Source organism: Argopecten irradians, chromosome 2, assembly GCF_041381155.1.
Source record: "Argopecten irradians isolate NY chromosome 2, Ai_NY, whole genome shotgun sequence".
Lineage (NCBI taxonomy): Eukaryota > Metazoa > Mollusca > Bivalvia > Pectinida > Pectinidae > Argopecten > Argopecten irradians.
In genome coordinates, this window is record NC_091135.1 from 25,973,934 (window position 1) to 26,118,112 (window position 144,179).

General features: G+C 34.5%; 9 protein-coding genes across 12 annotated transcripts; 2 read left to right on the forward strand and 7 right to left on the reverse strand.

The window, feature by feature from the left end:
• Positions 1–7,546: 7,546 nt before the first annotated feature.
• On the reverse strand, positions 7,547–21,213 carry LOC138314941 (major facilitator superfamily domain-containing protein 4A-like). Its single transcript, XM_069255595.1, has 4 exons — positions 21,033–21,213; positions 17,454–17,690; positions 13,759–14,044; positions 7,547–12,763 (listed from the first exon to the last, which is right to left on the reverse strand). The coding sequence occupies exons 2-4, from the start codon at positions 17,586–17,588 to the stop codon at positions 11,571–11,573; spliced, it is 1,614 nt and encodes a 537-aa protein (XP_069111696.1). The 5' UTR covers positions 17,589–17,690; positions 21,033–21,213; the 3' UTR covers positions 7,547–11,570.
• A 1,530-nt stretch (positions 21,214–22,743) lies between these two features.
• LOC138314942 (dnaJ homolog subfamily C member 28-like) lies at positions 22,744–27,330 on the forward strand. Of its 2 annotated transcripts, none has more exons than XM_069255596.1 (4): positions 22,744–23,017; positions 23,306–23,594; positions 24,764–24,964; positions 25,483–27,330. In XM_069255596.1, exons 2-4 carry the CDS (start codon positions 23,329–23,331, stop codon positions 25,826–25,828), a joined length of 813 nt encoding a protein of 270 aa, XP_069111697.1. In that variant the 5' UTR covers positions 22,744–23,017; positions 23,306–23,328; the 3' UTR covers positions 25,829–27,330. The 2 variants fall into 2 exon arrangements, with proteins under 2 accessions (XP_069111697.1, XP_069111698.1); XM_069255597.1 differs by having other exon boundaries at positions 22,744–22,958.
• A 2,029-nt stretch (positions 27,331–29,359) lies between these two features.
• On the reverse strand, positions 29,360–39,377 carry LOC138314943 (polypeptide N-acetylgalactosaminyltransferase 5-like). The gene is made up of 11 exons (XM_069255598.1): positions 38,333–39,377; positions 37,189–37,342; positions 36,408–36,574; positions 35,480–35,644; positions 34,365–34,581; positions 33,588–33,705; positions 33,069–33,251; positions 32,412–32,540; positions 30,765–30,869; positions 30,039–30,161; positions 29,360–29,758 (listed from the first exon to the last, which is right to left on the reverse strand). The coding sequence occupies exons 1-11, from the start codon at positions 38,835–38,837 to the stop codon at positions 29,612–29,614; spliced, it is 2,013 nt and encodes a 670-aa protein (XP_069111699.1). The 5' UTR covers positions 38,838–39,377; the 3' UTR covers positions 29,360–29,611.
• A 2,494-nt stretch (positions 39,378–41,871) lies between these two features.
• On the reverse strand, positions 41,872–59,208 carry LOC138314944 (probable serine carboxypeptidase CPVL). Of its 2 annotated transcripts, none has more exons than XM_069255599.1 (12): positions 59,133–59,208; positions 57,349–57,552; positions 56,828–56,946; positions 50,371–50,485; positions 49,174–49,312; positions 48,963–49,029; positions 48,142–48,264; positions 47,665–47,796; positions 46,736–46,834; positions 46,363–46,536; positions 46,007–46,189; positions 41,872–43,255 (listed from the first exon to the last, which is right to left on the reverse strand). In XM_069255599.1, exons 2-12 carry the CDS (start codon positions 57,527–57,529, stop codon positions 43,157–43,159), a joined length of 1,431 nt encoding a protein of 476 aa, XP_069111700.1. In that variant the 5' UTR covers positions 57,530–57,552; positions 59,133–59,208; the 3' UTR covers positions 41,872–43,156. The 2 variants fall into 2 exon arrangements, with proteins under 2 accessions (XP_069111700.1, XP_069111701.1); XM_069255600.1 differs by having other exon boundaries at positions 59,117–59,180.
• Positions 59,209–69,438: 10,230 nt separating this feature from the next.
• Positions 69,439–75,406, reverse strand: LOC138314946 (coiled-coil domain-containing protein 63-like). Its single transcript, XM_069255601.1, has 9 exons — positions 75,260–75,406; positions 74,295–74,453; positions 73,644–73,953; positions 72,679–72,894; positions 71,930–72,083; positions 71,403–71,692; positions 70,703–70,954; positions 70,113–70,228; positions 69,439–69,722 (listed from the first exon to the last, which is right to left on the reverse strand). Exons 2-9 carry the CDS (start codon positions 74,450–74,452, stop codon positions 69,545–69,547), a joined length of 1,674 nt encoding a protein of 557 aa, XP_069111702.1. The 5' UTR covers position 74,453; positions 75,260–75,406; the 3' UTR covers positions 69,439–69,544.
• Positions 75,407–78,000: 2,594 nt separating this feature from the next.
• Positions 78,001–97,106, reverse strand: LOC138314947 (116 kDa U5 small nuclear ribonucleoprotein component-like). The gene is made up of 27 exons (XM_069255602.1): positions 97,050–97,106; positions 95,652–95,790; positions 95,130–95,246; positions 94,923–94,959; positions 94,514–94,592; positions 93,739–93,814; positions 93,394–93,459; positions 93,136–93,171; positions 92,593–92,683; positions 92,310–92,392; positions 91,706–91,872; positions 91,071–91,198; positions 90,726–90,789; positions 90,509–90,599; positions 89,197–89,332; positions 88,947–89,074; positions 87,412–87,605; positions 86,815–86,926; positions 85,061–85,201; positions 83,564–83,657; positions 83,051–83,141; positions 82,348–82,561; positions 81,952–82,039; positions 80,265–80,383; positions 79,836–79,930; positions 79,296–79,557; positions 78,001–78,920 (listed from the first exon to the last, which is right to left on the reverse strand). Exons 2-27 carry the CDS (start codon positions 95,772–95,774, stop codon positions 78,825–78,827), a joined length of 2,928 nt encoding a protein of 975 aa, XP_069111703.1. The 5' UTR covers positions 95,775–95,790; positions 97,050–97,106; the 3' UTR covers positions 78,001–78,824.
• Positions 97,107–99,450: 2,344 nt separating this feature from the next.
• On the reverse strand, positions 99,451–105,135 carry LOC138314948 (FK506-binding protein 2-like). The gene is made up of 4 exons (XM_069255604.1): positions 104,786–105,135; positions 104,107–104,252; positions 103,041–103,171; positions 99,451–102,396 (listed from the first exon to the last, which is right to left on the reverse strand). Exons 1-4 carry the CDS (start codon positions 104,995–104,997, stop codon positions 102,229–102,231), a joined length of 657 nt encoding a protein of 218 aa, XP_069111705.1. The 5' UTR covers positions 104,998–105,135; the 3' UTR covers positions 99,451–102,228.
• A 1,977-nt stretch (positions 105,136–107,112) lies between these two features.
• Positions 107,113–113,471, forward strand: LOC138314949 (large ribosomal subunit protein uL10m-like). The gene is made up of 5 exons (XM_069255605.1): positions 107,113–107,194; positions 109,347–109,537; positions 111,055–111,242; positions 111,845–111,981; positions 112,441–113,471. The coding sequence occupies exons 1-5, from the start codon at positions 107,167–107,169 to the stop codon at positions 112,686–112,688; spliced, it is 792 nt and encodes a 263-aa protein (XP_069111706.1). The 5' UTR covers positions 107,113–107,166; the 3' UTR covers positions 112,689–113,471.
• A 1,043-nt stretch (positions 113,472–114,514) lies between these two features.
• On the reverse strand, positions 114,515–123,520 carry LOC138314950 (uncharacterized). 2 transcript variants are annotated; one of them, XM_069255606.1, is made up of 6 exons: positions 123,399–123,520; positions 123,101–123,231; positions 121,972–122,016; positions 117,287–117,432; positions 116,448–116,517; positions 114,515–116,045 (listed from the first exon to the last, which is right to left on the reverse strand). In XM_069255606.1, exons 2-6 carry the CDS (start codon positions 123,170–123,172, stop codon positions 116,019–116,021), a joined length of 360 nt encoding a protein of 119 aa, XP_069111707.1. In that variant the 5' UTR covers positions 123,173–123,231; positions 123,399–123,520; the 3' UTR covers positions 114,515–116,018. The 2 variants fall into 2 exon arrangements, with proteins under 2 accessions (XP_069111707.1, XP_069111708.1); XM_069255607.1 differs by lacking the exon at positions 121,972–122,016.
• Between the last annotated feature and the right edge of the window lie 20,659 nt (positions 123,521–144,179).

Genomic DNA, 144,179 nt, shown 5'->3' on the forward strand with positions numbered 1-144,179 from the left:
ACTTTGAAAGAAAATGTCGGTTTTTTGGGAACTCTGCTAAAAATTCTTGGGAGTTAAGGGGTTCAACAAAATATGTTTCTGAACAACGAGAACAAATAGATGAATGTGTTGCATGAAGTCGTCGATGAAAGGCGCTTATCCTTCGTGAGTTACTGGTTCTATTTTTTTCACTTCACCGATGTTAAACGAATTTGAGATTTAGATAATATAGGTGTGATAATTACACAATTAGTCGGCATTGCAGTTGTAATATTCTAGTAGTATTTTTAATGACTATGTAGCGACAACAAAACTTGTAAAATGTTCCTATACAGACTGATCAATATGAGCATACTACAAACAACAACAAACATCACTATACGCAGAATCATTATTTATTAATTACCTTAAAAATGTCATCGTCATTTGCGTGGGTAGGAGATTGTTTTGAATGATACAAGTGATGATGTCACGCACAATGTAATCGACATTAAATATTGATATCAAATACAATAAAATAACATGAATAACTTCATGGTAACAATATTGTTGAAGATGATTAGATATCGTTGATAAAAACATGTAATATAAGATAGGTTATGATAATCAAACAACAAATTAAGAAATTAATAACTCAGAAGCAACATGTCACAACAACTATGTAATGGAATCGATTTTCTTCGTTATAACCCACCACAATATCCATATGAACAAAATTATTTATTTATTTACGAATTTATTTTCTATTTTTTTGCTCTTGAAAATATGACTACCACTTTTGTCAGTGGCATATTGAATCATATACAACAATTTTTTGAAGAGCAAAAATTAGGAAATATATAACATTATTAATTTGACATTGAAAAATATATATAAAATGTTATGTTTCATTTCAACGTAACGTAATTTTACAGACAATAACAAACTTAGTTTTATATCTTAGTATACATGCCACTATGATCTATAACAAAGAAAGACAACAGGAAATAAAAACGTTTTTGTTTTGGGTTAACAGTGTCGTCCTTACGATTATTTTAATAGCAATATTTAATTATATAGCAACAATCATTCAAAATACAATCTGTAACGACAAACCAAATCATGCACTTTTATAAGTCAACCTACAGCAAAACGCAAGCATTAAATATGTATAAAGTTTAGTGCGATCGGTGTTATTGAACCTACGTGTAGATTTCACCGAACGACCTTTCGCACCAGGCAAAACACTTCTACGGTTGGTACTGATCGATCAATATTGTATGACAAAAAAATAGAGGCGACACGTTTGTGTTTGAGTACGGTTTTGTTGTGGCAACACCAAGGCACTAAACACGTACGCACAACCCAATATGCTAATTTTACAGATTACGTGGTTATGCTAGATTTAATATTGCATTTTTATCATAGCATCTTAATAAAATCTAATTACGGTAGAGCTATCTCATATGCTAACTTTAACCTTGTATTTCTATCTGAGCAATCTTAATAAAATCAAATGTTGGAAGAACAATCTCTGTGATCTTATAAGTACTTCTATTCTGGCATTACCGTTATAGCAGTCGAAATTAACAAGGGGCAATAATTGTGAAATGAATAACAAATTGTGAAATGGGTACAAATCGTGAATTCCTTCGTATTTGGAAATATTATAACTAAAATATTACACCATAGTGTACACAAGGAGAGTTAGTGTTTATGTGTATTGCGCAGTTGCACAATGATATTAAGGTAGTATTCACATAAGTTAATACATACATGTATATAAAACAGTTAGTTTTTAACCTCTCAAATGAGATTTAGTGGACGAAGATAAATTTGCATAACAGGTTTTGTTTCCTCTGTAAATTAAGTTTATTATTGAATGAGTTCTTATCTTATCGATAATACGTAACCTTATAATTGGTCGAAACTTAAGTTGCTGACGAAAACAGTATCAATGACCATGAGCAAGAAATAGTGACTATCATTTTAGCTCACAGGAGAATTTTTTATCTTCTCATGTAAAAAAAAAATAAAAAAAAATATTCTCGTAGTACTAGCCACCTCGTTTGATCGACAAACCGATACATAAGAAGCCGTTTAACGTGTTATCGGTGTGGACTGATAACCGCTTATCATTATATTGTAATTATTATGACAGGTTACTACCAGTCTGAGAGGATATACAACTCCAAACACTGATATGATAATGTAGACGACACCAGTATCATATGAGTAGGCGTATGTTATAGTCAAAAGTATACTGGTATGGATAAAATGATGTAATAGTGTTGAAATACTATTGCAATAAATGTTGAAATACTGTTGCAATGATTAGTGTTGAAATTCTATTGCAATGATAAAATTGCATTGTTATGAACGCTCCCTATTTCTAAGTATTTTTTATGAATAAAGGCTCTCGGAACAGTATTACACACTCTTACATTGCTGGATCAGTATGGACCCCAATGACTAGCTTTGGTATTTACCAATGCATACTTCAATGAGACCATAGAAATAAAAAAAATGATTAATTACTGTAAGATAAGAATAAGAGTTAATGAAAATGTATAAATTATGGAAAATGTAATGATGAAACACATATGTGATGAAGTAGGTATGTAAGTGATGAATTGTTTAATTAAGGTATTTCTGAAATAAGACGACCCTGCTATTGTTTTAGATATATTGCTGTGCTTAGTAATATTGTATAGATGGACATTATGTATATAGTTTAGAGTGTTGCCTTAATGAATCCTGCCGGTGAAACTGTCTGTCTGTCATGATTTGGTTTTCAGATTATAACTTGAGAACCACTTGATGGATTTTGATTAAATTTCACACAATGATAGTACATGAGACAATACAGCTTGAGATTGAATATGGGGTCATAAGGTCATTGTTATTAAATATATCTTGTTTCACAAATTTTAGTTTCCGGACGATAACATCAACAAAATTTGTTCAATCTTCATACAATTATAGCATAAATAAACAATAATAATAACTTTCCATAGATTACAAAATGTAATTGACGGCATTGCAGTACCCTGTTCGGTGACACGACAGGAGAATTAGTAACCCAGTTGTTTATGTGTTTGGCAGGGATATCATTTTATAGACTGATTTACGACGTCAACAAAGTCACAGAAAGCCTTCCTCACAGAAATGGCCGATCATCAGCAGGACAAAATTGGAGAGATATAGGACGAATAAAACAATTTAGGCATACGTCTATAGGTCTACGAAAGACCCCAAGTTTTATAGACTCATATGTTCATACAATGGAAATAGCAGGCACGTTTTCCACTACATGCATTCTCAAATCAAATCCTAAGTAAGGTATGAAATTCTATTAATTTTTATAAGGAAAAATAGTGAAATAATTTTGTAATCATTGTGATAGAACACTTGTGTAAAAAGGTGAAAGCAACGATGTCGCTATATTCAGAATGTTTACGACAAGTAAAATTAGGATAGTTAAGCAATTTACAAAATCTATTTTCATTCTAAAATAATCAATAACCGATCAATATTTATGAGTCAAATGGTAGATTAAAGATATCAAAATGGTTAAAATTGAAGAAAAAGCAACAATAATAACTAAACTTTTATGATCCCAGAAAAAAATATTATTGATGGCATTAACAGCCCACGCATCACTTTTCGTTGAAATAACGTATCTCAATTCTCTTCATGAATATGTAAAACTGTTTCTAATTGGTAGTCGTAGAATGCCAATGTCCTTGGTTAGTTCAAATAGTAATGATTTTTATTGCTTTGTCATTTTAAATTTGCTTTGAAGTGCGTAATTTTCATCACAGGTATACATGTTTCCCTTAACCATAATAACACTAATGATAAAAATAGCTAGTCTATAAAGTAGTCTCATTTTCATAGTCATAACACTATGTATACAAACTGTAGTTAAATATCGCTGACGTTATGGGAATTCCGCAATTACGTCTTCCTGGTCCAACGAGTTGGGTAGATAGCATGTACATGTTTGTTCAAGACAAATCGTGTCCACGTTAGGAAGACGAAAGTCAGCTATGTAAAATATTAAAGATAAGATCCCAAATTTAGTAGCCTATTACTATTTCGTGCAATCACAGGACGGCGCAACAGATATCAAAATCAATAATTAGAATCATATGATAAACTTAGTGATAGGATGATTTTAGTTGACAAATTGATTGAGTGAACCATATAGAAGAAACTGAGAACTGTTAAACAACTACGTACATTGTTTATATTACAATAACTAATGTCATAACTACATAATAGTGAGAAGATAACCAAAATAAATATTTTGTGATCAGATCAAAAGACACGAATTACCTTCATTATTTAGATATAATTACAGAAATTCTTCTGGCATGGTAAAACGAACTTTTTTCGTTTGACACAATTATAGGTCATTGGCATTAATATAAATATATTAATTTCGAACAACGCAATATTTATCTTTACATGAATACCACGTTGTTTTAATTATGTGTAACAAAAATCCTTAAAGTAAAAACTATAAACCAACAGAAAATAAATTACTACACGCAATTCCAGAGAACAAGATATTTTGATATTTACTTAATTACGCTTAACCCATTTCCTACATCGTTTGGAGGTCGTTTTTTTCACTTTTTTTATATATATAAACACAGAACTGTACCTTCAATGCTTTTGAAGTATATCCACCCATACCAGGTAAAGTATGTATGGGCTGGATCAGTATTATATTAACACAAGGACTAACATTCACGCTAAAAGACACTGTGTCCTGCTTTGCGGGAATCCATCTTTAATTAAGTTGTTAGGCATTATAAAATATAAAACGTCTTATAAAGCCATATCTCATAATCATTTGCAATATCGATATTACTGTTATTTGATAACTATTTTAGTTAATATGGAACTATAACATTGTCCAAACGTAATTTCTCTACACATCTACATTCTGTGTAGTGCTTTGTATTCATGGGGTCAATTTTCGCAGTTTCTAATACGGAGCGTATTAATATTTTGCGTAGGTCAAGTTTTGCGGTTTACTATTATATAGTCTTTTGAGTTATTGCTCTAAGGTACATTAAATAATTTCGTAATATTTCTTTGGTATTTAAAATTTGCGGATTCCTAATCTGCCCTCGAAATTCAACTGTTGTACAGTTTGTTAATACTAATACCTTATTGTGTGTATATACTGATATACTTTTGAAATGTTGCCAGATATCGAACTGTACAATACTGATATGATCACGTCCCAGTGGGGGTATTGAGATCAGCGGCAGTGTTTTCCTTAGTGTCTCCAAAACAGAACAAGTACTTAACAAATTAGAATTTTTAGTGGGCCACAAGCTTTCAACTTAAGTATAGCAGGGTGTTTTTTCTATGAGCTATTTCTGGCATAGATGTAATAAATCATGTGCAACTAAGCCTTTCCACTTATGCATGGAAATTTTCCTGTGTTATTTACTCTTCCGTTTCAAATTAAAGTATGAAAGTATTACTCCTTTAGAACCAACGTCAACACTACTAAGCCCACAATAATTGATGTCTTAAAATAGTGTCAATCGACTACAACCTAAATAGTTATCACTATATAAAAACGTAATCTCCAGTACTTCCTCATTCATAAATAACTATTTCTGAGTCGAATTTCGCGTATTTTTCTATATTTTTCATATCAAAATATAGATAAGTGAATAGATAAATAAATACGAATTTACATCCATTGGGAATTCATTTACATTTTGCTTAACGACCTGAATATAAGATGGTATTTAGAGGAAAATAAACAATTATAGCCTGCACCTAACTGGAGTGGGTTTGGAAATCGAAATTAAGAAATCGAGCACTAATGGTAATTTGTAGGCCACATTTTAAAACAACTGTATGATAGCGGCCCAATTAGTTTGGGAAAGGAACTTAGTATATATCATATAACCCTAAAACTATTTTACATATTTGTTTTACCCGTCAATCGATTATACTGTTTATTTCATCTACGTTAACACGAGTAACTCGAGCTAATTTACACTAAGGTGTAGAGGTAACACTGCTAATCCATAGTATTGTATGTTTGTAATTAGCCTTGTTCGCACGATCACCATTTGTTACTTAGCCCTTTGTTTGGTTACTAATGTTTGTACTGTGATGGCGATCTGATACATAGTGATGATTAGCTGAAATAGTACCTGTATCAAGGTCGCAATGGGATGAACGAGGTTGACAGGATAGTATTGGAAATGGAAAGTTACTCCGAGTCATATGATTGATCAAGATCTGGGTAGAATGCCAATAGAAAATAGTATTAGAATAAATCTTTTAAGCCGTTGGTCAAAATCGTGACCTTACTATGTATGTTAGCGTGGTATACTCGAAAATGCTAGTGTTGTATTGTTTGAGAGATGAATCATCACAATACATATGCATTGGTTACATTGCGAAATTCTAATACTATATATCTTATAGGCATGTTGTCGAGGTGTGGTAGTACATGATATCCAAGGGTTTTAAGATTTGACATATAAAATCCCAATCACAGTAGGGTACATACGTGGCGATCTGAAAATACTTTTAGTACCAAATAAGATTATAAATTCTATTCACAATATATTTTAAGGCTCGTTTGAAAGATATACTATTTGTTCAATTTGTGAAAGAGGTGGAGATGCAGACGTTATCCATATTATACTTTCATATTATTTATTTCTATAGCTAAGAAAATGTTTAAAAAAGGAAATGTTAGTTCACAAGCCCTAACAAGTTAAGATTTATTAAACTTATTGAATCAGCGTCCACAAAATAAAATTTCCTTATCTTCAAAAAGATCAGAGCATAAAAACACCCAAGTGTATATTAGCTTATAGCCGATCAGTAGGATAGAAGTGGACACAAAAAGTCATTCCTTTGGTATTCTGGAATTGTATCTGTAAGTCTGTAAAACATATATCTCAACAATAGGCGATCAGTAGGATAGAAGTAAACACAAAACATTCATTCCTGTAGTATTCTGGAATTTCGTCTGTAAGCCGTTACTTCTAAAACATATTTCGATATTAGGGTATTTTATCTGTTATTTTGTGAGCGTTCAGTGATCTGTAACAGCCTCGAGTCCCACTAAGCTGCGATACTAATTGAAGGGAAATAACTCAAATAAAAATATGTAATGTTTTTCGTGAGTCAATCACAAGTGTATTCAGTTATTTTCAGTTAAAAATGATAAAAAGATAAATTAATGTTTTATTCGGTCTTAACGAACAATTCAATAGTTTCCCGAACGTTCATGTTACCTTTTACTTCTTCATTCCTAAATTGCACCAATAACATTTCAAAGCTTTCCTTCATCTAGTCTTATTTTTCAATTCGTTAAGCAGTCTTTTCAAGCGTAAGTCTTCATACTTTGATGATGACGATATTATGTTCCTAGAAATGCAAAAACAAGAACGTAGAACATTGTGAACTATCGTCTTTACCAAATAAATTACAGACCCTTAAGAATCATTTGACTTGCAGCTAATCCACCAGGACCATCATGCAACTATATAAAAAAGACATAAAAATGATTTCAACTTCTCAATGATTTAATTGTTAGTAATAATACTTCATTGCATGTCCGTTGTCATCTTCTATACTCAAGGGGTTACTATCAATTACGTTATATCCATATTTGGACTATTTATACTAAAACTGGAAGGAGCAGTTCAGGAAAAAAACCCTGACCAATCACAGACCTGCAGATAATTCCTGTGAAGGAGAGAGAGAGAGAGAGAGAGAGAGAGAGAGAGTGAGCGACGGACAGCCAGCTTCAAAGTCAACCACAGTGTACCGTTATGCAATTCCTTTAGTATATATCTAAGGATCAAATTACATTCGAGAGGCAGTAATCAATGTCGTTATATATATACGACAGCAAATTAGGTAAATCATGAAGTATCTAAGATATTTTCTACATTTATGATTGCCACTTTACAGATTATTTAGCCTAGATTTGCATGGTAGACGCGGTTTTAAATATAGGAACGCATACTCTTTCGAATCACCTCATTATATTATCATTGTCCACTCAATCGATATTGCTGCATCAGATAGCTTATTCATTATGTCCTCAGAATATTCTAGTAAAATGCCGCTGACAGCTGTCGATCTGTTACATAATTATTAAACTGAAATATAAAGAGATTGTTTTAGTTGCCCTGCAGTTAGGGCGCTAGAAAAGAACTTCTGGCCTTTTGTTGAGCACTCGCCCGTGTGAGGTAGGCTCTGGGTTCTGTCCCTGGCCAAGACACACCAGTCTATAAAAGGTGTAGTTTCTACTCCTGCTTATGGTTCGCCCGTTGTCAGTATAATGTGACCGGGTGCGGTGTGTTACTTGGTGTCTTCGGTGGCATGCTTCAGTAATATAGCAATATAAAAAGGACAGCACTTCCACTATACAAGAACCACAACACGAACATAACCTACTCTCCCAAAACACGCACTTCACACACGCTGCACACCGCATACATGGGAGACCGTCCTTACATGACCATGGATGTTAAAATGGATGTTTAAGAATACAGTGTACTGTGGTAGACGAATATATAATTGTCTGTTCCCTTACATCGTAACGTAACTACAATATCATTCCGATGGACCATTACATCAAGGAAATCATATTTGTAAAAATAAATATTTCGCTCAAAACTTATCAAAACTGTGAACATTTATTCCTTAGATATAATTGCCATCGTCGTTTCTCATTACAGATTTCAGGAACACCTGTGTTCTTTGAAAATGGAACGTTTTCCAAAAGAGGTGACTACATAGAAGAAGTTATTAAATGGGCCAACTGTAATTTCACACAATTATCCTACTTTTTTAAATTTACATTTTATTGAGCTTTTTTCATAAATACATGAAATATACACAAGATAACTAATCAATTGTCATGATTAAAATATTTACTCTGTCTTGTAGATAATTTTATTCATACACACCCTTACACTCTTACATAACACTTTCCCATGATGTGGATTATATTCACCCATATACTAACATTCACACACAAACTCACTCATTTGCTTAGTTTTTTCCTCGTCAATACACTTTTATTCACAAGTACACAACACTTTCTTACTTTTTAAGTATATATTAACACTTAGCACTTTCTTACTTAGTAAATATGTAATTCTATTCATCTATGACAACATGACAATTCTCCTACTTGACCATGTTTAAAAAATAGTATTTTGTTAAATCATATTCTATTCCGATTACTATTTTTTTTTTTTTTTTTTTTTTTTTTTTGAAATTTGATGAAATGAATAATCTGAATTGAATCATATTGAGAAATTGGAAACAAGAGAACGCTTACTATCCCAGAGTACCTGGTTCCTTTATCGTTTTAGTAGTTTAAAAGTATACCCGCTCCTTGTGATTTTGGTAATTGTTATCATTGGTGGTATTCCGACATCACACCACCAGATTGTTAACTCTTCAATCGTAACTGTTTGACGGTGTCTTCCAACTCAGCCAACATATCCTATTTTAACATGTAACTTGTTTGACAGCAGTTTGGTCTGTTCGTTTACCGATTGATCAGACGAAAGCTGGGAATATTTCCATTTAAATAAATTATTTGAATTGCATGAAACTGAATATTATTGAAAGGATAATTCAGTAATATGCCATGCAATACATATGTTAATCTAATACAATAACAAACAATATACGAATGGAATACAATGTATTACGTTCTAGAATCCATGTTCTAAGCTGTTATTTCTTCTTCGGTTTTTATATAGATACTAAAATATCTTAAGGATGTATTCTTCTGAGGTTTCAGTCCCGTTGAAGTCTCGTTTCGACATAGATCAAAGAAGTTATGAGATTTTCAAATACAATCTATCAATATCTGTAACAAGTTGCCAGTTTCAAATTTTGTCAAAAAATTACATTTCTGTTTTTAGTAGATTTTTTTATACGGGGATTTTAAGAAATGACCCATTTGGCGGCCATTTTGAAATTGTGTGTTTTTTTACCTTGAGTAGAGCCACAGTTTTACCATTTTTAACTGAAATTGTTTTAACTTAAATCATCACTGCGCAAGTATTTTTAGCTGTATCAAGCTAATTTTTCCTGTAAATCTTTACTGGGTTCATGGTAATTAAAATATTGAGCATTAATGTGGTGAAATGATACACGTTTGTCACTTTATTTTATATTTAATGATAATTTGAGCACTTTAATTTATATGAGGCAAAAAAGTAAGCACACGGACCCCCCCATTTTTTCTGCCTGATTTAGAAAGAACAACCCTATCCCTGTTGATATCCAAAATATTAACAAAAGTTTAATACCAGAACTTTTTCTACAATGGGTTGAATTTGGCAAAAATGACAGAAAATGGTGCATTTTGTAGCTAAAAATCAAGGGGGTAGGGGTAGCATATGTTGTTATTCTGAGAAAAAATATTAGTCTTATTAATTAAAACTGGTAATTTTTAAAGAAGAATACTGGAAAATAAATTCTACAAACATCCATACATATCAAACACCTCATTAGGAAATTATAGCTTTAATCTCTTGTGTATATGGTCAAAACGGCAAAATTCATATAAAATCCAATATTTTGTCAACTAGGTATCTTTGAGTGACATTAGCTAAAAAAACGAGCACACGGACATATGTTTTTTCTTCCATTTTCTTTTATGGCATAAACTCTTATTTCCAAAAATCTATACGAGAAAAAAAGTTTAATACAAGAAAATTTTGACTTCTCAGAGGAGTACATCCTTAAGAAAATTTGGTGTAAAAACATTTTGCTCCGATATCACGGTTTTGATATTGAATTGTTATGGTACCAGGTAGCTCCATACATTTTGGAAAACACGTAACAATTATTGAACTTGGTGTTATTTTCTTTCACTTTTCAAATAGGAAAAGAGTAGGTGTGTTATTGAATTACTTTTCAGATATTTGAGGTTGAATATACTGTCCAATATATGACTATTGGTAAACTCTTTCATAGAGTCGAACTTCAAACAAATATTAAAATGTAAGGATGTAGTTTGAACAACCAATTTGTTTTGTTTTTTTTTATTTTCATTTCAATATACATTTTTGATAAAATTTTATCCACTAGATATAATGAATGTGCATTATTTTATGTTTTGAATATTTTGATATCTTAGCAAGTTCTTACATACATATTGTTATCCTTTTTTTCATTGTCATTATGCTCGAACGGCTATCCTTCTCAATTCAAAACAGATACGCCGGATTACATAAATACATAGAGTTATTGCGTAAGAGTACATGTACTAAAATTTCCCTTCTTGATAAAAGCGGAGAATTGTATGAAATGGCAAATAAAACTACATTTCCTTTACAACCACGCGACTTTAAGGAACATTTTTGTATAGGCTAGTTGTTATTAGGTTTAGCTCGGTGACATTTAGAGAGTGGCATGTTGTTATATTACATCAACGCATACTATGCATATCTGGTGAAACAATATGGACACAATATCATATTAACCCTACATTTTTGTGTGAATAAGTATGAATATCATGATATAAGAACACATATTTGGATAATCAAATCGAGTTATGAATAACACTGGTGCTTTGATCACGTTTGCTCACTTTGCTTTTCATCTTCATGTCCGTCTTTCCATCGTTTGACATATTGTGATAGTGACACGGCTATTACAAAGAATACGATTAGAATAATACTTTCCATCGTAATAACATAACAGAACCAGATTTTACCCATACGCTCCATGACAGACGCCATCAAAAATAGATTGATTGAGCACCCACCCATAGCCCCGACAAAGAAAACTGATGACACTCGACCCGATACACGGATGAAAGTTTTGTTCGTCCATGATATCACTAGAGGGAATATTGCCGATTTTGCAAATCCTACCAATGGCGCAGAAAACCAAACACCTGCTGTCAAATGAAGGTTTATGCTCATTGTCAGTAGTAATAACGCCACGAGGATAAGCGTTACCTGTATAGCAACATAGATAACACTGTTTATACATTTGGACAGTAACATACTCAATGTCCCACCAATGACTACCATGATGAATAGAAGAGATGTTATCATTGACCCACTGGTCTTACTCCAGTAGAGGTACTCTACACAGAAGGATGACAGGTAAGTAGAAAACGTGAAATCGATGGCGTTACTCATGGTACCAATGCATACCATGACAACGAGACCAGTAATCTGCAGTTGTCTTGGGATAGGTGGATTTATTTTCCCGGATTGTTTCTCTTCTTTTTCGTTTATATTGCTGACTGGTGTTCCGATGTCATTTGCTTCAATGGTCACTTCTTGATGATTTGCTAACGGTTTCTGTCCGTCAGAAAGTAAATGTTCTGTCAAATATCCATGTTCCTGTTCAGTTGACTTTTGGGGTTCTTTTGGAATATCTTTGTTGATTCGGATTTCTTCAATATCTTTAACTTTCTTTTCAGAGAAGTATAAGACACTAAACCACAGCGTGTGAAGTACGCAAAACACAGAGGAAAGTATGTAGGCTATATATATCCTGGAAACTCCTTGACCGTCATACACCTGAGTTATGTTGGCTGTTGAATTTCCATTGTAAGTTGAATGTTGTAAAGAGATGCTATTTGTTTCGACTACTGGTGTAGGGGTTAACTCTTCCGTCACGTCAGACTTTCTTGCGAGGAACGGTGCGATGATCAATGGTGAAATGACACCGCCAACGTTGTATATGACGTGGAGACCCACAAGAGTGGTCTTACTTTTGGTTTTCCAAAGACGGATGATTTCAGCATTTCCAGCTACAAAATATACGTTTAAAATGTAAATATTAAAGCTAGGCAAATTACACTTCAATTGATCAATCATAAAATATAAGTATCCGCACATTTCAATCAAACCTTCATAAATGGAGCTACAGAACTCATTGGTAGATTCCAGTAGCAATGGGCCCGTTACACACATTTACAGTGACCACATGCTTCACGTTATCAACAAAGAAAGCCCAAACACATACATTATTTCTTCCAAAATAAACACAGGGACAAAATGTCCGAGTTTGTATAATATTCTATTCGATAAGACTTGGGCATTATTTTGTATACAGTAAATTGTCATGAGGTATGAATATCAATCAAATCGTCTAAGCTAAAAACCAAAAACTACTGAAACCATTACGCCTTAACTATAGTGCATTTATATCGTCTTTTGATCTAGATTCTTCAAAACCCCGAAACTGGATGAAAGTCTGTTACCCTGTCATGAATGATACTGAAAATTGTAAGTATTTGATTTTGAAGTCATGGCATGATGCACATTGAAACTGAAGACAATGTCATTATATACTGTACAAGTGTCGTGATTAAGATTTTTAAGGCATGGGTCCGACATAATACTGTTTTGATAATGGTCAACTCAGGTTTGTACTGTACCTTTTTTTGCCATTGTAAAATTTTAGATTCATTTGACTTAGTATCAGGCCACAACGTAAGGTAAACGTCCTGATCTGAGATTTAACTTTGATATAGTTGCGGTTGTCATTAAGAGGCTGGAAAAGCCAAACTTTCCTAGCACAAAAAAAAACCGAGAAAACAAACTCAAACCCTTACCGGGTAATGGATCACTGCATGAGGAAAGTACCTGGCAACTGCCGATGAAGGAGTTACCCTCGGTACTTGCCCTGAAATATGCTTCCCACAGGTTGTGATATGTTTCCAACATAACTATTTGGATATCGCTGCTCCAAAAAGATTTTGAAGAGAAAATCATATCTTACATATAGTAATATATAGAATACCTGCGTCTATAAGTCCGATGATTAGACCCATGATAGAATGACAACCGACCATTAGGCCGTATACAGTACACCATGGGATGACCACCAGGATGACCGCCAGGCCTAGGGCGCTGAACCCAAACAGAAGGTTGCTGTTACTGTGCTGATAAAGAAAGCCGTTGGCTAGGGCCCCAGTCGTGTAGCCGATATACAGACTTGTTACTATCCATGACCCTTCGTCCAATCCCACGTCACATATACTCTGGAGGTCAAGGAACGCAGGCCCCAGCTGACTTTTGATGCCTCCCTACAATTAATAAAACATCGTCATATGAATCATTCATTCTAACCTTCTAAAGGGGTAAATTTTAGTCACATAAAGAGAAGAATACATTTTACATCTCGTTGCCTTTTACGATAATGTAATGGGGGCATTTACGTTTCAATAGTGCAGTTTTTATGAGTTGTACATCCCAGCTTAAAAATCATTTTTAAATAGTGTGGTATAATTTTGTCGTAACATGGTAGATTATTAACTAGATATTACGTTTAAAAAGAAGACAACTAAAATATTGCACACACCCAGACGGCAACGTTTGGCCGACAAACGCTAGACCAGACGTTCCGCTCCCCTGATGGTGAACATTAATATAAACAATATCAATTATGAACAAATATACAACTTGCAACAAGTATGGATCCCCTGTTTTGTTCAGCAGATTTAAACTAATATTAAAGATACATACCAACTTCCATAGTAAGAAGTAGCATCTGCATAGTATATTTATCAATAGTGGTTATTGGTTGTAAAGAATTTAAGTCTAATGACCTCGATACAACATCGGACTTGCATGAAGCCAGATTTGAATATATGTTCACATGCATGTATATTCAACAATATAATAAACTTGTAAAAAAATCACCACAATTCCTCTTATCTAATCCCTCTGAAAGAAATATATCAAGACATCTGCTGGAACTACATGTGAAGGTAAGGCTCTTTTGCATGTCAATGGCATACATAAAAATACATGATTTTGCTAAATAATAACATTATGTTCACCCTTCCTCGACAACGTAATAATGACTTAATTATGTCCTACTGTCAAAATTAAGCTTTTAAGTGTGATAATGAGAGATTTGTGTGTTTCTCGATATTCCAGGGGTATAACGGTACACTGTGGTTGACTGTGTGGCTTTGAAGTTGGGCGTCGCTCTCCCTGTAGTCTTCAAAAGTTCTTTTGCTCCCCTGTGATTTGTTCATTTTTTCCCTATGAGCTACCTTCAGTTTTACGATGAGAGGTGGAAAGATGGTAAGTGATTGGAACCCCTTGAGGATCGAGGATGGGTTGAGAGGGTATTATTGTTGATGTTGTTGGTGTTTATGTTTTATTCAAAGAAAGTATTGACAAACGATGAAACATTTGTCAAATGTTTTACTAATGCGACATAATATTTGTTATATTAAACTAGAATCATCCTGTAAGACAAGACCGTATCCCTTGTATTCTGTCAGACAGTGGGTTGACATGTGATGCTTGTTATATGTTTTGTGTGTGTTTGCGTTTTGTCTCCATCTATAAAAGACAACTTTTGCCATTTTGTATTGTCATCTCGTTGAAACAATGTAAAAAAAACACCAGCAGAACCAACCAAATCACATGACAATGACAATTTTAGGCTGTACATTCAATATGAGCTTAAACAACAACTTTTTGAGGGCATAGAGCGTCTCGGCCAGGGGACAGAACCCAAAACCTTCCTCACAGGGGCGAGTACTCACATCAAGGTAAGAGTAGTGGGCTAGAATGAAGGCATGGGTCGAGAAAAAGAGAAAAGTGAAGACCGCAGAATTCGTTACCATTTTCGGACAACAAGCACATTTATCTCCATATATGCCGGACGATGTCATCACTTATCCTGTAAGATAATAGACAGGGTGATTATCCTACCTCGTATCATTCTCCGGAGCTCAATGCATTAGTTGGTTGATTATGCTTAACGCCATTAGTTTTTTGAAGGGAAAAACATGCAGATCTATGGATCAACATTTTTTGTTAAAATCTTTCAAATATCTTATACGCAAAGTTGGCTCATGTTATTAAAAGAAAAATCCATACTTCTACATTGCAATTACTACGAAGTTGTTTGTGCACAGACATGGTCATTCTATGTCACTATCTTCACGTCACCGTAACATGATCCACAGCCACTGCAGGTAAGGCGTTAGAATTGTACCTGCTCCCCCATTGCATAATTGTAAAAGGCGACTAAATTTGGGATTTTATCTCTTTTCTTCTTAACTAACTTTCTTATAACTAATGTCTCTCTTGACACCGACTCTTTTTGTCCGTCTGTTGAGCGCTCGCCGCCCCTGTGAGGTAGGCTCTGGGCTCTGTCCCCTGGCCGAGACACACACAAAAGTCTATAAAAGTGGTAGTTTATACTCCTACTTAGCGCTCAGCAGGATTGGTACGAGTGGCTCGCCCGTAGTCAGTATAATATGACCGAGTTGGGTGTGGTGCTTGGTGTCTTTGGTAGCATGCTTCAGTAATATAGCACTATAAAAACACAGGAGTGCCATGCATAATGCAATGTATTGCTGAAATAGTAGAAAGATTTGGAAGTGTCGTATGTAAACTATTTTTTGCCTTTGATTTTAATGTTGTTAATGAAATTTCATACCAAGCTTAATAGAGAACATAGATTTATTTTGTTTTTATATTTAGTATTTTTACTCACTCAATTTAGTGCTTAACGCCACGCGCACTTAGCTTTTAGGTGTTGCTCATATTTAGGAATGAAGAGAGAATCTCCGCACTTAATTTGAATAAGAATAAGAAGACCAGAAATTTCCAAGTTAAGTGTAAATATAGAGTGATATATTACATTGCATTAATAAGATATTTCGAATTATGCGCGGGTGGAGGTTTGAGATTGATAAGTTACAGTAATCGAGGTTCAATTGTATTTGTTACAAGGATTGTTTGATTTAAAAAGAAAGAAAATGAATGATGCATCACTTGCATTCGTAATGCTATTATATACTAACTATCTTATAGGGATGAACTTCCTTGTAAGTGCTTTTTAAAGATATTGGAATAACGGGATTTTGACACTTTTTAACAACGCCTTTTTAACAAAGTATAAAAGCCTGTCATGATAATTCATATTCACATTTTAAAAAGAGCGAAAACAATGGAACTAAGACACCAGATTGCTAAGACACATTTACAATGAACATAGATGTATGGCAACATTCTAAAAATAACATTACTAAACTTCTACACCTTATAATATTTAAAACAAACCTCCTCTAAATATGTATTGAAATTGGGAACAAGCAAAACCAAACTATATTGTTAAATATGCCCCCAAATGACTCACCACGTCTCGTTTGAACACATGAGCACACATAAAAAACTAACGTGGTATTGTGTACCAGCTGACACACGTACTAGATTTTTGCTCGGTTGTTTTGTTCAGTATGTGTTGTCTACTACACTCAGACTGACCTTGACCGCAAATCATCAACCAATTCTCATAATGTTATTTTAGGAAAACTAGAACCCTACAATGGTATACTTGCATAGTCGATTTATAACCTGCTACATGTATTTCAAACATTATCACATAGGCCTGGTTATGCAAAATAAATAAACTGCTCATAATCATTCTACCATAAAATAACACACAGTTCTTTGTGCAATACTTACTAACACAGCAAAAATGCCATACACGGCCAGCGATGTAAGGACATTCTGGCGGTATAACTGATCCTGGATTAATCGTCTATACATGACATTACCACACCGACTGCCTGTACATCTGTCTCCTCCTCCCCTGTGCATGCTGCAGCGGATCAGCTGTTTCTGCGGAGCTACTATACGTACAACGCTGTTATTTAAGTAGCACGGTACCAACACGTGTGTTCTGTCCTCGACACAACACTGCTAACAAAAGCCAAGATAACCTTCGATCAGGGGTTAAATACACAAATGTGAATATCAATTACTCGTGCAGGGTTAAAATTCGTAAATTAGATATCCCTTGAACGTCTGTCTTAAATGTGCATGTCATCGTATGCGTCCATCACCTTTTATACATATTTGTATAGGAAAGAATGAAAGAATAAAAGACAGAATATACAAGTATTTTTACTGAACGTCGCATATTGAGTAACAAAACAGCATTAGCCCTGTAGAGCTAATATTGCGACAAATCAATTAAGAAAGCAAATAAATAACATAATAAAATATATACAATGCAACATGCGGGTAAGTTGAAGGGACAATTCAGTCTAAGACAACATTAAAATTTGTACATATATCGGGAAAAAACCTGTTCTAATGGAAATTAGATCAGTCGGTTTTACTGTGATATGCTCGAAAAGCCCATGGTGGTGAAATGTGTGTGAAACTTTCAAACTCGCTCGCTGTCCGCCATTACACATTGTGGTCGAACAACTTGTATGCCGAACCCTGTCCCTTGCTCGTAGAGTAATGCAACTTTTGTCTAGAACTGCTCAAATCGCTCTTACAGTAGTGGTTTACCTTATTAGATGAATTGTCTTGCCTAAGAATCATTTTATTACCTCCTCAGTGGTTATGTAGTTCATTTGTTTAACGTGCGTGACTTTGGCTCGGGAATGGGTACAGAGTACATATCGTACCTGCTTATTCGTATTGATCAACGATTTGTAGTTACAACGGTATCAATTAAAATACGTGAAAATAACGTGGAATTTGTCAATATATTGAGTTAAATGTTTCATAAGAAATGTAGAACAATACATTTATGCCATATTTTTCTTCTTGCTTATGTAAAAGAATTAGCCTGAGTGAATTGGCCCTTTAAGCAAGCGTGTATAACAAGACAATGTTTAAATGGCACTAACATGAGGCTGCACATATTATAAGTATCACAGAAAACGTAAATAGGTTAATAATGAATACTAGTATATCACACATGTATTGCTGAACAACAGGTTTAAACAGGGTGTATTGTACATGTATGCTAATAAAGCAAAGTGTAAACAGTAATACAATGTCAAATTAAAAGGGATAGTCAAGAGCTAGAAAGAATTAAATAAAATATGCTGCATATTATTCAGAGCTGATCTATTCAAGCATACAAAAAACACAAGATGTATAGCTAATAGATAACAAAATCATAAAGGGTGGAGTACATATGTAATAGCAAAATGAAAAGAGATAAATAGGCAAACTACAGAAGAAGAATGAAGAATTATTAATGAGGTATTCCCTATTTATCGTATACGAAAATGTTTTAACCTGCAATGTCATCTTTTAGTGGTTTAAGTCCAGTTCCCTTTTAGGTTTTAGGGCGTACAGATGTCAGGTGTGAAATTAGTATAAAATATTCATGAAAAACAGTCTTTGAAACTTTCTCCGATTACAAACAGAATAGCGTTTAGTATTATTGTGAAACACAGAGTCTTAGCTTAAAACAAAAATGCCAGCAACAGATAACAATGTGATGATTGTAGTTTCTATTTAATGTTAAAATTTTCGTTCATGATAGTATCACCCTCTACCAATTGCAGCTAATCTAATTTGATACCAAACTTTATCACAATTATCGTATTACATACAAGGATAATGACACCAAGCGACAGTGACTGCTGTACTGGCTCTGGGTTAATAGTAAATGAAAGTCCGACTGTTAGACACATCAACAAGGGAAAACAAGTCACCAAAGGAAACAAACGCAAACAAAGTAAATATAGCCACTGTTAAAATGCACCTGGTCTTTATCTTTTAAGAGCCACATTAGTCATTTCGTCGCTAACAATCATAATTGGCATTTTGGTAGATAAAGAGAATTAACTTCATCAACTGCACCAAATAAATATGATTTAAGTATACATAATATATGAATATGTGGAAGTATAGCAGGAAATGAATATGAGTACATGTAATACATATCTAAACATACACATTATGATAAGAGTAAATAAATAAAAGTAAAACATCAATCTAACATAACGATGTTTGACTTAGATACAATGTATGAAGATATAGATACAATGTATGAAGATATATATACAATGTATGAAGATATATATACAATGTATGAAGATATATATACAATGTATGAAGATATAGATACAATGTATGAAGATATATATACAATGTATGAAGATATAGATACAATATATAAAGATATATATACAATGTATGAAGATATATATACAATGTATGAAGATATAGATACAATATATAAAGATATATATACAATGTATGAAGATATATATACAATGTATGAAGATATATATACAATGTATGAAGATATAGATACAATATATAAAGATATAAATACAATGTATGAAGATATATATACAATGTATGAAGATATAGATACAATATATAAAGATATTTATTACATAATTTGTTTACACCAATCTATATATGAAGAAATATCATATTTTCAACTATTATCCCGACAGTTCAATCAAACCTTGTTATATTGCACTGTTCAAAGTTATATTGCACGCTTCCATGGAAACGTTATATTGCACGGTTCGAGATGTTATATTGCACGGCTTTAGGAACACCTCGCTGTTGTTGTCTAGTTTTGTAGAAAACTTCCGAGGAATCGCGCGTAACAGTGAGTAACGTTATTATGACGTCACAAAGGTTCACGTTCAATTTCGCGCTAACTTAATAGATCTTGAATCAAGCACGTCATGTAGACGTTAGTATCGAGTAGAGGACGGACACGATGAATGAGTTAAATTAAAAGGCTGCATGCAGGTCTAATAATGTTAAAGAAGACAATAAGACATCCAAACCGGAGTTACAACCTGACGTTCGTGTGCTATACGTCAAACTTCAATAGGATTTGAAGCTTTTCCGTACGGTGCGGTGTTGATGATTTTGTTAAATGATTGTCATATTCGGTTTATAACAATATTCAACTGAAAACTGGTGATTATGTAATAAAACAAATATTCCATGGGTTACTGTGCTCTAGTTCATAATATTTACCCCTCGGTGGTGGTAATCAACAAATATTATATTGCACTCGGCCTTCGGCCTCGTGCAATATAACATTTGTTTATTACCATCACCTCGGGTTAAATATTATGAACTAGAGCACAGTAAACCATGAAATATTTGTATAATATACAATGTATGAAGATATAGATACAATATATAAAGATATATATACAATGTATGAAGATATAGATACAATATATAAAGATATATATACAATGTATGAAGATACATTAGATATTAAACAATGAAAACCAAATTTACGAAAATGCATACCTCTTTCACAGGCGTAGCTTAGACCGTAACTAAAACGAATGAATTTAGACAATTTGAAATCTTAATAACACGTGAGTATGTCACAGATTGCCTGTTATCTTGTAAGTAAACGCCTTTCAGAGTTAAAATACGCATATCTTTTTTTTTCACACAGAAAGACATTGTTATGTTAAATTCCGGTAACACATGACTACATGGATGTAATAAAATGTTTTTAGGCAAGATGAAGTGACAGTGAGATGTAAAATTGCTCAAGTTGACAATAATGTTTTATTTTTATATGAGAATGTTTTAAATGACGCCTATTATCTGGATGAAGACTTTTTAAAGGTGATATATGGTTGACAATTTTGTCAAAACAACGTGCATTGTGTCAACATTTCATTGCGTCCTCTTCGAATCATTCTCGCTCATTTTTATTACATGTATTACAATAAACACATACTTTACTTTTAGGAAGCTAGCTTTCTGTCATACGTACGTGACATGCATGAAGCAAAACATACATAATCGGAATGGTGAATTTTAAAGAGGAATGCACACCCTTCATCAATCTACATTGCTAACACTTTCATCTAAACATATTTTCGGTATAAATTACGAAGGAGTGTAGCATGACGTATGAACTTTCACTACATCATAGATATAAGAGAACCATTTCAAATGAGGATTAAGGAATTCATTTTTTTTTATTTGTCAAGAGTATTTTGTCGTTATCCCAGGAACCACTTTTGTCATCTCAGAAACAATAGCATGGCCTGGAATAATAAAACATGATAAACATCATACAAAGTGTTTTTTGATAACTGAGAAAAAGTTTTAAATGAGTAACTGAGAAAAAATTTTAAATGAGCACCTGAGAAAAAGTTTTAAATGAGCATTGTGATGAGTGCAACCAGTCCGGCAACAGGTGTCACATGCTTTGCTAAAATCATTGAAAGAGAAGTTTACGTATATCGAATATCTGCATAACATGTTTCACTAATTACGCCATATATGTATTTTCATAAAAGAATCCCTGACAATATTGTATTTACAGGTATGTTTTATACCACATTTAGTAATCAACATCTACAAAGAGCCTAATCGGGAGGCGATATTTATTTATCTACAATACTTCTAGAATTCCATACCGGTATTTAATGGCGTAAAACATCGTTCCCTAAAAAGATAAGATGACATTTCACACACGTTTAGCTTAGCAATATTCTGGACGAATGCTTCATTTTATGATTGATTCTGTCAAAGCACACATACATATAAATGATAAAAAATGCATATCATAGAATTGATTTTTACAGCTGTTAGATAAAGGTCAGGGACGGACGCCATCGCATTTGTCAGTATCAGCACACTTAACTGATAGTTTTTGATGCGTACAAAAGATCAAGTTTCTATGTTTGAAGGTTATTGACAAGGTAAATACTGTTTAAAATCAACATTCAAGCGACTCCATATTATAAAGGATTCACATATATCTCAAATAGATTGGGTAACGATTCTTATCTCTCTGATAGAGATAAAATGTTGCATTCCAATATATTACTATAGAGACATAGGGCAATATCCAGAATCTTATCTTGAGATAAGTAGTTTTAATCTTCAAACATAAGTTTTTGTTTATACTTTCTGGCGTCTGAAACCGCCCTATCAGCTTTTTGGAGTATATTCAAGTCGAACATAGTACACATGCGGCTTATTTATAGCTAAAGGGGATTCCCCAAATTTATCATAGAAAGGTCAAGATGTAGGTCGTGTTCATGGATATGACGCCAGAAAATAGAGCTATTGAACGGAGGATAAAAATAGATACGTCAGTAGAAGAAGAGGTCAAATGTATGTAACAGAAAGATAGCTTTCATCATCAAAATGTTTATATGTAACCACGTGCGAGCTGATCCAGTGTACTGTCAACGTGATATCGATGTAAGTTTACGGATACACCGTTAGATATTGACCAGGAACGTCCTGTTTATAGGCTACAGGCAAGTAAACATATATTATATATATATAGATGAGTTACCTCTGTCTACTCATGACAATATCGACTTAAGTAATATCAGCTAGCTATAAGCATATTGTATCAAAACTTTCGTTCACACTGGTTATATACTCTTTCACAGCTACTCAAATGTCAATATTTTATTAGATCAAACTCAATTGCCACAGTCACGTCTCAACAACCACTGTGATGCATGTAAATACATTCCTATGTCGTAACGTCTAACCCACTGTGACTTTTAACGATATAATATCATTTTCGCTTCCCATAGATCAACCAAATATTACAACAACTATGATTGGTCCTTGGTGCGCTCGGGTTCTCCGACAAATCGGGCACTCGCCATTTCGGACACTCCAACAACCACTTTTATGTCAAAATGTCAGTACTACAAGTGCCAAGCGAATGATAAGCTCAACAGCACAACCGGTACCGAGGCCCAGTAAGGATAAAGATATGAAGGAACTGGAGAAGGAAATCCGCAACGATTTGAGCGTCTATAACCGAACAAAGAGTACGATTGTACACAGACGAAGGCATTCCAAAGAGATGGTGAGCCCGTGAGTACATTTACATTTAAATTGTAGTAAATTGTTAACAATGGTAATTTTTTTTAATATTAAAAACAGATTTTCTAAGCTGTAAAACCGTCTGAAATTATTATTGTTTATAACATTTTGTTATAGTATTGTCCACTGACAGCAAATTGTAATTCCATCTGCTGCCCAATTTTATGATCGTAAGGGAGAGATAAAATTTATCGTTTCCATTTTCTTCCATTCGTGTGAAGAGTATTATTTAACACAGCTTTGTCGAGTGTTCATAGAGAAGTGTCTACGGTCTAACTTCCGACTCGAAGACACAGTTTCTGGCAGTAGGGCGGTTGATTCCACATTGTCAATATAGTACGATTAGGTAGGCTGTCCTGTTCGATATCTTTCACAGTATGCTGCAGTGAGATAGCACTATATATACCGAAACACCAACAATGCAGCACAATACGAATTTTTTGCTTAACGATAAATGACCTCCTAGTTTTGCTGATTACTGTAAACGTGGATATATTCACGAGTTTATTTTCACGATAAATACGGCCGTTACCTTTTTTCAACATAGCTTTATGTATACACCAAATATTACAATCAATATTATTCGTCCGTTTACAGTATCCAATGGCTAAAAATGCATATAGTAATTATAATTCATCCTTGGGTTTTTATGTTAAATGTTTCTCTGAATATTGCCGGATAACGCGACTTTGGGACTGAATCTGTAAATGGATCAGCCAGATATATTTTCATAAACCAGTTTATCTGACAGCTTTTTAGATAGAATCGCTCATTTGACATGGTCGCCAAGGATTTCTAAAACTTCATAGATACATCTATCAGTATATTGCAAGTTTTTGACTTGTTAGCTTGTAAAGTACATTCGAATCAGGTGACATGTCGAATGGAAAAAGACGAAAATACAAAATCTAACCAGTCCCGTTATATACTGACAGCGAGTTAATCGGTGTCCTCTCTCCAAAATGTGCATTTTGAGTAACTTTGGTAAATGAAACTAGCCAAAGTTTTTTCTCAAAAAAGGGCGGAGTTTCCATTAATGGACATGAATGAGATAGAGTCAAGAGAGACACAAGATGAAGATTACCTTGTGTAACAATAAACTATATAATTATAGTAGTAACTAGTAATTCTACAAAAAATACATTCTTCTTTCGTTTCAGACGTGATATTGAACAAATAGTGGATAGCCACGTACTGGATGCTATGCAGAAAGGCGACTTTGACAACCTGCCAGGATTCGGAAAGCCATTCAAAGAGGAATACGAAAACCCTTTCTTGGAAACTGGTCTGGCAAAAATCAACAGTATACTCAAAAGTGAAGGATATACGCCATCTTGGATTTTACTAGGAAAAGAAATTAGGTAACAGATGTTTTTGTTACTATTTCTGTTCAAAACCTGCGTAGGTGATGAAATAATCTTGAATATCATCATATCATTATTCTAAAGTACGGCATAGGGGATTTATTATCGACGAAGTCAGAGTATGAGAACTATTATTGAATAACTTATTATTTAATTGTATTGAAGTACGTGATTATTCCGATTGGTTGGTGCGAAATAACACGACAAAATATAATTGTATCACTCGAAAATAAAGAGAATTGCAGTAGTATTACTCTCTTTTGAAAACCATAACTTGACCTGGATTTGTTCCTGTATGCTGGTGTTAATATTGATGAGCTTACTTTCTCAAGGAAAACTCAATTCCTACGTACTCCTGTACATTCTCTCAGTATTCCTAGCACATTTACTAGACTAAAGTATGTTAATGTTCAGCTTTGGGATACGTCGTTTGTTATCTATTAATTAGTCTAACCAGATTCTCTCCCAGGAACACCATATCAAGGTATCTTAATATTTGTTTTCTTCGATTTCAGGGAAGGCATCAAGAAGGCAAGATTTACATTAGCTCTTGAAAGAAGTAGATTAAAAAACATCAACCTCACCACCGACGAACAGGCCAGACTGAAGGTTCACAAAGAAAGATTTGAACGTACTGTTTCAAGACTTAATGAACAGGTTCATAAACATAACTTGGAAGTACCTTTGATTCGAATGCAAAGAGTGGCGTTTTCAATTGAAAACGAAACGAAGAAAGTGCTAGATAATCATCAGGCTTATATTCCTGCGGACTTCAAAGATACTGCTACCATGAACTATCACAGCCGAAATGATGGTTTGTCTGGTGTGTGGAAAGACGTAATGGAAATGTTTAAAAAGTAAGATAATGTTAGATGACATATGAGCTCTGAAAATACACATTAATCTAGGTATGCACAAGAATCCTAAGTGACTGGCACATGTAAAATGCGGTTGAATTATTACTCCACCTTTGAGATATACCGGAAACCTGACGTGCCGTAGATGCAAGCTTTGTTTGTTGGTGTTAGCATTAAGCTTACTACTTCGGAACATTTGGTTCAATGTATACACTTGGCTTGATTAAAGATGCTCCACCGCTGACAAATGGTATGTTTTCATTATCAAAAACAACAGCAGACGATTAGTATTTTTATTCAGTTACAAAAGTTACTTACTATACACCATTACCGCCATTAAAAAATTTGAGCTTCTAATTTTACTTAAAGTTAAAAATATAAAATATAATTAATTGCATCCCGAAAAAAATCAGTGGCACTATATGAAGTACTGATTGCTCATGACCCTAAGGCAAAATAAATTATTTTTATATTATTTTTTGTGTTAGTTAGACTTATGTATGCACGATTAAACACTAATTATTGTTCAAATGATGAATATCATTTATGCTCTGTCGGCGGTGGAGCATCTTTAAAAATGGCATTACTATATTTAAAATGGTCACACCTTAAATTCAATTGAAATACGGGAATATTCAAATATTAAACTAAGTTTATTATAAAGTCTTTCATGTACATTTTATTCTGTGATAACAAGAAATATATATTTCATTTTGACAGCACGGATTGATCACATGTTTTAATATGGACAACATATGATGATTTTCTACCTAATGTTTATATAAGGATTTTGTCTTTATAATATGCTACATGAAAAAGCCAACTTTGATATGATTTGTATTACTGCTTTGACAAGTAATACTTACCTCGACCAGCAGCATTCACAGAAAAGATGCATGGCAGATATGGCGAATTGTTCTATTTCTGAATAGCAACACTTCAGGGCCCAGTTTCACGAATACTCCTTAAATAAATATTCTCCATAGACTTTTCCCCAACTTTGGTTATGAGTTTCTATGGAGAAATTTAAGTTAAGGATTTTCTTAAAGTCAAGGAATATTAATAAAACTGGGCCCTGTACCTTCAGTGTTAACATGTCTTAAGGAATCTAATACCCTACGACGTGTTCCACTTATCATAACTTTGGTAAAAGGAAACTACTCCTCCCATCCGTTCTAGGTCAATGTTGTTACTCGATGTAGTAGTGTTATGGTCGACATTTTGATATCATGAAGATGCATTGTATTTCACTCTTCATTTTTACTGTGACATCTGGGTTTTTTTTAAAATGTCACATAGTATAAATTTTAAAACATATTTCACGACATTCGTCACTATGAAGAATAGTCAATTATCTCTAACATGATGTTCAGATTTAGTAATTGAATGAACTTTTCATATTTTTATTGTTTTTATATTGGCATTTTCTTATTTTGTGCTAACATATTCTTCTATATTTTATTTGTTCAACAAATCATATAAATCAATTTTGCGTATTCTAGTCAACTACGTGCACAATGTTTGTTCATCATAGTCACTTCTTCCTATATCAGTGTTAAATTGATTCTTTATTATTCTACTACATTTCTAACATAACCACAAAAACAGACATGGAGTGCGCAACTGAGACGGAGTTTGGGGCATCTCAAAATACATAACTTATTTTCTTGAGATCTATTATGCACCAGAGATGCAATACCTTGAATTTTAAAAGTGTTTGCATTCACAGAATAATACAGAGTTTATATATACGTCCGAGCAAGTAATGAAATACATTTAAGCCTTTTGAGCTGATCCCTGAACCAGTCGAAGTTAGTCCATGTTTGATGCTATCTTAGAAATTTTAACACTGTAATAACAGACCTTACATCACGTTAGACTGTAGTTAGATCTGTTTCAAATCCAATGCCCTTCAAAACTATAAAGACACTAAACAAAAAAAAATGTTTTGGATTATTTTTGTTTTGGACTCTTTCAGTGTGGTAATCTAGAAAGTGTTTTGAGTAAGTCCTATACGATCATACCTTAATTATATAAATCTGATTAGGTAGTCTAGAATTTGCCCATAAGAAGTGTTCTTTAAGTGTTGAGGTCATTTAGAAGAGTTTCTGTTGGGTTTTATCCTATAGATTAGTTCACAGTAGGTCATGTGCGATGATAGATATTAGTCTACATTAGGCCCTTTACAATGATCTATATTAGTCCAAAGTAGTCCATTACAATGATCGATATTAGTCTACAGTAGGCCCTTTACAATGATCTATATTAGTCCACAGTTGGCCCTCTAGGATAATTTATATTAAGTCTTCAGTAGGCCCTCTAGGATAATTTATATTAGTCCACAGTAGGCCATTACAATGATCCATATTAGTCCACGGTTGGCCCGCTAGGATGATTTATATTAGTCCAAGGTAGACCCTGTAGGTTGATTTATATTAGTCCAAAGTAGGTCACTTACAATCATCTACATTAGTCTACAGTATGCCCTTAAGGATGATTTATATTAGTCCACAGTAGGTCATTACAATGATCTATATGAGTCTGCAGTAGGCCATTTCAATGATCTAAATTAGTCCACAGTAGGTCATTACAATGATCTATATTATTCTGCAGTAGTCCCTCTTGGATGGTTTATATTAGTCCACAGTAGGCCCTGTAAGATGATTTATATTAGTCCACAGTAGGCCATCTCAATGATCTAAATAAGTCCACAGTAGGCCTTTAAGATGATTTATATTAGTCCCAAGTAGGCCCACTAGAAAGATTTATATTAGTCTACAGTAGGCCATTTCAATGATCTAAATTAGTCCATAGTAGGTCATTTCAATTATCTATATTGGTCTGCAGTAGGCCATTACAAGTATCTATATTAGTCTGCAGTAGGCCCTTAAGGATGATTTATATTAGTCCACAGTAGGCCCACTAGGATGATTTATATTAGTCTACAGTAGGCCCTTTATAATGATCTATTTTAGTCCATAGTAGGTCATTTCAATTATCTATCTTAGTCTGCAGTAGGCCATTACAAGTATCTATATTAGTCCACAGTAGGCCCACTAGGATAATTTATATTAGTCTACAGTAGGCCCTTTACAATGATATATTTCAGTCCATAGTAGGTCATTTCAATTATCTACATTAGTCTACAGTAGGCCCTCTAAGTTGATATATATTAGTCCACAGTAGGCCCTTAAGGATAATTTATATTAGTCCACAGTAGGCTCTTAAGGATGATTTATATTAGTCCACGGTAGGCCCTTAAGGATGATTCATATTAGTCCACAGTAGCTCATTTACAATGATCTATATTAGTCCACAGTAGGTCATTTACAATGATCTATATTAGTCCACGGTAGGCCCTTAAGGATGATTTATATTAGTCCACAGTAGGCCCTCTAAGTTGATATATATTAGTCCATAGTAGGCCCTTAAGGATGATTTATATTAGTCCACAGTAGGCCCTCTAAGTTGATATATATTAGTCCACAGTAGGCCCTTAAGGATGATTTATATTAGTCCACAGTAGGCCCTCTAAGTTGATATATATTAGTCCACAGTAGGCCCTCTAAGTTGATATATATTAGTCCACGGTAGGCCCTTAAGGATGATTTATATTTGTCCACAGTAGGTACTCCAAGTTGATATATTATATTAGTCCACAGTAGGCCCTCTAAGTTGATATATATTAGTCCACGGTAGGCCCTTAAGGATGATTTATATTAGTCCACAGTAGGCCCTCTAAGTTGATCTATATTAGTCCACAGTAGGCCCTTAAGGATGATTTATATTAGTGCACAGTAGGCCCTTTAGGGGGGTATCTATTCCATATCCATTGCTGGTTTGGTCTACCCGTGCACGGCTCCATGGACAAACGCGAGGAGTCGTATGACAGAGTGATACACCGATCAGAGAAGGGATGATAGATAGTGTTGTCCTGTCGTACAAACATAAAAAGGAATACATAGTAATCAAACAAAAATATATTAGAAATAATGTTTACTATTAAGCTTTAAACTTGTTTTCTATCAAAAAAGATTCTTTGTATTGTATGGAATAAAATGCTGTGTGAACTGCTTTTATGAAAAGGTGTTCTGTAAAAAGCATATGAATAGTAAAAGACATCCACAGAACTATCGATATTTGCTGTGCTGTATATTACAAAAGGAAATCAACAAAAGTGTTTGAACCGCCGTAATAAAATCTGTATTACTTACATTTCTATATAACCAGAGTTGTGTTCCTTTTAGTTTATGACAGGGAAACACAAACAACTGTGTGTTATAGTCGATACAACTACTATCACGCAGTATCTCGTTGGTTTTAGACAACATCCAGTACTGCAAACAAAAAGATATACAGAATGAAATCATGTTTATCTCCAAAACATTAATTCATTTAAAAAATAAATTCTTCTCGCAGAATAAATTCATATCCAAAAATTAAATTAAATTCCAGAAATTCAATTGATCCAAAAATTAAATGTATCTCCATATACAATATGTATTTAGTCGGGTCTTTCATATAAAATATTTTAATACTCCTTGAGGCAGATATCGATTACTAGCATCAATTAACTTGGCGGTAACTTTTTAAGGCCACTACGTTTCCAAAATAAAAATTCATAGTTTACTAATAACCATAACAACAGTCATAATGTTAGTTCGAATTAGTCTGTTGTTCTATTGCTTTTTATATAGACATTGAGCCGATGTTATTTAAAATTGTTCAGGGAGTAATGATAGATGTAGTTTCGGCTGAGATAGGCATCTTTAATTATAGTGGGATATTTCATTTTTTATAGGGAAGGGGGCGTAAACTCAACGGAAATAACGTTAAAATTGTAGAACTGTTTATGGTTACCCGAAACATTTAGGTTACATATGGAAAATCAACATTTCCCAATACTTCAATGTGAACGTTGAATTTTCAATCCGACATACCTGGTTGCCGCCTTGACCGTGACACACGTAAGGAATGACCTCGCTCGGTTTAGCGCCGTAACCACCTTTACCGTCAATACAGATAGGTTTTTCTGCATTCTTGATCTAAAATAGAATTCAAAAAAAAAAATATTTATAAGATACACATTTTTTTTTATCATTATTTAGCTCAAATGTCGCATTCTTTTCATTTCAACATATTCTAAGTCTGGGGAATGTTAAGGAGCGACTTACTCTATTGCTGTCATTTCATGGAAATAATTCCAAGGCATCAATAACATGCTAATCAAATATGGATCATTCATTGTATTAGCTCAAACACCAAATAATCACACTTTATTTGAAACCAGCAATATCGAAGTCTGGCTAAGTATTTACTTCTAATACATTTTCCATAATGTTGTTGAAGATTTTACGGTAAAAATAAAAGCGATATACTTCACTCGAGTGAAAATATGATAATATTTTCACTCGCTTTTGACCAATCGGAATGTAGCATTATACAGTGGAAATTTCATTTTTGGGCGTTAACGTTAAAATTAGAATTGTTTTGTTACCCGAAACATTTAGGACGTCATATTTACCATATGGAAAATCAACATTTCCCAATACTTCAATTGTGAACGTTGAATTTTCAATCCGACATACCTGGTTTGCCGCCTTGACCGTGACACACGTAAGGAATGACCTCGCTCGGTTTAGCGCCGTAACCACCTTTACCGTCAATACAGATAGGTTTTTCTGCATTCTTGATCTAAAATAGAATTCAAAAAAAAATATTTATAAGATACACATTGTTTTTTATCATTATTTAGCTCAAATGTCGCATTCTTATCATTTCAACATATCTAAGTCGGGAATGTTAAGGAGACTACTCTCTGCTGTCATTTCATGGAATAATTCCAAGGCATCAATAACATGCTAATCAAATATGGATCATTCATTGTATTAGCTCAAACACCAAATAATCACACTTTATTTGAAACCAGCAATATCGAAGTCTGGCTAAGTATTTACTTCTAATACATTTTCCATAATGAAGATTTTACGGTAAAAATAAAAGCGATATACTTCACTCGAGTGAAAATATCAAATATATTCACTCGCTTTTGACCAATCGGAATGTAGCATTGACAGTGGAAATATCATTTTGGGCGTTACGTCATTAATTTTTGTGCGAAAATGACGTCATATTTTTATGTAGTTATATATCGCTATGCTCATAAAAATACGAAGTTATAATCGTAAGGGCAAATAATTCTGTACGATACAATGGCAGAAAAACCTTTGATGGAACTAATAGTAGTAAGTAATGGTCTTCTGTAAATGCAAGCGAGAAAGCAACTGCAATAAATGGAATATTCATTGTTACTTGATGAATACCAGAGATATCTTATCTCGTGAGGTAGAAACTTTGATTTTTTTTTCATTCGTGTTTGCACTCGAGAAATATATCAAAGTTACTATCTCACTCGATAAAATATAAGTGGTATTCATCAAGTAACAAGAAAAATATCCTCTATATCTGTAGACAATGAAACGTCCAGGAAGATAAAGTAACATTCCAACATATTGGTGATACTATGTATGAGCTCATCACCATGGTTACAAGGAATATCCTAAAGTTACATGTTTTATCGAACTTACTTGTCCAGAGGCCAAAGCTTCCCCAGGAATAAACAGTTCAGGATAAATGTTTTTCAAAAACCAATTAAAGTCGTGACATTGAAGATTTTCACGTATCTTTTTCCTCTCCGACACATCTCCATAGTCACCCTGTAATTGTCAAAAAGAATAGTAGCATGATTAATATAAAGAAACAATAATCTAATATTCTTCATTCAACATACATACACGATCTTAAATGAGTGTTTATTTCATATTATGTGTTAATAAACGAGTCTAAGAAGTCAAACCATCGAGTGAAGTTAAGCAGGTATTAACCGCAGACAATTGACATAGTGGTAAATGTTGCATGAAATATCACACGTTTTGAAAGAACCGCCACAGTCAATGCCATGTTTCAAACTTTCGGGTAATATCTGAAAACCGAATTGCATAACATTGAATACGAATTTTACAAAAGTCGGTAAATATGGAAAGTTAAAAACTTAGACAAGCGGAAGAATGATATGTAGAACACTTTAAATACTTTTTCTATGCAGAAATTACAGCATGTCACAGACCATACAACGTTAACGAATTCGCAATACAACAATAATAGATCATCTATCGTTGAATTACATATATTTGTTATTCATAATAAATAAATATCTGCTTCTTCAAACATAAAATAATACCAACCAATTTATGACCAATCCTGTCGTAGTAGTAATATTTAAAGTCGTCAAGCCACACCTCGCACATGCGCACGTTATTCTTCTGGACAACATTTTTCCCAGGCCAAGTGTAGGGTGACTTCTTCCTGAAGATATGTCCGACGTGGGAACATGGCGCGGTCTCTAGAGTTCCACCACACATCCAAATCTGAAATGTCAGGTAAGATTTTCCTAAATTCATCAGACATGTGCAAGTTTAAAGTAATTTCAAGCACATTGACTCCTAAATGAATCAAACATGTAATACAAAAATTTGACTCAAAAGATCTGGTGATAAGAGGCTGATTAAGGAGAATGGTGGAAATTGGATGGAGGTTTGTGAAGTCCAATTAAGAAAATTTGTATGAATGTGAATAGATACTATGAGACTGAAAGTAAAGTTTTATCATTTTTAAGCTGATTAAAAATTGTTTAACCTATCTAAAAAGGCATTTTACTGCATATTATACAAATTTACTAGTAGCTAGCTATCAGCAAAACCCACCCTGAATGAAATCTCCAGGTTTTCACCTCCCCAAATATCCATCCCAGCGTCGTATGTTCCTATGCGCTCGAAGAACTCTTTACTTATTGCAAAAAGACCGCCTGCCATCGTAGGGCTCCTAAAATCAAATAATAATGAAATAATATAATTGTTCTGTATTTTATTAGCTGAAAGAATTTCGTAAATTGCTCTGAACTACCTAATTGCAAGCCTGTTTTAGGATTCAAGCAGAAGAAAAACAGATACGCTTGAGATCCTTGAAATCCGAACATTAATGAATGATAGAATGCTCCTCTTCAACGCTAAATTAAAACAGCCATATGCATTTCCCACTAAACTTCATATACGTCTGCTTGAATAACATTATGTTTCTATTATGTGGTTGTTGTGGCTGAATAGATCCCTCTTTTATATTTTCTAATAATATTAGATTATGTTGTGTCTCAAACATACAAAGTCTGTGCCTCGATCAATTAATTACTCATCCCCCTCGTAGTTGTGGGGTAACCATGACGATGATGATTAGTATATATTGTTTAACGTTCTATTAACAACCAGGGTCAAGGCATGCCAGGCTTTGGACGTAGAGTCCACAGGGCAAAGTCATTAACCCATGGTCATTTTTTTATCTAACTTATATTAGCATATTAGTGACAGAATAACGAGATATCTTCACGGATGATGCATAGTAAAATTAATTTCCACTTAATTTTGTGTTGTGTCATATCAAAACGGATAAATGAGCGCCGACATTCAGATACATACAAAACTCCTTACCTGACTGGTACATAATCTTTGTGGTTTCTCCTTTCACGCTCACTATCCGGAATAGTGTGCCACGTGAACGTTAGCGACCAATCAAATCCTCCGACTTGTGTAAAATGCGCATCGCTATATCTAAATTCGAACGTGTCATCATCAATAGAATCAATGACTGGTGTTATTGATGTAGTCGGGTTGCCTTTGATCCTGTCCAATAAGGGCTCTATCCAACCTGTAATAACATTCTTCATCACTTTTCATGTTAACAAAACATTAAATCTTAATCCGGTAATTACGTTAAAAATAATGCTGGATTCAAACTTCTTTTGCGTTTGCAAAAAATCGCGATTTTCATTTCAAACAAGTGTTTCAAACATGGATTTAATAAAATGATGGATATTCCTATCTATATAACGGTGTATATATTCATTTCGCGATCCAAGTACATTCACGAAAAATAAATCGCTCACAGGGCAAGTTGGGTTACAGTATATAACATCACTTTTCTATCTAGCATATCATTTTAGGAAACATCATGGGTTTGCATTCTTGAAACAAACAATGTTTTCTCTTTTCCATGTTTAGGTAATCTCATATCATCGTCTTCTGATATAAATAATCTAAGTAGTTAATTTCACCCCCCTCCCCCCCCTCCCCCGAAAAATAAAAGTTTGAAACCTTAACAATTAAACATGGAATTTGAATACATCCATCTCATGTTACCGTTATAGCGCATTTGTGTCTTGCCGCTTTAGCTCGACAAATCTCGACAACTCAATAATTTATGAATTTAGCCACCTTAAGACCGTGCAAACAGCTAAAGAAAACTTTAAGCAACGCACGAACAAATGTACACGCTGATACCGCTATGGCACTTTTACGTGTTTGTTAATAGACGCAGAAACTCAAGAACTTAGAAATCAAGGCCAATGGTTCTAACTCTCTCGTATTTATTGTTTATATTTTAACACCTTCTTGTACTCTTTTAAAAGCCTCAGATAGATGTTTTTAGAAAAATAGTTTTATTTGGAGTTTTTTTTTATAATTGCATAAATTATAGAATTGATGATAGATAGAATATCTTGTCAGTCTGTTTTTCGCAAATGTTAAAAAATTTCACAGAAACTTACCTTGTGCGCATTCGATGTGAGAATCAAGAAATATGAGCACAGCACCAGTAGCTACACTGTATCCAAGAAGGCGCGTTCGAATCAAACCCTCGCGCTTTTTGTTCCTCACAATTTTAACCTTCGGCAGACTTTTCATATAGTCCTCCAAGGGACCATGTAAATGTTCTGTAATCAATGGAATACGTGTATATCAATATCGAGAAAATCATTTAATAATCTAAATAAGGAGAAGTTAAACGAAACAAACCAAGATACAGATCCCTATCATCACTACGTTTGATTAGCGATTAGACAACATCCCATTAGGGGTGACGTTCTGGTGACCTTTGAAAATGGCCAATCAAATTACTGACGCCAGAATATTGAATGGGGACGAAACTGTTCGAAAAGCTGACAGAATTATTTTAATGTATGTAGTCATCTCACTCAATGAGCATAACGAAGTAAATGTATATGTACACACGTATACTGGGGCGAAAGAGCGGTTACAATTGATGTAGCAATGTTTAGAAAATGCTTTTAATCTGAAAGTACAGGTGAAATAAAGGACATCCGAAAATGACCCTGTATGAGATGTTGTCAGATCTTCTATTGAACGGAGTGGTTATAAGAATCTGTATTTTATTCAGATATACATATCGGTAATGTTCCATATTACAAGTCAGGAGAGAAAGTCGTCATTAGTCACATTGATAATTTAATAAGTGTGTACCAACTATCCATAGTACATATAGTATTCTTATGAGAATTTAAAAAAATTGTTTTCTTATGTATAATAAGGGGATAACAAAGAAGCATTATCGTAGATTAAAAACGATAGTTTTGTTCTCTTGAAGACATATATGTATGATTGATTTGTTCATGAAATATATATATTATATATATATATATGATGAAAACAGTTTATTCGTTTGGTAATATATTTTACCTCGATCAGAAAAATCGTCCGCCAGTATTATTTCCTTGATGAGGTGATCTGGCGATCTATTTAATATACTGTGGACACTGCGTAGTAATACACTCCAAGCCTCGTTATGGAATGTGATAATGACGCTAGCTGCTGGTAGATTGTCAGAATACTCCAATAATTTACACCTTAATTAAAAGAGGATACATATTATAGCTGATACAAAAAACAACAACTTCACTTGGCAACGTCATTGTTTTCTTTTACAATAATTAGACAATTCGAAGCAAACATATATCAGCTTTTCAAAATACGTCATTTATCAATAAATTGTCTTAGTTTTGCTCTGACAAATACTTAAATACATAATATTTAAATATTATTGAACCAGTTTGAGTCCGTGTTTGAAACTTTTGAAGTTTTCAGGCAACAATATTCGTACGTTTGGTAATTGTTGTGTGTCATACATTTTGACAATTTCTCAATTAAATTTAGATGCATCACTAAAGATTGAATTTTTTTTTGTTATATTTTGGAAATTGTCCATCAACTATTTCAAAAGACATATGTACTACATTTTATCCAGGCGTAGATTTTTATGTACAAAACAAAGTCACAAAGTTGTTACGGTGTATATTTGTCAATTTGAAAATTGTTTCCCTAAAGAGCACTCTACCGAAAAAATATCAAGCATGCACATCTTTTTGTCTGTCCCTGTATAGCTATGATAGTTTGATATTGTAATATGTACAGAGAACAGAGAGAGGCGCCGACGGCAAGCTTTTACTAATGTAATACTCACATGTGATGCCGCGGGTCGGTAAGGGATCTATGGAGTGATATCTTATCACTTAAGAACTCATTGAAAGCATTGTCCTTCCATCCTTTGTCATAGGCCTCGCGCTCTGAGGGCGAAAGTTGGTCTTTATCAATACGAACTGGCCGACCTCCTTCACCTGAAAGTTAATATGCATTCACTTTTAATTACAAAATTCAACCTGGTCATGCAATGCGCGTGTGACATAGAAATTACAAAAGAACAAACAAACAAATGTGCACTTAGACTACACTTAGTGTTTATTAAAGTTCTGAAGAATCTAGGGATATTTTCATGCAAATAAATCACCATGCAGTTGAACAGATTAAATCATTATGAGAAATCTGAAAATGAAAAAGAAGACGGCTTGTTGAAAAAGATGTTCGATCGTTATAATTTAGTGAAAAATACGAAGATTGGTGGGAAATTACGCCAAATCATGGAAAATAGCTGAAAATCGTTGACAAATATTCTAATCAATACACTATGTCCAGATGTCACAACAACATCGATATCAACTACAACGCTTCCATAATTAAAATTGTTAAAATGAAAGTAGACATTAGTCAATAAACATACAGTTATTTCTTTCATATCTACTGGTGCAATACTGGCTGGTCAGGGACAATACAATCATGTTGCCTGAGGCTGTATTACATGGCTACCCATGCAATAAAGCCTCGTGACATCACGACGTAAACAGAATCTCTATTTCCTCGGTAAAATTTTAACATTTTTTCACAATATGACTGGTTTTACTATAAAAGATGCAAACAACGGAATTTGTGTTGAAAATAACACGTAATTTTTCGTGTATGGAGAATTTACTTCCAGTCGTGGATTTCTTTGAATTCATTTCAAAATGGCGGGATATCATAGTTGTAAAATTACAATAAAATTTCGAGGTATGAAAGAAAATTACCCTTTCATAAGTGGATATGAAGGATAGGGATATTGTACCCGAGGGTCACAAAATGTAGTAAAACCCGAGGCTTGCCAAGGGTTTTGCAACATTTCGTGATCCCGATCCACATATGAAAGAGTCTTATAATATAAAAAAAATCATTTTTTACCTATTTATATAAAAAAAAATCGTTATAGCCTTTATTGATAAAACAGACAAGCTTACCAATCCCTGACTGCGGCGCTCGCTTCTCTCTGTCATGATTTTGACCATCGTTGTTGTCGAGAATACCGTTTAAGTCAACATCTTTAACCGCATGTCCGATTATATCATTCATATTAGGCAGAATATTTTGCATATTAGGAAAAATATCTTTCATCCCAGCTTGCTGCATGATATTGTTAGGAAGCCCTCCTAAATTATTGTTATTCTGCTGTTTTACTTCTTCTGCTTTTTTCTGTCTTTCGAACTCCTCCTTTTGTTGTTGAAGCTCGTTTTGTTGGTTTTGAAGGTTCAAAAGCTGCTGTTTTTGTTCCGCTAGGATTTTTTCTTGCTGTTTCAAAAGATTTTCCTTTTGTTTTTGTAACGATTCAACGTTTTCGTTTGCAAGAACAAAATCTCTTTCTTTTTCTGATACCAAAGTGTTGAATTTGATTACTAGGTACATAATTTCTACTAATGCTGCCAGCAACAACAGTGTCACCAGAAACTTAAATCGAAATAGAATCATTTTTGAACTGTTGAGATATAATTATGTGTCCGTTAAATAAACCACAATTTTAGGTTAAAGCACAAATTTAAGGCCTAATCTTCACCATTGGATTTCGACATTTTGATATTATATTCGAAGTCATACAACTGTACGCATGTAGATTTTTTTCAGTGACTTGTGTCTAAGTTCAATAAATCCATCAGTTCGAGTATGCTGCCTTTTTGTTTTTAAATTCAAGAGAGTGGCACTCTAGTTGATATTTAGAGAAATGTATCTACAAATCCATTCGTTATTAGTGAATGCTTTTGTTTCAAGTGTTTATAGTGAGTTAAGTTGGGTAAAGATATCTTGGTGGCCCGGTTCCTGATGACATATCTATGAATCCGTTACTTTAAACAATATGTCTGTGTGTAAGAATTTCTGTATGGGGTTGTGGTATATTGGATCGTTTTATCGATGTCTTTGCTGTGCAGTTTGTGCTTTTGTCGTGAGTGTTGAGCAGTGTCTGTAAACTTATCCAACTCTAAATGTTTGGTAGAATTCTGCGAAACGAGACAGTATTATCTTAATTATTAGTAAATTTCTCTGTGTGTATTATGTTGTAAATTATTTTAAACTGACAATTCATAAACCTACAAGAACGCGTGATAAAAACTAATATTTTAATTTTATATGCCATGAAATAATATAAGCTAAAATGAAATAAAGTCATATTATTCATAGTATCTATTTATAAATGAAAGCTAAAGAGAAAGCTAAAATGAAATGAATTCATATTATATGTATCTAATTATAAATGAAAGCTAAAATGAAATATAGTCATATTATCCAGAATATCTAATTATAAATAAAAGCTAAAATGAAATAAAGTCATATTACTCATAATATCTAATCATAAATGCCTTATTAATATTTGTATGACTGTAGTGCAATAAACTTTAGAAATTGAGCAAAGAAATCAAATACAATATAACATGAATACAAAATAGTGAATTAATGAAAAATGATGAATTAATTTCATAGTATTGTACTCACTATGCTGCGTTTCTCCTACCAGTGATGCAACATGAATGGTCACACATCTACTGTCGGGTCTGCCTCGGGGTCCAATGTGTAGCTCGGTCGGACGTGGCAAACCAATACTGAAAGTGCATTTGTCTTGGGGCGAATCATTTTAACACGATATCTATATATATATATATGCATATTGCTCTTAAAGGCCTTTCTTCTGTAAATGTTTATTTACTTTGCCGGAACAGGAAACCGCGCGGCTTTTACTAGTATATGAGTTTGGTAAGAAATGCAACATTACACAAAATCTTGTCATCAGTTTCCTCTAATGGTACTGCAATCATTTGGTATTAGTATTTTAACTGGAAAATTGAAAAGTAATTAATTATAAAAGCAAAATATAATACAATGTAAAATATCATCTCGAAAACGACGTGACGGTACCAAATAAGTATGATGAACTTCTAATTAATAAATAAGTACATGATGCAGAGTTTATTCTATGAGAGGCGCAAGACATATTTAAACTAGTGGTGTCACATGGCTAGCATTTACTGACATGTGAACATGATGTAGAAAGACCGCTTATACACGCACTTCGGCATATTGCTCACAATAGCGTGACATCTTTGTTTCACGCCCAGTGATTGTCATCTTCAATTCCAAAAATAAGCCATATGTTCCTTGTAATGTTACAGTTTATGAAAATAAACTACAAATTGTAGATGGTATTATTGTTCATGCTGGTATAACATTGAATGGTAAAAAGAACAATGTACAACGTACAAAACATGCTTGCTCTAAATTTAAGTGGTGTGTAATGTCTCGTATTCGTTATGGTGCTCACCAGTGCGCCCTGAATCCGCTGACTTCTGCTAAGATTATAAAATGCAAAGTTTGTCCATCTGCTCTCTACGGATGTGAGTTGTGGCAATTTAAGAAAAAATAAAGTACACATGCTAGAAAAAGCACAAAATTTCATTATCAAATCTATACAAGATTTTAAGAAATAAGAACGAGGACAGATATGTCCACAATTGTCATCATTAATTGTTTTGTTTTGTTTGAAGTGTATTTTAGTATTAAAAAAAATGTTGTTCCATGGTAGAATATGTTCCATGGATAAAGGAATTATAACTCGCGAAATTTTCGTAAAACGTCTTTTCGATTTTAAATTGTGTAGTTTTAACAGAGGATTTATTCCTGACATTGTTCAAATTTTGAAAAAAAAAATATTATTTGTATATTGTTCTGGATGGAATTTTAAAATGTGGTACAAATGCAAATGGAGACGTTTAGTAAATGTCCATGTTAATATACATTTGTATATGAACAGTTTTAAATTTGTGAAAGAGTGGAAGCTGATAAAGATTTTTCTCCTTTTTCTCTTTTATATGAAAATATAGAACGATATGCAATATGGAAACTTGCTTAACGTTTTCCATAGTATAGTTCATGCATTAAGCGAATTGTTAAAATATGCATAGAAATGCGCGATAATGAAAATGTATATTTGTACCATTGTTGTGGTTTAATATACATGTATGATGATCCTATATTGCACTGTGTTCTCGAATGTAGTCATACTGAGCACTTGCGTGGTGTATTCTCAGTACTGTGAAAGATATAGGTTCTGTTTTATCTCAATTCAATGTCAATGAAATAACGATTTAAATACATGTGTATATATAATGATGAATGAACTATTCCACAAAACAACTATGATCGATCAATTTCAATATTCAAATTTAGATGTGGATAAGAGGCATGTTCAAATACCTACGTCCATTAATTACATTATCTTATGTTAAAATGATATACGTCCCGTTACTCGAATCGAGATAAATATCTCCTTTATACACATGATGCAACGTGCATCAACTTAACCTCTAAAAGGAAATCTTTGCCTTTACGCATTAAACTGCCTTCTTGGGAGATTTATGGTCCTATAATTCTTCCAGGATTGCAGACAAAGTTAGATGGTCCTATAATTCTTCTAGGATTGCAGACAAAGTTAGTAATAAAGAAAAGACGATATTAATTTGAAGATTTCATTATTGTTTTTATTGGTGTATTAATTACAAAAATAAAATTATGTCTGTGATAAATAGTAGTCTGTTCATAGTGGATATCAAATACCACATCTCAGTATGTACAGGAGGCAATATACATATCAAAATGTTTTTTTATTTGAAAAAAATATAACATGAATACATAATTGTTACACTGTATATGAATATCCACAAAAGTTATACGTATATGTGTATATAAGGTGTTCAAGAGCATAACAATTTTCACATACACAAGGAGGTATTCTGATATTTATGAAGAATGGTGGCTATGCATATATTGTATACTGCAGTTGATTTGTGCAACGAAAACACTTACAGTAATACATATATTCAACCATGCATGATCCAATAAAAATAACTTTGAATTATTTAGCTAAAAGGAAAAGATTAAAGAGACAAAACGATACATTAAATGTGCAGATTATTATTGTTATTTGCAAAAACAGTTACAAAGCCAGATGAGATTTTTTTTGCATTTATTACACTTGCAACACACAATAAATTGTTATAGTTTTGCATAATAATATCAACTTGCAACAACAAATCCTGAGAAGACAATGTTCATGATAATTCCATACCATCGCTTGTGTGTAAATAAGATGATTAGGTTACAAATTATATTGATGGAACAAAACTCTCAAGCCCTGAACGAAACAATACTAAAATAAAAGATTGAAACCAAAACTTGACAATCTAGTTACGGATACTTATAACAAAATCTTTAAGATGCAAAACATTATCGGCTCAAACCGTCAAGCATCAATTCCACACATTCTCGTACATTCAAAACAAATGACATATTGATGACTTCTTATTTGTTCATTCATATAAAATATATCATCTTTTATTACAGTTATACTCTCTGTCTCATTCATTACATAAAGTAAGCTGTACATATTTGATTTACCGGATACACTATAGCGTAACATGTTGAAATTGGTTGGCTCTAGAATCTACTGATATCGACCAAATACTTATACATATCAACCAAAATTACAATTCAAAAAGGGTATATCCATTATAATTAAAACTATTCATCGTACCCGAAGTTAACTTTTAAAATGATGTTAGTTTATTATCTAAAATTCTAATGAATTTTTTTTTTATTTTTCACGATAACACAATTGTAACACAATTTTCAATCTTTCAGATTGAACATAAATATTGTCGCTGGCTTCTGAATTAAATAAAAAAAATAGGTTACACTATACATACGCCAATCAAAACAGACGTTCAAATCTAATAACACTAACATCAGTGGAAGGACCTGTTTTCTATGAACCTCTGGATCATGTCATAGCCTCGTTCTGGTTGATCATACGGAAGTATGTGACCCGCTCCTCGCACGACCACCTGTGGACAGAATACAAGGCAAGTGTCAAGGTTATTCTCAATTATGTAACTATTTAAAGGAAATTTCAAAAAAAAAAAATATCTACTCGGGAAAATAGATCTTGTAAAAAATTCATGGGTATAATCTCCTTTATAAACAAGGCTTGGCTCAAGTCTTTCTAATGCTTGATATTAAGTTAGTTTTAGTTTAAGAGCATTAATGAAATTCTAAATAAAAGTAAAACTCATCACATTATCTTAATAGATAAACAGTGAAGACTGAAAATCTTGAAATATAATGCTCTTTACTGTACATGTTTACACTCGACTAAATCCTGTTACAAGTGAAAACTTTGTAAAAATGTCTATAGGGAAACCTTCTTACCTAATCTAACATAGGGTTATGTATTCTAAAATGTCTGAAAAACGGGTCAACCCGGGGAGTTGGCAATACTGCAACAATTCAAGACTATTTATTTTGTTTTATCCTGCAACTGTCCCACATACTGACCGATAACTACTGCCGGATAAACTCGTGCTTTAGCCGTCAATACGATCACATGAACTTGTTCCAAATCAGACGGAACTTTTTCTAAATTGACCCTGAACTTTAACCTTCCGGTGAATGTAACGTCATTCAGTCCCACTAAAACGTGACTTCACATTCACCGGAATGACGTCATTTTTACAATATCGAAAATCTCGTATGGCGGTGTTGTCTTTTTCTTGGCTGATGGAAAAGGTATGTATTGTAAAGTAATTCTTTAATGGGTATTTATTGTTTTTTTGAGTAATTTCATTTTGTTTCAGTGATATATCACACTGAATAGAATTATGGATACTGTTTGTGAATGCGCTTATTAATTTCCCACGGCATTAAAAGGAGTACACCCTCATTCGGTTTAGTGAATGATTCTTTATCTCCGCATCAAAGAAGCGTCTCGTTTCGAACGAAACCAAGTAAATAAGTGTCAATTTGCTTTTGTTTTGAATGCCATACTGGTTGCAGGATAAAAAGAATATATGGTTAGTATCTCGTCATCTCGGCTTTCCAAAGTCATGCACCAAAATAAACCTTGTATTTTACAGTTCTAATCTTGTATTCTCTATTTATTTTACTGTAGCTTTACTGGATAAAGAAAATAAAAGATACAGCAAACCCAAGAAAAATATATATTGAAAGATACAGATCACAAATCGAGACAAGGTCTTCATTGTCTTTAAGAAAAGAGGGACACAAGTTAAATATAAGAGAACAAAAACAAGAGAATAAAAAGTGAATTTCCCAGACAAAAAATTAAAAAGGCAAATAAGAATCAGTAAATTAGAGGCTAAATCTGTATGGCAAAGACCTGGGCTAAATCTGTATGGCAAAGACCTGGGCTAATACTTGCTCTCAACATTCTTGCTATAAATTGACTCTTTGACTTCAATGCAAAATCTACAACTAAAGGCAACTATAAAAAGGTCAAGGGCATACTTTAATGAGTGTATGAAAGAGGTAGACAAAAAAAGGATGACAAAGGAAAACAATACAAATGTTTAAAAGGGTAGCATCAACAATGTGGACGTCTTTTTGGTTTTGGACATAACCTTTCATCAAGGACAAAAAAATTCTTACAGAGACTACTATCCGCCAGATAAAAATGACTGTGACACTGACGATGATATGATTTTGGAAAACTGAACCATGAAACGGGTAGTTATTCTCTAAGAAACTGGTGTTACATATGTCCAAGGAAAACAAGCCAAAGGGATAGACACAAGTGTTAAGCACTTAAGTCTTCCCGTGAATTAAGACTGAGAAGACATATAGATGTTTGGTAGCCTTCCATCCATAAAACAATAAAGGTCTGATGAAATAATTAACAAGAGATGTACACCGAACAACACAAGGGTTGTCAAAGTTTTAGTAGATGGAATCAAACTGGAAGAGAGTGCAGGCTGACCACCTCAGTTTGACTGACCATTATAAGCAACATTAAAAGTAAAAGAGGAGTGAAACTCTAAATAGTGGATTATCTTGATATGATGTATGATACTGAAAAAAAATCAAGCATCAATGAAACACCAGTTATAATCAGTTAAAAATGCTCCATCACCAACAAAGCATATCCCATACTCATTATTTAAAAAATAATTAATGTTAAATTGTGTATAAATGAGTATAATTAACACAAAAATGTGTATGAACCAATTCATTTTGCTTTTAGTGGATGCGCAATCACTATACAATTCCATAGAGGGCATAGTGCCATAAAATGTTTTTGGGACGCAATTAATTATATCCCTTTACTGTTCAGAAGGTGAATGATTCACCAGGGCTCGAATTTCAGGCTGTTTTACTTGCTTTTTGCAAGTAGATATACCAGAATAGCAAGTGGAAAAAATATGCACTTGCTTATTTTAGCAAGTGGTTTTTATCAGGGACAACTGCAAAAATGAAATAATGATTGTGAAAAAATTGTTTTAATGGAAAATATGGGGACTCAGTTCTTACAATAATGTTGTTGATATACATTATGTACTTATACACCTCACATCATCATGCAAAAATAAAGGCTTTTACATATAACAAAACTGTAATTTGAATACGGATATTTTAAAATTATAAGTAAAAATATATTTTAGCAAGTAAAAATTTAGGTCACTTGCTATTTTTAGCTTTCAACTGTACCTAGTTTTCTGCTTTCTTTGTTCCATCTTGATTTGATTTCTCAATATTGCAAAGTTTAATTTTCCACAATGAACCTTTTTCATTTTTATACACACCTGATAGAGCTGGCCCACAACCCTTACGTATCCAGCCACCTCCCTATCTGTCGGGTCGAGTTTCCAGATCAAGCGCTCAGCCTGTGTGTAATTTTTCAGTCCTGACCAGTCGGTACTGAGCAGGAAGGCTTCCGACAAGGGAACAGCAACAATGATATCCAGCTGACCATTGTAGATCATCACCTAAACATCAACACAGAACCGAATCACTACTTATAATTTACATTAAGATACATGTAATGTTTCTTTCAAAATGCTTGACTGTTCTTGTTCTTCCTATAGCAGAACGATATCTTTGATCTAGGATAATTCGATGATTCATAAATTTTGAAGAAAATGTAGATATAATTACAAACCTTGTAATTATCCAGAAGAACGTTTATCCAGGGTTTCACAGTGTCCATTACGTCGTTCATTAGATGCATCTCTACAGCCTGGCCATCATTGTAGGTAAGGTTTCCAACATGGATGGCACGTCGAACCTCAGGCTTCGCTAAGTAACTTCCGTAATAGTTAAAATCATCTGGTTGCTTCAACAAGAAAACAGGAAATAACATGGGTAAATATTTAATAGGTTAGGGGTCTAACAAACACTGTATATGACAATTTAAATACCTCAGCCAAAACAGGGATCACTACCTTCTTACTGAAGGCAAAAAATATTCATGAAGATCACTTATAAAAGATTATGTTCTAGTGATACGGTTTAAATGTAGTGTGGTACTTTACCTCAGTCATGAGGAAATTGTAGTAGTTGTTGGTGTTAGTCACATTGTAAAAATATGGCTTGTATGGGGTGAGGTCTCCATTTAACAGCATGTCAAATACCTGTAATAGAAACATTTGTGAAAAGATAAATCATGATTATCTTCAAGGTCAAATACCTGTAATAGAAACATTTGTGAACGGATAAATCATGATTATCATCAAGGTCAAATACCTGTAATAGAAACATTTGTGAACGGATAAATCATGATTATCATCAAGGTCAAATACCTGTAATAGAAACATTTGTAAACAGTGAAAGTATGACTATTATCAAGGTCAAATACCTGTAATAGAAATATTTGTAAACAGAGAAAGTATGATTATTATCAAGGTCAAATACCTGTAATAGAAACATTTGTAAAAAGAGAAATTATGATTATTATCAAGGTCAAATATCTGTAATAGAAACGGATAAATCATGCATAATTATCATCAATGTCAAATACCTGTAATAGAAACATTTATAAATGGATAAATCATGATTTTTATCAGTGTCAACTACCTGTATCAAAACATCAACACTGTAAATAGGAGAATCAAATCATGTCTTCATCAAATAGAAACCAATTTCATAATTTCTTATTAGTACAATTTCAAGATTGGTTCCTATGTATTTGCACTCAATTATCATTTTTCCCAAACTTATTCAATTTTTGTATTGTTGCTGAGAAGTATTAAGTTGAACTTATTTAGAATAGTCTAAATGTGTCTTCAGGGGTGAATAAATTAAACTGTGCATATTTATCGAGTAACTCTAATGATTAGTTTTAAGAAATCTTTCCAAAGCATAATACAAAATTATCAATGAATGGTTGAAATTCGAAGATAAAGATGCTTTTAAATAACATGTAGGTATCACAGATTTTCCTGATTTCAGCAAGTGTAAATACCTTGAAGGCTTCTCCAAACTGTTTCTTTTTTATCATCTGTACTGCCTTATCAGTTTCTCCAGCAAAGAAATCCCTCTGTTTCGAATCTAACATTCCAATACTGTACATGAACCCGGCATATTGATTCATCATCTATTCAATCAAATAAAAACATTAGTTAGTGATTGATTTGCTTTCTTTGGCTTTGCCTATTATAGGTAAAGTGGACCTCAATAATCCAGGCAATTGTGTCCCCAGCCCAAATTGTCAACAATATGAGCTTTCTGGACTTTTAGATTTGATTACTTAGTTAATAATCAAATATGTTCCCTGACATTTTTGTCCATAGTTTGAAATTTACAGATAATCAGAATACAGATTATCAAGGGTCCACTCTACTTTTATTTTTCCCTTAACTAACTCCAGTCCAGTAGTTTTCACTTATCATTTTCATACTGTTGGCTTCCTGTTCATTGGTTATGTTACAACAGAACTTACCGACTCGGGATCACAGAGTCCATCACCGATCGCCATTCCTCTGAAGTTGATTTTAAGCTTGGCTGTTGGATTTTCCATGTGGATTTTGTAGGAGATAGCGGGAACGTATTTACCAGCATAAGACTGTAAATAAATTTACCAATTACTTTTGTAGGAGATAGCAGGAAGTATTTACCAGCATAAGACTGTAAATAAATTTACCAATTACTTTTGTAGGAGAGAGCGGGAACGTATTTACCAGCATAAGACTGTAAATAAATATACCAATAACTTTTGTAGGAGATAACGGGAACATATTTACCAGCATAAGACTGTATATAAATATACCAATAACTTTTGTCGGACATAACAGGAACATATTTACCAGCATAAGACTGTAAATAAATTTACCAATAACTTTTGTCGGACATAACAGGAACATATTTACCAGCATAAGACTGTAATAAATATACCAATAACTTTTGTCGGACATAACAGGAACATATTTACCAGCATAAGACTAAAAATTTACATAATTTGTCGGACATAACAGGAACATATTACAGCTAAGACTGTATATACCAATAACTTTTGTAGGAGATAACGGAACATATTTACCAGCATAAGACTGTAAATAAATTTACCAATAACTTTTGTCGGACATAACAGGAACATATTTACCAGCATAAGACTGTATAAAATATACCAAAACTTTGTCGGACATAACAGGAACATATTTACCAGCAAAAGACTGTAAATAAATTTACCAATAACTTTTGTCGGGACATAACAGGAACGTATTTACCAGCATAAGACTGTAAATAAATTAGCCGTGTACATACCTCACCAGTTGCATAGAAATCATTCTTCTGGAACTGATAGTAAATCTGGAAAAACTGCTGTAAAAAGCTGAAAATCAAAAACAACAGATAATATTAAGCATTACTACTGTATAACATTGAATGAAACATATATAATTATGATGGTAACAAATTCTATCTTTTCCTCTCTCAATTCATCTTCAAGATTCAGGGGAGATAATGCAATATCTACCTGTATAAGTCATTAGCAACATCCACCTCGTTCTTGGCATATCCAGCATCTGCCCCAGTGAAACTAAAGCCTGTTCCAACAGGGTTGTCTACATATAACATGGAGTACTTCCTGTTCCATGTTATCTTTTTATTTGACACTAAAAACAAGAGAAACATATACGTTCAGAAAATTAAAGAATACATTAATGTATAAATCCGAAAAATCATATTAAGAAAAGATAAAAGGCAGTACTCCTCCATAAGTGGTTCAATAATGAAGAACCAAATACAAAACCTTAGCTAACACCTTTGATTTTTTTTAATCTACATTACACACATATATATATATTATATAAATACTACTTGCATTAGAGGGTGACAGTGCCTAGTGTCACTCCGAGGATATCACTGTCACCCGAGGCGAAGCTGAGGGTGACAGTGATATTCCGAGGGGTGACACTAGGCAATGTCACCCTGTAATGCAGGTATTATTTGTTTTATTATACCAAAAGTCTAGAAACGAAACTAGTTTTCAAGTATTTGCAATCTATTGAAACATTTTTACTGATTTTAGCAAAATTCGAACAGTCACTGTCGGCAGTAGAATAGCATATCAGCTTCTACTCAGTAGGGCTAACTATCATTGCATTATTAAAAAGAATACTTACAATAACCATTTAGTGAAAATTCTTGTTGTCTTGTCTTATGCGTTTGTTAAAATCTTACGTTTTTGTAAATCTCAATGAATTTTGGTTTCGTCCCATCGTCTGTTTACAACATCAGCAAACGTCACGAAGACGCTTGAAATCGCATGTCTTCCGTTATCCTAATCACCGACGGGTTCATAAAAACCAACATATAGCGCTTGGACGGTAAGCGAAAAGGCATAAACGGAAAGCTCCGTCCTTTATTTGAAGACAATATATTGATAAACAGTTTAATTTGGCAAAACTTTTACTTAATAGCTCCAGATAAATTTTGAAGCGTCGCTTCAAAAAACAAAGATGGCGTCGAAAAAAGAAACGAGTGCGCATCTTTTTCGGGCGGTTAATATTTTGCACTGTCAAAAATACACTATCACCCGTTGCTAGGGGGTCGCTACGAACGCGTCCATTGTAATAACAAACATATGTATTGCAAGTTTCTGAAAAACCATTAAATCTATATCTATCATTATTATGATAACAAACACTATTGAATTCAATGCTTCACTTACATTTTAGGGATTTGTCTATTGTGAACGGTCCATTCTCTACAAATAGGCCAAACAGTGAGGATCCTCCAGGACCTCCTTGTAACCATAACAACACGGGAGCATTCAGGGGGTCCTCCTAAACAATGTAAAAATAACAACACGGGGGCATTCAGTGGGTCCTCCTAAACAATGTAAAAATAACAACACGGGGGCATTCAGGGGGTCCTCCTGAACAATGTAAAAATAACAACACGGGGGCATTAAGGGGGTCCTCCTAAACAATGTAAAAATAACAACACAGGGGCATTAAGGGGGTCCTCCTAAACAATGTAAAAATAACAACACGGGGGCATTCAGGGGGGTCCTCCTAAACAATGTAAAAATAACAACACGGGGGCATTCAGGGGGTCCTCCTAAACATTGTTAAAATAACAACACAAGGGCATTCAGGGGGTCCTCCTGAACAATGTAAAAATAACAACACAGGGGCATTCAGGGGGTCCTCCTAAACAATGTAAAAATAACAACACGGGGGCATTCAGGGGGTCCTCCTAAACAATGTAAAAATAACAACACGGGGGCATTCAGGGGGTCCTCCTAAACAATGTAAAAATAACAACACGGGGGCATTCAAAGGGTCCTCCTAAACAATGTAAAAATAACAACACGGGGGCATTCAGGGGGTCCTCCTAAACAATGTGAAAATAACAACTTGGGGGCATTCAGGGGGTCCTCCTAAACAATGTAAAAATAACATCACAGGGGCATTAAGGGGGGTCCTCCTAAACATTGTTAAAATAACAACACAGGGGCATTAAGGGAGTCCTCCTAAACAATGTAAAAATAACAACATGAGGGCATTCAAAGGGTCCTCCTGAACAATGTAAAAATAACAACACAGGGGCATTAAGGGGGTCCTCCTAAACAATGTAAAAATAACAACATGAGGGCATCCAGGGGGTCCTCCTGAACAATGTAAAAATAACATCACAGGGGCATTAAGGGGGGGGGGGTCCTCCTAAACAATGTAAAAATAACATCACAGGGGCATTAAGGGGGGTCCTCCTAAACATTGTTAAAATAACAACACAGGGGCATTCAGGGCGTCCTCCTAAACAATGTAAAAATAACATCACAGAGGCATTAAGGGGGGTCCTCCTAAACATTATTAAAATAACAACACAGGGGCATTCAGGGGGTCCTCCTAAACAATGTAAAAATAACAACATGAGGGCATTCAGGGGGTCCTCCTAAACAATGTAAAAATAACAACACAGGGGCATTCAGGGGGTCCTCCTAAACAATGTAAAAATAACAACACGGGGGCATTCAGGGGGTCCTCCTAAACAATGTAAAAATAACAACATGAGGGCATTTAAAGGGTCCTCCTGAACAATGTAAAAATAACAACACAGGAGCATTCAGGGGGTCCTCCTAAACAATGTAAAAATAACATCACAGAGGCATTAAGGGGGGTCCTCCTAAACAAAGTAAAAATAACAACACGGGGGCTTTCAGGGGGTCCTCCTAAACAAAGTAAAAATAACAACACAGGACCATACAGGGGGTCCTCCTAAACAATGTAAAAATAACAACACGGGAGCATTCAGGGGGTCCTCCTAAACAATGTAAAAATAACATCACAGAGGCATTAAGGGGGGTCCTCCTAAACAAAGTAAAAATAACAACACGGGGGCTTTCAGGGGGTCCTCCTAAACACAACAGGAGGGCATTCAGGGGGTCCTCCTAAACAATGTGAAAATAACAACACGGGGGCATTCAGGGGGTCCTCCTAAACAATGTAAAAATAACATCACAGAGGCATTAAGGGGGGTCCTCCTAAACATTGTTAAAATAACAACACAGGGGCATTAAGGGAGTCCTCCTAAACAATGTAAAAATAACAACATGAGGGCATTCAAAGGGTCCTCCTGAACAATGTAAAAAATAACAACACAGGGGCATTAAGGGGGTCCTCCTTAACAATGTAAAAAATAACATCACAGGGGCATTAAGGGGGTCCTCCTAAACAAAGTAAAAATAACAACACGGGGGCATTCAGGGGGTCCTCCTAAACAATGTAAAAATAACAACACGGGGGCATTCAGGGGGTCCTCCTAAACAATGTAAAAATAACAACATGAGGGCATTCAAAGGATCCTCCTGAACAATCTAAAAATAACAACACAAAGCATTCAGGGGGTCCTCCTAAACAATGTAAAAATAACATCACAAAGGCATTAAGGGGGGTCCTCCTAAACAAAGTAAAAATAACAACACAGGGGCTTTCAGGGGGTCCTCCTAAACAAAGTAAAAATAACAACACGGGGGCTTTCAGGGGGTCCTCCTAAACAATGTGAAAATAACAACAGGGGGGCATTCAGGGGGTCCTCCTAAACAATGTGAAAATAACAACATGGGTGCATTCAGGGGGTCCTCCTAAACAATGTAAAAATAACATCACAGGGGCATTAAGGGGGGTCCTCCTAAACATTGTTAAAATAACAACACAGGGGCATTAAGGGGGTCCTCCTAAACAATGTAAAAATAACAACATGAGGGCATTCAAAGGGTCCTCCTGAACAATGTAAAAATAACAACACAGGGGCATTAAGGGGGTCCTCCTTAACAATGTAAAAATAACATCACAGGGGCATTAAGGGGGTCCTCCTAAACAAAATAAAAATAACAACACGGGGGCATTCAGGGGGTCCTCCTAAACAATGTAAAAATAACAACATGAGGGCATTTAAAGGGTCCTCCTGAACAATGTAAAAATAACAACACAGGAGCATTCAGGGGGTCCTCCTAAACAATGTAAAAATAACATCACAGAGGCATTAAGGGGGGTCCTCCTAAACAAAGTAAAAATAACAACACGGGGGCTTTCAGGGGGTCCTCCTAAACAAAGTAAAAATAACAACACAGGAGCATTCAGGGGGTCCTCCTAAACAATGTAAAAATAACAACACGGGAGCATTCAGGGGGTCCTCCTAAACAATGTAAAAATAACATCACAGAGGCATTAAGGGGGGTCCTCCTAAACAAAGTAAAAATAACAACACGGGGGCTTTCAGGGGGTCCTCCTAAACACAACACGAGGGCATTCAGGGGGTCCTCCTAAACAATGTGAAAATAACAACACGGGGGCATTCAGGGGGTCCTCCTAAACAATGTAAAAATAACATCACAGAGGCATTAAGGGGGGTCCTCCTAAACATTGTTAAAATAACAACACAGGGGCATTAAGGGAGTCCTCCTAAACAATGTAAAAATAACAACATGAGGGCATTCAAAGGGTCCTCCTGAACAATGTAAAAATAACAACACAGGGGCATTAAGGGGGTCCTCCTTAACAATGTAAAAATAACATCACAGGGGCATTAAGGGGGTCCTCCTAAACAAAGTAAAAATAACAACACGGGGGCATTCAGGGGGTCCTCCTAAACAATGTAAAAATAACAACACGGGGGCATTCAGGGGGTCCTCCTAAACAATGTAAAAAATAACAACATGAGGGCATTCAAAGGATCCTCCTGAACAATCTAAAAATAACAACACGGGAGCATTCAGGGGGTCCTCCTAAACAATGTAAAAATAACATCACAAAGGCATTAAGGGGGGTCCTCCTAAACAAAGTAAAAATAACAACACGGGGGCTTTCAGGGGGTCCTCCTAAACACAACAGGAGGGCATTCAGGGGGTCCTCCTAAACAATGTGAAAATAACAACACGGGGGCATTCAGGGGGTCCTCCTAAACAATGTAAAAATAACATCACAGAGGCATTAAGGGGGGTCCTCCTAAACATTGTTAAAATAACAACACAGGGGCATTAAGGGAGTCCTCCTAAACAATGTAAAAATAACAACATGAGGGCATTCAAAGGGTCCTCCTGAACAATGTAAAAATAACAACACAGGGGCATTAAGGGGTCCTCCTAACAATTAACAATAAGGGTAAACAAAAAAAATCACGGGGGCATTAAGGGGGTCCTCCTAAACAAAGTAAAAATAACAACACGGGGGCATTCAGGGGGTCCTCCTAAACAATGTAAAAATAACAACACGGGGGCATTCAGGGGGTCCTCCTAAACAATGTAAAAATAACAACATGAGGGCATTCAAGGATCCTCCTGAACAATCTAAAAATAACAACACAAAGGCATTTCAGGGGGTCCTCCTAAACAATGTAAAAATAACATCACAGGGGCATTAAGGGGGGTCCTCCTAAAACAAAGTAAAAATAACAACACGGGAGCATTCAGGGGGTCCTCCTAAACAATGTAAAAATAACAACACGGGGGCATTCAGGGGGTCCTCCTAAACAATGTAAAAATAACAACACGGGGGCATTCAGGGGGTCCTCCTAAACAATGTAAAAATAACAACACGGGGGCATTCAGGGGGTCCTCCTAAACAATGTAAAAATAACAACACAGGGGCATTAAGGGGGGTCCTCCTAAACATTGTTAAAATAACAACACAGGGGCATTAAGGGGGTCCTCCTAAACAATGTAAAAATAACAACATGAGGGCATTCAAAGGGTCCTCCTGAACAATGTAAAAATAACAACACTGGGGCATTCAGGGGGTCCTCCTTAACAATGTAAAAATAACATCACAGGGGCATTAAGGGGGTCCTCCTAAACAAAATAAAAATAACAACACGGGGGCATTCAGGGGGTCCTCCTAAACAATGTAAAAATAACAACATGAGGGCATTTAAAGGGTCCTCCTGAACAATGTAAAAATAACAACACAGGAGCATTCAGGGGGTCCTCCTAAACAATGTAAAAATAACATCACAGAGGCATTAAGGGGGGTCCTCCTAAACAAAGTAAAAATAACAACACGGGGGCTTTCAGGGGGTCCTCCTAAACAAAGTAAAAATAACAACACAGGAGCATTCAGGGGGTCCTCCTAAACAATGTAAAAATAACAACACGGGAGCATTCAGGGGGTCCTCCTAAACAATGGGAGCATTCAGGGGGTCCTCCTAAACAATGTAAAAATAACATCACAGAGGCATTAAGGGGGGTCCTCCTAAACAAAGTAAAAATAACAACACGGGGGCTTTCAGGGGGTCCTCCTAAACACAACACGAGGGCATTCAGGGGGTCCTCCTAAACAATGTGAAAATAACAACACGGGAGCATTCAGGGGGTCCTCCTAAACAATGTAAAAATAACATCACAGAGGCATTAAGGGGGGTCCTCCTAAACATTGTTAAAATAACAACACAGGGGCATTAAGGGAGTCCTCCTAAACAATGTAAAAATAACAACACGGGAGCATTCAGGGGGTCCTCCTAAACAATGTAAAAATAACATCACAGAGGCATTAAGGGGGGTCCTCCTAAACAAAGTAAAAATAACAACACAGGGGCTTTCAGGGGGTCCTCCTAAACAAAGTAAAAATAACAACACGGGGGCTTTCAGGGGGTCCTCCTAAACAATGTAAAAATAACAACAGGGGGGCATTCAGGGGGTCCTCCTAAACAATGTGAAAATAACAACATGGGTGCATTCAGGGGGTCCTCCTAAACAATGTAAAAATAACATCACAGGGGCATTAAGGGGGTCCTCCTAAACATTGTTAAAATAACAACACAGGGGCATTAAGGGGGTCCTCCTAAACAATAATGTAAAAATAACAACATGAGGGCATTCAAAGGGTCCTCCTGAACAATGTAAAAATAACAACACAGGGGCATTAAGGGGGTCCTCCTTAACAATGTAAAAACAACATCACAGGGGCATTAAGGGGGTCCTCCTAAACAAAGTAAAAATAACAACATGGGGGCATTCAGGGGGTCCTCCTGAACAATGTAAAAATAACAACACGGGAGCATTCAGGGGGTCCTCCTAAACAATGTAAAAATAATAACATGGGGACATTCAGGGGGTCCTCCTAAACAATGTGAAAATAACAACACGGGGGCATTCAGGGGGGTCCTCCTAAACAATGTAAAAATAACATCACAGGGGCATTAAGGGGGTCCTCCTGAACAATGTAAAAATAACAGCATGGGGGCATTCAGGGGGTCCTCCTAAACAATGTAAAAATAACAACAAGGGAGCATTCAGGGGGTTCTTCTAAACAATGTAAAAATAACAACATGAGGACATTCAGGGGGTCCTCCTAAACAATGTAAAAATAACAACACGGGGGCATTCAGGGGGTTGTCCTAAACAGTGTAAAAATAACAACACAGGGGCATTCAGGGGGTCCTCCTGAAGAATGTCTTATACAAATTGTACTTATATCCCATGGGCATTTGGGGGGGGGGTTCAAACATGATGGTAGGGAACATTTACCTTAGTTGGGAAGATCTACAATAACATATCAAAGAAAACTGTCATTTACCTGAGCTAAGGAAATTGAAATCATTTACCTGATATGGAAAATTCGATAATGATTATATATACTGTAAATCTAATTATAAATAGCCTTAGTGGAGAGTCTGAAAATAATTACCTGAGCTGGGAAGAACCAGAAAAACATGTTGTTCTTCGTGGTTTTATTGACTGTGATGAACCCAGAGTAACTTTTGATACTGGTGCCATCTAGTGGGCCAACAAGGCTCAACTTCTGGGCTGGAAAAAGAGTGAACAAATATCACAATTCATTTGTGATCCATAACACTAAACAATGGTTTGGTTATCTGGGCGTCAGATTACCGGGGTACTACATTTTATATTAGCATGAGGCACAGGGGCTTACATTGTAGCATTCACTTAAAACTAATCAAATAATAGAGTCAATCCAATACAGGGGTTTCAAGATCCCAGAAAATTGTGGGTAAAGGACCTTCCATCAATTAGTCCCACCTTCCAGTGATTACTAAATGTCAAAAGATGACGTCGAAGTCACCGCAAGGTGTGACTATTCGATTGTAAAGTGTACTCTACCCACGTCGGTTTGGGATTTTTAAACATCGGTATTGCTCGATAGTTGAATTCATCACAAAGTTTAAATAGAACATCCTAAATTCATACCCGTATTTGCATCCCCACGTTCCAAGTAAGGAGTAAGAAATAACGGTTCTCCAGGATCCACTCCATTTCTGTCCATGGGTGGATAACTCCTTGGAAACATTCCCCTGAGGCCTGATTGGTGTGATTTATTGATCAAACAGACCAATAGAGTCACCACAATGGTACGCGTTATTACAGCCATATTGACCGTGGTCAGCAGATTATCTGGATAAAAGGATCAAAATTATAACATATCAATGTTTATCTTCTCTGCATAGGTATACAAATCCTCGATACACCAGGGGTTCTGATCACTTATGATCCCTACACCCTAGGACTACCAAATCGGAGGCATCAGAATATGTAACTTAGTCCTTTGATGTAAAAGAGCAGTATAATGGTACACCGTGGTTGGCTGTATGGCTTTAATGTTGGATGTAACTCTCTCTGTAGTCTTAAAAAGAAATCTTAGCTGGCCTGAGATTAGTTCAGAAGTTTTCCGCTGAGCTACCTCCAATTTTACTTTGAGATAGTCCAGGGGTGTAGAGATCGTAAGTGATCAGAACCCCTGGATTATCGAGGATAGGGTATACACTAAGGTCGCAGTTAAAAATTACAGTAATATACAAGCCAGATGTAGGTACTGTAAGGTCATATAACAGCAAACAAAAAATATATATATATATTTATATTTAATCAAATACTATTAATATACAATGTATTAAAGAATTAAGAAAAAACACAAAGTAATTAAGTTCCAGCTAACAGATCTATCGCTCATGATCACTGCAGCCCATCCTCTATACTTAAAGATGCTCCACCGTCGACAGAGCATAAATGATATTCATCATTTGAACAATAATCAGTGTTTAATCGTGTATATATATGTCTAATTAACACAAATAATGTTACAAAATAATTTACATGCGCAATCAGTACTACATTCTATATAGGATATAGTGCCACAGAATTTTTTCGGGATGCAATTGATAATTTTTTTATATTTCTAACTACAAAGTAAAATTAAAAGCTAAAACTTTTCAATGGTGGTAATGGAATAAAATAAGTAACCTTTGTAACTGAAGAAAAATACTAAATCGTCTGCTCCTGTTTTTGATCGAGAAAAAATACCAATTGTCAGCGGTGGAGCATCTTCAAGTGCGCCAGAGTTACTATCACTGACGTTGTATCCATGCCTGAACCATCCTTGATACTCAAAGGTTTACTATCACTGACATTATATCCACCCCCTCTTATCTCATATTTATTTAATAGCATGACCAATCACAGGCCTGCAGAAACTTCACATGGTGTACTTCAAAAGAATTGAATAACAGTACACTGTGGTTGACTGACTGTGGCTTTATTGAAGTTTGGCGTCGCTCCTCTGTAATCTTCAACAGATTGAAGATTTGTGCCCAACCTGTTCAAAGGGAGTCTCTGCAGGTCTGTAATTGGTAATTTTTTATTTCAACTTAACTAACTGTCTCCAGTTTTATTATGAAATGATCCAGAGGTGGCTATAACGACAGTAAAATCATTGTCATAATTAATCACAATTTTAAAGCATTGTTAATATGCCAACTGACATCTCTAATAAATTTACTATTCAGCTAGGCTATAGGCCTAACGTGTGTTATGTCAAAAATATTAGCAGGTTTGCAGAAACTATATCTGAAGATTCTCTTGTAACCAAACAGCAGGTGTTTTTGCTTGAATGTGTTAAATCTACAAATTACCATAACCCCAACTAATATTTTCCAGAAGATGAAATATACACAATACTTACAGTAGTGCCTACTTACCGAACAGCAGAAAGGCTTACTTGAGTAATGCAGCAACAATACACAAATCACATGACTCACATGTGACCCATTGGGCGATATTAATTTAAGTACAAAGGACTCGGAATGACGAACAGTATCCGGATGTTTCTCATGTACGCTTCTAATATTAATGTGCTGATGAAGTCCAACAAAACCTTATATTAGATGTCCAAATTTTCAATATTAAAATTTATTATTTTGGTTCTTGAAAAATTATTGGGAAATTGATATATAGATCTCATATACATTGTATAATCATCTCTCAACAGCGCGGGACAAATGGACTGAGATTCAGAACCTTTTCATTGCTCGTTTTCATTGCCGTTACAATAAATAATTAGAGTATTCCCTGTTTCTTGTTGATTAGCAGTTACAGTTGATCGAGTGAGGTGGGAACTTTGATAGCTTTTCACAAGTGTATTTATGATATATTTTTCTCTCTTCCATCTATTGAAAATATGTTCTCTTTTTTTTCCTTTTTTTTCGACGTGTTGACGAGTTAGCATTGTCTTGTGTGGAAATGAAGTTTTCCAAATCATAAAACTTTTCTCAAACTAAGAATTTATTTTCATAAACTGCTATTTTTATATTGCCAGTGCCAGAGTAATTGCATGATGGTTCACGCTGACGCATTTATAATTATGTTATCAAAACCTGTCATTCATCCCTGAGGTTCCAGCGAAGGACATTGAAAATAACCTCTCTACCCTGAATATCACAGAAGAACTAGTCAAAAAAACTTCTAAATAATACCAATCCAACGAAAACACAGGGACCTGACAACATCCATCCAAGACTATTAAAAGAAACAGCTGACACTTTATCCAAGCCACTGTCAATTATATTTCAAAAATCCATCGATGATGCGAAGGTACCTAAAGTTTGGAAAGAGGCTAACGTCACTGCCATCCACAAGAAAGGATAAAAAAAATCTAGCTGAAAATTACCGTCCCATTAGCCTCACTTCAATAACATCAAAAATCATGGAAAAACTTGTGAGAGATGCCATCGTAAATCACATGGAAACTAATAACCTCTTTAGCGAATACCAACATGGCTTCGAAAAGGACATTCATGTGCAACCTAACTAATAGAAATGGTAGATATTTGGACAGGAGAACTAGACAACAAAAATGATATTGACATCATCTACCTAGATTTCCAAAAAGCTTTCGATACTGTACCTCATCAGAGACTACTCAAAAAATTATCAGGATACGGAATCACAGGAAATCTACTAAAATGGATTGAAGACTCACTGTAGTGCAACTAGTACGGCAACGATGTTTTGATCCGTTTCCGGTATCGCTTCGGCGACATGAAGACCACGGTACTGTGCTTTGTATCACTGATTTGCTGGCGTTACGGATGATACCATGATTCATGGTATGTAGTGATTGCTGAAGAGTATGATAAGTTTCAACCATACCAAAAAATATATTATTTTCTGTTTTCTTATATTTCAAAAAATGCATTTGAATATCACACATGACAGAAAACACAGCTAGATTTTTCGTTCAGCTTCGATTTGCCGACTTATATTGAGGTATAGTTTTACTGTGATTCAATATTGGAAATCTTTAGACTTTTCCGTTTCCATTGGTATGTAATATGTTTACAATAATGTTAAAAATACATATGAAATTCAACAATTTGTGTTCGATGTCAGACTAGTGTCGCAACGGTTTCGAATTTCAATAGTGTACGGTTGAGACACAAGTTTAAAACAAAAGTGAGTGTACGGTTTGGATTTCTTTCTTTCAGATAGTGACATGAAAATGGACCAATTTGTGTACTATTATTAGAATTAAATTCATTAGACGTAATATTTAACGTGTAAGCTATCTTAATTTTGTAGTAGACTAGAAATGGGTATACTAGTTTATCCCATAATGCGCTTGATATACAGTAACCTTGTTCATGTCATATTTTTGCATACATCGGCTATTTTAATTAAAACAAAACTTATCAAATGGCACGCACAAGGACTTAAAAAATATACTTATAAATACTTGGTGCGAATTAGCACACCATAATAGAAATGTATACATATACATGTACATGATGTATATCATTAACTGTGTTTTAACATATATCCGCACCATGATAGATATGCGAGAACAACCAATTTATGTCGCACACCAATGCATGTCAAAATATGACAACGAATGCTTAATTACACTAGTGAAAATCACTAGTCGTTCCAGTTATAAAGGGGAAAAAAAGCTTAAAGGCTCACTACCTTTCCGAAACGGCTTTTAATTTTTAAAATGGGAATGTAAAACGAGATCGATAATTGTGTAGAGTCGCAAAAGTTATTAACTTACCGTTAATACTACACTCATCATCATCTCCTGAACAAAATAATTAAAATAAATAAAATGTTAATTTTCATAACGCGGGTCGTCTTATGTTTCCCGCCGACGTCCTAATTACCGCGCGGTAGTTGAATACTACTGCGCCAGACGGCAAAACAGCGAAATGAATCTCCACAGTTTTTCATATATTACGCAGGAAATTAGGAAATCTTGCATTTGTTTGGTGTTGTAACCTCATCTTAGGCCATCGATAGGTATTTTCTTATGTTATTAATGTTTTTAAGAAACCTATAAAATTTGCTCCGCAAAGGTAGTGGGCCTTTAAGTTTGATAATAAAACGCGTTCGTTTATACGTCTGTATAGAGTAAGAATACTATTTGATAAACAGTTGATGATTTTTGGGGAATTTCTTCTGGTGTGTTGTAATCAGCAACCGATTAAACAATGACAGTATCTGACTGCCGATAAACCAAATATACAAAGATATATATACTTCTTCAATTTTAAGAATACATTGATATTATTCAACGAATTCTCACATTGACTTAAACTCAGTGTTTATGTGACCTCTTGAACTCTGAAGAAATAATTAGCACACCAAAATCTACATGTAACTGCCAATGTTAATAATGAGAATTATCATACATTGCCGGTTTAATAGCCATACATAGGTACTGTACACATGTACAGTGACAATATAAATATCGGCTATTAACGGGCACGAAATTCAATCTGACGTCATTTCAAAAACGATGAACGGACATCAAGAAACCAAGACGTTACGCCCACAAGAGTTTGATAATTAGATAAAGTTTGTATCAATGTACATCCAAAACAGTGCCCATGGACCATTTTATACGATTTTAAAAGCAAAAAGTATCGTTCTTTCCAACGACAGTAATCTGTTTCTTAAGACTTCCTAAAAGTATGGTTTTTGGCCGCTAAAGCGCAGGCGTGGTAGATTTTTCTTCGATTTTTTTTGTGTTGAGGAGCTTTCCACCTTTCGCAATATATACGTACTTTGTAGAATGTGAGTTAACCGATTTTTATCTAGACCCCTCAAACGTGTAAACATGGTCTATGGGCTCTTTGGTCCATATTGAAATGAACTAAAGCTTATTCTAAGATCCGTGTGGTTACGCTAGGATTCGAGGACGGCGGGACAAGCAAGTTCAGATGTTCGACTCTATTGCATATTTACAGCAAATTTTGCCGTTAAAATTCTCCCAAAATAGTTTTTGTAGGTATTCGATAAAAAGTTTCATAAATTCAAAAGTGTTCTAAAGTAAAAACTCCTTAGTCCCACATCAAAGGATTTGAGAGACCTTATAGGCATTGTAATGATGGGCATAAAAACGATATAATTAAGTATATAGAGTTACGCATACGCAATAAAGAGTACCCAAAGACCATTTTAGACGTTTTAGGGGTCTAAATAAAAAATCGGTAAACATCCTATTCTACATTGTACTATGTGTGTTTAATGTAGAATAGGATTTTTACTGATTTCTTTTTATCTAGGTCCTTAAAACGTCTAAAATAGTCTATGGGCACTCTGGCGGGTCAATAATTATATAAACTGTAACTAATTCTCAGATCCCTGTGCTTAATACGTTACGGTTGGATGATATTACGCATGGAAATGCCATCATATAAATAATACCAAACCGTTGCAATCTCAAACTCCAAACCGTACACTTTTTCGCAATATCATCGATCAAAACCGTTGCGCAAAGGCTGACACAACGATGTAAACAATGGGTCAAACACTCTTTATTCTTCATCAAATATGGCAAAGCGCATATCAAATTGATACATATGAATCTAATAATTTGTATATCAGTCATATTTTGTGAATATCTTGGATAATAAGCAAGATTCAGATGAAAACTTGAAGTTTTTGCTAGGAACTCGCATCAAGCTGTATGTAAGTGTCACAATTGTATGATAAATAGGAGTACTTTGCGTAAAATCACGATCTTAATACAAGGTAGGATATCTAATTAATACTTGAGCTGAATATCGGTCTGTAACACTAGTTGCACTACAGTGAGACTTTCTAACTGACAGAAAACAACGAGTGGTATTAAATGGCGGAAATTCTGACTGGTCTTCGGTAACAAGTGGAATCCCTCAGGGCAGTGTGATAGGACCCATCCTATTCCTAGTATACATCAATGACCTACCAGAGGCTGTTGAAAACGCTGTTAGACTTTTTGCTGATGACACAAAACTTTTCTCTGTTGTCAATAATGTAAACGATCACCAAAAGCTACAAAGTGACATAAACAATCTAATGTCATTGTCCAACGACTGGCAGCTGAAATTTAACTCAAAAAAGTGTAAACACCTACGTTTAGGAACAAATAAACAAATTCCTGGGGACTATATCATGGATAATACATCAATCCAGCAAGTCACTGAAGAGAAAGATCTAGGCGTTACTATTGACCAACAACTGAAATTCACAAGACATATCGAAGCATCAGCTTATAAAGCAAACCAAATTCTTGGAGTGATGAAAAGAAGCTTCAAATACTTAAACAATAGATCGTTCTGTAACCTTTATAAAGCCATGGTGAGACCACATCTGGAATATGCATCTACCGTCTGGACAACAAATATAAAAAAAAAGATAAAATCACACTTGAGAAAGTACAGAGGCGTGCAACAAAACTCATCAAAAATATTCGAACCAAATCTTACCCAGAACGGCTACTAGATTTAGGACTGCCAACCCTAGAATACAGACGTCTCAGGAGTGATATGGTGGAAGTATACAAAATTCTGAACGACATAGACAAATGTGATAAAAATAAATTACTTCCCCGAAGTCATACTCAAACAAGAGGTCATAGTAAAAAACTTGTCAAGGGACGTTCTAGACTTAACACCAGGAAAAATAGTTTCTCACAAAGAGTAGTAAATCAATGGAACTCTCTACCTGAAAATGTCATATCATCAGAAACTTTAAACCAGTTTAAGTCAAGACTAAACAGCCATTGGAAATTCAAGCAAGAGAAGTTCAACCCTACCTGCTATGAGAACACACAACCGCCAAACAATATGAACAATATTCAAATGGCCAGAGATGCCTACGGCATATTTAAAGACCTCGACGACAGGTAACGGGTAATCCTGTCCGCAGAGTTCACTTTTTACAGTCCATCGACAACTAAGGTCATTTAAGGCCACATAGTCAGGCTTGAAACAATGTGGATGCAATGTTATTCCCTGCTGAAGTCCCAATAAAAATTGTACGACTCAGCTTTTTATATAATTTACAATTTATTTCAAGTCAACTTTATTGCTTCCTTACATCAATACAAAAAGGGATCGATAGCAAATCATACATGTACATAACACGCAGTAGATCAAAACAACAACTTAAACATTCATCAAGCCAGCTTTCCTCAGTTCAAATGACTTTACCAAAGTTAACAAAGAGGCCTAAATCCTGTAGAAGTTTTAGATCATTAGAAGACAAGAGTCGTATCAAATTTTCAAAATCTGTTAGATGGTGGTTAATTACATCTTTATGACTATGAAAGAAAATTGTTCTCGCTTTAGAGTTAACGGAATACTTAAAAATGAAGTGGGTTTCGTCCTCAATTTCATTACAAAATTTGAATAACCGCAGAGGACGGGGAATCTTTTTTACCCTACCCGCCTCGATTTCTAAATTGTGGTTGCTAATTCGCAGTTTGCGAGCAATTGATTTTCTTAATTCAAAATCCTTACTTGAAAGATACGTTTCTTCCTTATAGTTTTGTTTAAATTTACTACACAAAAAAGTTTTTGTGTCATTATCTGACATATCAATCTTAGTTGTAAAAATGCAATGAGTCAGTATATAAAATCCAATGAAAAACTGAAAATCGGGATTCCCGTCCCTGCATTTCTGGACACTTTTAGTATTGTAGGTGAATTCGGAATATAAATTATTTTGTGCTTTTGCATAACCATTTCTAAGGAAATTTATGTTGATTATACAGGTATTGTATGATATTTAACAGCAGTGATGATAAATACTCAGTGATATTTTCAAAATAGTCTATACATTACACATCATACCACTGCATTTTTTCTATTCCTCAGACACCCTCTTTCCTGTGTAACGTTGAAAATGGACCCCCGTTGAAAACCGACCTCGGGTCATTTTTCAAATGTTGAAAAATGACCCCGAAAACCGTTGAAAACTGAACTATAGCGCACTTTTCACACCGACCCGTTGAAAATGGACCCCGTTGAAAAGTGACCCTTCTCAGGAGAAGACTAAGATAGGCTATGCCTGATGTCTAATCCTATTGATACATAACATCTTTTGTACAACAAAACCACACAACACAACAACACACAACACAACAACACAAAACAAAACACCCCAACATCACACAACATAACATAACACAACACAACAACACACAACACATCACACACAATATCACACTACACACAACACAACCACAACACAACCACACCACAACACAACACACAACCACGCAGCAACAACACAACACCACCTGACAACAACACAACACACAACACGCGAAAACACCACACTACAACACAACACAACATCACAACAAAACATCACACAACAAAACATCACACAATAGAACAACACACAACACAACCACACCACAACACACAACACAACCACACCACAAAACACAACCACGCAACAACAATACAACACCACCCAACAGCAACAAAACACAACAACAACACAACATACGACACCAACACCACACAACACAACAACACACAACACAACAACACAAAACAAAACACCCCAACATCACACAACATAACATAACACAACACAACAACACACAACACATCACACACAATATCACACTACACACAACACAACCACAACATAACCACACCACAACACAACACACAACCACGCAGCAACAACACAACACCACCTGACAACAACACAACAAAACACAACACACAACACGCGAAAACACCACACTACAACACAACACAACATCACAACAAAACATCACACAACAAAACATCACACAATAGAACAACACACAACACAACCACACCACAACACACAACACAACCACACCACAACACACAACACAACCACACCACAAAACACAACCACGCAACAACAATACAACACCACCCAACAGCAACAAAACACAACAACAACACAACACACGACACCAACACCACACAACACAACATCACACAACAACACATCACACAACACTACAATACACAACACAACCACAACACAACACACGACAACAACACACAACACAACCACACACCTCACAAAACCACAACACAACATCACACAACACAACATCACATATATAACATATCACACAACAACACAACACACATCACAACCACACAACAAAAACACAACACAACACCATACAAAACACAGCCACACAGCATCCAACAACAACACAACACACCAATAACACACAACATAACAACATAACACAACAACACAAAACACAAAACACAAAGATGATAACAATACAAAATTTCAATTCAAATCGCGGTGATTACGTAATTTAGATACCAGCACAGAAGGGGGGCTTATATTAGGAATGGCGATAACAGAATTCGAGAATTATGTTTGTGCAACAGCCACATATGTGAATGCACTAAGGTCATTTTCAAGAGACCATCCGTTGAGAGTTTGCCAAAGTCATTTTTCAACAGTCATTTTTCAACAGACCTGCCGTTGAGAATTGACCCTAGACCCTGTCAATTTTCAACGGCATGTTCAATTTTCACCGGCATTCGGGGTCCGTTTTCAACGTTGAAAAATGACCCGAGGTCAATTTTCAACGAAGGTCCATTTTCAACGTTACACCGGCACATTCCACACCATTACTCCCCTCTCTCAGCTATCTTCAGCATCTGTTATCATATTTCAAGCTCACTGTCAACTAGTCCCTCATACTACACAAAAAAAAAGAAAGAAAAAACGGGACTCCCAGGGAAACGATCGCTTCATGTATGTGTATCCTATGAGAAGTCACCTAGAATTATGTATTAGGGGCTTTCGATTCACCCACCAACAAAGGAAACAGACAGACTTAGATGTAAGTGAAGTAACATATGAGAAGGGCAGACAGACAGACATAGATGTAAGTGAAGTAGCATATGGGAAGGACAGACAGACAGACATAGATGTAAGTGAAGTGAGATATGGGAAGGACAGACAGACAGACATACACAGATGTAAGTGAAGTAACATATGGGAAGGACAGACAGACAGACATAGATGTAAGTGAAGTGAGATATGGGAAGGACAGACAGACAGATGTAAGTGAAGTAAGATATGGGAAGGACAGACAGACAGACATAGATGTAAGTGAAGTAACATATGGGAAGGACAGACAGACAGACATAGATGTAAGTGAAGTGAGATATGGGAAGGACAGACAGACAGACATACACAGATGTAAGTGAAGTAACATATGGGAAGGACAGACAGACAGACATAGATGTAAGTGAAGTAGCATATGGGAAGGACAGACAGACAGACATAGATGTAAGTGAAGTGAGATATGGGAAGGACAGACAGACAGACATACACAGATGTAAGTGAAGTAACATATGGGAAGGACAGACGGACAGACAGACAGACATAGATGTAAGTGAAGTGAGATATGGGAAGGACAGACAGACAGATGTAAGTGAAGTAAGATATGGGAAGGACAGACAGACAGACAGACATAGATGTAAGTGAAGTAACATATGGGAAGGACAGACAGACAGACATAGATGAAATTGATGTAACATACGGGAAGGACAGACAGACAGACATAGATGTAAGTGAAGTGAGATATGGGAAGGACAGACAGACAGACAGGTGTAAGTGAAGTAAGATATGGGAAGGACAGACGGACAGACAGACAGACACAGATGTAAGTGAAGTAACATATGGGAAGGACAGACAGACAGACATAGATGAAATTGATGTAACATACGGGAAGGACAGACAGACAGACATAGATGTAAGTGAAGTGAGATATGGGAAGGACAGACAGACAGACAGATGTAAGTGAAGTAAGATATGGGAAGGACAGACAGACAGACATAGATGTAAGTGAAGTAACATATGGGAAGGACAGACAGACAGACATAGATGTAAGTGATGTAACATATGGGAAGGACAGACAGACAGACATGGATGTAAGTGAAGTTAGATATGGGAAGGACAGACAGATATAGGTGTACGTGAAGTAACATACGGGGAGGACAAACAGACCGACATAGATGGAAGTGAAGTAACACCTTTAAAGATGCTCCACCGCCGACAGAGCATAAAAGACATTTATCATTTGAATAATAATTGGTGTTTAATCGTGTAAATAGATCTAATTAACACACAAAAAAATCATATAAAATACTTTATTTTGTCTTTGGTGCATGCGCAATCAGTATTTCATTCCATATAGGATATAGTGCAACGGAATTTTTTCGGGACGCAATTAATTATTTTTTATATTTTTAACTTAAAGTAAAATTAGAAGCTCAAACTTTTCAATGGTGGTAATGATGTAAAGTAAGTAACTTTTGTAACTGAAGACAAATACTAAATCGCCAACTGCTGTTTTTAATAGTGAAAAAATACCATTTGTCAGCGGTGAAGCATCTTTAACATTTGCGTCAGTGCAAACATAAGGGAAGGACAATCAGGATTTAGGAGAGCTTTGATTACACCTTGGTACATTATGCACCTGTGTTTGAAAGAAGTAAGAAACATACTACCAGAATCGAACTAGAACTGGCCTCACACTAGAAATATATATTGTATCTTTTACATCATTTATTTTGACGTCGATGACAGAACTGTTTCTTATCTTTGTGATAATTACTTTTTAGCTTAAAATAGATAACATCATATTGTTACTCACAATTAAGACTTAAATGCGCTTTTAGCTCTGTGCACACATGAAAGCACAAAACAAATGAACAAGTTGTTTTTCTCTCCTTTTATTTGAGAAAGTATATTTGTTCAGCATAGAATAGTCAATATCAAGTTAGGAAGGAGGACATCCACCTGATAGGTGGAGCCAACATTACGGTGGGCGGGGCGACTTGCTCATCCGTATATTATTGGCCCTTGCACTGCTGTTGGCTGCCTTAAGCTTCTTGGTGATGCTTCGTTTTGCCATGGCGCGGAGTTCCTCGTGGGTCAAAGGTCGAATATCGACTTCATCATGGCCATTCATTATATCCGACACGTCATCGTCATCACTGAAAAAATAACGAATGTGCAAATGACATCAGAGAGCGTTAACGATTTTAAAATTTCACATCATTGACAAACATGCTTTTTCCGCTAAGTGTATTTTAGAATATTCTGCCAATTACAGTAGTTACAAAGTGAAAATGTATGCGAAAGCAAACCTTATACTAAAGACTATATAAGAGACAAAGCCCAATGCTCCTGACTACATCTAACATTGCCTTAGTTATTGTATGGTCACGGGAAAGTATCGCACAGGTTAAGGAAAGCAAAATAACGTTACATTCTTATTTCATATTTTGTAATGCTTGCCAAAGGAGAACTTGTGGACTAAACCAATTTAGGCTTGAACGTTGATAAAATGGGAGACACTAATGTAAACACATTTATGTACTCACGCAGAGGCGGGTGTCTGTATAGAGATCGGGGGAGGAATGTCGGTACGGATAAACTGGGTGATTGGAGGAGCTTCCTGGCCTTTCTTGTCCTTCTTCTCCGGCTTCGGTGGATTTTGCTTTGAATTGGAAAAAATAAAGCATCAATGCATTAATGACGCACAATCAACGATATTGAATGATCGCTATCTTGCAACGAAATGCGTGTAAAATTGCTCAATAAGCTTTGGGTGGAGTGTATATAAAATCATTTTTGGTTTTGAGACCGGACTGTGTAATTATTGATTTGTATAACAACCAAATATGTATAAGCTTTGATCGAACAAGAGCGATAGTTAATTAGCTAAAGGTATTTCTTGCAATCCTTAAACATCTCATGTCGAAATCGCAAAATCGTGACGGCACTATCGTAAGATCGCTAAAACTGGTGGTTCTTGTTATCATCCACCGTTACATTTTTCGCAATTTCGATCTTAAAAGGCAATATCTACATTTTATAGGAATTGACTTTACGCTATTGCAATGCGGAACAACTGTTAAAATGGCCCGAGGGTAGGAGATTTCCCTGACGTGGACCCCGTGTTCTGACCTACCTTGAGATGTAGAAATTGTTGTAACTGTAACATCTCCATTGTCCTCTGTTCCATGATACCCATGTAGTTTAGGATGTTTTTGTCTGTGATCTCCTCATCGCTCCCCAACATCGACTTGATAGTACTCGAGTCACAGTGGATAGTCTCAAACAGTGTCGCCACCCCACTCCGTAGCTGATCGAGCACGCCCTTGATGACGTCAATCTTCTTCTGAGCAGCCTCGGTTTCGGCAGTCACACGGGCAGACCTCGCCTATAAAGGGATTTAAGTCATACAATATATATCAGTATCACCATATGGACCTCCACAAAGGTCCTTTATTTTTATATCAGATATGTCGTTTCTTCAAAAACCTCTGATGTGCAAAGAAATTATAAGAAAAGCGTTGGTCAAAGAACGGTACCCTGAAGAATGCAATGTTTGTGTAATGAAGTAAACCAAGGAATATTGACTCAGTGTTCACAGAATTAATATTCTATGTATTGAACGTCACGTGTCCATGTATTAGGCAATGAAAATAGTGAAAAATCAGAGCATATATTCTTTGAATTGTTATAGATTTTGGCTCGGCTAGGTCCTTGCATATAGTATTCCAGGTCAGAAGACTATGATACAAAGGCGACAACGATATAGCCAGTTAACAGACATAACTTTGCTTCTCTCCTTGACCTTCGCCACAAAATGTATAACATCTAAGTACCTGGAGATCCTGTAATGTTGTCTTGTTGCACTCCATCATTCGGATATCATCTTCCTCAAACTGTGCCATCTCAGCTTTCGTTAATCGGATCTCCTCGGCTAGTCCCTCTACTTCCTCGTTGAGCTCATTAACGTAGTTGAACAGCGCGAAGTTTTCGTCTTCGCGGGCGATGAAATCGTCGACGATGACTGAAATGTCTTCTTTTTTCGTAGCCTCTTTGATGCGGTCGAACGCTTCTTCGTACACGTTGATCTGCTCATGTTCGGCATCCGTGTCTTTGTCCCGGGCATCTGCAAGCAAAAACATGGAGTATTCAACTTTTATTTTAAAATAATGTACCACCAGACGCCAATAAGAAAACATTATGCTTATTCTAATTCAATTGGCTAGTTTCCAAGCAAACAAATTTATTGTCCATGCTTTTATTGCTTGAATTAATTGTTGGGGCCGCCATTTACTTCATGATTATCTATCGTATCACCAATAACGCAGAAGAAATAAAAGAAGAGGGAACAACTGTGACTTACTTTTGTTCTTTTTGGCCTCTTCCTCTTCTTTGTACTCCGCGCGGTCGTGCGCCTTGAAGGCGAGGAACTGCTTTAGTTTGTTGTCATGGTTGATGATACGTTGAAGGTCCTTCATTTCGACCTCGTGTTGTGCCATGTCTTTTTCGCTTCGCTCCTATTCGACATAAAATCAGACGTTGTAATTGATCACAAACATGTAGGTAGTGGAGGTAGAATTTTCACTTGTTCGACATGGGAACTCGATGGTGGCGGTGGGAACGGGGTTCCATTATTCCGAGGCAGATTATATCGTTATATGCAATGACGATTTCAGTACATGCATAATTATAACCGAAACAAGTCAAGGTACTGTAGCATTATCAAAGAGTGCGATAGCGACTATAAGAAGAGGATTCCACAAAAAACTTCGTCTGTAACAATCCTGTAACAATCCAGATTAATTTATACAAGAAAGGCTTGCATTACCCAACTATGCTAAAAGTTCAACAATACAGAGCAGCGCACGGAAACGAACGTTATTTTGGTAAAGTGGCCTTAGCATTCAAATCTTCGGACGTCGAGTGCAATCAAAAGAAAGCAGGTTTGGTAAATAGGCTAAGAGGGAAACAAATTCTATCTTTTTTTAGTTCCAGAAACTTGACTTTTGACCTTTGTCTTTGAATCCGAAATGTCAGTGGCGTAGTCGCGCATATTTTTTTCTGTATGATACACAATCACACGTGAACTGGTATACTTATCACCATGCTTACCTTCAGAGCAATCATCTTGTTCTGTGCCTCATCTCGCTCTTCGTATGCGCGCGCAGCCTCTGCGATGACCTCATCCATTTGTGTTTTGATGTCGCTGAGGTTATTGGTGAGCTTTTTGAAGAGTCCGTCAAACACTGATCGTTCCTGACGAAGGTGGTCGATCTCCTGACGTAGATTGGCGTTGACAGCAAGCTGCTGGTTGAACTTGACCATGGCCTACGAAGAATCGTATGGTTTTTTTATGAGTTTAAGCGAAAACATGCGCCAGTTCTTTGCTTACATACTTTTTATACAAAAAGCAAGAACAAAATATAACGCATGCATGCATGCATTTTGGATAGTTACCTATGTTCTCTGGGCGTTAAGCCTGCACGTAACTGGATGTATGAATGTATTTGATTATTTTTACATGTAAAGCGAGCATCGATTTTAAGTGTAGTCAATATTAGAGCTACTGTTTGGTACCGTGCGGACGCTGCGTGAAAGTGGATCTAGTTTTGCGTTTGCTTCGTCGTTATTTCGTTACCATCGATGATATTATGAATTTTTGCGTAAACGTCGGTGATTTTGCAGGATCATCGTAGGTTTTGAGTTATCATTGTCGACATTTTGCGATCATCATAAGATTGAGTAGACATCCTTAAAATATAGGAAGAAAACGTATGTTTGCTGAAATATCGTCGACATCGTGCGAGCATCGTGATTGTTTTCGCAAACATCTTCAACATTGTGTGATCAACATTTTCCAATAGAATATTTTACATTGCACGATCATGGTAGGTTCGCAGTTTAGTTTTGATCCGTATTTAATAATACTTTGAACCATTTGTAGAATTGTCGACATTGCACTATCATGGTATGGCTTGTGTTCAGCATGATTGACAATTCGCGAACTGACCCTGTGTCGTTGTCGAAAACTTTCAACTGAGTAACCTTTGGCAAATTCTTGTAAATGAGCTACTGACCTTATCCAGTCTATTTTCCTTCACTCTAATTTTCTTCTGTATATTCGTCTCAATTAGCTGTTCTGTGTTTCCTCCTTGCGAGCGTCGATGCTTTGTAATTTCTTCTTCTACACGTGCAACCTCAGCATCAAGTTCCGCGATCCTCTTTACTTCTTGCTCCGCTTGAGTATTGAAGGAATCTAGATTGTCTAGTAATTCCATTAATCGATTGGTGTTTTCAGTGTCCTTTGTTTCGTTTTTCTCGCTCTGAGAGAGACGTAATACTGTGCGAATTTCCTCATTTTCGGACACAAGGGCTTCTTTTTCCGACCTGAAATTGAATTTTACGTTACTTTACATATTAAGGCAAGATAATTTAGAATTACAGGGACCTGGCATGATTTTTTTTACGAACAGTATACATACACCTATATATGGTCTACTATAATATTTATGTAACTGTTTTATTGTTCCGTCCCTTGTCCCTGTGCTCAAAATTACTCAATCGATTACAATATCTGTTTTAAAACTAACATTTAAACGCTGATGCGTAAAATACTTTGTCATTTTCACGTTTTTTGATATTGTAATAGGATCCGGACCTCCGAACGCTAGATTGTACCAAATTATGTTTCAAGCTAAGACAAAAAACATATTTTAGAGGATGCTCACATTTTCTTCCTCAGAATGTTGTTGGACTCCTCAGCGTAGGCCCGCCGGTCACCCTCCATCACCCGGAGCTGTCGCTGTAGTTTGGCTAACTCCATGGTCTGTGCTGCCTCCTCCCCCAGTTCCTCATTGGAATCTGTTTGAACCGTACCCTTCCTCATCCTAATGTTGTCAGAGAAAAGACACACCAACAAGATCGGGTACTCAGATTTTTCCACATTCAGAACCTTTACGGATCATTGCAAATACGTGTAATAAAAATCGCTCCGTAAATGTTCATCTTTACAAATGATAATACCTTTCGTTATATTGGACAGAAGTATGTCAGTAAATGTGTAATAGCCTATTCTCTTAACTCTTACGTCAATGGTTAGCTGATATGATATTAGCGCTTTTTATATTGTATACTGTGGTTCTGTATATGCCAACTCATTTTATATATGCGGTTGTGTAGCATAATATAAGGTTAAAAAATGTCTGTTTAGGGTTACCCGACCGACCCTAATTTTTTAACCCTCGTCCCTAATTGTTTTCCACTTTACTATAAAAAATAAATATTAAAAGTTGCGATTTCGATCTCAGACTACGGTTCCGACCATTAATTTAGAGTGAAAAAGAAACAACATCCCGATCTATATACCGACCCTATTTGTTTTGTCAATGTAACCCTAAACAGACATATTTTTTGCCCAATAATAAAAGTTACGTGACACCAATGCTTTTTTAAAGGATTTTACAAAACATTGATGTAAAAGACGTACAGGTTAAGCAGTGTATGTTTATACTATTAGCTGCATTCTTATTGACAGAGAGTCAAACTCCTGTCCATCTATCCAGCTTTGTGTCCACCATCCTACCAACTACGTACAGCAGATGAAACTGGCAGTTTTATGTATATCGGTATAAATTTATAGATTTGAAGGATAAAATCCGATGTGACTCGTGTTGTATAATACTTAGTAACGTACCTCTTGATTTTGTAAATTTCCTTCTGTATAAGTTATCAGTGTTCCTTGTTGGCTTCCATCGTCCAAGAGGATGTGGATGTCATGCTACCGTTTCTAGGGCGACAATGTTTACATGACGTCATAGAATGCATGACGTCACTGTTTGTCTCAGATTCAATTATGACGTCGATCTATTGTGAAGGGAACGCAACTACATTATTTAGCGTACACTAGCATTGTTTTGTTGCCTGAATAATTCAAAAACAATGAATTAGCAATAAAGTAGTACTTTTTTTCAATACGTTCTGCGGATAACTCATGTCTATTCATTATTGATTTCTAGGTCCTACAGATTTTCAACAACACTATGAAAAGTAATATGAATAAAGGAAAACAATGTAAGAGTGCAGTTACATATAATAAGTGCAATATTTCCTTATCTGAGTAAAACGTACAATGCATACTATTGAGTAATTCCCTTTTACCTGTGCGCGGTTTGTCAACAAGATATACATTTTATATTTACAATTACTTATCACTTCTACTATATAAACTAATCAAGGCAAAGTGAAGTATATGTCTGTACAACTGACACTAATGTTGACGTGGTGACGTCGAATGATCACCGTCAAAATGGCTGTTCCATCTCGTGGATTAAGTCGTTGTTGACAAACGGGTTTCCTGGTCTAGCTTAAACAATGTTAATACAGAAACCCTAAAATGAGTTGATAATGTAAGTATATAAGCATTAAACTATCTTCCTATGGAATCTATGGTCTATATAGATGCCAGAGCTTTGCAGACAATCATTTCATAATGGGCTAGCGCGCACTATGAAGATTGTCAGCAAAGCTCTGGCATCTATATAGACCATAGATGCCATAAGAAGACAGTTTAATGCTTAAATGTGCGCGGTTTGTCAACAAAATATATACCTGTGAGCGGTTTGTCAACAAGATATATACCTGTGCGCAATTTGTTAACAAAATGTATACATGTGCGCGGTTTGTCAACATGATATATATCTGTGCACGTTTTGTCAACAAGATATATACCCGTGCGCGGTTTGTACCTGTGCGCAATTTATCAACAAAATGCATACATGTGCGCAATTTGTCAACAAAATGCATACATGTGCACAATTTGTCAACAAAGTATATACATGTGCGCGATTTGTCAGTAAAATATATACATGTCGGAGCGATTTGTAAATAAAATATATACATGTGCGCGCTTTATTTTAATTATATATACCTGAGCGCGTGTTGTCAAGAAAATAATACCTGTGCGCTCTTTTTCAAGAAAATATATACTAGCGCGCGCGTTGCCAAAAATATATACTTGTGCGGGCTTTGTCAAGAAAATATATACTTTTGCACGTGTTGCCAAAAATATAAATTTGTGCGCGCGTTGTAAAGAAAATACATTCCTGTGCGCGCTTTGTCAAAAAAAATTGTCAAGAAAATCATAATACAGTATCTTAGTGCCGCGATTCAAGAGGCATTAAAATTGGTTCCTGCGTGTGTTGCCTTTACTTTTGTAACATTTCAAGATTCTTAAATAGCATATATTGCAAAACAGATAGAAATTAATTCTTCCAGATTTATGTACAAGTGGTCAGTATTGATTTTAAAGATGATGGGGAGAATGATGTGAATGCAGGGGAATATAGGAATCTATATTTCATACCAGTAGTGGAAATACTGCATGCTTTGTAGAAGTAGTGGGAGCTAGAAAAGTAAGTCAATGTCTTACTTTTTATTTCAAACCATGGCAATCAAATGCTCCTCCATTATGTTTTCATAAACCATGGCAACCAAATGTTCCTCCATTGTGTTTCCATAAACCATGGCAACCAAATGTTCCTCCATTTTGTTTCCATAAACCATGGCAACCAAATGTTCCTCCATTTTGTTTCCATAAACCATGGCAACCAAATGTTCCTCCATTATGTTTCCATAAAATATAGCAACTAAACGTACCTCCATTATGTTTCCATAAACCATGACAACCAAATGTTCCTCCATTATGTTTCCATAAACCATGGCAACCAAATGTTCCTCCATTTTGTTTCCATAAACCATGGCAACCAAATGTTTCTCCATTATGTTTCCATGGTAACCATTATTGACGCGTCAAATTAAAGACATCCATATGCTGATCAAGTGTTAAAAAATTATCAAAAAGCTTCAGCAATTTTACATATACATGTAGTTTATAATGACCAAATTACCATTGAAACTACATGTATAAGGGGAGATGTTGCATGCTTCAATTTGTAAACAAATGATACACACTCTGTATAGAGTTCGGAAGTGATGCATGCTTTGTAGACATAGTGAAAATGATGCATGCTTTGTAGAGATAGTGGAAATGATGTATGGTTTGTTGAGGCAGTGGAATGATCCATGCTTTCATTTGAAGTGCTAGCAAAAACGATGCATGTTTTATACTTGTACAATATGTTAATATGTAGTATGGATATGTTGAGATCATAAGTCACTGGTACATTGGCAGCAGCTCTAGGAGTACATATCCTTGGTAATTAAATAAATTTATATGTTTACAATTAGGATTCATACATCACACTTGAATTTCTAGGTGCCAAAATTGGTGTGCTCTAATTTTATGACATTAATAGAAAATCAAAGAGTTTTAGTTTGAATTCATGTCAAAGATTAATATGAAGACAAAACTTTTTCTCTGGAGACTTCCAAGCAGCATTACAGAAAATTGACGTCAAGAAATAAAATTTTTAAAAATTCTACGTGGATTCCATTTATTTACAGAAATATGAAATGATAACATGATATATACAATGTTTATTACAATAAAGTTGTTCCCATTTGATTTTCACACATCCATAGACTTTGGTATTATTCCCAAAATTGTTGCTGTTATTAACACTTATTCCCACAAACAACATTTTTTGCTATATGGCCCATTGAATGATCAGTTTTAATATCTATTTGTTGATAAAACTCCATCCTGTGTGTTTTGCAAACAGACATTGATTTCTTAAAGTTGTCAGCATAACGTCTTTTTTTCCAGAGAACAAGATGTAATTCCAAACACAAACTATACCTACTGTAAGAGCAGGTACCAGTTAAATGCACAGATGGAATTACCATTTCATAAATGAATATGCCAGTCATTTCAATAATGCCACTACTACTGTTCCAGTATTGGACATTAACTCATAGCATTTAGATATGCAGGATCCATGACATGCCTGCATTTGCTATACACAGGCAGCACAATAGACATTATCTTAAATAATATTTCTGGTGTATTATCTTTCCTCCAATAAAGCCACGAGACCAACAATTCCTGCCTGTCTACACATTTGCAATGTTCCAGATCCTATAAAGAATTAAGACAAGCCTTGATTCAGAATCCAGCATTATTGCCTAATTATGGCAAAGATATCTAAATACTTGACTGCTTCTTGATTTCACACAGACTTGGTCGATTTCACACAGACTTGGTCTTTATATTCCATCTACAGGAGAGTGTGTCAATTCTCTGGTCTGATAACCAGGTGATGTTAACAAGTGTCCACATGTCCTACAAGTGTTACTTGTCATCACATTGGGTAGTTGAGCATGACGTCCTGTTTGGCCAACTCCAACAACATAGGATCGTCAAAGAACTTGTTGATACTGACATCTTCACTTAGACCCTGTAATTAGAGTAAAGTTAGTTACATTTTAGTTTAAAACTCTCAGATGATGCTGGAACAATCCTGGAGATTCAGTTATAGTAAAATATACCATTCCACAGCATGAATAGGTAAAAACGCGGTAGATTAATGCAAATCTAATAATTTCATATCAAATCAAAGTTTTTAATCAACAATATTAGCACTATAGAGAATCAGTAAGTAAGTTTATGAATTGCCCGACACTTGCCCAAGCTCCTGACTAACATTCTGACATTGATGTTTGATATAGGCATAAAATTAGAAGAAGAATTTCACATCCAATATTTTTTCAAGATAAAACAGTGAATGTTTAAAATAATTTATCCATCATTATATCTATGTTATTATGCCTACCTTTCTTCTCCGAGACTTGATCATGAATTCTCTGGCCAGATGTGTGGCTGGCTGTGGCTCCAAGGGTCGGATGGTGATACTTTTGTCGAGGGGATCTCCAGGTACTATCTGCCAATGATGAAAGACCGACAAACAAAAAGCTTGACCTTGAGTATGTGTCCGAAGGTCGGTCTCAAATCCGAAAGAATCAATAGCTGGGATAAAGGCCTTGATTGTGTAGAGTGGTGAACCTGGTACTGGTGCATCCTGGGTAACGTGACCTCTGAGAAATAAAGGTATACTTTAATTTAGAAAGATTCTTAGACAGTAAATTCTTGGGAGAATGATTCTTATGAAGAACACAGACATAGTCTAATTACCGGCAAGTAATCGTGTACATTTTTTATGATCAAGTATGTCCTTTAAGTTCAGACTTGTATACTGTATTGCTTGGTCAAACCTGAAGATGACAAAAAAAGTCAATTTAAGTGTCAAAAGGCCAAATGAACAAGGTACAAGATCAGATTTGTTATTTGCACAAAAAACTAAGACTTAGCTTACCTCCTTCGAGCCAGGACAGTATACACAGCTGACACACAATCAGCAGGCGCCATCACCTCGACAAAATTGTACGGCTCCATCATTCTTGGCGTAGCCTGAAATTAACATTAATCATATAGATCCAATCCAGTTACCAAATGATTAATTTCGGAGCCTGACATCACTAATAATCGCTACAGTATTACTTACTAACTGTTCTGGATATCAAATGCCAATGAAAGCTCATGACTATCTAAGATGAACAAAACATATTTTGATGAGTTCCAAATGACACATACAAACAACAATACACACACAGCTTGTTGCTTAATAAAGAATATTGTGGTGTTGAAAATCAAATTGGCTTGTGTTTCTTGATATCTGTATGTTGACTAACAAGTAGTAAATTTATGTATATAAAGACAGCTCTTTGATTTTCCTCCCTCTTACCATTAAGAATGCTGAGTAAGCTACTCTTCTGGCTGTTGGAATGATCTGGCCACCTCCCCTGTGTATTGGCTCCTGTGCTATCACAGCATCAAGGATCTTAAACTTCACATTCCTGATGGCTACAAAGGGAAATAAGATCTCATTACTAATATGTTATTAGATAACCGCAATTTTCACCAACTTTACAGGTACTCCTTCACTTAGGCATTAGATATTATTGTTCTTTCTCGCTGGTTAGAGAAAAGCTGCAGGAACAACTAGGTTACACTGACCATATCTAAATGTCGTCAATTGACAATCATAAAATATTGATGATGACACAATTAAATGCACCATAACTTCATATTTGTTACTTGACTGTAGCATGCTAGAGAATACTAGTTTGATGACTGTCCTAATATACTCTATGGCCAAAAAAAATTAATTATTAGTTTCTCAGGCCCCGCACCACCTATTTTTATCGCCAAAATCAATAAAAATAAATACCTGACCGACACATTATAATTCCAGATTTTGCAGGTCGGGAAAATCGTAAATTTTACTTTCGTTTTAGCTGCCGGTTTAGCTAAGTTATACATCGTAATATTCTCGGTAAAAGTGTTTAAAATATATAATATGCATCCAAAATATAACAAAAATTAAAATAATCACATACCAGATGCATGTTGAATCGTAAAATGGTTTAATTCACAGAAAACGGGCAGACTGAAGCCTGATTGTTTACCATCGTAACACAATACAACTGATTTTGCTACAAATTTTCTGCAGGGTTGTTATCAAGAAAATACATGTAATGATAAAATTGTCAAAAATAATAAAATATCAAACATTAACTTAAAAATGTGATTTAAATATTATGTATGTGCAAGAAATGTCCACAGACAGAGGAAAACGATCTTCAGAATGACTGCTATTTGCACACGTGTTACACACTGTTTCAGTAATGTTGGTCAACAGGTGTATTTCTCGGGATTCAGTCAAACAATTTTGCTGTGTTTTCATTGAAAAAAGTGTCAATCAAGTTTATATGTGTAAATTACAGGTAATATTGGGCATATTACCAATGTTTTAAGTAACAGACAGTCATAAAACATAGTTTAAACGATCTCTGCAGTGAGATACATGAAGCCCATATGTACTTCCGGTCCTGTAGCGAGTGGAAATTTAAATAAGTGCGGAAAGAGTGTAGAAGACCATCCTTGTTCAAATATCATTTAATTATGTCTATAACAGTTTTATATTGGTATTTTCAGTTAATGAAGCAATAACAAAACTGCAATATTCAAAAGATTTTTAAGGTGTTTTTCATTTTTTTTTTTCTTTGCTTCTACTTCATGAAGGAATATATACCGTATATACATGTAGTGTCCACTGTAGATAGTAGATGGATGTGCTTTTAAAAAGAAACAAAATGACTATGTGGGTCAATTTTATTACTAACATATTATATAACATACAAATAGATCTATATTTAAATATGCCATCTGTAAAAAAAAAAAAAAAAAAAAAAATGTACCTGCCTTGCCGTTTTGGTAAAGAATAAAAAATAAAAAAAAACAACACCTGCCTGCCTCATTAGATTGGAAAAAAAATGGCCTGAAAAACTAATAATTGATTTTTTTTTGTTTTTGGCCTAACCATTCACTAGTCTTATTCCAGTCTATTAACATCCGGTGTCAGTACTTACGTTCGTCACACAGAGGTCCCTCCCGTGTAGCCCATTGGAATCCCTGTACGATACTGTCCTTCACAGCACCAAGTAGACTCTTTTCTACCTGTCAAACAAAGATTCTTACTATGTACAAAAAGTTATTAAGTTGGATAAAATACAGAAGAAAAGAGAACAGCTGAATTTGCTTTAAAATCAAACACAAAATAAATAATTTGTGATGATCATTATCAATCTAATAATTAGACTTACAGACATAACAAGGAGGTTTTTTGCCAATGTGTAAAATCTTACTTCAAAAAAAAAGGAAAAAAATTGCACCACTTATATTCCCTGAACATCATTTAAAATTAATTCCAATACATTGTACATATGTACGTAGATTTATCAAATTTATTATGTGTGGAGCCCTACCTCAGATGGTAATGTGTCATCCACCAGAATATTTGGACCGGTAGCATCAGGTCCAAAGGCCCATATAGAACGAGCTGCCAGTAAATCCCAGTCATATTTTGTCTGGAAGAACTCGCCAAGCCTTTTCCTTGGCCATGTGATCTGTACTACCTCGTTTTCTATGTCCTCTGCCAGTCCTTTCTCTAAAGGTTCAGCAATCATTGTCAGCTTGTTTCTGTAAAGAGAAAGACAAATCTATATGTCTATTGTATTAATTATGATACAGTTAAACCTGATATAAAGGATACCTCTATATAAAGGACACTTGTCAGTAAAGAACAGAGCCCATACAGACCCATCAGGCCCATTATTGACCTCTATATACAGGACATCTGTCTACAAAGGATATTTTGGTGCCTTTTATAGAGAGGTTAAATTGTACTTCAAGACAATTTAAATTACATGCACAAGTCCAAACTAGTCCAGAATAATTAGTAAAACATCAATATTTTAAAGACAATAGTACTGCAAACTTGTAGTTGTCTAGATGTCTGAGTTACATTAGCTGTAATGTTTAGTGTAATATATGGTTAAAACAGTTTGGACCAGCAAAATAATTAGATTAAACATGATGTTTAAATAAAACATGAGGAGGGCAAACAGACAGATATAGACTTGAGTCCCCTTACATACACTAATTATTATTATTAAAGGTTGACTTTACCTTTTGTTAGGCGTCTCAGCAAAACATTTTAGTGATGACGTTTCCACTACCGTCTCACAAAACGATACGACAGGGTCTGCCACTTTGATGTCTGGAATTATATAATAGAGACCTTAAGATGGAGAAGCAGCAACATCAAAATAAAAGATATTACAATACAAACATTCTGACTGATTTTCCTTGCCATTCTGAAACTGTACAAATTAGATTCTGTTTATTATTATTAAACAGCAAGTATTGCTAACTACATTATTTAGTTTACAAGCCATTGTTGTATTATTGTAGAGAAACCTCTCTGCATTAATGTTTTAGAACATATTCGGAGCATTTGAAAATGAAAACATGTACAGTGTATACCAATTGCTAAAACAACAGTTGTATTTTCACATAGAAATAGAAATTGATAAATTCAAACCCTGCCCAAAATAACTATATCATATATTATTGATTTTACAGGTTTTATGATATGTAAGGTGTTTACTGATCTCTGAATACATTATTCAAGGTATTTACCGATCTCAGAGTACATTTTCCTCAGGTCGTGCATCACACAGTCTAAGTAGAGTTCTCCTGTACCTAAAACTATATGTTCTCCTGACTCTTCCACCTGTCATACAAAAAGTCAAAGTCATTTTCTAAATGTTAATTTGTGAATTGTAATTAATGAGAAACTATCATTAATTACAAGAGCATTTTTTCATATTAAAGAGATTGGGAGACTACAACAAGAGGCTCATTGGCCTTAACGATCACCTGAATCTGAATATATAATGAAACAAATTAAAGACATATAAAAAATATACTGAGCAGTGATTTTATATTTGACTTTTTAATCTATGAAGAGTATTTGCTTCCATCAAACCTGTGAACTCAGAAGATTTTTTTGAAATTTTAGTCAAATTGACCCTGTTTGGTCCTACCACTCTGATCCCCCATGGGGTCAGTGAGGACCGATACGGATGTTAAAATGCTGTATTGAGGCTTATAATTCTTATCAAGTTTGAAATATTTCCTATGAAAATTGAGCAAATAATGTTCATAAATGTGTTTTTCCTATAATTAAAGTAAATTTGACCACCTCTCCAAGGGGAAACGTGAGACCCCAGGATCATAAATTCATAATATTCACAATTTTTATAAAACACCCTTAGACATTTGCATCTATAAAGAGTATTTGATTCTACTATTTCCAGAATTTTAGAAGATGATTTTGTAACTTTCAGCCTATTTGACCCGCCCCTCCCCCCAGGAATCAGCAAGGAAAAATATGGAAATGATGTTTAAATGCTATCTCAGGCTAATAATACTAACCAAGTTTGAATAATTTCCTATGAAAGTTGAGAAAAAAATGCTCATAAGTAAGTTTTCTGTATAAACTATTGTAAACTTGACCTCCTACCCAGGGGGAAGCGTGAGACCCCAGGGTCATATGATTCACAATTTTTGTAAAGGACCTTTAGACCTTTCTATCTATGAAGAGTATTTGATTCTACCACATCTATGACTAGAGAAAAAGACTTTTGAAATTTTAGCCTATTCAACCCCTTTTGACCTCTCCCAATGGGAAGGAGGGGTGGGGGGTGGGAACCATATAATTCACAATTTTGGTTGGCCTTAGCCTTAGAGGGTTTGCACAACATTTCATTGAAATTGCTTCAGCAGTTTTGGAGAAGAAGCTGAAAAAGTAAATTGTTTACAGACATACCACGGATGAGGAAGGACAAAAGGACAATAGGTCACTTGAGACTTCGCCTCAGGTGACCTAATAAAAAGGCAAAAAGAAAATCCCATTTTATCAAAACAAGATTTTCCTCCACACAATTATTTGATCCTTTACTTCAGATGTATGAATTAATTTTAGCAGCATATTTCTTCAAATTGCATCAAAATGTTCTAAAATTAATCATTACAACAAAATTCAGTCGTCTGGAGGGTTCACCAGTCAACATCTGACAGCAGTGTTATTATAAGACATTAGCTTCTTGTCTATACCTAATATTTATGTCATACCTTGGTATTCAGGAGGGGGTAACTCTTGTTGACCTTCCTTAATCCGTCCAACATTTTGGGTAGTTCTGATGGATTTACTGGTTCTACAGCTATCTTCATCACAGAGTTTGTGTTGAACTTCAAAGGTCGGAAAATGTGTACCTTTAAATATAATAAAGCATGAAGCAAGCCATAGATTAATATCTCAAAAACTACATTACTGACAAGCTGTACTTGAAGCTTCTTGAATAATAAATAATCCTAAACATACATTCATCCAGAATAGTGTGGGCAGCGGAATGTAAAAGGGTTCAAATTGTGACAAGTACATGGTTCTGTACAATACACAATTTTCACATGTTTTGCTGGTGATTAAAAAATCACACAAAAAACTACAGTATATACACACTACACAAAGTTGATAAATAATAGGTAGCAGTTCACTAATCTACACACCTTACTATTAAAATTGAATCGCACACAAAAATAACTTGGTTTATAGTACAGTCGAAACTTGTTATCTCAAAATCGCTTGACTCGAAATTCGGGTTGAGTCGAATTAATTTTGAAGTCCCGTTCTCTTCCTTCTTTGTATGTATTTTAAGATCGGATGACTCGTATTTCAATAACTAGAAACTCCAGTTGAGTCAAAGTCAATTCCTGGTCCCTAGAACGGATATTAATCGAAAATATTAGTCACTATCTCGAAATTTGATTTCAGTCAAGATCTCAAATTAAGAAAAATAAATTATGTAAATATACCGTGTATACAAACAATTGAAATTCACATGTGGTGTGTTGTAATATATGTTTGGTTTACCTGCACATATCGCGATCGGTATATGCAGGCCAATGGGAACATACTACAACAATGATTGCTAATTATGAATTGTTTAATAATCCTCATAGGTCTGGCTTCCTAATTAGTGTCACTTCACAATTGTGACTTACCTGTACATAGATACGATGCATGTTTATACAATCACACTCAATATGGCTCGATCAGCGTGGCTGATTATGACCGGAAGTGTGTTTGTTTAGGAGTCACTATAAACGAAAGTGTATTCTAAGGCTTGTGTGGAATGTTGATTGTGCAAAATAATTAAAATAATAAGTTACAGTAAAAATGACATCTCGGCTCGTCATTGCCCGACACGTCCGTTATAGTCGCTGTCTTCACTATAGGTTGTCTATATCTAGAATAAGTTACAGTAACAATGATATCTTATCTCGTCATTGCCCGACACATCCATTATAGTGGCGGTCTTCACAATAGGTTGTCTATATCTAGTATAAGTTGCAGTAACAATGATATCTCACCTCGTCATTGCCCGACACGTCCGTTATAATCGCTGTCTTCACTATAGGTTGTCTATATCTAGAATAAGTTACAGTAACAATGATATCTTATCTCGTCATTGCCCGACACATCCATTATAGTGGCAGTCTTCACTATAGGTTGTCTATATCTAGTATAAGTTACAGTAACAATGATATCTCACCTCGTCATTGCCCGACACGTCCGTTATAGTCGCAGTCTTCACTATAGGTTGTCTATATCTAGTATAAGTTACAGTAACAATGATATCTCACCTTGTCATTGCCCGACACTTCCGTTATAGTGGCAGTCTTCACTATAGGTTGTCTATATCTAGTATAAGTTACAGTAACAATAATATCTCACCTCGTCATTGCCCGACACGTCCGTTATAGTCGCAGTCTTCACTATAGGTTGTCTATATCTAGTATAAGTTACAGTAACAATGATATCTCACCTCGTCATTGCCCGACACGTCCGTTATAGTGGCGGTCTTCACTATAGGCTGATCTATACCTTCTATCAGTACCCAGTTCCCCGCCGGTACACGGTTTACCTCCACTTTGTACCTACAACAATATATCTCATTATTACCACAATCTGATTATAACATTTCTCAAAATTCTTTATCCCTATCAGCTATCAGATATTTTTGTACAGTTTAGACACATAGGAACACTAAGAAGGGCAATAATAATTTTGTATAGTGTTTACAAGTTAAAACATCAACTCTTATTGCATCAATAAATTATGGCTTTGATTCCTGAGAAATACGATTGCATGTCATAACTTTAGCTAATTATGAGTTTATTTTGATGACAAAATTGAGGACAACTGTATTTTTTGAATTTTTCCCTATAATTTAATTTCAGTATTCCTTGAATCATTAGATAAGAACATGAATTAACTAGTTGTAACTGTAAGGGAACCCATGTCCACTGAAAGTGGTACAGGACAGGACAGGGTGGACTTCTGTAACACTTGATTTGATGTCCCCTCCATTTCACGGGTGGACAAAAAGGAGGCATTGGTCATAGTATGGAACCAATCCTACCTAGCTTCAGAGATCCACAGTCGACCGACCTGGCCAAACCGAGAGTCTTCCTCGTCCTGGAGTGAATAATTTTCACCAAGGATCTTAACTTCCTGATTAGCATACAGCGTTCCACTGATAACACGGCCATATACATGGAAACTTGTAGCATCCTGCGTAGGAAATAGCTTGGTAGTATGTACCATGAGGGGGCCCTGAAAACAATCAAAAGGGCAAATAATCATCACAGCAGTAAAGAGTAAAGCACAAGGGTTATCTCTATTTTCTTAATTGAACAAGAGGCCCATGGGCCTTAACAGTCATCTGACTATTGGCACAATACAGCGTAGTCGGTTGAAGATTTTAGCCTATTTGACCCCTGTGAGTGAAGTTCAAGGTCATTTTTTTAGAAACAAATATGGTAGCCCTTCATTCTAGCATGTCACAAGCCCAATATCAGGTCTCTAGGGCTCTTAAATATTCACAAAGAGTTATTTCACAGATTTTAGCCTATTTGACCCCGGTGACCTTCGATGAAGGTCAAGGTCATTCATTTGAATGAACTTGGTAGCTTTCAGTCAAAGCATTTCACAAGCTCAATATCGGGTCACTAGGCCTCCTAATTATTCTCAAAAAGTTCTTTAAAGATTTAAACCTATTTGACCACTGTGACCTTGAATGAAAATCAAGGTCATTCATTTGAACAAACTTGGTAGCCCTTCATCAAAGCATGCTGCAGGCCCAATATGAATATCTTGGGCCTTTGATTCTTAAAAAATCTTTTAAAGATTTTATCATATTTGACCCCTGTGACCTTAAAGTTCAAGGTCATTCATTTGAACAAACTTGATAGCCCTTCATCCAAGCATGTCAAGGGCCCAATATCAGGTCTCTAGGCCTCTTAGTTATTCACAAGAAGTACTTTTAAGGATTTTAGCCTATTTGACCCATGACCTTAAATGAAGGTCAAAGTCATTCATTTGAACCAACTTGATAGCTCTTCATCCCAGCATGCTTCAGGCCAAATATCAGTACCCTGGGCCTTTCGGTTATTGAAAAGAAGTTGTTTGAATGAAAAGTTGACGCACAGCGGACGGCACACGACGAGACGGTGCATGATGACAATAGGTCATCCTGACCTCTTGGATCAGATGACCTAACAAACTTGATAGCCCTTCATCCCAGCATGCCGCAGGCCCAATATGAGTATCCTGGGCCTTTTGGTGCTCGAGATGATGTCGTTTAAAGATTTAAGCCTTTTTGACCCCTGTGACATTGAATGAAGGTCAAGGTCATTCATTTGAACATACTTGGTAGCCCTTCATCCCTGGATGCTACAGGCCAAATATCAGTACCTAAGGCCTTTCGGTTATTGAGAAGAAGTTGTTTGAATGAAAAGTTTAGGCACGGCGGACGACAAGTTATTTGCATACAAAGTTCATATGTAAAACTGAAGAAAAGTGATTATTTGATGAAAGAAATTATGAAAGTCAGATGAAGACAAAATGTATCACTTGATGGTATTTTGTGCTTAACCTTTTTTCTTTTCAACTTACATCAGGATCACATGTACACATGACCTCAGCCAGATCCGAGTCACTAGATCCTGTGTAGACATGTTCTATTTTGTTCTTTGCATTTTCAGCAGGACTAGGTAAGTGTTCCACGCACATGTCAACAAAACCTGGCACAGAAAGAAAACATATCAACAAGACATATATTTAGAATATGATGACACAAAAATCACATCACAATAAAGAATTTAAGCATGACTTTTGGCCTCGGTCATCAAATCATAACCTTTACCTGTAAAATCTCCAAAGAACCTTCGACACACGATACGTAACAAGGGACGGATGTTCATTTTCTTTTCTTCCTTTGTCAGTGAGATTCCAAGTTCATCACACATTCTGGGCAAGCATTCATCAACGTCCCCAACAACCTACAGAAGCGATGAACAATAATAAAATTTTCATTTTTAACAAACAGTATAACCCCTCTAACTCGAACCCCGATTCCTCGAATACCCCCTTTTCGTCAAACTGGTTGTACCGTCCCGAACAGAAATATGTCTCCGTTTCATCAAACACAAAGTATTTACCCATGTATTCGTCGAACAAGTGTTTGGCCCTTGAGAATTTTTTACCTGTGTCACACCTGACTGCACCGACCGACATGAATAATTGCTCAGGATCTTGTGTTTATACAGGTGGCGTATCAAACTTGATATCGCTATCAATAAAACGCTTGCACAAAGAAATCCAAAATGCTGAAATATAGGGTAATTAAAATGTCATTGCCGTGGATTGTTTGTCATAGTTTAAGGCCAGACATTTTGACTGTCGGTCGTGACCAACCTCGGATGAGTCGATTACCCTGTATTCCTCGAACTATTTACCTGGTCCCCTGCTGATCGAGTTATAGGGGTTTTACTGTATATGATAATGAGAAATTTCACAAACAATTTAGAGCAAAGCATTAATCCAGCCTATAGCATTCATAGCTTTGTTTAAATTCATTATATTGAAGTAAAAGAATGTAGAGAAAAGAGACTCAGCTTCAATAGCAGGGTTAAATTCGCTGGTCATGCATAAATTAAGTAGAGGTAATAAAATTTAATTGAAAAAGGAAGGGATATAACATAACTTAATACTTGCTTAAGCGCAGCAGTTGTGATTTTTTAAATTGTTTTGCAATACATAATCTTAATACCTTAGTAAAAAATTGTACTCTACCATTAGATAAAAAATACATATTTCCACATCTCGACTCTATCCTCCTATACAACTTTTTCCTCTCTAACCTATCTTTCTTAACCTCTTATAAATGACATGTATGTCTGAACGAATGTGGGTGTATGGAAACCTTTGAATGTATATAATAATTTAAGTAAACTCTTTGGTATATGTGTGAGGGTGTGTGTTTGTGTGTGTTAAAGTATAAATGTGAATGTCATGTAAAATTGATACAAATGAAATACTTTTGTTTTTGTATTTATGATGTTAAATTAATTGTCTTTGTCTGTATTGTCTGTAAAAATGAAAATGATTTCAAAAAAAATAAAAAAATAAAAAAAAATAAAACCATTTAAATAAAAAAAAAAGAAATTGTACATTACCTGTGAAAAGAGTTTGTATAGAGGCTCCAGTATAAACTCCACAAAACTTCTCTGACATGTACTGTTAGGTGGCTTCTTAGTGAACTTTCTCCTGTATCGCATAAAAACAGCCTCACTTAATAAAGCTGGCTAGGGATGGCATCAAAACATAATCAAAGTAACAGAGATTCCAAATCAAAACAACATATAAAGGTTGATGAAGTCAGTTAATACTTACGTTTTACTGTTGAAGTACATATCTCCCCACAACCGCCGGGCAAACTCCTTCTCATTGATACCACCTGATAAAGAATGAAAATGTTTCAATATGGACACTTTTCACAACAGAACAAGTTTATAATTCAACAAATTCCATATGGTAGGAAAATGCTTATAGACTAGTATACAGGTATTGTAGTTTCCTATGGAGAATTACATAAAATTAAGGATCAATCTGTGATGTTAATGTTGATACTATTTTTTTTTTTATCTTTGATAGGGTAAGAGAAAATATACTTCACATAGAAAGAGAGAGAAAAAGTATGTAACACAAGTCAGACTCTCTAACACTTCAGTGACTTACCGTAAGTATCACCATATATTCTGGCAAAAGAACCCAGGGTAAAACAGAATCTGTAGTAGGAACTCGCAAAACAAACATTTCCCAGTAACGGTGACACTGCCTTGTTCTCCTCATCTTCAGCATAAACACTGCAATCACAGTAATAATTACTTACATTAACACTTTCATTTTAGTAGTTTTCACACTCAATAATGAATTGTACAGGTTCATGTACATAGAGGACCTTGCATCATTACTGCAGCAAGTTCATCAAATTGATCCATCACAAGCCTTTTTAGACAAAATGGAATTTTACCCTCAATATATGATTGTAGTTTAATTGTCTTGAATGAAAGATTCTGATAGTGTATATCAAAAATGAAGTATTTTAAGGATATAAGTTGATAGAACTTTAAGGACATAAGTTCAATTTTGTTATTTAACACATGCTTAAGACAGATAAAATCAGGCTGGAGAAAAACGCATATGGTACATGCTTCAAATCTGCAGGTCGGTTTTATGATCTGAAGAAAAACTAAGTTCCAATTGATGAATTCAGATATATTTTTTCTTGTTATATAAAATGTTCCTAAATCATTTAGATACCAAACAGTGGCATGTACATACATATGTGCCGCACAAAAGACTTGTATTACCTAATAAGGGCGTTGATTTCCTCGAGAATGTGTCGTAATTTGAAGTAAGCATCTGTAGGTGGTAGTTTAAGCTCCAGTATGAGACGATCAATCTTATTGATACAGATAGTGACCGGCAGCTTCTCCTGGATAGCGTGCTTAATGAGACGCTCAGTGTTCAGCATCACCTGGTTCACAGAATTCAATGAAATATAAATCATGAATTATCAATTCAGTCATTCTCATTCTGACACTCCAAACACATGTAGGAACTCTGGAAACATCCAATAGACATAAAGTCTTGTAACTTTTTATTGCTAACCGACACTGATACACAAGCTCAGATGAATAAATTGTTCAGTTAACAGAGCAACAAATTATTAGCCAAGAACAAGTACGAAGCGTTTCATTCCAAATTTTTACAAACCCTAATACATATTCTGAAAATGCATCATTTCTACCAACAATTTTTTTTTCATGTTCTGATGAAACCCATCACAGGAGGAACTGTTATAACTTCTACCGGAATAAATCTCAAAAACACCTGCCTCCTGTTTGTTGAGATTGTCTGTTCTGAAGTTGTTGGTTTTTTTTTACTTTTAGATTTAATAAAAGTATAATTTACCCCTTCAGCAGCGTCCACAAACACCACAGCGCCATCACTGATCCTGAAGGCTGCTGTCACTTCATCTGAGAAGTTTACATGACCTGATAAAATCAATTCAAATATGATTTATTCATTTGCATATCTAGACAGGTAACACATGAACAAATAGCGTTTCAAACTATGAGGGTATTTAAGTTTTTGTCATAAAAAACATGCTACAAAGACCAAAGAAACGAAAATCTATAGATGTTTTACAAGTCTTATAGAATCTTAAAGGAAGGTATATACAGTTTTGTTTTACCTGGTGTGTCAAAAACATTGACGAGGAAGGACTTGTTCTTTGAGTCTGGTAAAACCAGTGTGACAGGAGAGGCCTTGATACTCACTCCCCTCTGTAATATATAAATACATTGGCCCTTTGTTCATGTCTTTTCCACACTATTGATGTCCTCACTTTAATATCTTGCCATTGCTAATCTATTGGACTAATCTACATCTGTCATCATTATTCTCACACTAAGACTAACTTTTGATAACAGTGATAGCTAAATGAATATCTGTTATGTATGGGGATAACAAATACACCACATTTTGAAAAAACAACTATCAATAGCACAAAAACTTAACAATATTGTAATGCCTGGTCACAATTACGAATTTGTTGGTACAACAGAAATACTCCTCTTAAAATAAATACATGTATTCTGGAATATCTATAGCTACATGTTATTTTATTATAATGAATTATAGAATGATGTGATGAGATCTAACACTACTACTATATAGCTGCACTCATTCAAACAGATGAGACTGAGTGGGTATAGAAAATCTGGGGCAGACTTACCTCTTGTTCTGTGAACAATGTGTCTGTGTATCGGATCTGTAAAATCAAAATTAGATATAGAAATCTAGAAATCAAATATGACTCAATGTTTAGGTAACAGGTTTCCAGGAACAGTTATGCATCATGGTCCATTTATCACGCAGAAAAAGAAGAAATTCAAATCATTGACAAATTAACAGACAAGTAAATTTTGCTGTCATATGGTCAGTGAGTTATTATCATAACGTCAGTATTAATCTTATTCCTGTAAATACTTACATCTTTGTCGTCTTTGACATCAATTTCTGGGTGTGTCTGTGATACCAAGCAGTCAACGAAGGATGTCTGCAACAATTAAATCAAATTACTGAAAGTACTGCAGGCAGACTTAGAGAGATACATGTACTAAATACTAACAATCTTAACTTTAATACGACAGAGATCTTATAGAAATTACCCTAAAATCATCTGACAGCATACCCATAATATGTAACATTTATTTTTCAGAATCCTAACTGCTAACACCTAATCCTAACACCTCAACAACAGAAGGTATATTGACAGTGTCATGGTACTTCTTCTCTTGCTGTCATATTTTTGAAAATCAGCAATGACCTGACTCACCTTTCCGTGGTGTAAATGTCCACAGAGTGTGACGTTTCTGATGAGATCTGGTGTGTCCATCAAGTCTGCCAAAAACCTAGAGAAACATTTACAGACAATTATGACTGGTAAAAGATTTAATGATCACTGAATTATGTAAAGAAACAATAGGAAAAAACATATTCTTGTATGTAATTTAATGTTGGAATATGTATAGTTTTGAAATGTGGTGTTTCCTGTTTTTAAGTCTAAATATTGTTGTAATCATAACACTTTTGGAAATAAATGTTTGTAACAGAGTGCCAAGTGAGGTGACATTTTTGAAATTAGATCTTAAAAAAATGTGGCTTTTTATGGTACTGTGGCCTAGAGAATATGATATTAAAATGTCTAGTGTCTGGAAGGTAAATTAGCTTGAACTTGCATATATTATGGACACCATATTGTATCTTCACTTATATGTGCAGATTAAGATGTAAATGAAGAAGTTGTAGGACAATATATATGGTATTTGTTAAGTCCAAAAGGGCAGTTTTCAAATGTAAGGATATAAGCAAGTTGCAAAAAGTACAACAAACAACGATAACAATCAGTCAACAGCTATGAATTTGAATCCTCAAAGTGATGAGAAAGAGTCCTCTGCAGAACCGTGAAGGGTAAACTTTCTCATCAAATTTCAATTTGGTAAAAGATTTTTAACCATTCCCTGCCTATTTAATTAGGTATGTTAAGATCTGTAGAACATAGAGAAGAAGCAGATGAGGCATCTGAAGAACAGATTTTCTGTGCAACTTACTCCATATTATAAACAGTTTCAGGTAAATCTTGCTCCACCATTGAAAACTTCTTTTTCTTCACTGGAGCTATGATTGGTTCTGCAATGTAAACCACAAATAATTCATCAATTTTCTGTCACAGGAAACATCAATCTATTGGTGACTGCTAAACATATAATACTTGGTACTTTTTCATCAATTTAAGTAAATTCTATTGTGACTGGAATAAATATTGTATGAATAAATATGTGCCAAAGCCAGAACAATATCAATGCCAGTCCTGAGAAATTTAATAGTGAAAATCAATTTACAATAGATAAAGGATATATAATCATTCATTCTAAAAAATGAAAGAAAAGTATACATGTAAAGTATTCTACAATGAAACGCATGGTGCATCAAAAATATATTGATGATATTGGCACTAACCTGTCAGCGGCTGTGTATCTTCCTCTTGAACTATCGTCTGAAAACAAAGAAATATAATACTTCTTTTTAATGGCCTTCATATTATGAATATGTATTTATTTTCATTTCAAAATTTTTAATATACAATTTTATATATCTGTGTCCTCTAGTTATATTTATTAAGTCACTTCAAAAACTGTTGCTTCATATGTGGAATATGTTCCCTACCTCCACTTCTGGACCATACACTTCTTCTGCTGTGGGATAGTACTTTTTATCTTCATGAAGCACAACCTGCATTTCTGGTACATCATCAGCATCATCAGCATCCATATCTTCATCCTCCTGTTAATCAAAATTATTATCATCAAATGTACAAAGTATCTAATGTTCACCAATTAAATTAGCCATTATTGTCTATCAGACTATGTACTGTTGGACAGTAGTTATGATGATCATGAATTTCTATGTAAAATTTGGAGCAAAAAAGGTTACTTTTTTTGTCCTTATTTGCTCGGACAGTGAAACAATAATGTTAGAAATTATGATTTCTCTTTCTTTCACACAGCTAGCTAGTTATATAAAATTATTATCTTATGCAATATCAATATTCAAAAGATAAAGCTACATTTGTAGGTCAAGATATTGTATTTTTAATATCCTCAATAACATCACAGTCTAGTGCTCACCCTTAGACAATTCCAATTAAAGAAAAGTTCTTTCTACAAATTTGCTTTAAAACCAACTTACATCAGCTCCATAATCACCATAGGGTTCATCTCTATCCTCGTCACTGTCCTCGTTGTCATCGTCGTCACTGTCCAGTTCTGGACCAACGTAGTTACCAAACTCATCATATAATTCCTGATCCATTTTCTACTAGTGAACACTATAAAATTTGAATAACATAAACATAGATTAGCTGCAATATTGTAGCTCAAAAGACTTTAGACTGATAATGGTGTCGTCTATAGAGCTACAATTGGTGCATATTACTGCTAATGGAGCAAAGTAATGGTTATGGAAACCATTATTAAAACGTTTGTTTGCATTTTATCTTACTTGTTTGATATTGCTTACCTACTAGGCAATACAACTGAACCGCATAAGATATCAAATTCTCATCGAGGCATTATTTTTTTACATAATACATATGGAGGTCTTTCTGAAGGGAGTTTATACGACATTGAAGTCCATAAATTGTGAATTTGACGTCTTGTGAGCGATATGATAGATATTAAGAATGGTAGGTATGTTGTTTTTTGAACAAAAATAATATGTAAATGGTTGTATACGCATAAAATAAAGGGAAACCTACAATAGGTATAGAAAACTGTGCCCGAGTGATTTTTGGAGGCAGTGCTCCACTACGACACATAGGGACCAATTCGTACCCGGCCGAAAAGTATAGTAGGCCGAGTACGTAAATTCGTTCTAAAACATAGATATGTAATTCTTTTATGTATTGCTAGCATGACCCATATTTAACATAGTTATGTAGTGCTTTCTCACCAACACTGTTGAAATCCTTAAACAAAAGACTTTAATATAAAATAAGAATATGCTTTATTATTTATTTTGTAAACATCTATTGCTAATATTGGCACGTCTAAGGATTGGTAGGTCGATCATTAGTGACCAGGTAGCTCAGTCAATAGAGCATCCAGCCACTATTCGACATATTGAGCATTTTAGGTTGCAACCAATAAAGGAAAACTATTCTTTATACAATTTATCCTCCATATGTGGTTTTCCATTTGAATTGAACCATACATTTTTGTATGTTTGGGAAAAATTGAGGTAATTCAAAATTTTGAACTAATGCAAAAACGCATATAACATAAATATATATCCTGAATAACTAATTTGAATTTGCCTATCCGACTGTAAAGTCGCTCGTCGGCTACATGAGAGACATCAACCTCAATCTGCTTGATTATGTTTTTGTTTTGGTAAAATGGTCAGAGGATAAATCAGCCGGCGAACAGGAGACCTCTCAATGCCATATTAAAACGATTATTTGATGCAGATAAACATAACTGGGTAAAAATTAGGAATCACTTCAATAACTCCACGTGGCATATATGTTGATACAAACCATCATTTACTGGAATAAAGCTATTTGAATATCTTATTTGTAGCACTTACCACATGCGTCCACCGGAAGCGTTTGGTTTGCGTCGAACGGGGTCGAGATAAAGTTTTAAAGCGTCTCAGTGACAAGAGTTTCTAATAAATGAATGAAACGCCGGAACTTCGATGCGGAGATATTGATATACGTCAAATATGGAAATTATACACACGATATTATTACTTACCGAATGAATTAAACAGTATAAGAAATAACAGATTTTAAGAGCACCGATACAAAAACTTACAGTACCGATTTGAGGATTTCCCCCGTTTATTAAAGGCCCACTACCTTTAAATTTTTAAAATGGGAATGTAAAAAAGATCGATAATTTTCTAGAGTCACAAAAATTATTAACTTTCCGTTAATACTACATTTATCATCACCTTCTGAACGATTTGATTTAAATAAATAAAATGTTTATTTTCATAACGCGGGTCGTATTATGTTTCCCGCCGTCGTCCTAAATACCGGGCGGTAGTTGACTATCACTGCGCCAGACAGCAAAACAGCGAATTGGCTCTCCACTGTTTTCATATATTACGCAGGAAATCTTGCATATGTTTGGTGTCGTAACCTTATTTTAGGTCATCGGTTCGCATTTTTCTGATGTTATTAATGTTTTTTAAGAAACTTTTATATTTTGCTCCGGAAAGGTAATGGGCCTTTAATTGATACACTGCAACGCATTTGAATAATTTATTTTCTTAACAACCATTTCGTCTGAAACGATTCCTAGTATACTCTGCTATATAAATATAAGGAGACACATGCCGATGTCGACTTTTTCCTCGATCTTGTTTTACATTCCCATTTTAAAAATTAAAAGCCGTTTCGGAAAGGTATAGTGGGCCTTTAAAATTAACGTGGAAAAATTGAAGTATAACGGTAGGGCTACTAGTTATAATTCTATAGATTTTATATAGTCATCTGCAAGCGTCTGTGGTCCTATATTTTCAGTTTCCCATGCTCAGGTTTTCGTCAGTTTCGCGCAGGATCAAGGAGATACCTTTGAAAATATTAAAAAAAAATATTATCTTATAATGTTGCTATCCAATCTGTTTCGAGCTGTGATCTACTGCTGTTTTAAAAAAGCATACTGGTAAATTCTTTTTAAAAAATCCAACTAATTAGCCTTTTCTGTATTGTCACAATACACATTTCTTACCGATTCTTTTAAACTGATTGTCTTCCAATCTTTAGACTGGTTTTAGACCGTAGCACTATAGTGTTAGGAAGAATGTATACATGTACAGCACAGTACTCTTCTGTATTTCTGGTTATAGTTTCTGTTGGGTTAATATTGGGTTTATTTAGAAGGCTAATTTGGATGTACCGTATATAAAATATTAGGACGGCGCGCCTTCGTGCCTTGTCAATTACCGTCACAAAAAAAACCAAAAAAAAAACCCATGATAGATCTAGTCAGCATATGACAATTTTGAACTAAGAACCTAAAGTCTAGTTAGAGAGTATCGCGGGTGGGTGACTTTTGGCGTTATAATTGTACCTGCAATCGTAAAAGTCGACGAATTTTAGGATATTTTCTTATCTTCCTAATAACTTACTTTCTCCTTCTTTCAGCCAGTCGAGTATTCGCTCCTATGTGGTACATTAAAAAGGCTCTAGGTTCTGTCCCGTGGGCAAGACGCACAATAATTTATTAAAAAGTGGTTGTTTCTGCTCCTGCTTCAAGTTGGGCATTTATAATAAGGGAGTGGGACGACTGGTTTGCTGTTGTCTGTACATTATGTGAATGTATGCTGTCTGATATCTCTGGCGGAAATGCTTTAGCGAGATACCCGGTGGACAAAAAATGAGCTTAAAGGGCCACTATCTTTCCGAAACGGCTTTTAATTTTTAAAATAGGAATGTAAAACGAGATCAATAATTTTGTAGAGTCGCAGAAGTTATTAACTATACGTTTACTAGCACACTTATCATCACCTTCAGAACTGTTCAATTAGAATAAATAAAATGTTAATTTTCATAACGCGGGTCGTTTTATGTTTCCCGCCGTCATCCTAAATGCCGCGCGGTAGTTGACTATCACTGCGCCAGACGGCAAAACAGCGAAATGAATCTCCACTTTTATCGTACATTAGACAGGAAATTTTGCATATGTTTGGTGTTGTAACCTCATCTTAAGCCATCGATATATATTTTCTTTTGTCATTAATGTTTTTAAGAAACCTTTAAATTTTGATACGGAAAGGTAGTGGGCCTTTAAGTTTTCACTAATGCAAAGCAACAACACGAACTTATATCTGTACTGTCTTCAAAATATATTTTGTATCCTTTAGTGTAAGAACTGATAATGATGATCTTTTATAGTAAATTTCACCTGTATGAATAAGTAGATATGGAACTTGCAACTAATATACATTGAATTGTGCAATAAACACTCAACATGCGGTGTTAGGGTGTGTGTAATTCTTTATTCAATGGGTAATAGATCCTGTGAAGATTTTCGTGAAACAAATAAATTTTCGTAAGTAGTACTTAGACATGCAATGTGATATGAGACATAGGGACTTGATGCAAATTCCCAGCACATACATGACACTTTGTATATACATATATGTATCTTGAAACAGGTTGTTTAGACACAAAGAAAATATTTCTTGTAAAGTCCCTGTGGTCATACAATTGTACATATTTTGTCTTTGCATAAAAATCCTACCATTCACATTTGAGCACCTATTGTTGTTAAACAAGAACAAAAACAACAAACGAACAAAAATGAAATTCTCAAGTTATAACACCAAAGTTAGGAAATCTACCTGAGAATATCAAACTTATATGGAATGTTTGAAATATTTTTAGTATTGGAACACTGTATCAGGTAGTTAATATGATGGCAGTTAAATATTTTACTGGCAAAGTCAAATATTGCTATTGATGTGTAAGTTAAAGAATAATTGCATTGGGTTATTTAATTTGAATGTTTCACAAAACTGCACTATTCTGTATCTCAAACATTACCCTGCTTTTTCCCCCTTCATAAATATATATTATGAAAATTTGATAAAATCCATAGCTTTATCTAACAAAACACAATTCTAGGAAATTATTTCATTAAAATAATACAGTGCGTGTTCACCACATATACAAATCATTTTACAATCTATGTTGATTGAATCAATGTCCATGGGGTTGTTCTATGGCAGAATGTTGTTATATTTTAACATGAACTCCAATAATGTGACAACTATATGTAGTAAAATCTGTAGCCATTAATATACATAATATACAATGTACATATAATGTCTTTGAAATACTTCAACTTGTTATGTACTAGTATTCCATTTGATTATAAGTTAATACAAACGTGTTTTTAATGCTGCTAATTAAAGCCTTATTTATAGCACTTTCACCTTGGTATGAATATATACCAATATCCTTCAATCTTGACTGCTCATTACATCTCACACATTAAATGAAATGTGTATACATTCGTTATAGTAAAATTGAAATAATTCCATACAACAGGTTAATATAAACAAGCACTTGATGACAACCTCCTCTTGTGTTACATATCATGTTTCAAAACATGAAAGAGCATGAATATATACCTATCAAAATTTTGAGATTCAACTAGGTTTATTATCATTTCTATTAAATCGTCTATACTTCATGAATTGCAAATTCCATGCCGGTGAGCAGATACCACTGATCACAGTATCTTACATATCGACTTCCATAACTTCCTTTTCTGATGTTTTACTGCACATTCTCAAGGAAACAGAGATTCAATGAAATTGATTTGTTTATCTATTCTAGGCAGGGTAATTCATACTTAATTCTATATCAGATGATTTCTACATAGTACAAACCAATGACTAGATATTTCACATTAGGACATTGCTATTCTGAATATATAGATCATAACTTTGGTATAATTATTCTCCTTTAAATTACATCATAATACATACAGATGTAGATACCATTGAATAATTTTTTTAATGAAACTATGACATTACTAGTAATTGTTTATTGACTTTACAATTGAATGCATCAATTAATACTTGAGAGGAAGAAAAAAACCAAAATACTTCTTTAAAAACATATCAAAATAAATATCTGATATGAGAGCTATCAATAAACTCAACAGAACAGATCATTCTGTATCAAAAGGTATCAAATTCTACTTACTACATGTTATTGTATTACTATAAATTAAGTTTAGTAATAACTATGTACAACACTCCCATGCACCAATTACCTCCCTTTGCTCACACTTGAACCCTAATGTCAAATGATTCTGAATATAAACAGCTATAATCTAGAGGATATGTCAAAACAGGCCTTGAAAGTGTTTGTCTTGGTTCAGTTAAAAGCAAAGTAAAAATGCTGTTGAACCTGACTGATAGAGAGATTTTGGAACACCATAAATTTCAATATACATGTGGAAAAAACCCTTATTTACACAACATGAGAGACAGAGTTAACTAAACTGTGAACTTTTGAGGATAAAAATGACTTATGTTTTATATGGGTTGGCAGTACATGTACTGAACACAAAGATGTATACTTAGAATCCAAGAAATAACGGGAGCAAATGATATCATGTAAAATATGGTTTTAAATCTACCGGTATATGCAACAGTCTATCTATTGCTTGTTCAAAATTACAAATTTTTAATGAATTTCTCAATCTTATAAATCTCCTAATTTCAGGAAAATATCTGGCAAAAAGACCTTTAATATTTTGGCAGTGTGGACATGTACAATTAAAACAAGTAAAACTATAAGCTACTTTGAACACTTTGTAGCATAACTAACGACAAATTAACAATAACCTTCAGATAGTGTGGTAGACAAAGCAAGTGTCACCATTAAACAAGAAAGGTGATCTGTATGTTCCCATTTTTATAATTAATAAGAATGCAATGCCAATGACATACCAGAGTAGTAATGTCTTTTAGACAAAAGGTAATGACTTTATATCCAATACTTTTTAAGAATTTTTCTTTGGCATTGCATTGTGACCTTATGAAGTCACTATCTTATAAAATGTTGACGAGTACTTCAGTGTGTGTACACTTCTTGTATTAAAACATAAATCATATATAAAGATTTTTTCAGCACCATATATAAAAACTTTGTGGTCAGACCAAATTTTAGCCACATACATCTCAATTCCTCTATTCTCTTAAAAACATTTAAAAGTTTCAAATCTAAAAACATCAGCTATTATAACTCGTCATGCTTTGGTCCGCTGAACTCGTCATGTGAGATAAAGCCGTCCTTATCAGCATCCTCATGTTCGAAGATGGATTTAATGATATCATTGTGTTCTTTAGTGTCTAATTCTTCCTCTGATCCGGCCTCTTTTGCCTGAGCTATCATAAACTCTGATACCTGTAACAGAAAACAGTGATTATGTATCAGAAGGGTATCGATCATTACCTCTGATATCCCTTATTCAACGGTATACGAAAACATCAATCTGCGATATCTTTTCTGTCTTTACATAATACAGAGTTAGCTCCCTTGCGGGTAGGCATCGATTGTTAAGATATTATATTGTGAGCACAATTCACATCGATTTTTCTGAAAAATATGACGTTTCACTCATAAACATATGGCGTAACAATCGTTATCTACCTGCAAGGGCAGATAACTCTGTTCAATGCAAATACAGTATAGTGTACTATATTAAATTGTGTTGTTCTCTTAACACTTTTAAACAAAATTGCTTACAAGGTAATTTTGATTCTGAAGTTTGTTTACTTATTATCTCCTGATGACACATTTGGATTCTTCTAATTCAGGTAGATATATTGGAACAATTCATTATGAATTTAAAAGGTCATTGAGCGAATTAAACCCCTACAATTAACTAACTCATTGAACCTACCAAAACCAGGACAATTGGGCCAAAGATACATGTACCAAAATTATCACTATATATTTTGGCTAGTTGTTTTGTCTTAGTACACCTCCTGTAATATTAGTGTATAATTATAACTACAATTTGGATATAATCAATCCAGTAAATTTACCTCATCCTGAGAGAGAGCGTTGTCACCATCTGTATCAATCTGTTTAAAAATGTTCTGTGGAGCAGGTCCATCCTCAATCTTTTCTAGTTCCACATCAAATACAAGAGTAGCCTTTGCTGGAATTTTGTCTCCTGGAAAACCACAACGCAGAATGTTGAAATATACTAGACTTTTCTCATGAAAATTGATTTCTCATGAAAATTGAGTTATGATAATTTGCAAATTGGTTTACTGGTACTACTTACAACAATAATCATCAATCTGATTAAAATACAGATCCTTATAATGACTACATTCAATAGAGGATCTGATAACATCCCATCAGGGGTCATGTTCGGATGACCTTTTACCATGTGTTCTTCAGATCAAATTCATTTTCTAAACATTGTTATGTCAATTGATAACACCATTTTGTCCCAGTATACGTATATATTTAACTTTGTTGTGCTCTTTGGGCGAGATAACTATACAGGAAAATAATTTGAACAGCTTTTTCAAACCCCAGTTAAGATTCTGGAAGCAGCAATTTGATTGGCCATTTCCAAAGGTCACCAGAACGTGGCCCCTAATGGGATGTTGTTAGATCCTCTTATCAACATAGTGATAATATGGATCTGTATTTTAATCAGATTGCAATAATCATATGTACAACATTGGGGCCACATTGACCGAGTGCTTATTTGAGTAAGATGTCCTGACAACACAATTAAGCCCTCTACACATCTGGATTGCCATTGCCATTTCTCATCCCATGTGGGGCATGTGCAGTTAGTTACCAATGCAGGTACTGACCGCTGGTTTGTGGCTTTTCTCCGGATATTCCAGCTTTCTTCCACCACTTAAACCTGGCATGTCCTTAAATGACCCTGCATATGGATTTTAATAGGATGTTTAACTATTTTTCTTTCATCTAGATTCGAATTTAGAATCAAAGCGCTAATTAAACAACAGGAAATTTATTTCCTAAATAATATATAAATATCACTTTTCATAAGGATAGATTCAAAACTGTGTTTTCAAATCTAAATGAAACTTATAAATGGTGCCTATTTTGAGAATATCTCACCTGCCCCCTGGTCTCCATAGCCAAGATGAGGAGGGATGGTCAATCTTCTTTTCTCTCCTACACACATGTCCATTAAGCCTTCTTCCCATCCCTTAATCACCTGGCCAATCCCCATCTGGAACTGGAAGGGCTGTCCATGGTCATGGCTACAAACAGAATATTAGAGGTCTAATTTATATGCATTATATTTAATAAATCCAAGGAAAGTATTACATAACAATTAACTTTATTTTGATATATATACGTACATGTACAAAAGTAATATGATTCTTGCATTGAACCTATAAGTAACATGAGATATATGTACCTCATGTCCTATCGTACCTTTTCCCAATTTTACACAATATTTTCAAAACAAATGTATTGTGAATATATATGTTTTAAAGGTCTACAATGTAGGAATTCGAACTTTCATGTAGATATATACCTAAATGACTTTTTTTTTCATTTTTAATTTATACTGTATATGATGCACGTACAGTACATGGCCACGTGTACGAGTACATTAAATAGGCCTAAGCAACTAATTTATATTACAATTAAATCGAACATACTACAATATGTACATGTATGTTCAAACCATGTTACAGATGTTACATTTGGACAACGTGCACATTAGTCCAGCATGGGACTTTGTTTCTGATTAAAAAAACAACATATGTTTCATTTTTTACCTCACCTTGAATCAAATTTCGTGCCGTCTGTTAAGTAGCCGGTGTAGTGCATGGACAATAAATCATTCGTCTTCGTTAGTCTGTCACATTTTTCGGGTGTCGCTACCCTTTCTACTTTCAGTTCGGTAACATCTTCAACCCCGGATGGCGGACCCGGTTCAGTATCTGCAAATACAGCGCATATGCACAGAAATAGCACTACAGATATGGCAGCCATTTTGAGAGGAGACTTGGCTTGAATACGTCAACAGAACAATAGTTCGTTAAGCACACTGTAATGATAAGTATAGGTAAGTTTGAGACGTGGCAGAACTCGGTGATGTCCTCGTAAACACCGTCGGAAATGACCCGAAACAATTGACCTCGAACCTAATAATTCATTCTGATTGGACAATTATAAATAGAAGCAATCCACGTGTACATGGAAATGACAATACAGATGATTGATGAACATTACTTAAAAAGCGACATATTTTATAGTATCTAAGTCCTTGTTTATATTAAATAAATATGACACGCAAATTGTGATTGTATTTGAACAATGGAATTACGTTAACATATATGGCTGTTTGTTTTATGTGTGTGTTATTTGCCTTGAAAATTCTATTTTGTCTTAAATGGTTTGGATTACGTCTTTGTCCCATATGGTATTACAGATATTTGGTTTATCTAAATCCCTGACATTAGTAATGAGGCCTAAAGAGGCCGTATTACATGAAGTTTGTCTAGCTGTTAATATGTCTTTTCAGGCTCATAGTGCAATAGTACGCACAGAAACCAGGAACACCATTGTACAAAAAAAAAAAGAATAAAAAAAGCTTTAACAGCGGACTACCAGAGACATAGATAATTTATTATTTAAATCTCTGATTGTACATATCGTAATTATGCAGGTCATATGTTTCTGAATCTATAAATTCAGTGTGGATACATGTATATGGCAGTTAAAGCCACTTTGACACCCCCCACTCACCCCCCCCCCCAAAAAAAAAGGGAAAAAAAGAGAGAAAAACAGACCCCAACATGACTGACATGATTTCAGGCAATATCAATATACATTGAACATTGTTTGATGAGGTCACAGCAGGTGTCTACAACGTTAACCGTTTTATATGGTAACACACGTTCAAATATCGATGTTGAATAAAGAGATCCGGTTATACATGTAGTCCACTAAACCTGCCTATATCATAAGATTTTTTGCTGAATAAATATATATATATATATATATATATATATAATTATATATATATTAGGGTTATTGGGGGAAAAAAACTAATGATATAAACAGCCAGGTTTAGCCACAGGGATGGTGCAGTTTATATGGACCCACCTACGTAAGTGTACTAGCCCGAGATACTCTGGCCCTAAAACCAGACTTAGACATTATGACAGATATATATATATATGTTATCTGTCATAATGTCTAAGTCTGGTTTGGGGCCAGAGCGCAGTAGTACTTGAAAATCTGGAATTAGCCGACACCGTTTGGTATCGGGCCAGGTCATCTCCGATTCAGACTGCTTACATAGTATTACCACGTACCATGGTCTTTTCATCATGTGAATAATTAATCTACCCATAGCATTCCATTTTATTACGCATGCACGTTATATTATGTAAATACAGTATTTTCTTTTCTGCAACTTCAAATTCCCCTCTTCCTCTTCGCCATTTTCTCATAGTATGTAAATCGCCTCTAATCTCGACGAATTGCTAAATTTTGGTAGATAAATTATTTATTTGTTGAAAAAAACACAAGATAAGACAAGTGGCACTTCTCCGTGGTCAGTCTGAACAGGAGATGACCTGGCCCGATACCAAACGATGTCGGCTAATTTCAGATTTTCAAGTACTACTGCGCTCTGGCCCTAAACCAGACATCTATCTGTCATAATGTCTAAGTCTGGTTTTAGGGCCAGAGTATCTCGGGCTAGTGCCCTACATGTGTAGCTCTAGATCAAAAATCGGTAAAATTCACACTCTACATAGCTCTATACGTATATAGTACTATGTTGAATATGATTTTAACTGATTTTTTATCTAGATCTCTAAACATACACAATGTCAAGGACGTATATATCCTTGTATCCTACTTATAAATCCTTGACAATGTAGATCTATATATATATATATGTTTCTGATTGATACGCCAGCCAACCAGGATTAGTGTTTGCACTAAACGATCTCATTCTAACAATAATTAATGCTAATACCAAACAATCACCTATTTTTGTGTGTTATCGACATATTCCTCTACAAACAATAAACTGACTTTGCGACTAGCGTGCACGTGTTAATATTTTGGCGCCAACAAAACAAGGGAGAGCACTCAAGAACTCCGGATATTTTTTCCGGTCTCCGTTTCTAATTTTCACAAAGCAAGATGGCGTCGTTTGTGAAGTCTGCACGAGGTGATAATAATTTTGTTGTTTAATTTTCGCTTATTGAGATATAAATTACTCGCAAATATAAGTATAACGTGATGTATCGGGACAGTCATATACAATGATCCAGCTAGACGTTTCTAATTGGTATAAATATACGCAATATTAGTAAAATAAAATGCAAAAATAACTACAATGTCATTTGGTCAACTCGTCAACCTGTCAACTGTCTGTGTCAAGTCACATGAGTTTGACGTTCTGTCAATATATAAAGTATAACGTGACTCTACCCAATTTGGAACGCTACCCAAAATGAAACACTTTTGAAATATGTGATACAGAATTTTCAGTTTACAATCTAAACTAACAATAACAGTCCTGAACAAAAATTAAGGTGCTGACTAATAACTGTGACAATTTTAATATGTCATTTTCTTTCCAGTTGCTTATTATCTGTATTTAAAAATGAAAATAATGAAATTTTGAAAAACTCCGGGAAACGACGTCGTGCGACAACCCTAAAAACACCATATATTTTAAAATAAGAAAAATAAATGCTGAATGGAATATTTTTGAAAGACATGTGACTTGAATAAACTAAAAAATGTTTGAACTTTCTTTTAATGAATTCAAACATTTTTTATCATGCCTGGGCATTTATTAATCAAACTTTATTTAGGAGGTGTTCCATTTTGGGTACTCAAACCTGCTGAAACACAGGGCTGGACCTACTCCCATAACATGAGAGTCGACTGGTCAGCCGTTTTTTTTATGGGACGTTATTTTGCTGACTGTCGACTCTCATTTCCGAAGGCCTATTTCTTTGATGCAGCTTCCGACGTAATGTTCCAAAAGTGTCTCGTCGTGCTATACCTCTAAAATTGTTGGAGTAGGCTGGACCGACCATGCTTCCAAGCTCTGTATTTATAAATATATGCACTGCTGACAAGTAAACAAATCATGAAATTAATAATAAAAGCATCTATTTGTGGAATATTAAGAAAAAAATCTGGATTCAACCACAAGTAAGAAAATTTTTACAATTATCTTCAAAAAGTGTTCCAATTTGGGTAGCGTCACGTTAGTATACATATATAAAAAAATACCCCTGTATAGTATATAGGGGTATTTATATATATATATATATATATATATATATACTATATATTATTGACAAAACGTCAAACTCCTTTGGTCAAGTTCATGATTTGTGCTTGAATCAGGATTATCCGACGGTTTCAGATTGGCTATATAGCTACATTTTATAGCAAGGTTGTGAGATAATTTGAACTTATTTGTGCCAGAACATAAATTTGTCTTTGACGTGTAAAATTAGTAGGATACTGATACTGTGCTCGTTACAATGTATGCTCACTGGACCATTCCCCGTACTCCAATAATTATAATGTTAGAGATAAAGCACGACGACACATTTTTTATCATTACGTTGTGTCGATATTGCTCATTAGAAGTTTCTCAATATCAACGTCGAATTGGTTTATAGAGACATTGGAGCTTATTGGGTCAAATACGATACATTTATGTATAATATATTTATTATCAGTGACAAGTAAATGTAATATACTTATCTATTCTGGTCTGGTTGTAACGGCACTATTGCCTCATATTTATAGTATTGTCAATGGATGGAATAGAGCCCATCCCATCACCAGAAATACTATGAGGCAAAAATGCCCTCACAACCAGTCTAGGCCATAATGAGCTTAGTATATCACCCTCAGATGAGACCCTTTTTTATGCAAACGTAACATGACAGTAGCATGTCAAGGTACACCTCACAGTGAGCTGTCTTCTTAGAAAAGCAACATCTGTTTCCGTCCTCACATACAGCAGCCTGTCAACCATCTTTACATCTTGGTCGCAATCGAAGCGCAACATCATAATAATGTCATTATAATTGTGGCATCTGATCACAAAAAAAAATTAGTGGTGCCCGCTTCCTTGGGCACTATTCAATAGTGGGTACACTATTTGCAATAGTCTATTGCAAATAGTGTACCCATGTGTGGTATATATATGTCATAATGTGTATAGCAATCAGATCCAGTATGTTGTTGCATGTCGCACATATTTCACTTACATTGTATTTGCTAATTAATAATTAACATAATGTTTACACACGAATGCATATATCTTCTTTCTCTTGTGTATTTTATAGCCTGTTTAAGACCAGCCTCCTGTACATGGTCACAGCAAGTGAGACTGAAACACAAATTTAACAGCAAAAAGCCATGGTTGAATGTACGCTCCCATAAACACCGGATATTCCAGGTAGTCACACAACCTTTGTATGTACCAGAGAATTTCCCAGTCAAAGTATGTCCTCGTTTGGATAGGAAAAGTCAGGAGGTATGTATTCTAAAAGATTAATAGCTGATTAACATGTTGTTATTATATGCAATTAAGAATAATAAATAGCTAGTAGGTTAAATGTTAATAATTTGATAATAAATTGGTCAAATGTAAAGAAACATTTACAAGCCGGTAAATTGGTAGTTATATAAGGATATAATATATATCTTTCCTTTTATGTCAATCTGAATGTTGTGTGTCCACTTTGCAATAGTTTGATTGGCTATAACTGTTGATGTTACTGATAAAATGAAGATCTTGAGTCTGTTAGCTATATCATTCCATATAACTGCATTATTATCCCCCGCCCAACAAAGTTGGCGGGGGATATACAAATGGGTTCCGTCCGTCCGTCCCTCCGAATGGTTTCCGGAGCATAACTCTAAAACCAGTAGAGATATTTCCACGAAACTTCATACACACATTTTGTCTTATGGTCTAGTAGTGCCTTTTGCAATTTTTAGGTTTTCATTTTTTGCATTTTTTCCGTAACCATGGAAACATTGCTGAAAATATCATATTTTTGTAGCAGGTTCGTTTCCGGAGCATAACTCTAAAACCAGAAGAGATATTTCCACGAAACTTCATAGACACATTGGTCTTATGGTCTAGTAGTGCCTTTTGCTATTTTAAGGTTTTCACTTTTTGTACTTTTTTCTGTAACCATGGAAACATTGCTGAAAATGGCAGATTTTTGTGTAAGAATCGTTTCCGGAGCACAACTCTAAAACCAGCAGAGATATTTCCATGAAACTTCATAGACACATTGTTCTTATGGTCTAGTAGTGCCTTTTGCTATTTTTAGGTTTTCACTTTTTGTGCTTTTTTCTGTAACCATAGAAACATTGCTGAAAATATCATATTTTTGTAGCAGGTTCATTTCCGGAGCATAACTCTAAAACCAGCAGAGATATTTCCACGAAACTTCATAGACACATTCTTTTTATGGTCTAGTAGTACCTTTTGCTATTTTTAGGTTTTCATTTTTTGCACTTTTTTCTGTTACCATGGAAACATTGCTGAAAATATCATGGTAAATGGTAAATGTTACTTTGCAAAACTCCACCCATCATTGTGTATATAGTCTAATATAAATGTCAAGGCTGTATACCTGATTCAACAATTGCAGCTCCGCTCTACTTGAATTATACTCCATCTTTCTTTAGCTCAACTTCCTTTTTCCTGTTGTTTTTCATACACATAAGTCTCCACAATCAGAGACTTCAGCTTTGATATCTCCATTGACGGGGGATCTGAATGACTATGTCCTTGTTCTTTTAATTGCTGGCTGAATTTTATGCCAGACGTAATATATTGGTTCTGATTTTGGAATGATATCAAGGAATTATTCCATTTTTTCATAAAACAGGGTTTAATAATGACATCATTATTTTGTGAGTGAAATTCACGTTTATACACATTTATATATTATCATATTAATTTACAGATGTTCAAATTGTTTCAGTAAAGCCTGACAGCAACCTTTCTATCATCTGGTATATGTTATTTTACAGAATAAAAGCTTAGAGATGGGAGATGCTGAGAAGTTTATTTATCGTGGATGCGAGCGAATGTTCCAAGAAAACAGGATGATTGTGGTCTGTCAGAATCTCCCCTGCCATAGTGTAGATGTAGCCAAGGCAAAAGGGCTGCTCAACAAGTCCAATTTAAAAATGAAAGTGTACAGTAATAAATTTGCAAGGTAGGTGAATACTGAAGTTGGAATACTACCTAGGTATATAAACTTACCAAGCCAAAGCAGTCTATGAGGGTATTATGGATACCCAAAATTTGACCATTATGACGTCATTAATGTTAACATGGTAATGTCTAATGATCACCAAAATGGCTGTTCCAACTTGTAGATTATATCATTGTTGATATACAGTCATTTCACAATGCGCTATGAAGATTGTCTGCAAAGCTCTAGCATCTACATAGAAGACCATAGATTCCATAGGAAGACAGTTTAATGCTTGAATAATTAATAACTAATAATTAAGCTGGACTCAATATATGGAAGGCTGTATATATATATATTCATAGTAAGTTATTATGTATTTGTTCTTGATTTGAGTAAAAAAAAAATGGTTCATATGATTATAATAAAACAATGACAGTGTCAGTCAGATGCCGCCTATCAATTTATGCAGGATTTTTTTGGCAAATCGCGAACATGAATTTATTTTTGTTTAAGTAAATTCCACAGGGAAATCATGAGTCGAGAACTTGTCTATTGAGTAAAAGTTTGTAAGTGATGTATATGTGAGGTTTCTGGTTCAAGTTTTCAGTTTTACTTTACAGGATGGCTGTGACGGGTACAGAATTGGAAAGTATGAAGCCATGGTTCGAAGGAAGAAATTCTTACATTGTGTCGGAGGAGCCAAATGTAGCAGCTGTTGTTCACGATCTTAAAAAAATTCCATTCTTAATAATGCTGGGTATGTTTTCTCTGAAAAAACAAACATGTAGACGAACACATTGTGTTAGTGTTATTTGGACTGAAGAAGGCCCTATAGTGGCTGAATACATATTCAATAGAAATGATTTTGATTTTAAATTGAATTTATTCCGGCCTTATATTTCAGATTATGAATATACTAGCTTTATACTGTTTTTACCTCATTATATTTTCTCTAACATTCAGTTTGTCTTGTATACAATACATTTGTTTAATAGTATGAAACCGCAAGACCTGAGGGAAAAATATTCCCATGTACATATTACACAATAGTTGAAAAAATAATGATATCTGCAGTCTTGTTCATGTAATTACTGTCTCAATTTAAGATGTTGGTAGATACCTGATCAAATTATTATAATTATTAGTACATTTATATCATTTATTTTTATTTGATATTGCCTAATCAGGTTTTAACTACCTTATAATTGGATTTCAGGAGGATTTGTAGATGGAAAATTGTTTACTAAAGAAGGCCTATTGAAAATATCTAAATTACCACCCATAGAAGAATTGAGAGGAGAGCTCTGTAGTATACTAAACATGGCCGCTGGAGGTAGAACATCAAGCCTCCTTCAATCACACCAACAAACTTTAGCTGTTAATCTAGACCAGCTGGTCAAACAGGGGACACCTGACCAGTCCACACAGGGAAATGACCAATCAGAACAACTTGTGGATGAATGACCCAATGTTAAGTTTTAGGAATCATTGTGGGTTAATGTGCTATCAAGAGGATTGTGGGTAGAGCTGATGAAAGATGGATAAACATTTTGTCGCCTAAGAATTATGGGTAACCTACTGTTGTTGCCATCAATTAATTGTGGGACAAAATGTTGTCACTGATGGATTGATGGTGTTAACAAATGTATCTATCAGATTCTGGGTCGCACCTAGTGACTGTTATGTTGTTTGTATGTGAGGATAACATTTTCAGAAAAGTGCAGATGATTACCTTTAATATTCAAATAGTCACAGGAACGTTATCTGTCCTATAGTCTTTAATGTCATTGACTCATTAGACACAAGGGCAGATAACTACACTAGGAAAAACTTCATATGGAGGATTGAGAGCAAACTGAAGAATGGTTGCAGGTTAAAATTAAAAAACATTTATGTTGCAGTGTATGTATGTATACATGTTAGTCACAAAGTCTGGTAATTGTGTGTCACCAATATTGTTTGTAAACATGTACCTAAAATGCATATGTTTATATGCATTTACGTTGCACACTCAGAAGTGTATTTTATATTCACAAATCAAAAACATTTCTGTGAGTATTTAATATTGGGAATTCAAGTATTATTGTCACATCCACAATCATTTAGCAATTAATGTACGAATGTGATCAGAAATGTCTGGCAATGTGCTATACAACATGTTTCTTGTAAAAGTTCTTGTCAGAACTCAGAAATAAGTTTTTGTTAAATTATATCAATTGATGATAAATAAAATGTGATGTCTTTAAATGAATCTTTATCTTTAATTGATATGAAAAATACTCTCAGCATTTGGGAAAATCCTGTTTCAAAATATTAAACAAAAAAAATACATTGTATATATTTTCTCTTTAAAGATGCTCCACTGCCGACAGAGCATAAATGATATTCATCATTTAAACAATAATTTGTGTTTAATCGAGTGGACATATGTCTAATTAACACAAAAAATAATGTAAAATAATTTATTTTGCCTTTGGTGTATGCGCAATAAGTACTTCATTCCATATAAGATATAATGCCACGGAATTTTTTCGGGATGCAATTAATTATTTTTAATATTTTTAACTTGAAGTAAAATTAGAATCTCAAACTTTTCGATGATGGTGTAAAGTAAGTAACTTTTGTAACTGAAGAACCAAATACCAAATCATCTGCTCCAGTTTTTATAGTGAAAAAATATCATTTGTCAGCGGTGGAGCATCTTTAACATCTGTCTGAAGATTTCGCTTTTACATGGTTCTGTATTAGTTACTGGTACAGATCTTATCAAAAATGCTATACAATGATAAATCATTTGAATATTAATTTGACACATTGCTATCCACAAGTAGCGAGGTTTCTGCTGAAAGGCTGATGTTACCATGAACAGTTGTGTATGTCTTCATGTGAAGCAAAACTGATGCCAACTAATTAATGCACAGGTTATGACGCGCAAAAAAAACAAAAAAAAAAACCACTATTTTTATAAAAAAAAAAAAAAAAATTTGCGCGTCGTAAACCTGTGATTAGTGTTATCTTTACACACTCTGATTTAATACTGTCAGTACTGCTGAAGACACAGACTTTTCATAATTTTTGTCATTGCCCAACTGTTTTAGACTTTTAGTAAATCTGAGTTACCTCCCTTTCAGTCTCTAACTTATAGCAACAGCTCTACAAAACAGTGACCCCCACCACCCCTACCAAAAAACGAAATTTGAAATCAATATGATTATAAATCTCTCTTGAGACTGTTGCAAGCTTTTCATATTTTTCTGTCTGCTTAATGAGAAACAAAAATAAGGCGAACATTATCACCAATAAACCACTTTATTGACACACATTGAACAACAACACAACATCAGTTGATAAATAGAATAGAAAAAAACATGCATTTTATAACAAGTCCTGTCTATTGAAATTGTTAAAACTTAATATTACTTAGGCCTATAACTAAGTACATCCAGAATTATTAAAAATAAAATTAACCTATTAAAAATATCTATAGATACTGCCTAAGCTAGTTATGGTCATTTGTAATACTGCTAAAATGGCAATATAATATGAAATTTATAAAGTGTTTTACTCCTTATCTAAAAATTAGTTCATAAATCCTGTGTAATACTTTTTACATTGACTAGTTAAAGACAATGCTAACAAAACATTTAGGGAAGGAAACGAAGTCTAGTCTGATTAAATCAGTTAAATCAAGGCATGCATACAATTTACAATAATACTGATAGGTAATAATAAATAAACAATATATATATATATATGTATAACAAGTGAAAGAAAAATACAAAGTGAATAAGAATATAATCACAATATATCACAATACCACACTTGTTTTGCACTGATGTAATACATGTACAAGAGAAAAATAGTGGTATATTTCTGCCTTGGCATGCTTCTAATATGAGAATGTATTTTAGGAAATAAAATCTATACAATCTAAGAGGCAGTTAATATTAAGCATTAAAGATAGTTTTTTTGTCTTTGTTTAATACTAATTCATTCATATTTGAACATAGAATTTCATTTTGTTGAAATACATTAAACTCTACTGTGACAAATGGTTATTGGGCTTAGTCTCAGTTACTAAATATTTATATAATTAGCAGCCTCAAAATCCTAAAATTATCTTAATTTGGAAATAACAATTTAAATAGAATCAAAATCAAATATTGCAATAAATGTGCTTTCGCATCATGTCCAAAAGCTCTCTTAACAGAATTATTTTGACCTAAAGATTATCTTTCTAGCTGGCAATTGTTTACAAATCAACGAAAAAGTGGGTTTTTTTGTGCTTATAGGTTGTGCAAATAATGGAAGAAAAGTACATTTTGTTCACAAAGAATGTCAATATCTGGATATGTGAACTTAACTTTGCAATGAATCACAAAACCTTGTAAATTTGAGCACAAACTATGGGGAGGATGATAAGCTTGATACATGATTGCATTCCAAATTGTATTCAAAAGTGTACAATGAAAAAATGAAAATTGAAATCAAATGCTATTGATCTGTCTGATTAAGATTGGTACATTATTTATATGTCCAAGCACTCCAAAATGAAATCTCAATAACCATAATCAAATGCTTTGTGTAAAATAGATTTTTGTTAATTTTGAATATTTCAGCAAATTTATGAAACTAAATAAAGACAAACATGAATCATTAAAACTCCCCAAAAGATAGCATCTGACTAAATAATTGGATGTCGGGTGTATAACCACTATCCAACTGTTCCATGATCAAGTCCAGTTTAACACCATTAGAAATATTTTCGATGTTCGGTATCTTTTGGTTCTGCTCTCACCACTGTTTTTTGTAATCTATTGACTGCAAAGATTAAACAATATTACTGAGATGAGTTTCATGTATTACAATAACTGGCACATATATTTAGCTTTTTAAACATCAAAATTGATAGAGCAGATTAAAGTACAGTGGACCAGTGATAATCTAGGAGCTGCTGTCATATCAAATTTTGATATTCCGAAAACTCACTATCATGGCAGAATTTCAGGGAACAGATCCAGATTATTGACTGAAGTAGACGGAATTTGGCAATCCAGAAAATTTGTAATTAGACTCTTTAGACTGGGAACCCCAGTGTCCACTATACATGCAATAATTTTGAAACCAATTACCCGATACCTTTATAATTTACCATGGTTATGAGGAAATTAATAATACAGTATATAGCTGGTCAAACATCAACTTGTTCTCTACAATACTTACATTAAGTCTATTGGGCAGTTTAGCAGAATAATCAATGATTTGTTGTTGTCTTACACATTCCCGCCTTTGTCTACAATAAATATCAAAACATGAAAAATATTAGTTGAGCAAATTATAATCTGATCTTTTAAAAAGTTTAGAGAATAGTTAATGCAGAAACAAATTCAATATCCTCATGAAACTTGTATGGATAAAGCCAGCTAAAATGGATAATGAACTTTAAACCCAAGAAGGGAGAACATCCTAGCTTGACTTTAAAAGTACATGATTGAAGGAGAATGACCTTGAGTTGGAAAAAAAGTTATGGTAAAAAATGTCAGTGTTTTAAGGGCAAGCCTTTTTCAATGAATAAAAAGAGTATTACATTGACTGTATAATTAGCTAAAGGAACCCACAACAACTTAATTGTGATATGATATGATATGAAAATAAGGAAAACATGTATGACCTTCCAGTAAAAATGTGATATGAAAATAAGGAAAACATGTATGACCTTCCAATAAAAATGTGATATGAAAATAAGGAAAATACGTATGACCTTCCAATAAAAATGTTATATGAAAATAAGGAAAATATGTATTACCTACCAATAAAAATGTGATATGAAAATAAGGAAAACACATATGACCTTCCAGTAAAAATGTGATATGAAAATAAAGAAAACATGTATGACCTTCCAATAAAATTGTGATAGGAAAGCATGAAGTAAAACTAATAAAGGGAGCAATCATGACCTTCCAGCTGAAGAAGAAAGCATGACCTTAAAACTCATCAAGGGAGCATGACTTTTAGCATTACTAATTAAGGGGGCCTACCCTTCTAGCTGAATAAGGACTTACCTGTCTGTTGATAAAGAATCATGACCCACCCCGCTCGTATCCAGAGGGGGACTGCCCATTTTTCGGAGCTGTACCTCAGTTTCATATGAATTCTGACCTGGCTGCATCAGAGATGGATCCTGATCCATGTTCTTCATCATCATCATCTAAATAACAAATCATGCTTACCATTATCATACTTATTTATAGTACACTATTATATGAGTATTACATTTACAATATGTCTCAGTACACTCCATCCCATTATCATACTTATTTATAGTACACTATTATATGAGTATTACATTTACAATATGTCTCAGTACACTCCATCTTCACTATATTCAACTCTAAAATTTGATTTCTAAGATTAAAATTCTCTCACATTTGATGTGCATACCAGTTATTTGCCAGTTACAGTGTATTTGTACAAAAATGTTTTCACTGAAAATAATTAAATTGGGCCCTTCTTTACATATGTGTAGTGTACTGTATTTGCATAAATTTTACCCTGAATTCTGCTTGCTTAATTATGAATTCTGAAAAAAATACTTATAAAATCAAAGTATTCAAATTATAGATTTAAAAAGTGTTACTTTAAATTGGAATGGCTATATTGTTTCACTTTTATCAGCAACTGTGAATCCTTATTTTAGTGCAATTGAGTACATTTAGTACATGTATTTTGTATATTTTAATTAAGTTTTGATTAAAACAGTTTCATAATAAAAACTTATTTGAATCCATTAGTTAAAACTTCATATATATATATATATTTTTTTTTTTGGGGAGGGGGGGGCATAAAAATTTCTTGCTTTCAATTTCATTTAAAGCAAAAAATGTCAATGTGATATAATATTTAATTGAAGCATTTTTCACAATAGCTACAAAAAATTCTGTGTTTAAGCAATATAAAAAAGTAAAAATTCAATATTTTCTTTTTTCAAACCAGACTCTATAAATAATATATTATATCTTCAATCCTACAACAGTACTTTAAAATTGCATCGGTTTATCTTATATATCTTCCCGTCCCTAACAAGGTGTGAAATTACTGGATCACAATCAAACTGGAGTTTGGAAACTTGGCAGTACATGTAGATCAACTCAAAAGTGCCAAGTTGATTGCCATGCAATAGCTATATCTCTGACACTGATCTCTACAATCTTACTGTGCTGTTTAAAATGTCAAACCCACAGTTAAATAATTAACAGGTAAAGTACATCATGATAACATTGAATTTATGTCTGTACTACTTTTCAAAAAACAATCCGATACCAACCATCAATAACATCATGTAACACAGTCAGATACTAGCCTTAAAATGTAGTACATATAAATATAGTAGGTCAACATTTTTGATAATTACTTGATACTTAAAGTAAAATTTTCTCTTAAGGAAAATGGATTTTATAATACCGGTAAACCCCTGTTAAAATTTACCTGAGAAATGTGAGTGATGCATAAGTTTGCAATTTGTACATAAATATACAGATTATGTTTACTTACTTTAACAGATCATATAGGATCATTATAATATACATTTTGTCTTCTTGTTACTATCAATTTCAAATTAAGTCATTATAACCCAGTAATCATTATCAAAATTTAATAAAAGGAATTTGATAACTTGCTGCTCCTTCAACTAACCACCCCCAATCAGTTGCTACTGAAATAAATGAATGTTTTATTGGTTTAATGTCCTATTAACTTCTTGGGTTATTTATAGTTGTGCCAGATTTAGGAGGTGGAGGGAAGCCAGAGTACTCGGAGGAAAACCACTACTTGCATTGGCAACTGCCCCACATGGAATTTGAACTCAAAACTCCTTGGTTTAGATCTTTTAGTGCTTGTGGTAATATATCAAGACATCTTGTTTATCGTAACTACTTTGCCGCTTAGGTCAGAAATCTATATATGGGCTTTTATACAATATAAAACAAATTAGTATACTATTATTAAAGTACTTAAATTTTAACTTACGTTAGATGTGAAGTGTACGTCTTGTACAAGGGTTCATGTATACACATAATGTAAACCATTAACTAAATTAAGCTGATTAATTGTGTATAATCACCTACATATAAATTCTAAATATACACAAGTTGGTATTAATAGTCTGATTAATTAATTAATTAATTAAGGTGGGGCAATAGACAAAGCCTTCATCATGTCCCTGGTGTCATGGAGTCAGATGTCACTGGTTTGGTTAGCTTAAAAGAAAAATATGTATCTATTATTAGTTCAAATATTTGGGTTTTTTCTTCAGTTCAATCATTGGTACAGGTATATAAATGTAGATGTATTGATATTTATAATGATGCAAAATATGGCATAAAATACCAAGGTTGCTATTGAAAACACTATCTCATATTCATTATATTAAGATTTTGTATTTAATCAGCATAAAGTTGACAAATCATTTGGTGTTGAATGAATAAACTTTGACCTCTAGACAACATTTGATAAAAAAAATAATACTGGCATTGAACACAATATCTATTCACTGAGATGTCTTTAATTCAATCCATTAATAAAATTCCCCTCTATACTTATTTTCATTGATAGAATTTGAAATCAGGGGCGGTGGTAACCGAGTGGTTAAGGTGATTAGACATTATATATATTGTCACTATACATATATATATGTTATATATAAGAAAAATAACAAAAATGGCAAGACTTCTTTATGGTAATGATAATATATATGGTATAATGATAAATAGAATGATTCTTACAGACAAAAAATAGCATTATATGTACATCTATAGATGAAAAGAAACTTGACCTTTCTTCTTTATCTTATATCTACTCCTTTTCATTATCACATTCATTTGACTTTTCTTTCAATTTTCTCCTCAGTGTTTTGCAGGGATATACATGTATGTATATAAGGCTACTTATACATATTAAAATACAGTCAAGATAGTTTGATAAAATGGTAACAGAAAAAACAATACTAATACAATTGAGTCCGGTGTAGAGGAAATTTTATACTGTTCTTGTAATGGAAAACAGCCAAAACTTTATCTGATGTAAAAGAGTTTCAGTACAGTTATATAATTATTTTAAGGTAAATGAAATGTATTTGGTACATGTTTTATCAAACTGTAATCCAACAATAATTACATGGTATTTAGATCACCACCACCCGCTAGTCTACCGTACTGCACCTGTTATGACTTTAAATATATCTACTAGTAGTTACATAACATCAGGCATATTGATAACTTGATATGAACAATATCTTTAATTAAAGTCTCCAATGTCGATAATAAGCTACATGGATTACAGCTAGGTCTTTTAAGGTTCTCAGGATTATCCTTGTTCAGATCCTGATTAAGTGTTCTATCTGGACTGTTAAAGGTTGACAAGTTATTCAAAGTTATAAACATTAGCAAATATTACATAATGACACATTTTCAATCCCTTTGTTATCTCACACAAATTATATTTATCTTCGTTCTCAGCTCTTCAAACAGAAACTCTGTTTTCATTATTCATATTACAACTGTTATTCTTTATGTTGCTTTAATGAATAAATTAATTATTGCCATAAAGGGAGGGAGGGAAGGAGGAATAATATACTGGTATAAACTTTATTTATTTTACATCGATTGCAAAACAAGTTACAGTTGTAAACATTTTTATATACAAATCACTTTTGATGGCCCAGCTAGATGACAGGGCGAGACAGGTCTTGGAGTGGGAGGATATCAGAGTGCCGGGAGAAAACCCATGTGATCGGGTAGGTGACCCCTGACCTTTTCACACCTGATCACCCAAAGGAATTATGTCTGTTATGCTATTCTATTCTATAATATGCATCAAAATCCTCAGATTTTTATCCTGAAACGATATTAAACATCTACAATACCATTAAAAACTACATTGTATCTGAATTGATATATAAAGGGAAAACTTTTTTCATGATCTATGGGCTACGTAGTAGGGAGGGACGGTTTACTTGCTTTGTTTATTTTACCAAAACCACTTACCAAAGTAAACAACAATAGCCGTTTCCACATTAATGTCAATAAACACTTTCACCATACAACCTAAAGTCACAAATCTACTGTGTCACCACCGTAACCAACAACACCGTTTACAATACTACCATTAATTGAACATGATTAAATATACATGACTTACACATGACAGACTGGTAAAGGTCTGATCAATTTCATGTTAATGGGTTCATGGAGAGTATAGAGATGACCTACTCTGTTTTAATGTACAGTATAATGGAAATGTTTATCCTTCACCATTCACACATGGCTATGTATATTTGAAGAGTATTCAGAAAAGTGGCAGTGGTATAAAAATGTATAGATATATGCACTTCATCAGAACATTATATTTGCACAATGACTGACAATGTATAGCTTATGGCTTAATCAAGAGTATATTACCAGGTAATATACATTTACAATGTTTTTCATATTCTATTATTCTAGATTAAGATTTTATAACATAAGGATATTCATTCACCAAAACCAAAAATATTAATTATGAATATGTAAAAGCTATATTCAAAATTTGATTGAACAAATATATCAGAATCATGAATGAAAACCACTACTGTGAAATTGATAAGACCTTAATAAAGATGTGTTATAAGCCACGATGGCACAATTTGATCATAGAACAATTAATTTACATAGATCAAGTAACACTGCATGTATACATAGTAACTCATTCTTACAAGTGTTGAATATGGCAAGCGTTCTAATACTGTTGATGAACGTCTCTAAAAGTGAATTCAATAACATGTACATACATGAATAAAGAAAAATCACTATTTTCCTATTTCTGTAACTAAATGCAACTTGATATGTACATGGTTAAAATAAAACTTGAACTTGAACAACTGCATGATAATACTTATTTACATTGTTGCATGGAATAAAAAATTTCAAAGTGATTAAACAAAAATCTTTTATTAGTAATTTCACTAATTTGCTGTGATAGAATTTCTGCATCTTCGGCTTCACCGTGTTGAATAGATTAAGGTGCAAATAATGGAGAAAAAAACCCAAACAAGTCTTGAAAAATTTAAATCACTGTAAAATATGCATTCATTGGCTATTTTATTTGCAGCTGGATTGGACAGGGTCGATCAATGGCAACCATTTAGGCCTAACTCAGTTGGTAGAACTTCTGTTATCTCAACAGAGCTCCTAACTCAGTTGGTAGAACTGTGTTCTGTTATCTCAACAGAGCTCCGCAATTTTTTTCTTTGGCGACCAACTATAATTAACTACCAAATAGCCATGCACAGTGGCAGTATAGAACTCCACATGTCAGATATCATGGGAGAGTGCAACTGATCAAGTCAATGATTGATGACCAGGTAGTACAGTTGGAAATACACTCCAAAAATGGTTATAATGTACCAAATGGTAGAAATGTAATGTCCGATAATAAATTGGCTATTATATTATGAGAGTATTAATGAATAAACGATTCAAATAGAACTTCTTTTGGAAAGAGATTAACATAACTTAAACATTATCTTAATCTCTGTTTAGGGAAATCTCAGTTTTTAATACTGGTCTGTCTGCCCTATTTCCCTATCTTCTTTTCATAGTAAAGTTTTATAATTTAGTAAAATATCAAATTTGAGATATGTAGGAAATCACACACACCTGTAGGATATCTAGAGGGAAAATGAAGCGTGTAGATCTAAAGTGGTACTGGTACCTTGTCTGATGTTCTATCATATTGAGCTGATGATCAAACATGTCCAGTCTTACGTTTATATCTCTGAACAAGAAGAGCAGGTTTGTATGTAAATTGTGTACGCAACATTATCGTTACTGTGTTGTACTCACTTTATGATATGCCAACATCTGTTTTCGCCCCTCTTTCCTTCTAGCTTCATTATGTTCGTTAATTCCCGACATCCTCAGCAGTAGCTCCTACAGCTCCAGTGAGCCCTAAACCCCTTTTTGATTTCGATTTACTGAAAAGGTAAACACATTTTTTAAATTTTAAGCGAAAACAGACCAAGACAGCATAGACTGAGATAGTGATAAAAATCAAGAGAGTATATTAAATAAATACCAAAACGAATTTTTTTTCTGTCCAAGAAATGAAATCCATTGTTGGCTTAATAATAGCAACGCATACCTTCAGGATTGAATGAATTATTGAAGAAATTATCGATTCACTTCGAAGGCAAACCTTTCGTTGCCTAGCACGCGGAACTGGATGACCTCTGATCTAAAACAAATCTAGGTCTTTATTGCCTTTGTAATAAAAGAGTTCCTTTGTAAGGGAAGTAACTCGTTTGTGCAGCGGGGAAGCATGAAAATAAACTAGAAATCAATTTACCCTCTAAAACGAGGGTAAGAATACTCTAACATGCTGAAAAAAACCCACAAAAAACAGCAACAAATAGAATATATACGATATTTATTTACTTATTTTGTTTACTCAGACATTTATGATGACACTAGCTAGTAATCAGTCTTCTGGTTGTCTATTTGATTGAAAAATGGAATTCGTCATTTAGTAAACTACAAATGTTCCATGTGAGCAGCAATAAAAAGGAAAACCACAACTGTTCAAAGTGGCGAGGATAAAGCTTTTTCCTGACAGCCATATTAGGGAGAATATTTCTATATAGGTCAATGTTTAATATCTATGTGTCAATACAATTTATTGAAATATTATTTATGGACTTATTTGAGACTCAACATTCAGCTTATTAACAAACCAAAGAATGTACTGTAAATCCAGTTCATATAAAGCTGTAAGCAAGCATAAGGGAAAATAAAAATAACTCCCTCTTTTTTGGATTTTGATAAGAGGAGACTGTTGAACACTTAAAGCTGAATTGAAATTTATGATAAGAAATTTGAATGAAATTTCATTAATCTCAAAATATCTTGTTGCATCATCAGAATAGTGAAGAAACAGGTCAGACTGTGAGTCCTTTCAGTCCTGCTGCACTGTGCAAAATTAAAAACTTAGTGCAAAGAAAATAATGTGAGTTAAATTCAGCACGTTAAAATCACATGAGTTAAATCTTTTTATTAATAATTTATTCTCAAGTAGAATATAAAGGCTATGGTAGTAAATTTGCCATTATAAAAACTGAATCAAACCTGGTATCAATTGTAATGATAAGAGATTTATCGATTAAGTATAATATGCTATCAGCATTATAAACTGTAGAGTATTCGAAGATTTTCAGTAATATTTTGATGTTTTATAATTCCAATTTCTTTGAGTAAGAAAATAAAATCCTACAGCCATCCAATCACTGCCTCTCACCATGAATCTTACATAGTTTGCACAGTTCTCTCCCCATAGCCAATGGTGGCATGTTCAATGTTGCTCTCAAAAGCATGTGTGCCACTTCATAGAAATCTGTTATTAGTTATATTATATCATCTAAATAAGGAATATTTTATGTACTTCGTAATATTAATCAACAGAAGACAGGTAGGTTGGTCCTTTGATGTACATTAAAAGAATTAATTAACGGTACACTGTTGATGACTGTGTGGCTTTGAATTTGGACAACGCTCTCTATCTCTGAAATAAAAAAGGATGTCTCTGCAGACCTGTAATTTGTCAGTTGAATTCTCCTGAACTGCCTCCACTTTAAGTTAGGAAAGTTTAGGGATGGATTTGACGTAAGTGATTATAACCCATGGAGTACCAAGGGTGGCAAAGGTGTAACTTTCAATAATACCTATTTAAAAGATGCATAAATAGACTGTCCATATTATTCTTTGGAAGGAAAAACTGAATACTCTGTTTTAAGAAGACTGTTCGGTTATTACTTTATACACATCTGATGCAAAGGAACAACACAAATACAATTGTTACTATCCGTACAAGAAACATATATATATATACATAGAGATTGGCAACTCCTCCAATTTTACGATCGGCAGATGTACCTCTGTATGTGCTTAGGGGTTTTTAGATAAACTCTTAAATAGTTGAATATAAAAGAATAACTTTAATATATTGTAAAAGTTCAGTAATTTTCAGATGGTTTGAGTACGATTTTGGATAGAAAAAAATATATTTTAACTTATTTATTAATAAAACAAAACGCACTTCCGGTTTTGAATGCCTGTTTTTCGAAAAACCAGGTAAAATTGCTTATTTTCGTGCTTTAAAAAATCATATCAAATAACATCAATCGGGAAAACTAATCACATCAAACCATGATATAATGTTTAAACTTTGTGTTGATCCAAAAATATCATGTTTAAAAGAATGCAATTAAAAGTAGTTAGCCAAGGCAAAATGCCTATAAACTGGAGGTCCCTCTGCCTGTCCGTACCAATGGACATTTATTCTGTTTCTTGGATGGGAAAGAGACAATTAGCTGTATATCAGAATATTTCAACTAAATTAACTCAAATAATGGAAATTAAAGCTACATATAGCTCATACGGTTTGAGGTAACAAATAAAACAACAAAGTTCAATTAAATAATATACCGGTAAATATAATGTAATTGTTATTTATAAAAACTGTACTCGACAATCTACGCATAACATTTTTAAATCTTTAGTAACTTGTCTTATACTTTTTACTTCATCTGTAACAACATAAAACATTGCTATCACAATTACATGCATCTATATATTTTTTTATTTTATATAATGGCTATATGTATAATATTGGATACTTCTCATTCTACTTTGATTATTAAACCAAAAATACATTTCTAAGGGGGTTTAGTATCTGAAGTAATGCCCAATAATACCTGCTGTTTTCTGATATTCTGAAATTCATCAAACCTGGTAATATTTTTCACAAATATGCAATGACAGATAGCCTTTTAAGCAGGCATTTATTTTTCATGATAGACATTTTTTTAGTCCATATGTAAATAAGCAGGAATTACCTATGTGCAAAAGTAAACATTTATACATGTAGCATGCATGGACAATATGGGTTGGAAATAGATTGATGCAGATTATTTCTATGATGTCGAGTACAATAGAATGCTTTCATTTATACTTGAGATCAAATACACTAATCGTAAACACAATACATTGCACACCGTGTAAGACAAAATTATGATAAAATATATGTATAGTAGCTTACATTGCTATGGTTACCTTGTAACTTTGTCAGACACAAATATGCAAGAAAAACATTCACATCAACTTCATCATTCAATGATCTTTTATATTAGCAGATATTTAAATAGTATATTAGCATGACCAACAGACCCCAACTGTTGTAAAGGAATTTAGAATCCAAAATCTGATCCGAGATTTATAACGTCCAATGAAACATAATGCATATATTAACTTGAGACTGAAAATTCATATCAAAAGGCATAAATTGCAGTTTTTTACATACATGTATTTAAGTAACCCAAAGGTAACCATCATACCTTTATCCAAATACTTTCTGATTTTTTCAATTCTTCTTACGCATTATTTTCAAACCGAATTTTAAACACAGTTATTTATTCATTCCATATACTGTAGACGTGGAAATTTTCGCGGTTTTCTTCAGTAAACTTTACGCATTGGGGTTATTTTCGCGATCTAATGACATTCGCGTAAATTATAAAAATCCGTTAAATGTCTCCCTTGATTCCTGTTTTACCTTAGATTCTTACGTTCGGTGTACTACATGAATGTAAAATGTAATTATCAGTCTTTTGTTCAAACAAGAGGCACATGGGCCTTAACGGTCATCTGACTCATGGCACAAAACAACAAAGTCACAGTATAAAGTAGTGGTTAACGATTGATATAAGCAATACAAGGAACTCCTTAGTTGAATATGTAAGTTTCAGAAATAGGTAAATGTCATTTGTTGAACAAACTTGGTCGCCCTTCATGTACCCATTCAAGAATGAATGAGGTGTCAGATTTTAAAGCCAAATTTCAGCAGAGCTCCCATTTTGGACCCCCGCCATACTCACAGGGATCTGAGAATTAGTTACAGATTACATAATCATGGACCCACTAGAGTGCCCTAAGACCATTTTTAGACGTTTTAGAGCTCTAGATAAAAAAACCCGATAAAAATCATACTCTACATGGTACTATATGCGAGGAGGGTGGCAAGACTAAGGCTCCAAATTTTTTACCCGCCTACCATTAACGGTTATAAGAGCACATTTCTAGTTTATCGTCATAAAAACGGTTACCACCGTTTGAAAGAGCGATAATTTTCCTTTCGAAATCATCCTACACATCTATACAAAGTGCCGTCATTAAGACGATAAAAGCCCCATTATGACAAATCCTTGAACGACAGCCAATTAATATTCACGATGGCCGATCCGGATAAAATATTCATGAGCTAGGCCTATGCTTCAATCTCATTGGCTGGCTACATAGAGGCTCTCTTCTCGGGACGCATCGAAAAAGGGAAGATTGCAGCGTAATTATATTATCAAATATTTATGGTGGCTGATTACGGCCATCTCGTGTTGTTGTGTTGTCGCCTTGTCGTGTTGTCGCCTTGTCGAGTTGTCGCGGTCTCAAACTGCGACAACCCGAGATTTAACAGTTAAAATGTCGACTTGTCGCGTTTTTGAACCGCGACAAGTCGACAACACGACAACACGACAAGTCGACAACACGACAAGTCGACATTTCAAACATATGGTGGCTGATTACGGCCATCTCGTGTTGTTGTGTTGTCGCCTTGTCGTGTTGTCGCCTTGTCGAGTTGTCGCGGTCTCAAACTGCGACAACCCGAGATTTAACAGTTAAAATGTCGACTTGTCGCGTTTTTGAACCGCGACAAGTCGACAACACGACAACACGACAAGTCGACAACACGACAAGTCGACATTTCAAACACGCTAATTAGCGCGTACAGAATCTCGTGTTGTCGCGGTAAAATGTCGACTTGTCGTGTTGTCGAGTTGTCGACTTGTCGTGTTGTCGCCTTGTCGTGTTGTCGACTTGTCGTGTTGTCGAGTTGTCGACTTGTCGCCTTCCTGTTACACATGCGCAAATCATATGAAATAGCCACTATCTTTGAATATAGAAAACTGAAGTCAGTGCTTGTGAATATTTGGTGTGTTTGTAATATATTCGATGTACAAAATTGTTTAAAAATCATATTTTCCTCATTGTTAACTCTTTTGAAAAGTATTATACTTAACGGAAATTATAATATTTAATTAAATAAATATTAACAAAACAAAGGATGTTGTCAGAACACAGAACAAAAATGTTTGTATAATGAACAGTGACAGAGACGACAAATGTATATCAACTTAATATTGTAAAATATCCTTTTAAAATATTGTGTTATCAATCGGTTAAGACTTATTATTCAATTTGAAGAATTGAAGAGAACACGGCTGATAAGACGAAATATTATCTATTATTACTAATTACTGTAATAGGTTATGTGTGTAGTACATCAAACAATAACCTTGATTAAGATCTAATAAAGAATTTGATGTAAAACGATTAGAAAAAAAAATATAAAAACTTTCATTTAGTCCAAAGCGTTATAGAACAGATAAGGTGTTGTGCCCCATCTTTCTGGTAATTAGTTCATGTATTTTGATCATCAGCATGCATTACAATGTACATAATGTAAGTATTTTTATAGAATTTATATATTGTACAGTTAAACAGTAAGATTTACCCTGGAAAGTTTGAATGTGTAACTCGACTGCAGTAATTCATACAATAGTATACAAATGCTGGAGCATAGATACTTCCAGGGGATATCAATTTAATGGAACTCTGCATGCAAAAGAAAAATACACAATTAGTATTTCTGGGTCTAGAAATTCCTAATACACAAAACATGTGTTCATTTTACGAAGTGAATATCATAATTATATAATAATCTTTTTCAAAGCGATCAATTTGTGGTTAAGAGAGGCTTGGCTAATTATGATACATTCAAGTGTAATTGACCTGTGTTAATATGGTCCGAATATGCTAAGTCAATAACAGCAACTCAAGTTACATTACGCAAACATTGCGTTCTTCAGGGCGGTGTCCTATGGTCATAGGGATAACATGGCTGCATGAATGGATGAGATATATCACCCATTCTAACCTCCATACATGTATGAAATATGTATTTAACGACTTATTTTTGTGTTTCCTTCTTCTTCCTTTTACTTGTTTATTCTCCCCTTTTTCAATGATGAAAATGGTTCGCATAATGGTAATTTCTGGGAAACTAATAGCCAGGATTGCAGTGTACATATACACTCTTTCATATCGGATACGTTTACATACATGTATTGCAAGATTATGTTTTTTTCACAATTTTTAAAATTAGTCACATTTCGCTTTTTGTCGATGACCCTACGCTACATTTGTGATAAATGTAGCGTAGTGTAGATGCAATCATCCTTGGGTCACTGTCAAAGATGGTGTCAATCTAGAGTTACACATATCTTAGCAAGTTTATTACTGAGTCCTGTACATTTATATCGGTTATCGGACTATCAGACGTTCGGACTAATGGGCCTTAGGACTAACGGTCGTTCGGACTAACGGTCGTTCGGACTAACGGACGTTCAGATTAACGGGCCTTCGGACTATTAAGCCTTAAGGACAAGGTGGTCACCCAGGCAGGTGACCTATCGACATCACTTTTATTTGTCGTCTATCACCATTAAACATAACAATTCCATCATCTTCTCAACTGGTCCGAATTCAACTAAACCTGTTAGGGAACATGTTTAGGATAAGGTAAAGTGTAAAAATCAAGCTGCTGATCTCAACACGGTAGCAAATCTACATAAATACATGCATGTATGTAGATATTTGAAAAAATCTTATAATGTTGCCACGCCTAGGAATCAAAGTTCAATATACTCTATTCGGATAGTCTATACATGTACCTATATCATAGATGTTGTATGGCGGCTGGGAACATTTTGTTTTATTAATTACCCGATTTTATTTATTGATTGGTTAAGCTATATGTGCCGTAACTGGGCATGCATTTTTTTTCTTCAGGAAACTATTGAAAACCATCAGGTTGTTTTAAGGTGTGATAATCATTCAAATGGTCAGAAAACCATGTACGATGCCTTGTAAACATTATTTACAAGTCAGAATTTATGTCTTATGTAATGTTAACATGAATGCATACCTGCAGTAATCATTTTTTTATTTTCTTATTATTTTATAAAAATGTTAAATGAAATTGTCGACCACATCTTGGCTTCATAGCCTGACCGCATACGTAATGTCAAAATCATTTTCAGTACTTATTCATACTAGTAAATGTAATTTTCAAAAGGTTGATGGTGAATAAAATATCAAAAAGCTCTTGATTCGTGAGTATGAAAATTACGGCACATACATGTATATAATGCTTTAAAGACCCACTACATGTACCTTTCCGAAACGAAAAATTCAATTAGCATTTGCTTCTTAATTGTTTTCATTTTCATAATATGAATTAACAAAATAGTAGCACATCTAAAATTAAAACAAAATCTTTTTTTTTCTTATACTGATTATCCAATGTAGACACAGGATTAATTGTCTACATGTAGATGGCGATTCAATAATTTGGACCCATCGGAGTGTCATGTATTGACCATTTTAGACGTTTTATGAGTTTAAATACAAAAATCGGTAAAATCGTAATCTACGTGGTGATATATAGTGAGAAGGAATGGATAGATCCCGAGACAAACGGAAATTAGTCCATCTACATGTAGTTTTAACGGTTAAAATCATATTCCTAGTAAGTCTTCACAAAAAAAGGTTACTACCGTTGGTAAGAGCAATAATTTTCTTTTCAAAATCCTACACAACTATACAAAGTGCTGTCACTAAGACGAAAGCAGCCGAAAAATTATGCATATATTATAAGCCGGCTTTGATCTTCATCATATAAATGTTTGCACATTATATAAAGAAGGTTGCACATCATATAAAGAAGTGTGTACAAAATTAAAAAAAAATTGTACCGAATATAAAGTTTAATTTTAGCTACATATTATAAAGGAAAATGCATCGAATATCTCGATATAATGACGGAGAATAATGGTAAATGTATCGAAAATAACAACGGAATTTCTGAATATAAAGATAAAAGCAATGCAGATAATAAGATATACATGTACAGTGTATAAGCCTGTATATATGTTATTATCCCGCCCTGGTAGAATAAATAATAACCCAGGCCGTACGTAGCCCGAGGTCATTTATTTTAAATTATACCAGGGCGGTATAACACCATATGAACCGAAACTGAGGTCCTTATTTTTTGTACTAGATATGTATCTCTAATGTGCATGTTAGTTACAAGAAAAAGCATTGACCATAGGACACCACCCTGAAGAACGCAATGTTTGCGTAATGTAACTTGAGTTGCTGTTATTGACTTAGCATATTCGGACCATATTAACACAGGTCAATTACACTTGAATGTATCATAATTAGCCAAGCCTCTCTTAACCACAAATTGATCGCTTTGAAAAAGATTATTATATAATTATGATATTCACTTCGTAAAATGAACACATGTTTTGTGTATTAGGAATTTCTAGACCCAGAAATACTAATTGTGTATTTTTCTTTTGCATGCAGAGTTCCATTAAATTGATATCCCCTGGAAGTATCTATGCTCCAGCATTTGTATACTATTGTATGAATTACTGCAGTCGAGTTACACATTCAAACTTTCCAGGGTAAATCTTACTGTTTAACTGTACAATATATAAATTCTATAAAAATACTTACATTATGTACATTGTAATGCATGCTGATGATCAAAATACATGAACTAATTACCAGAAAGATGGGGCACAACACCTTATCTGTTCTATAACGCTTTGGACTAAATGAAAGTTTTTATGATTTTTTTTCTAATCGTTTTACATCAAATTCTTTATTAGCCCAATCTATAGACAACTTATCACTTTTTGTGTCACAAACCCTTTAAATCAAGGTTATTGTTTGATGTACTACACACATAACCTATTACAGTAATTAGTAATAATAGATAATATTTCGTCTTATCAGCCGTGTTCTCTTCAATTCTTCAAATTGAATAATAAGTCTTAACCGATTGATAACACAATATTTTAAAAGGATATTTTACAATATTAAGTTGATATACATTTGTCGTCTCTGTCACTGTTCATTATACAAACATTTTTGTTCTGTGTTCTGACAACATCCTTTGTTTTGTTAATATTTATTTAATTAAATATTATAATTTCCGTTAAGTATAATACTTTTCAAAAGAGTTAACAATGGGAAAATATGATTTTTAAACAATTTTGTACATCGAATATATTACAAACACACCAAATATTCACAAGCACTGACTTCAGTTTTCTATATTCAAAGATAGTGGCTATTTCATATGATTTGCGCATGTGTAACAGGAAGGCGACAAGTCGACAACTCGACAACACGACAAGTCGACAACACGACAAGGCGACAACACGACAAGTCGACAACTCGACAACACGACAAGTCGACATTTTACCGCGACAACACGAGATTCTGTACGCGCTAATTAGCGTATTTGAAATGTCGACTTGTCGTGTTGTCGCCTTGTCGTGTTGTCGTGTTGTCGACTTGTCGCGGTTCAAAAACGCGACAAGTCGACATTTTAACTGTTAAATATGGTGGCATATTTCTGCCATCGTGTTATTTTAGGTCGAGTTATGTAACGTAACTTTGCGGAGATAATTAGGTCGTCCTGTCGAGTTATATCATGACTTGTTGAGAAATTTATGTCGGCAAGTCGACTTACATCACGAAAAGTCGACTCACATCTTGGAAAATTGACTTAACTTATTACGACAAGATCCACGATAGTCAGTCGCGATAGTGTAACTCGACTTTCCAATATGAATATGTGAACTTGCCGTGTTAAAACTCATCTTACCGACATAAATATTTCAACAAGTCATGTTATAACTCGACTGGTCAACATAACTATATCAAAAAATTATGTTATAATTCGACTTGCCGACATAACTATGTGGTCAAAGTTGAGTTACCCTAATTAAGTCGACCTAAACTAACTCGATGGCAGAAATATGCCACCATAGGTCTTGAATGTGGAAATCAAAGGCCATCCTTTCATAGACCACTGTGTATATGCAGCAAAAGCCATACAGCAGAGATCGACGTTGATTTTGTTAATTCAAGTTTTTATTGATTTGATTTCAAAATAAAAAAAATGTGATCCTGCACATCCCGGCCATGAAACTGTAGTCTGCGTGTACGTAGCTGTTAGCCCGAGCCAAGGAAGTGTACAACGAATTATTAATATATATAACCGTGGGTTGAAAATTCGTTTCAAAGCTGTGAGTGTGTTTTGTTGATTGGCATTCGTACCAAGTCCATGTAGTACATACCGTAATATACTATATTTAAAGAATGAATGAAAAAAAAATAAATAAAAAAAAATAAAATAAAAAAAAGATTTTTTTATGTTGTATTTTCTTGTGAATCCCGAAAAATACCAGTTACGTAATTTAAAAGCCATAAAGGTCACAGTACAGGTACAATAAAATGTATATATACATAAATATTTACATCCCTCGATGCACTTATATAAAGGCACAACGAATTTTTGTTACGGTCTTAATGGTCAGATTCAACCTTTGGGCTAAAAATCCTCCAGGGACGCGGTTTTAAACTCTCAACTCGCGATACATCTGCATTTATTTTTCGTAGTAAAAACATGCGTTCTTTGTAGTCAAACGTAGTAAAAAAAAAGTCACGTGCTTATACCTCATTCATGCCATTGGCCGGAATATACAATTGTGTTATGGGTAACTAGTGATCACGTGATTTTGTGTTTACTTCCAAATATGGTGATAGTTTGCTTGCCATTTCTTCGGAGAAATTGATTTATTTGAAAATATTTAGACTCCAAAATGTCTTTAATATTGCATGCATATCATTTTGACTTGCACATATGTACTGTTTTACTAAAAATAATGAACTGAAATGAGTTATAAAACTGACATTTCCACGTTTTATATATAAATGATATAATACGAATTGACCCATTCAATAGGTCTAACCGTCTAATCTAGGATTAGCGAAGATCGGCTACTCCCGGCTAAATTCGTAGAATTCTAAATCTATATTTATATATTTTATTACCTACTTTAGGGTTCAGAACATATATATATAACACAGAGAAAATAAGGCCAAATTATGTATAAATACCAGGTCAGAGAAATCACTCTATTTTGGAAGTAAACACACACTCATGTGATCACTAGTTACCCACTAAAACAATTCCATATTTATTTCGGCCAATGGCATGAATGAGGTATAATCACGTGACTTGTTTTACTACGTTTTACTACAAAGAACGCGTGCTTTGTACCATTATGGGGAAATCCTCCGCGGATCGTGGTTTCATTTCCACCATTTGAAATTGTTAGCAATACTATCATATCATAGTTTATTTTCCATATTATTTCCAAACAAATAGTTATAAGTTTCCGCATAGCCCACTTAGCTTTTTGGGAATCTAATACATACATGTATGTAAACATATACTATGAAACACGGGCTTATGCTTCCCGCCTGGTAAATTGGGACCTAGGACCTAACTCATTATGCTTCGGTAGGTTCCGTACGAAAATGTATCATTTTGTTTCTTCATAGATTGAAAGGTCTCAAGGCCCACTACCAATATTGTGAATTTCATGGCCCTGGGGTCTCGGGAATTTTCCCCAGGGGATAGGGTCTTTACCATAGTTTATATAGGGAAACACATTTATGAGCATTATTTGCTCAATTTTCATAGGAAACAGATGTAATGGAATCAAATACTCTTCATATATTAAAAGGTTAAATGGATATCATCATTGGCTGATTTCATGGGCCTGACAGGCCAATATATGGTGCTTATATACAGTGTATGTATTTGTTTCATTCTGTATCCGAACTTTGGTGACCAATCAGAAAAAAACCATGCATGGCTGACAGGTGGCTATGTGTTTTGTTATTCCTGCTATATAGACTTCATTTTTAGTTTTCCCATGTTATAAAACAGAAAACAGGAAAGAAAAAGGTAAAAAAATTACAGAAATAGAGAAAAGATCCATCTTTAATTGGCATGATTTACATCAGTCAGTAGTGGGTACCAAGTTCATTAAACTTTTTAAATGTGCAACTGCAGGGGCGTAGGAAGGAAAGGGTCCTCCTGCACATTTTTTGTACTTCATTTTAGAAAATTTTGCCGCTTTGCGGCGCATTTCCTAAAAGTTCAAGCACGTAATGTTCAAAAATTGTTTAAATTGTTTATATGTCTAAGCAAGACAATTAAACCAATTCATTTTTTTTAGTTAAACAACAATGTGCTGATGGTGTGAAGTCGTATGTTGAGATCGAGCAGGGTTGCATAATGATACAATCTGATTAAAATCATATCTTCGATTACGCTCTGATACTGGAGCGTAGAGTATCAGAGCGTAATCGAAGATATGATTTTAATCAGATTGATAATGATATGACGACATTCACAATTATAATTTCTAAATGCAGGTAAATGTAAATCGAAAACTTACCACGTTAAGAACGCATTAAAATCCTCAAAATACACCGTAAAACTCATCTTGGCCATTCCAAATCGTAATATTTTTCGCGGAGGAGACCCCCGGACCCCCAGAACACCAAAGTCCCGCGCTTTCGGCGCTCGCAAAATCATCAAAATCGTAATTTTTTTCCAGGGGAAGATCCCCGGACCCTCAAAACACCAATGTCTCGCGCATTCGGCGTTCGCAAAATCATCAAAATACATCGTAAAAATTATCTCAGCCATTCTAAATCGTAATATTTTTTTCCGGGAGAGACCCCGGACCTCCAAACACCAAATGTCGACTCTTCGACGCTCGCACGCCATTTTGCATATTCATTAATTTCCTGTTAGCGTCGCCATTGATATGGATGTGTACAAGGATTATATGTAATGATTTATGAGAAAAAGTATATAAAGTATTATGGTTGTGTTGTGGTTGTGAGTAATCTCCTCCTGAGTGACCTATTGCAATTGTCTTTTGGCCGGCATCATCTAGTGTCTGTGGTAAACAATTTACAATCTTCTTAATAACCAAGAACCTCATACATGGACATGTTATTGGGCCATAGCATGCTGGGATGAAGGGATACAAAGTTTGTTCAAATCAATGATCTTGACCTATGTGCCAAGTCACAGGGCTGACACATACATGTATTTATTTGTTTGTTTAAAAGCAAAACATTATTTATAACTGTGCATATCGGAATTTAGGTGACTGTCAGACTTATATATCCTTATTGCCTTCTGCTCATTCTCAACTCTCATCCATTTGTAAACAATTCAAATTTTAACAAACTTCTTCTCCACAACACGGTTTTTCTCATTTTACAGCAAGTACAAACAACAACAATCAAATAACAATCATGAATATTTTGTATTGATATCATTTTTTTTTGCAAATTTTCAGCAAAACAAACATGTTTCAAATTAAATTAATACACATATTTGATTAATATATTTGATCTGCATTCATTATTGAATTTAAAAAAAAATGAAAAAAAATTATATCATAGCAAAGGTTCATGGTTTGTCATTTTAATCAAGGGAGATAAATCCGTTTTGAAGGATTTTCCACAAAGTGGAAAAGTTAAGATTAATTCACTTCCCATGCATTATTCAACCAAATTTAGCCTGGTACATTTCCTGGTCAACATCAATTATAATTTCAACACAAATGAATTAGATGATGTTTCAAGTAATTGTCGAGTATATATACATGAACTTTGACATCTGCCATGGCACAACATGTAAAATCTTCAATTTATCAATGTTTCACAATCAAAGTCTACTCTAAGCCTTCTGTTTCAAATGGTGGAAATGAAATCACGATCCATGGGGGATTTTCCCAATAATGGTACAAAACACGCGTTCTTTGTAGTCAAACGTAGTAAAACAAGTCACGTGATTTTACCTCATTCATGCCATTGGCCGAAATAAATATGGAATTGTATTATGGGTAACTAGTGATCACATGAGTGTGTGTTTACTTCCAAATAGAGTGATTTCTCTGACCTGGTATTTATACATAATTAGGCCTTTTGAAGAAGATCTTATTTTCTCTGTGTTATATGTATATGTTCTGAACCCTAAAGCAGGTAATAATATATATAAATATAAATTTAGAATTCTACGAATTTAGCCGGGAGTAGCCGATCTTCGCTGATCTTAGATTAGACGTTTAGACCTATTGAATTGGTCAATTCGCATTATATCATTTATTTACAAAACGTGGAAATGACAGTTTTATAACTCATTTCAGTTCATTATTTATAGTAAAATAATACATATGTGCAAGTCAAAATGATATGCATGCAATATTAATAACATTTTGGAGTCTAAATATTTTCAAATAAATCAATTTCTCCGAAGAAATGGCAAGCAAACTATCACCATATTTGGAAGTAAACACACAATCATGTGATCACTAGTTACCCATAATGCAATTGTATATTCCGGCCAATGGCATGAATGAGGTATAAGCACGTGATTTTTTTTTACTACGTTTTTACTACAAAAAATAGATGCAGATAAATCCCGAGTTTGGAGCTAAAACCGCGTCCCGCGGGAGGTTTTGTAGCCCAAAGATTGAATCTGGCCATTAAGACCGTAACAAAAAATCGTTGTGCCTTTATTTAAGTGTATCGAGGGATGTAAATATTTATGTATATATATGGACAGGGCAAGCTAACAAGTAAAGCTGGTTTCCAAATGGGTATTGTGTATCTGTATTGTGACCTTTTTGGCTTTTAAATTACGTAACGGCTGGTATTTTTCGTGATTTGCAAAAAAAAAAAAAAAAAAAAAAAATAAATCTTGAAAAAATCACTGTAATATAGTATAGTACGGTATGTATCACATGGACTTGGTACGAATGCTAATCCACAAAGCACACACACACAGCTTTTAAACGAATTTTCAACCCACGGTTATATATATTAATAAATGATTATGGCCAAGAGGATGGAAATTCGTTGTACAAAGCAGAGTCCTTTTGCACTCTAACTTCCTCAGCTCGGACTAACAGTTACAATGTGTACATATACGCAGGCTACAGCTGCATGGCCGGGATGTGCAGGATCACAATTTTTAATTTTGAAATCAAATAGATAAAAACTTTTCTGAATTAACAAAATCAACGTCGAACTCTCACTGTGGGTACCCGTACACGGGATATTGGTATCGACGAGGCGGTGGCCTGTCACAGCAAGTGGAAGTTTTGCAATATTTTCACAGTTCTTATGTAATTAATGTATCTGAAACTATTGGTCAGTTCAAGCTAAGTATATATCGCGTCCGTATGCGATCTGTCAACCCCCAGCGTCATATACTTATGGAGGAATAGACAGGAATCCAGGGTCCCCTGTAGGGGGGTACCGCAATGAAAACGACTGTGAACTATTGTTCGTGATATTGAATTACTAGATTGTTCCAGGTTATCATTTTAGGGTTGTATAGACGGGTTATGATAAAGAAGTTTATATTTAGGCCAATTTCATATTGTCGTGGCCATGGATGTTTCAACAAGAAGACTGAAACTTTTGGTTTTGTACGGGGGCTTGCTAAACTGGTGTACGGGGACTTGGTTTATGTGATAAAAATGGTGTACGGGGGCTTGGCATAATTAAAATGACAAAATTCACAATATATTAAAAACAAATAGCGTTTAGTCGTCCAAAAGACATGTAAAGTTTTCTTCCGACGTCTATGTCTTCGTAGATCTCATGTAAAGATGTCCATGGAATAGTAGGCCTTCCAGACGAAGATGATGAATGTTGGTTGGTCTGTATATTCTGTATACAAGATCAGTTTGTTTGTTTGCTGGCAATTTTGTTAAATTCTTTAATGGAGGGAATCATTTTGAGGAAGGAATTCCTGTACTTGTATTACACAACCATAAAGCGCCGATTTCGATAAGAAATATAACTTCATCTGGTGGGATTCAAGTAATTCTACTTTTGAATTGTAAACCATGGCTACGAATACATATTGTCATAGCGTTGTTTTGACATCGCGTTTGTACAAGAAAAACTCCAATCAGGTATTTTCCACAATGCTCCAACACAACGAAGGTGAGTAGAATATTTTAGCATAGTTAATTGTAATATGTAATGATATTTACGGTGCAATGTTTGACGGAAAGTCTGTGACTCTCAGCAGCTATAAAACTCGTAATTACAGTTTTAAATATTGACGATGTATCATGCCAAAGAACTCTATAATTCAAGAATACAACACGGAACTTCAGTTTAATGCAGAGTTGTCCAGATGTCACCCTTTACTGATATGGTTCCGTTTCTTACATTTTCCGTTTTAATTTTGCATCCTATCCTTATTTGTCAGATTTATTGTTTATCATTTGCTGTTATTTATTTTTATCTGAAGAAAATGTTTTAATACGTTAATACTTTTAGTTGCCCAGACTTAAAATTAATTGAAAAGAACAGTTTTTGCCTGAATTGATCAAAATAAAAATAATTAATCATTCTACATAGCGTATCGTTACAATCAGTAATTTGATAATCATATAGAACGCTATATATTGATATCTAGAAAGGAATATTTGGCTTTAAAAGCTCCGTTTCTCAACTCGTCAACCAATTCGCCGTACAATCTTCAACCATGCTTCCGTACAATCAACATCCAAGCCGCCGTACACTTGATTGTTAACAACATGCAAGCCCCCGTACACAACGTGATTTTCACTGATTTATTTCGCAATCTTCATGACCTCAAAATTTGTCATCGGGGCGTGAGTTGCTTTCCTATATTGTGAATTAGCCATGGAAAATGAATTCCGTTTTCAGAAAAGCATTAAATATTCATATCAGTGATTTATTTTGAACCGCCTTTTTCACTGCGGTACCCCCCTGAATGTGACCCTGGATTCCTTTCTATTCCTCAATAACCATATGACGCTGGGGGTTGACAGATTGCATACGGACGAGATATATACTTAGCTTGAACTGACCAATAGTTACAGATACATTAATTACATTAAAACTGTGAAAATATTGCAAAACTTCCCCATGCTGTGACAGGTCACCGCCTCGTTGATACCAATATCCCGTGTACGGGTACCCACAGTGACTCTGCTGTATGGTGCCTTGCTGCATATACACAGTGCCCTATGAAAGGGTGGCCTTTGAATTCTACTTTCAATACCAGATGTCGACATCTTTAAGTTTAGATGTCGACATCGATAACTGACAAGTCGGTGTCACACCCGAGCATAAACACGATTAATCGCCGAGTTACCGACTTTCTACATAATTATCTTGGAATCATTATGTGGGCAGGTTCATGTGGTAAGTCGACATATTCTTCTGTTTATGTCGACATCTTCCGATATGATGTCGGCAACTCGATGGCAGAAATATGCCACCATAGTTAAATCTCGGGTTGTCGCAGTTTGAGACCGCGACAACTCGACAAGGCGACAACACGACAAGGCGACAACACAACAACACGAGATGGCCGTAATCAGCCACCATAGTATCACCCAGTCTATGTTTTAAGCAAACCAAATGGAACATTCATTGTTGAATTCCTTATTTGAAAGATTAATTGTACACCTGAAAATAGGAAGATTCCATTTAAATACAGGGTTTAGCATCAGACCTGTTGTTTTTGTACATAAAAATGTGATAAAAAATTTGTCACGACAAAAATATTTTTAGAAAATATTCTGTACATAATTATTTTGTACATAATTATTTTTCATGACAAAAAATATTTTCAGAAAATAAAAGTTGTACTTAAATATCAATGAATATTTAAGTACGGAAAACGTTTTGTAGGAGTTGTTTTTTGCCGGCCGCTGTCGGCCATCGTATATTCCGGTCTCGAGATATCAAAATATAGTAGTAAAACTCTCTACAAAACTAGGGTATTAGCACATTTTGTGATCCTCGGATAGAAATCACAATATTTCCTATCTACATGTCAATGACATTACCTTATTTGCAATTTCAATAATTGGCAATTTTACAAGTTAGTTTTAATTATATTAAGGATCCTTTTAAGGTTCGTTTTGTTTTGTGGTAAGCTATTTCCGTGGTTGTTTTTTTTATATATCATTAATTTTTTGTTCCATACTCTGCTTGACACTAGTCTACCCCAGAATCAAATTATCAATTGATCTTTGTTTTTCTTTGATACGTTTGATGATGATTTCCTGCTTTATTTGAAGGTGAAATCGAGGACCGGAAGAACACGATGACGGTAGCACAAAGTGAACAGTTTGACGAAATATTCGTAGACAGCATGAACGATTCTTTTTTCAAGTTCGACTTTTCAAAATAATGTAAAAAAAAACATTGACTGTTTTAATGATTGATTGAATAGTTTCAGAACAAATATTGTACATTCACGTTCACACTGTGGGCGTTTTGCTCTTTTTGTATGATCAGTGACTAAAGATTTTTTTTTCGAAAAGAGAGCAATAAATAATCAGCTATAAACGAGTGAACACTATCAATATCGAATTAAGCGGAACAGTACTTTTTCGACAGAATTCGTTTACTGAGACGTCTACATGCCGTTAAATACTTTTTAGCGTTCAGCATACATAGCTACATTTCAATTTTAGCTATTCACTCGTTTGGTTCTACTAGCATTCTGCTTGAATCATTGATACCTTTAGCGACTTGTATCGTAAACATTTATGGTTTAAACAATCCTGTAATAAATAGTATCAATGACTGGAATGCTGTTACAAAAACGGACATTGTTATATAGCTTTTCATTGAACTATTTGCAAATTTTATTTTTGATATTTTTTTTTTAACAAAATCATTAACAGCTGTAGATGACGTGTTTATTTTAATCATGCTCTTTGAGCGAGCTCCAGAACAACGTGGTGAATTATTTGATGATATCCAAATTAATAAGATATATAATTAACAACAAATAAATGAATGCACCGTATAAAATGAGTTATCTTTATTTGACAGTCTTTATAATTTTGTAATGACTGTTTCTATTCCTTGATTTTATCACATTTTTATTATATCGTAGAAAAGACAAACATGTTAGACCAAATTGTCTTCATTTTCTAAGGACATTGACATATATGATATCGTCCAAATCTGGTAATTTATAATTCTCTATTTGAAGCTTTTCTTGAGCATCCATCTTGTACTTAACCTCGATAATCTATCGACAATTCTTAATGATTTACTGAGATTAGCTTTGCTTAGTTAGCACCTTTTTGTCTAACTAATGTATATATAAAATAAAGCTGCTTATATCGGGTAATGTCTTAATTGGGACCAATTAACAAGTCTTGCGTCCATCAATCGTTCATTCAGAGACATTGTTTCCCTTTCCTCCCAATTATGCAATTACCTATCAAGTACAATAGCAATTATTTTCACAGTTACTTTCAGTAAAATAGTCTAAAATATTAGAGGGCAGCAACTTGAATATTTGACTGATGTTAACATGCCCGATGGTTTGATTGGCGTTTCTAGTAAATCCATAATCGATTAAACTTCATCTATTAATAATTGTCAAATCAAATAATCGAACTCAGACAAACAAGATGAAATCAATGTAATGTATTATGGCAGTGGACACGTGTTAACAACAGTGAACTATTTACATTTTGAACATCGAACTAAATCCAAGAAAGCAATTTTGAATTTTCTACAGAATATAACACACAAAGTACTCGCAGAGGCAAAACCAAGTCAGACAATCTAAACCCATGTCTGCCAGATCCAGTTTTCTATTTTCCAACATATCTTCTGAATTGCCTATTCCGGATATAGTACAATAAAATAAAAAAAAATATCGAATTTGGTAAATCGGCTGATAGAAAGATGCACACATGTGCCAACAACATATAGACAACCTGAAATAATGATTTCGAAGTTGCCGATTGAAGCTGTGCATTTGCTTTAATGTAGCTTAAACAAAGAGACAGAGGCAAGGCGAAAATTGAAGAATCGATGTTCTAAGTGAGAAGCTAAAACTCTTCAAGTCGTTTATCCATTCCTTCTAGAGATTCTGCATTACATAGCACTATGATTGTCGGGACAGCAACTGCCAGAGGTACACAGGAACTAATCGCACTGTATATAATGGTTTCTCTTGGGTTTCAGTAACTCCGTGCCTTGAAAGGGAACGAAATGATGATTTATTTCCGAAAAGCTATTCCTATCGATATAAAGACTGAAACAGTATGAAATGATGATGGAAAGATATCGACAGAAAGTATTATTATTACACATATTGGGTATGCCAGAAAGTCAGAATTCATCTGAAATTTCAAATACTACGGCAAGTGTATCAAATATAGACTTCACGCGTAATAAGATGATATTACTATTTGTTGACATATGTGCTGATAAAATAAACAATATCAAACCATTTTTTTACAAACGTCACAGTTCCTAAAGGTCATTTAGAAGTGTACTCACATATCGCGATTCCATGCTGGAGACAAACTGCTTTGTGTAGTAATATTCGCCACAGAAGTCAGAAAGTCCACTTCCGTTTCAAAATAGTCAATATAATTTCCATTTCGTAACAACTTTATCTGGGTTTGCTGTTTCGAATGCATCTACCACACGAAAGCATTGCCAGAATTGGTGTCGTTGAATACCATCTGACAATATACCGAAGATCTTCCGTATCCTTCGGTGCATTTCATGTCGGGAACAGTTCTTTGCATGTAAACCGCTTTACAGAATGCCGCTACATCTGCGACTGTTTTCAGAACTAGTGCTATGAATTCGGATTATACTAGGCCACGCAGGAACATTTCGGTCACCATGGCGATGCAATATTGTAGCAGTCCATCGCCTAGAATATCTTCTATGGAATTCATACACAATGAAGCAGACGTATTTTCCATAACATTATTCCCGTATGATATCTATTACATAAATGTTCAGTGTACCCTAA

Excerpts from the sequence above, each read along its gene's own strand:
- LOC138314941 (XM_069255595.1), bottom strand. The coding sequence starts at position 17,588 with ATGCACAGGGGAGGAGGAGACAGATGTACAGGCAGTCGGTGTGGTAAT. Across the intron at positions 14,045-17,453 it reads ATGGCATTTTTGCTGTGTTA|GGAGGCATCAAAAGTCAGCT; the intron begins GTAAGTATTGCA and ends TATTAATTGTAG. Across the intron at positions 12,764-13,758 it reads CATCGGACTTATAGACGCAG|CTGGAAATGCTGAAATCATC; the intron begins GTATTCTATATA and ends TATATTTTGTAG.
- LOC138314942 (XM_069255596.1), top strand. The coding sequence starts at position 23,329 with ATGATTGGTCCTTGGTGCGCTCGGGTTCTCCGACAAATCGGGCACTCG. Across the intron at positions 23,595-24,763 it reads TCCAAAGAGATGGTGAGCCC|ACGTGATATTGAACAAATAG; the intron begins GTGAGTACATTT and ends CTTTCGTTTCAG. Across the intron at positions 24,965-25,482 it reads TTACTAGGAAAAGAAATTAG|GGAAGGCATCAAGAAGGCAA; the intron begins GTAACAGATGTT and ends CTTCGATTTCAG.
- LOC138314943 (XM_069255598.1), bottom strand. The coding sequence starts at position 38,837 with ATGATTCTATTTCGATTTAAGTTTCTGGTGACACTGTTGTTGCTGGCA. Across the intron at positions 33,252-33,587 it reads ACCTGGAGATTTCATTCAGG|ATTTGGATGTGTGGTGGAAC; the intron begins GTGGGTTTTGCT and ends CTGACATTTCAG. Across the intron at positions 29,759-30,038 it reads AACTCTGGTTATATAGAAAT|GACAACACTATCTATCATCC; the intron begins GTAAGTAATACA and ends TTTGTACGACAG.
- LOC138314949 (XM_069255605.1), top strand. The coding sequence starts at position 107,167 with ATGGCGTCGTTTGTGAAGTCTGCACGAG. Across the intron at positions 109,538-111,054 it reads TGGATAGGAAAAGTCAGGAG|AATAAAAGCTTAGAGATGGG; the intron begins GTATGTATTCTA and ends GTTATTTTACAG. Across the intron at positions 111,243-111,844 it reads TACAGTAATAAATTTGCAAG|GATGGCTGTGACGGGTACAG; the intron begins GTAGGTGAATAC and ends TTTACTTTACAG.
- LOC138314947 (XM_069255602.1), bottom strand. The coding sequence starts at position 95,774 with ATGGATCAGGAATTATATGATGAGTTTGGTAACTACGTTGGTCCAGAA. Across the intron at positions 93,815-94,513 it reads GAAACTGTTTATAATATGGA|GTTTTTGGCAGACTTGATGG; the intron begins GTAAGTTGCACA and ends ATGTTTCTCTAG. Across the intron at positions 87,606-88,946 it reads TGTGTACATGTGATCCTGAT|GGCCCCCTCATGGTACATAC; the intron begins GTAAGTTGAAAA and ends GATTGTTTTCAG.
- LOC138314950 (XM_069255606.1), bottom strand. The coding sequence starts at position 123,172 with ATGTCGGGAATTAACGAACATAATGAAGCTAGAAGGAAAGAGGGGCGA. Across the intron at positions 122,017-123,100 it reads AGATGTTGGCATATCATAAA|AGACGTTCATCAACAGTATT; the intron begins GTGAGTACAACA and ends ATTCACTTTTAG. Across the intron at positions 116,518-117,286 it reads GATTCTTTATCAACAGACAG|ACAAAGGCGGGAATGTGTAA; the intron begins GTAAGTCCTTAT and ends TATTTATTGTAG.
- LOC138314944 (XM_069255599.1), bottom strand. The coding sequence starts at position 57,529 with ATGGCTGTAATAACGCGTACCATTGTGGTGACTCTATTGGTCTGTTTG. Across the intron at positions 50,486-56,827 it reads TCTGGTTCTTCCCAGCTCAG|GAGGACCCCCTGAATGCTCC; the intron begins GTAATTATTTTC and ends TACATTGTTTAG. Across the intron at positions 46,537-46,735 it reads ACAATTTCCTCATGACTGAG|CAACCAGATGATTTTAACTA; the intron begins GTAAAGTACCAC and ends TTCTTGTTGAAG.
- LOC138314946 (XM_069255601.1), bottom strand. The coding sequence starts at position 74,452 with ATGAGGAAGGGTACGGTTCAAACAGATTCCAATGAGGAACTGGGGGAG. Across the intron at positions 72,895-73,643 it reads AGGAAAATAGACTGGATAAG|GCCATGGTCAAGTTCAACCA; the intron begins GTCAGTAGCTCA and ends GATTCTTCGTAG. Across the intron at positions 70,229-70,702 it reads AACAATTTCTACATCTCAAG|CAAAATCCACCGAAGCCGGA; the intron begins GTAGGTCAGAAC and ends TCCAATTCAAAG.
- LOC138314948 (XM_069255604.1), bottom strand. The coding sequence starts at position 104,997 with ATGGCTGCCATATCTGTAGTGCTATTTCTGTGCATATGCGCTGTATTT. Across the intron at positions 103,172-104,106 it reads CTATGGAGACCAGGGGGCAG|GAGACAAAATTCCAGCAAAG; the intron begins GTGAGATATTCT and ends GTGGTTTTCCAG. Across the intron at positions 102,397-103,040 it reads ACGCTCTCTCTCAGGATGAG|GTATCAGAGTTTATGATAGC; the intron begins GTAAATTTACTG and ends TTTCTGTTACAG.